The sequence below is a fragment of the Sinohyriopsis cumingii genome, chromosome 17 (assembly GCF_028554795.1).
Source record: "Sinohyriopsis cumingii isolate HCF-2022 chromosome 17, ASM2855479v2, whole genome shotgun sequence".
Classification (NCBI taxonomy): Eukaryota; Metazoa; Mollusca; class Bivalvia; order Unionida; family Unionidae; genus Sinohyriopsis; species Sinohyriopsis cumingii.
The window spans coordinates 112,056,790-112,200,968 of record NC_142977.1 but is presented as its reverse complement, the minus strand read 5'-3'; the positions used below and the strand labels follow the sequence as shown (position 1 = coordinate 112,200,968).

Below are 144,179 nucleotides of genomic sequence, written 5' to 3'. Positions count from 1 at the left end.
CAGGTGAAAAAATCTGCCACCGAGGTGAAAAAATCTATCACCGATATACAACTCACTACCGCTAGTTTTTTCGGGACCCCGGCGGTAACCGAACCAAATCTTTCAGCAATAATGGGTGCTATTTTGGATTTTGCAACGCTGTCGGGTCAATTTATCTCGTTACGGAAAAATGTTAACAGGATCGATGACAACTTTGATAAATTCTTTGGTAAAAAAAATACCAGACCGGATGAGATTACAACAACTATAAATGATATCACTGCGTATAGACAGGAAATAGAAACAATCAAAACTGATGTTGCAACGAACAAAAGGAGTGTAGACGCGCATGAACGGGAAATAGAAATAATTGGCGCTAATGTTGCAACGATCATAAATAATGTAGACTCGCATGGACGGAAAATAGAAACAATCAAAACTGATGTTACAACGATCATAAATAATATGGACACGCATACACAAGAAATAGGAATAATCAAAACTGATATTGAAGCGAACAAAAAGAGTGTAGACGCGCATACACAGGAAATAGGAACAATCAAAACTGATGTTGAAGCGAACAAAAAAGGTATAGACGTGCATACATATGAAATAGGAACAATCAAACTTGATGTTGCAGCGAACAAAAAAAGTATGACCGAGAATACACGGGAAATAGAAACAATCAAAACTAATGTTGCAACGAACAAGAATAATATAGACGCGAATTTGCGGAGAATAGAAATAATCAAAACTGATGTTGAAGCGATTAAAGACGGACTACCGAGAATAACAGAGCAACTCGAAACTAATATTGAAGCGAACAAAAAAAATGTAGACGCGTATGGAGGGGAAATAAAAACAATCAAAACTGATGTTGAAGCGATTAAGGACAGACTACCTAGAATGACAGAGCAACTCGAAAAAATGAAAACACCTCATGGGATCATCGGCAGTGGCGTATACACGGTTCAATACGGATCATTCGATTGGACTCCTACGCGTAATGCAATAGATGTCACCGCAATTGTTAAGGGTATTTATCGATTGACATTGATTTCGGCGATGCAGTTCAGTATATCATCGCCGAGTTCATCCGGGTTTAACAATACAATATCAACAATCATCGACAAGGATACAATCGAACGGTTTATAATTAAAGCCGTTGATAGCAGTCTATTTAGGGCAAACATCACATGGTATGCGGAATTTGTAGTGGATCTAAGTAATTAAAAACACTAGCTCTTTTAAAATAAAAATGACCACCAAGGTAATTGAATCAGAGGTATCACCGACGTCACATCAATATCGATTCGATACCGCAAAAGAATTCTCCGCGAACTTAAAAACGCTTTCCGAACAATACCGTGCAAAAATAAAAAAATACCGTCGTAAAATAACCACCATCGACGCGGTCGTGTACTCGGTGTCGGGTATAGTAGCTGGCACCGGTGTTATTTTATCCACGGTAACCACGATAGCCCCGATCGCTGTTCCAATCGCTATCTCCGCGATGACAACAATTGCTGGAGTCGCCAACGCAATCACTAAAAAGATATCATCGTGTTTTCAGAAAAAACTCAACGAGTATACAGTAAAACATCAAATAGTATCCGACGCGTACTCGAAATTATCCGGGTTGATCTCATTATCGATTGATAATTTGTTCGTATCCGATGTTGAATTCTCCGCGATGGTCCAGTTATATAGCTCCGCGATGTCAAAAATCGAGGATTTTTAACTGGAAGCCGGAACCACCTGGTTGCTGAAATTAGACACTAAAGACAACGAATAATAATAATGTCGCTGAACCCCGAAGGGTTTCAGTTGCTTCAGCGGATCGCGGAGAACACCACTCCGGTACAAACAAGTATGATATCAGTGACATCAACGAAACCCGAATTCAGTGTGAACTTTCCATCACCGGTTCCAGTGAAGGAAATAGCGCTGGCAAAATTGCGAATATATCACAGTTGGCCTAATATTCGAGCGAACGCATTTAACGGACAACAACCTAATAACTCGCTGGTTTTTGCACGGACAAATAAACCCGATGGGACCCCAGACTGGGAGGAGGTTACAATACCAACTGGGTCATACCAAATAGAACAAATCAATAAGGAATTTCAACGCAGGATAAAATCGATCACAGGAAAAGAATCAAAAATCGCTATTACGGTTCATGAACCGACGTTATCGTCGACGATTGAAATAAGCACACCGGGGTATATGGTTGATATTTATAACAGTTCAATAAGAACCATACTAGGATGGCCTAAGAATCCACCCGCGGACGCCCCCCCCCCATCAACTATCCTCAGATACGATAACGGAGATGGTGGTAGGCATATTGCTCCATACAACGTAAATATTGCATCGGTGATAGCGATTAATCTAGTGTGCGATGTTATCGAAGGGAGTTACCAGGTGGATACCAAGCAATCAAATCAAGCTCAACAGGGGTATATCCTTTATTCGTTTTCACCAACAGCCCCTCCGGGATTTTTGATCATTGAGAGTCCGATTAATCCGGTCTATATGCGATGCCATGATCGGTTTTTAACGAGAATTAATTTTAGAATTACCGATCAGTCAAATAACCTAATTGATCTGCAAGAGGAGGAGTTAGTGATCACTCTGTTTGTAAGATCATAGCAGCAGAGGGGGCGATGACATCGACGCGGTCGTCGATGTGCTTACCGGACGCTGACGACGCTGGGATCGGCGCGCAGAAGGTATTAATTAAACCAAATGACGTTCCGGACAATTGTCGATTTGGCCCCTCGACGATGACAACGACGACGACGTCGTTTTTTTTTTACCAGGCGCTGACGACACTAGATCGTTGAGTGCAGAAAGTACTAATTAAGCCAAATGACGATTGGACAAAATGTCGGATTCGCCCCCTCTGCTGCTTGATTATGATACAGATTTACGAGTGGGAAATCTCGTAATCTATATTTCTCCATTGAACAGTTATAGAGAGGATGGAAAATCTCGTAATAGTCATAGGAAGGATGGAAAATCTCGTAATAGTCATAGGAAGGATGAAAAAATCTAGCAGTTATGTTATAGGAAGGATGGAAAAATCTAGCAATTAGATGATCTGGATCGGATGTTCTATCATAGATGGCGTGGTATAATAAATAGGAAATTCATTAATTCAGCTTTGTTTGGTGAGAATATATTATATAAACGATTTCTTGAATTCAGAATTGTATTTTGAGCAAAAATATTCGAAATTAGTTCCTTTTCAATGATTATTAGCTATATATTAACTTCCAAAGCATATGTTTGTAATAAGATTTGATAGCTCAATCGGTATTGTATTGGACTGTGACGCTCGCGGTCCAGGATCGAATCCCCATGGCTGACAACATGTCGGTGATTTTTATAATAATTATGGGCTCCGCCAAATCCCTCCGCTCAGCAAAACTCAATCACCATATCAACCGGTGGTTGATACATATTTTCGTATCACCCACGGGCTTGATTATTGTGGGTGGGGTTTTGCTGAGCGTATATGTTTGTGCCGTCCTTTATTCAATTATTCATTGTATATATTTCATTTCATACTTAATGAACTTGCTAAAAAACTCGAATAGAAGTTCATTTCATAATATATGTTTGTGCCGTCCTTCATTCATAATCTGAGCTCGCTAAGACACTCGAATAGGGGCTCGTCATCCATAATCATTCATAATCTGAGCTCGCTAAAGACTCGATAGGGGCTCTTCATTAAAACATCCCGACTAACTCGCTAAAGACTCGATAGGGGTTCTAGGGATAATTTTTTTTATTTTAAAGATTTATATATTATATAATGAACCATGAAAATATCAAAGACGTTATTTCTGCTTTTCAAAAAACTAGAAGAAAACGGATTTAATATATCTGATGAACTAAATCCTGAAAAAATAATATCTGATTTTGAAACGTTAGAAGAACTTAAAAATGAAAATAAATATGTTCTATCATCTCAATATAAGTTCATAAAGCGGATTCAGGCAGCTATGTTTCAGCCACTGGCTATGGTGAACGATGATCAAGTAAATGAATTTATTCCTCTTTCTGTCGCAGTAGAAAAGATCAGGTCGGGATTATCCAGCGAATACGAAACAAAAAAAACAAAACAATCAGTACCCGCATAAGATACTTAAGAAAAATTATGTCAGCGGGTAACGACCAAAGCAACCCTGATTAGTAGTATAATTTCCCTCACTGTATATCACATCAGAATTAATTTACATAAAAAAATAAAATATTTCAGAATAATAATAAAATATTTTTTGGAAAACTGATTAATTTGTGTACTTTTGAGGAGCAACCACCCCATCAAAATTACAAAACTGATTGATTTGTATACTTTTAAGTAGCAATCACCCCATCAAAATTAATAAATTAATTAATTTACATAAATAATAAAATATTTCAGAATAATAATAAAATATTTTTTGTAGTATTTTTTGGAAAACTGATTGATTTCTATACTTTTAAGTACCAACCACCCCATCAGAAGTAATAAACTGATTGATTTGTATACTTTTGAGTAGCAACCACCCCATCAGAATTAGCAAACTGATTGATTTGTATAATTTTCAGTACCAACCACCCCATCAGATTGATTCATAAAAAACAAAATATTTCAGAATAATAATAAAAATATTTTAGATTGTACAAAATTGATTAATTTGTGTAATTTATCCCATCAGTGATTATATTTATTTATTCTGAAATATTATTTTTTTAAGTTGATCGAGTTTAATACAGGAGTGTGTATAATTTAGAATCTGATCTCTGTTACAGATGATCTCGATAATACGTTCTCGGCGGAGCTCATCTAACTGTTCTTGTGTTAATAAGAAATCCTCACTTCCGTATTCATCAATAACTAAATTAACGCTAAATTGCTCTGTGTTTTGTGAAAACGCTGTTCTGATGGCGTTTTCAAGTGCTTCTTTGTCATGTATAAAAACATTATATAATATTTACTGGATTAATTAAGATTTCACATACAGATTTATCACAAGCTCTTCTCCACGTATGTCAATTAAGCGATTAAGGTGGTCTGTGAGCTTAAAATTTATTCGTGTTAACATATTATTGTGACACCGCAGATACACAGGATTAGTTGGTTCTTGCAAGAATAAACTTCCAGGGGGAACTTGTGGTGTAAATGTATATAAAATATATCCTTGTTGAGTCTGATTTGATTTTCCGAGATCTATTTGATAGCTACCATCGACTACGTCACAAACTAGATTGACCACGATCGTGCTGGTTATATTAACGATTCCCGGAGATGCGTGTCTGCCGCCGCCATGTGGATCATTATTATGTCTTAGAACAGTTGGAGGTGGTGCTAGTTTTCTCCACGCATCGAGTATTTTAGGAAAATATTCATCAATGACATCACTGACAGATTTTCTTAACTCGGTTACGTTATACCAAGGAAGTTTAAAATTCGGTAAATTCGCCTCTGGTATTCTAAAGAATTCTAAAAACTGTTGCTTAGATTTATTTGTATCGCTGTCAACATGATCAATTATCGCCTGAATTAATCGATGGTTAAAATATTCCATGTCGTATGCGAACTGATTTAATATCTCAATTTGTTAAATAATTTCGCTGCGTAAAGTTATATCAAAAAGATGTTCTTGGAAAAATTGCCGTAGTCGCTGTAGTTGTTTTTTATGCTCTTGATCAATTAATTTGAAGTAATTATTGATATCATTCAGGTGTATATTAAAGTATTTAGCTGTTTCTCTTTGGGGATCTCGTTCATAAGTAAAAAACCTTATAATATTATCCTTACTGTGAAATTCAAATATACTACCAAACGTTGCGTTTTTTAACCCAATTAAATTTTCCTCGTATAATGGTAAAACTCCGTGGTATGATTTATTGTCCGTGACATAATCAGACTTTTTTGGTTCTGGTGGTATCGGTGTTATCGGTGGTGACATTTCAGGCCAACCTAGTACGGATCTTATCGTGGATTGATAGATATCAACGGCATAATAAGGAGAGTGTATCTCAACCGTCGAGGACAGAGTCAGTTCATGAACGTTAATTGATATTTTTGCTTCTTTTCCGGTTATTGATTTTATTCTACGTTGAAATTCCTCATTGATTTGTTCGATCTCATAACTGCCAGTGGGTATTCCAACATCTATCCAGTCAGGAGTACCATCTGGTTTGTTCTTGTTAGCAAATACAAGCAAATTATTTGCTGGTGTACCATTAAATGATTTTGATCTGATATTTGGCCAGCTGTAATATACTCGTAATTGAGCCAGTGCTATTTCCTTTACTGGAATTGCAGTAGGAAAGTTAATACTAAATTCAGGATTAGTTGAACTTACCGAGATCATCGTTATCTTTGACGGAGTTGTATTAGTCACGATCTGCTGGAGTAATTCTGTCATTATTAGTACTTGTATCTTTAATACCGATGCCTTCGTCGTATATTTTAGTCATCATTGAAAACTCGAAATCAGATATAATTGCGTCACTGAGACTCGCTGATAACAACGAAGATAACTTCGAGTATGCGACCGTCGCTGTATGTAATCTTATCAATGTAATCGGATAATTTTTCATTCATGCAAGTACATATTTTTTTGTGATGATATTGAGCACACCTGCAATCGTTGTTGCCGCTGAAATACAAATAGTTACGGCTACTGGTGCCATCATTGTCACCTCTAATAATATAACACCTGCTCCAGCAACAACAGCGGACACTGAATAAACAATCACATCAACGATAACTAATCGTCGTCGATATTTTTTTACTTTTACTGTATATTGCTCGACTTGATCTTTTAGCGCCGCCTGCCATTCACGCGCTTGATTGTATCTGTATTGTGCACCGTCCATATATTTTTATGCAGTAACCAATTGAGGTGTTTCAGCTACAAATTCCAAACACCACCAGTAAGATGTTGCGGTTAATTTCTTATCATCTGCTTCCAGGATAAATATTTCTTCGGTTCCGCTATTTAATATAACAGATACAACCCCGGAAAACCTATCCGTTGAATGACGCCATGGATACGTTGTAAATATCTCAAATTTTGCAGCACTGAACACAGACAACCTGTACACGCCAGTGACTGTTGCGGTATATTTGAGGGTTTTATTTTGCTGCGACCATGTTGAGAATCCCGATGATACAGTGTATACGATGTTTGTGATATGCCCAGGAGTTATTCCGGCTGAAATTTTAATCAAATTGGTTTTATTAACGATCTCAGCAATCCCCGCTACGATGTCTTGCTGTGTTCGTTTGATCGTGTCGATGTTCGTATTGATATCAGCGAGATTTATGTCAACGGAGTGCGGAGTGCCGAAGAATTCTTCTGCGGTTCTTTGATGGTTTCTGCGAAATCTTGCAAAAGCGCCCACGTGAACGTCATACTCGGCCCTCAGCGTGGATAATTTACCATCTACGGTGTCGACGTATTTTTTTGTTGCTGCATCTTCGTCGGATGTTGGATCTCTTAAAACTACTATTTTATTTCCGTTCATGCTAAGTTCACCTGTCATTGTGTCACCGGTATTTTTCACGCGATTAGCAACGCTTCTTGCAATTTCATCTCTGATGGTTGTAAATGATACACTTGAATCTCTGATTCTACCACCGTCAGTAAACACAGGAATATTATCCGTAACTGCACCGAGTACTCGTCGAACTATATCATTCCATCTGATATTGCTCGTTTTTAGTTTACCATATCGATCTTGAAAAATAACGACCTCATCTGGATCAACTCCAGCCAGGCTCATGATATCAGCGAGTTCATCTTTAGTCGCATACTTCGACAGATCAACATCGCCGTATTTTCTCTTGACGCGTAAAGATCTTCTTCCGTAAATATCAACCATTATATTTTAAGATCCAAGATCTGTTTAAAACGCTTTACGCGCAACGAATCGGTTGCTTGTATAATCATGCACAACTTTATGTGGCGGTTTGGATGATTTTGATATAGCGTTAAGTACATTAATTACCTCACGGCCGCATATTGGCGGATCTGTCATTGTTTGTGTAGGTAGCGTTGAATACCAAACTTTACAACCAGAGGTTCTTGCGTGAAGTGGTGCGACATACTTGATAAATTCAACAGGTGGAGCTAACCCGTACGAATCAAAATAAACGATTCCACGTGGATCAACCGCGTATGATACCCAATGAGTACCGGGTCCGGAACGTTCGTCGAGATTAATAATACCTGTTTCAAGTTTATTCGGTTGTTTTGATAATTGATCTCGCATGAAAACACCGCTAAAGACTTTTATTTTTGAATTTTTTAGCAACATCAAGTAAATCAAAATTTGATGCTGGAACGTCTAACGTGGGAGCCTTAGACCTCTCCCCCAGCGAGATCCCGGTAATCTTAGACCGTGTCCCTTTTTTTTGTATCCATTTCCTGTTGCTTTCTTTAGAGCCATTCCAGCAGCGCTTCCAACAGCACCTAACGCGGCTGCTTTTGCTACGGCTGGAGCATCAGCAGCTATTAACGCTGGAATAGCAGCGAGAAGTGGAAATATGCCACCAATTTTAACCATGTCTTTGATGGCGCTCGGAGAAAGACGTAATTGAACTCCAGTTTTTGATTCTAGGGCTTTACTGAAATGTTAAATCTGATTATTTGTCAACGATAATTTGTTTGGACCACCACCCATCTGATCTCGTTTTAGTGATATTTTAGTTCCGCATTTGCTGGTGGTTTTTGATTGAAGTTTTTTGACCTGACCGGGAGTCAGAGTAACATTAACATGAGCACACGACATTTTTATATAAAATATATTTTTCTGAATAATTAGAGATTTTCCACTGGTGCATCAACGACTCTCATTCGACCATTACCACCTTCAAGTAACATGGCTTTATCGCTGAGTATGACCGCGATTGCTCTATAATTAACACCACTTGTATTCAATGTTGCTTTAAGATGTATATCAACGACAGATTGTTTTGATAGATCAAGATGTTCCAGTGAAAAATAATAAATCGGATACAAAGTTCTGAAATCATATTGTGATATTTGCAATCCAGTATCAATATTTTGATCACGTCCCATGAATGACATTAAACGATGATATGCACGTCCTATACGATTCTGTTCATAATTTAGTTGTATATTTTATGTTGGCTCTTGTTGTCCGTTTATCCGTAAAGAAATATCTGTGATACCTAGTTTATGAAATATCATATGAGAGTGAACTTGTGAGCCTAATCGGTTAGTTTCCTGAAACGCAACAAAAATATGTCGCGGTACAGTAACACCCTGTTGTGATGCTATATGCCATGTGAACTGACCGTTAACGTTACTTTGCATACTATCTGTGCTTGTTGTTAACCATGACAATAAGGATTTACCACCAGTGTCCATGAAAGAAATTAATTTTTGTTCTACTGCGTTCGTTGGAGTCATTACCGGCATCCACAGTGAAAGTTTAGACAATATTACTTTACCAGCATCACCAACAGGTCATCACCTTTTCGCACAAGAACAACCGTGTGTCTAGCTCCAAAAACAACCTTTCTAAAATTTCTACAAAATCCAAAAAATATGCGATAGTGGAATTGCACATGAAAATCTTCTATTGTCTCCTAGTAACATATTTTTACGTGCTGCAAATCCCAAGTTGAAATTTTCGCTAGAACCATGAACCACTGGCCACACATCAGCATCAGCGTTATTGGCAAAATTTCTTGGTCGTCTTATATTATACGGATCGCTTTCAGGATGATGGAGTTATCTTTCACATACATCATTGTAGGACCTGCTGATCTTGTATAATCATCAGAATATCTTGCTAATACTATTATTGTTGTAGCAACGTCTACATCTTTCTGAATCGATTCAATATTTGTTCCATCGATCATATAAGTGGCGCTATCAAACAACGCCATAATCCCATTGTTGACAAAACCAACTTTTACTGCACCTCCGTAATTAGTATCATCCGTTTTTACAATTGTACCTTCTACCTCAAGAAAAGCCTCAGCGGGTAAAAAGTATCTACTTGTATCATGAACTTGTAGTTCAATTCTTCCACGTTGATCTGGTATTCGTGCCTCGTAAGAATGAAACTGATAATCACGTACCGATTCATCTTTAAGGACAGGTGCCTCCATATCAAATGCTTCATCGGATTCACGTTTAAACATTTTATTATAATTATTTTCGTCTAACACGAAAACCGGGTTTGGAAAATCCACTTCCTGATATCATGCTTGAAATATTATTTCCAGATTCACTGAGTCTTTGATCTGCTATCAAATTTGATGTTATATTTCTTTCTGCCTCTTCAGATAATTCCGCTAGTTTTTTATTTGCAGCCTGATTTATTATTTTACTTACGTCTGCGGGCATAATTTCAGTACTTGCCAGTTTCACTGGTGGTTGTTGTTTTCGTCGCAATAATCGTGCTAATCTTTCTTTGATTGCCGAAAACGCCTTACCAGCAACATTGACAATTGCTCCAGGAGCTTTTTCACGAACAATATCGATAGCTTTCATCGATAATTGTTTTGCAAAGGGTGCTGCTTTTGGAGCTATCCTTGTGAATAATCCCCGCACAACATCACCAAGTCCATCTCCGTAAGTAGCTCTGTAGATTGGTAATCGTGAGTTTACCGCTCTGACCTGTACGGGTTTACGATGATTATTATGTATGATCATCTTTTTTAATTTACCATTTATTTAACAACTAGTCATCAACAAGTTCATCGATAAGTTCTCGGTAAACTCCGATATCCATGATACGACCTTGAAATAATCGCCGACAAATATCAGATGCTTCATTAATTATTTCTGGTGAATTATTTCCGGCACGTTTACCTCCTACGAGAACTTCTAACCGTGACACATCATTAATGATATTATCAGGACATAAACCAGATCCTGTTTTAGGTTCATCTTGAGGTGTTTTAAATACTAGTGGTTGCATCACCGGATAAAGTACTTCAGTGGTGACCGGGGGTATGTCAGGTGAGTCACTTACTCGAAATCCATGTAGTGAATCTACCGGTGAATATGTCATTGTCGGCGCAGAAATTTTTTTACGTTGTAAAGGTGGAGGAAGTTGATACTGGGATAGTTGTTCTTGTTGTTTCAGTCTTTCTCTATGAAGTCTTTTTATTTCTTTATTAAGATTTTTATATTCTGGACCTCTAGCTTGTTTTTTGTTGTAATATACGCGATATATATATTTAATAAGATTATCATCATTACTTTTTCATAACGGGATTTTAAAATACTAGATTTATTAAATAGTATATTTAATATTACTTCGGGTAATTGTTCTTCTTTAGTATTTCTAATTTCTTCAACAACCCCTTTCCTAAATTTTGCAATCACTTCTATGTTTTTTTCTACTAGTTCGGGTTCAGGTGCATGTTCTTTTTGCACGTCGGCGACTTCAGTACGAAGTTTTCCAATACTTTCAAGTATTTCCTCACCAACAGGTGGAGGCTGAGCCGCAGCTATATCAGTTGGAAGATCTCGTAAAATCTTCTTTGTCTGTTTAGTTCTTCTTGCTATTTTTTTCAGTTTGTTCTGCTGTTTGTTTTGATACCGGAAGAAGATCTTCTTTGATGACAGTTGCAACTTGTTCAGTAGCTGCAGTGACGGGTTTGAACAGTTTTTTAGTTTCTTCTTCGTACTCAACTTGTGCTTCTTGCTGCGCTTGTAGATTTTTTCTAAATTAGTCTCTGACAGGAAGAAATCTTTTAATTGCTTCTAATCGTTCTCGTACTATTCTTGCAGTATGAGATTCTGGATGTACCATTATTTTTAATATAACAATTTTTTAATTAATAGCAGCAGAGAGGGCTCATCTGCAATTCTGTTTGGAACAAACAATAATCGTAGACGTGGTATTGACCTCTATGAAGGGTCACTATTTTTTTTTGTCTAAAAACAAGGGTGACCATTCCCTAAAGTGGTCTGATCGCCCTCTCTGCTGCTGAGAGAGAGAGAGAGAAATAGAGATGTGTGCGTGTGGGTGTGTGAAGATTAAATTATCTTGCTTCATTTGACTAGGTGCGCTAACAATAATATTTGGTGTTGATTAAACTCTCTTGCTCTGAGGATCCCAAGCAAGATCTTGTTTGAGAGACTCGACGAATTCGATTAATTGAAACTGTTCATACTTAATTTAATTTCTTGTGAATGACACCAATACTAAAGAGACAGTGACAGTAAGTCGGTATGACAGAATGAACAGAAACGTGTGTGTGTGTGTGTGTGTGTGTGTGTGTGATTTGGATTTTTAACGTAGCTTTTAAAAAATGTTCAGTCATATCGCTACGATGACTGCAGTGTGGCAGTTTATAGTGATGACTAGCACTGGGGCATCATGCCGCAGACGTGTAGCATGATGTCCCACCCAGTCACATTATCCTGACACCAGGCCGACCAGTCCTAACACTAACCTCTTAATGCTGAGCGCCAAGTGAGGCAGATGTTAGTACCATGTTTGTAAGTCTTTGATATGACTCGACCGGGGATTGAACCCACGACCTCCCGCAATATTTCTTTTACCTGAAGAAAATGTTTTATCTTTTTTGCCCATAATATGATGATCGAATCTTTAATATGTTTCCTAAACATTAAATTAAGAGGTTTTTGTCAAACCATTTGGGAGCTGGACATTATCTTCGAAACAATAATTCATGCATTTCGCACCACCAAATCGGGAAAATGAAATGGTCGGATATTAAAAATAATCCAGGTGATTCTACCCCTTTAATTATTCTCGGTTTGGGACTTTTTCTCGACTATACGTGAATATATATATATATATATATATATATATATATATATATATATATATATATATATATATATATATATATCTGTGTGTGTGTGTGTGTGTGTGTGTGTGTTTCCGTAGGTTTGTTTGCGTTTACTTCTCGAGCAGTTTTGGCCACTATGGGCACCCGAGCAGTTTCGCCTTGGACAATGAACGACTATGGTGTCCTTCATATAATATACCTGGACCACTATCAACCACTGTAAGGCTCTCTTCTCAAATCTTCACCCAAAACGTGCAAAAGTGAAAAATATGGACCATTTTTGGGTGTTTGGGATAAATGGAATTATCTCACAGTGACCTATTTTTCTCCTAATGTATTGTATCTAATCGTGTTGTATTTCTATCCACTGCAAACGAACTATCAACAATAAAGGCTGTTGAATTCCACTGATAAAATCTAACGATATTAATCAGAATTTCAAACATTTTTTTCTGTCCCTTCAAACTCACGTTCTCACATCAATGTGAACCATTCATGTAGAGAACGAATATTGCTTAAAATAAGTCCATTTTCACACTTTCCGCCAAAATAGACCTCTGAACATAACAGTAACCGTCCGTTATGATTGATATCAATGGAAATTATGTAATTTGCATATTCTTATTACAAAAGTTCCATTATTAATTTCTAACTGATGTATATACTCCTCTGTGCTGTAACTCAATTCGGTTTTGAAACGTTCCTGTTCTATTTTTGCTTCATTGACTATTTGCGCTAACAATAATATTTGGTGATGATTACACTCTCTTGCTTCATTTGACTAGGTGCTCTAACAATACTATTTGGTGATGATTCAACCCTCTTTCTCTGAGGATCCCAACCAAGATCTTGTTTGAGAGACTCGACGAATTCAATGGATTGAAACTGTACATACTTAATTTAATTTCTTGTGCATGACACCAATACTAAAGAGACAGTGGAAGTAAGTCGATATGACAGAATGAATAGAATCATTGTGATTGGACCAACCATCTCTGCTGTGTATGTGAGTAATATTTTTTTTCTTTTACCTGATGTAAATGTTTTTATCTTTTTTCCAAATAATATGATGACAGAATTTTAATATGCTTCCTAAACATTAAATTAAGAGGGTCTTTTCCAACTATTTGGGAGCTGGACATTATCTTGGAAACAATAACTCATGCCCTTCGCACCACCAAATCGGGAAAATTAAATGGTCGGACCCGAAAATAATCCAGGTGATTCGACGCCTTTAATTATTCTCGGTTTGGGACTTTAACAGTATATTGGAACTAAGAATTGGGACTTAGTTTGAGTCCTACACAGTATATTCATCAAAGGTCAAATTAAGAAGAAAAAATACAAGTAAAAGAAATTAAGGATCATATGTACCAATTGGTCCTGGTCACAAAAGGATAGTTTTTTAGCATGAAGATCCCACATTTTTACCGATTGTGACACTATACGTTGTATCTTTAAAGCTCCCTCAAAATACTTGGAAAATTTCATTGCTATCGTTAACGTTAGTAATGGCGTGTCCTATATTATTTTGTTTATCAACTACACCAACTCCCTAAATTCTGCAATTACTGCTATGAGGGTTCTGCAGCTCATTTTCTCTAGCATATTTTATTGCATTACAGTACTGTTGCATCTTTGACAAACAATCTAGCCATTAAACAATTATTTTCAGTTATTTCACTTCTAAAAGTTTGACATGGAAACTTAGAAGAAAGTAACACAGCACTGAGAAGGGTTTTGAACATATTTGTAAATAAGAATATATAATGTCAAGGTATCGTCAAGAAGCGTAAAATTTCAGTACATAATTTCACCTACGAGCAATACTTCCTGATTCATCATGAGTAGTAAATGGGGATAGATTAGCGTCAATGGGAATTAGCATTACAGAGACCCCTGGGACAGATTAGCGTCAAGGGAAATTTAACATGGAGAAAAATCGTGGGTCAGATTAGCGTCAAGGGAAATTAACATGGAGAAAAATCGTGGGACGGTTTAGCGTCAAAGGAATTTAAACAGGGTGGGACTTTATAGCGTCAAGGGAAATTGAACATGGGACTTTTTTTTTTAAATTGTTTTTAAAAAGGGGTAGGCAATGGAAAGGCTATCTCTTTTCGAGAAATATGGCTGGCCCTGAAAAGGGCCTTTGGGTTTATGTTAATATTAATATTAACATAGATGGCATCTGTCACATCTTCTTCTTCTTCTTCTTAAACTCCTTCTAACTGCCGGTCCATACACAAGTACCCTCTTGAGACATCCTTGTCTTTCTATGTAAACTCTCCTCATCCATTGACTAGTATCTGTCCTATCAACAACAGTCCACTTGGACCTGACATACATGAGCATGTCCGTCCTAAACATCATGGAAGACACAAGGGTGGATGACTCAACTGTGGTCCACATCTTGAAGCGACGAGAATAGGTGAATCAATGCAGTGAACTGCGCTTATTTATAGGTACAGGAAGGATTGAAACGGATTGAATTCATTCACCAATCCGAACACGCGTTACAAAATTCAGTCAGCTCGCATCCAATCCGAAGAGAGCAGTCTGTGACGTCACGTGGTCTATATAGATTCGTTAGCGCTTGTGTGCAGTCAATCTATGCGACAGTGATTCAACATGACGGAAACTCAGAAAACGATCCATTGGGGTGCACCAGCAGGGGAGACTGCCCAAGGGAACCCGGACTTACTTTCAGAAGAGGTACATTGGGATTTTGTGGATTTTCTTACCTCGCAAGAATTTGTTCCGGAACCTTCGTTACCTTCTTCATTACCGCAATTGGAGAATTTTAGACAGAGACAGAAAGAAGAATTGGAGAAATTTATGCAACGACAAAAGGAAGCGGAACAAGCTTTTCTCCTACAGCAACAGCAACAGCAACAAGAAGAGGTAAGAAAAAAAACAACAGCAACAACAGCAAGAAGAAGTAGCAGCAAAGAAACAAGAGGGTGAAAATCAAACGGCTACGGTACTGTTGGACATTTTAGCGGAGTTAAGAAGTCTGAAACAAATGTATCAGACTTCTTTATCACGACCGAAGAGAATACGACCTTCCCGAGCTAAACACGCCAACCCTGTCACTAAGCCTGTCGTACCACCCTTAGTGATTTCAACCCAATCATCAGAAGTAGGCCTTGGCCGTGGCAAAGGCTTAAGGCAGTTAAAGTTGATTGGTTAAACTCACTCCTACACCATAAAGAAAAAAGGCCCTTTTCAGGGCCACCCACATTTCTCGAAAAGAAATACAATTTCAATTTGCCAATAACTCAAAAATAAACCCCACCCATTTTACCCTTATAGTACGTGTCTGTGTATGAGTGCGTGAGTGTAGTTTCTTATTTTAAAATCAAAACTCAAAGACACTTACCTTATATCATTCATGTATTTTTTTATCCATTTTTTACAATCCAATTCACAATTCACCACAGAACACTTTAAAAAGTTCGTACACTTCTTCTTTCTCATTATTTAGTCTCTCTGTTTTTTGAATTTCTTCACCATTTTCTCCTCATTATCTTCCCTTCTTCTTTTCTTCTCCTGTTTCTTTGAATCTTTTAAATAGAATTGTCTTCTTTCTTCCTCTTCTTCCTCTGAAGAATCCCTCTCTTCTTTCGAAGAATCCCTCTCTTCTTCCGAAGAATCCCTCTCTTCTTCTGAAGAATCCTTCTTTTCTTCTGACTCCTCTTGTTTCTTTTTTGGGCAATCTGGAGACCAATGTCCTTTTTCTTTACAATAATAACAGGTATCTTGACTTTTGTCTTTTTTAGCCCCTGTTTTTTTTTTCTTTTTTGACGGTCTGGACACTCTGAAGACCAATGCCCTTTCTTCTGACAGATATAGCAAGTATCTTGACTTTTATCTCGAAAGGAAGGAGAGTAGTCCGTCGGCTGGTCTGAAGAGAATTTTCTAATGACCCCTCGCAAAGCTCTGACAAAACGTTCCATCTGGGTAGTCTCTTCCATCGTTGTGCTCGGCTTGAGAGTGAAATGAATAGTGAAAGGACAAGACACACACCCTTTTTATATACGGGGTTTGCCATGACTATAAATTAGACTATGGTGTTTAAACTTGAGTCATTTGACGTTTTGCACTCAAGATGAAACGATCCCATTCATTCGAGAAGAAAGAAGAAGAAGAAGAATGTAAGAGGCAGAAACGTGATCTATCGCCTCGTACCAGGGCTGAAATCCTGGCACAAATTCATGCCAGTGATTTTGAAGAGGACATGAGTGAACCAGAATTTGAAACCTCTAAACCAAGTTCACCACCCTTAGTCAACCCTGAAAAATACTATTCCATTCGAGAGACGGAAAAGCGCTCCTCTAGAAAATTTAGAACCACGGCTTACACCTACACGGTGAAGTTTAAAGATTTCAAGGCCGACGTACCCTTGGAGAAAGCAGAAGGGTTTATCACCGAGATGTCGGATTCTTTGCTCACCGCACTCAAGCGACAATGTCAACCCAAAGAAGACGATCGCTTGACACTATCCATAGATCACGACGGTTTGAAATCCCCTGTTTGGATCGAGTTTAGCAGACCCGCAGAACTGACCCCTTCCAAAGTCATGGACAAGATACAACAGGTGCAACAATCTAATGACCAGTTTGACATCACCGATGGTAAAGCCACACTGAAAATGGCCCACGTCTCTCCTCCTCAAGGAACTGGATGCAAAAAGATGTTATTGGTGGACGACCTTCGCAACACCAAAAAGAGTCTCGTCCGAATTAACAACCCTCAAGACCAGATGTGTTTAGCCCGTGCCATCGTGGTGGGACGAACCTATGCCAACAAGAACGACACGGTAGAATGGAAAAGAACCTGGAAAACTATTCAACGATGCGATCGAGCCAAACAACGAAATGAAGCAGAACTCCTGTTACAACAAGCCGGACTGTCCAAAGACACACCCTGTGGCATTCCTGAGATGCAAAAATTGCAAGATGCCCTAGTTCCACGCTACACCTTGAAAGTGCACCCTCAAGAAATGCGTGGAACTCTGTTGTTTCAAGGCCAAGATTTTAAGGACGGAAAATACATTCATGTCTATCATCACGATGACCATTTCGATACCATTACCAGTATCACTGGATTCCTGGGATACGGTTATTATTTTGAGAAATGTGACTATGGTTATAACAATCGAGAGCAACACAAGCATTGTGGAATGAAATGCCCAGGATGTTTGGCCTCTCCACCCTGTCTGAGCGAAGGACCAGTGCCTTGTTCGACTTGTTTGCGCACGTTTGTCAGTCCTACCTGTTACCAACAACATCTGAAGACGCAAGGTTCACAGCAGAAATGTGCTTGTCAACTCTTGAGATTGTGCCCTACGTGTAGACAAGGCATACGTACCAATAGTACCAAGGCACACGTATGTTCAGGAAAAAAAAATGTCACATTTGTCACCGCATCGTGGACTTGGAACACCAATGCTACGTGCAAAAATACCAACCCCCACCAGAGAAAGAGGACGGTCACAAGAAGAAAGGCAATTTCATCTTTTTCGATTTCGAATGCATGCAAGAGACCGGCATTCACATTCCTAATTTCTGCGTGGCTCATCGAGCGTGCGAGAAGTGCATTCAAGAACCTATCTTCAGTCATTGCCCTCACTGCAGCAAAATTCCCGGAGGGCGTGAAAAAATCTTTCGGGGACCAAACACGTTAGCCGATTTTGCCCAATGGGTCTTAGACCCCATCGACAAGACGTGGAGCCAACAGGACATCGAACGTTACGGAGATTGACATCGTCATGCCACAGTGATGGCTCACAATTTCTCCGGATACGATGGACAGTTTCTTCTCAGATACTATACGGAACAAGGCACCGAACGTCCTAAAGTCGCTTTGAACGGAGCCAAATTCATTTTCATGCAAGTGGGACAAGTGCAGTTTAAAGATTCGATGAATTACTTGGCCATGCCTTTGAGTCGAATGCCTAAAACGTTTGGAATGACAGAAATGGCTAAAGGGTACTTTCCACACTTTTTCAATACGGAAGCCAATCAACATGCCGTTCTACCCCATTTACCTGAGGCTCACTATTACGACCCCGACAACATGCGTACCGAACAACGAGAAGCTTTCTACGCTTGGTACCAGGCTCATGCCTCTGAGCCCTTCGACTTTCAGGAAGAAATGTTAAAGTATTGTCGTTCCGACGTGGACATTTTACGACGTTGCTGTGGAAAATTTCGAGAACTGTTCATGGAACACGGAGGGGTCGATCCTTTGAAAGAAGCTTGCACCATTGCCAAAGCGTGTTCCTTAGTGTACCGCCAACGATTCATGCCTGAAAACACCGTGGCTGTCATCAGTCTTCAAACGACCCACTATGTCAAGCGTCAATACTCGGTCAAAGCCCTACGTTGGTTACATTACTTGTGCGACAAGGAAGACAAATGGATTCAGCATGCCCGCAACGGAGGAGGCGAAAAGACCATCGGAACGTATTCGGTCGATGGCTGGGACTTAGAAAACCCCAAGATCGTGTACGAGTTTAACGGTTGCTTATTTCACGGATGTCCTGTCTGTTACCCTGACCGTGACACTAAAAATCAGTTTTTGCAACGAACCATGGAAGACTTGTACCAGGACACTTGTCAGCGACGCCTAAAGTTAGAACAGCAAGGATACCAAGTGGTGGAAATGTGGGAACACGAGTACGATCACCGTTTGAAAACCGATCCCTAGTTTAAACGCCTCGTGGAAAGTTACCAGTTCATGGACCCGCTGAACCCGAGGGATAGTTTGTACGGAGGAAGGACCAATGCCACCTGTTTGCTGTACCAAGCCGACGAAGAGAAAGGAGAAGAAATCAAATACTTGGACGTGTGTTCGCTGTATCCCTACGTGTGCAAATATTGTCGCTTTCCTGTAGGGCACCCGCAATTGTTGACGGAACACATCGACCTGAAAAACATTCGACAATACGAAGGCTTGATCAAGTGTAAAGTTTTGCCTCCCACGAACCTATACCATCCCGTCTTACCTCACCATTGTCAAGGCAAACTGATGTTTCCATTGTGCCGTACTTGTGCCGAAACGTGCAACCAGGACCAACCTTGCCATCACAGTCAGGAAGAACGTGCCTTGACGGGAACCTGGGTCAGCGTGGAATTGTTCAAAGCTTTGGACATGGGATACCAACTGTTAGAAGTGTACGAAATTTGCCACTTTTCCAAGACACAACAGTACCACAAGGGTGACCCTACTCAGAAAGGCATTTTCGCCGACTACGTGGATGCCTTTTTGAAACTGAAACAAGAAGCCAGCGGCTATCCTTCGTGGTGTCACACTCCCGAAGACCAAATACAATTCAAAGAGAAATACTACGCACAAGAAGGCATCTCTTTAGACCACATCGAAAAAAACGAAGGCAGGCGATCGTTTGCCAAAGTGATGTTAAATTGCTTGTGGGGTAAAATGGCACAACGACCGTGTTTACCCAAGACGGAATATTTGACAGAACCTTCCCGCTACTTCCAGATGATTCACGACAAAACCAAATACATGAAACACGTGGACGTCGTTCGAGAGGATTTGATCTTGGTCAATTACGAAGAAGATCTGGACTTTGTACAAGACGACCCCTTTGGAAATGTCATCATTGCGGCTTACGTGACAGCTCATGCTCGCTTAAAATTGTACGAAGCTTTAGAACTGTTAGGGGAACGCGTCCTGTACTTTGACACGGATAGTTGCATTTACATCCATCACCCGATTCAACAGCACCCTGACATCGAAGGAGACCGTTTAGGAGCCTGGACAGACGAGCATCCCGACGACAAGATTCTAAGTTTCGTCAGTGGTGGTCCCAAAAATTACGGCTACGAATACCGGGACAAACAAGGAGAAGTGCACACGACGTGCAAAGTGAAAGGACTGACTCTGAATCATCGTACCAGTCGAGTGGTCAACTTTGGGGTATTGAAAGAAGCCTTGCAATCGGGAGAGGATGGAAACTTTAAAGTGACCACTTATCAACCGAACAAGATTGTACGTTTACCCACTCACCACATCGTCAGTCGGCCCCTAGAAAAAGTCTATCAAGTCGTGTACCAGAAGCGAGTGAGACTTCCCAATCACTTTACGTTGCCGTACGGTCACGTCGGTATTGGTCTGTATATAAAAAGGAACCCTAGGCAAGATCGATAGTTCATTGTTCATTGAAGTAACTTACCATGTCGTTGACGAAGAAGAAACCAGATTGGTTAGGAGTCAAATGTTGGACATCACCGAGACCAGGGTTTTGAGGCTTGGACACAAGAGGTGACCCAGTATGCACGAGAGTTATTCAAGGAAAAAAGTTACTTTTCAACACGTGTTAGTGACGGTGCCAGAAGAACCCGTCACCCAGGACAGGACTGTCGTGGACAGGCCTGAAAGACCCTTTCGGGAGGACACTTGTGTGACCTTACCCCCTACTATAGAACTGGTTAGAACTTTACCCAAAACATGTGGTTGTTGTACAGACACTTGTTTTTTATTCCACGTTCATGGTTATCATGTGCCTTTTATTCTTGTACTTAAGCCTTTGGCTTTTATGTATTTTTGTCTTTCGTATTCATGTTTGAAAAAAAAAAACATTCAATAAACGTGTTCTGAAAAAAGTATATAAACTCTTGTCTTGTTTGTTTTTCGTGTCACAAGTGACATTTCTCACACCATGGCTACCTCTACTGTCTCTGCTCCCTCTTCCTATACTGTCAAAGTCATCGACGAACACTTAGATCGTGCCAGTTGGGAGGCTTTGTATCTTCGCCATCCCTTTAACATGCTCATTGCTGGACCTAGCGGTTCTGGCAAAACCGAATTCGTCAAACGTTTGATCGAACATAAACATCATTTGATCGATCGGCCCCCTCAACGGATCGTGTGGTGTTACAAAGAGTGGCAATCGGCGTACAGCCTCTTGCGAGAAAGTCAAGGCGATTCCATCGTGTTTGTGGAAGGCATTCCTAAAGAAGACGACGGCATCGTCTCTGACTCCCGTCAAACCCATTTGGTCATTTTTGACGACATGTTAGGAGAAGACGAAGAAGAAATTAAACTGTGGTTCACGCGCAAAGGGCATCACCGTAATGCCAGTGTCGTTTACATCACCCAAAATTTGTTTCAACAAAGTAAATCCCATCGCACCATCAGTCTCAATGCGCATTACGTGGTCTTGTTTAAAAGCCCTCGAGATAAATCGCAAGTGCAAGTCTTAGCCAAACAGTTAGGAACGCCTTGGCTGACTCAGGCGTACGACGATGCCACTCAAACTCCACACGCCTATTTACTCGTCGATTTGAAACCTACAACCCCCGAGGATTTGCGATTTCGTACCCACTTGTTTCACCACTGGTGCCAAGACGGAGGGCCTGTCCTGTACACGTCTCCGTCCTCGACTTCATTTCACTCCCCATCAAAAAATCTATAAAAACCTCAGACCCTTTTTCGTCTGTCTCACTCTCAGTGCGAACATGACGTCCCTTCAGTCGCATCTTCCCGTCAAATTGATTCGTGCCTTGTATGGCATCAGTCGAGAAAAAGATCCACAAACACGAGCTCGTGTCTTAGAAGCTAGTCTCAAAGAAGTCTTACGATGGTTCACGGTGACGGCACGTCAATTACTCCAAGGAATCATTCAGATTCCTCATCAAACCAAACGCTTTTTCGATCGAAACAAAGTCGCTTTGGTCCAACTGGCCGATCCCCGCATCGACACTCAAACCAAAAATCAAATCATTTTGAAACCTGGAGGGAGCGGTACTCTAGGAGGGGTCATCATTCGCTCACTCTTAAGATGGGATCCTAATGCCCCCAAAGTTATCCCCAAGACAAAAGTCCAACGAAGCCCCAAGAAGAAAAAGACCAGGTCCCCAAGGAGAACTTCTCCAGTGGCAGGACCCTCCTCTGACCAGACACCACCACCACCCCGGAAAAAGAAAAGAAGCCCCCAGAAAAAGAAACAAAGAAAAAGTCCCCAGAAAAAGAAAAGTCCACAGAAGAAAACTAGTCGCAAGAGAGGCACTTCGGCCAGGACGCAACCTTACACTCGCAAACCACGACCTGCCACGGCAGTGACTGCGTCTCCTGCATCCTCACGTTTGTCCACTTCTCCGTTAATGACACCAGGAACTGAAGAGTACTTGGAGACGTTGATCACACCAAGAATTTCTCCGTTGATGACCACCAAAAGAACTTCCCCAGTGGCAGGACCCTCCAATTTAGTGGCAGTGGCTGCTGCTCACAAAGTACCTTCTCCCAAAATCAAAGTTCAAGAAAGATCGGGCATGTTACAAAGTTTATGGATTTGTCCAAGCAAGAACTGGCTCGAGTTAGTCCGTTACGTACCCCTGCACGACGTGTCATGCCTGTCCTCAAACTGATACGACGTCAAGACAATCAGTGGCGACGCGTTCCAGTATAAAAAAGGCCTGTGACCAAGTCGGGTATCAGTGCTTTTTTTGGTGTTCCTGAAGACTCAACGATGTCACCCTCCAGAAAACCCCGAGGAAAGAAAAGGAAAGGACTGCCACCACGTTTAGCCAATCATGGGGACATGTTATCTGTCCTGTCCAAAGCTTCTCCACCCCTACGAAAAAAACTCATTCAAACAGCCTCCAAAGAGGTCATCGATACCGTGTGCGAATGTTGTTTGAACGTTTTGAAAGGCACGATCCCTTTGTCCAAACACCAGAAACAATGCTTAGGCAAACATCGTCACGTTCTTCGCCAAATGGTTCAAAAGAAAATTCCCATTCGTCAAAAAAAGAAGATGTTAGTGCAACGTGGAGGTATTTTACCTCTCTTGTTAGGCCCCATACTGAAAGGAGTCTTGGGAACCATGTTGGGAGGACTGGTGGGAGCAAGATAAAAAGGTCTCGGAAGTTCCAAGACCTCAGAATCGACCCCTGACAACCCCATGGAAGGACGAAAACTAGCTTTAGTGCCTTACAAACGATGGATGGAATACCATCGGTGGCAAGAACAACACACCCCGCATTTACCTCCCAATCCCAATTTGAGCGAGATGTCCCAGTTACAACACGAATTGCAGTCCTTGATGGATCGCCAAGATTTGTCCGAAACAGAAAATTCGCAAAAGTACGGTCAACTCTTGCAACGACTGCAACTCTTTCACCAGAAAGCTTTAGACGAAACAGCTCTACCCACTCTGAAAGATTTTAAGACCTTGATGAAAAGTCCAGCACCATCACCAGTACCAGTACCAGTACCACCAGTACCAGTGACCAAGACAGAAAAAGGAGAAGAAGAGGAAGGGTTTCAAACTCCACCAGAAAAAGTGCGCAAGTTAACAACACCACCTACCTCCAGAATTGGATGGATTAAAAAGATGATGGCCACCCCTTCTTCCTCACAAGAGAAAAAGAAAGTGAAGACAGAAGTGAAGACAGAAGTGAAACAAGAACCGATATCCCCCGCTCAGACATCCTTCTCCTCTTCGACACCTATTGCTGGCCGCACACGCAAAGCATTGCAATCCAAGAAAATACCCCAAGAGAAAAAGAGTAGCATCCTCCAAGAGTGGGTGTCTTATTAACACACCAACCAACACAAAAAAATGGAAAAAGTCTTAGCCAGCATTTACTACGATCCCTCCCATCCTGCAGGTTACGCAGGAGTTCAAAAATTCTATCGTGCTGCCAAAACGCGACTGAAAAGTCTCCGTTTACCTCAAGTGCAACGATGGTTACAAGAACAAGCTACCTACACTTTACACAAACCCATTCGACGCAAGTTTGCCAGAAGTCGCACCCGAGTGGAAGGCATCGATCATTAATGGCAAGCCGATTTAGCCGATGTCTCTCATTTGGCCAGCTACAATCGTGGCTACAAATATTTGTTTTGTGTCATCGACGTCTTTTCCAAATTTGCCTTGGTCGTGCCCTTAACTTCCAAATCGAGCAGCGAGTTAGTGCGAGCCCTGCAACGGGTGTTAAAACAAAGCGGTCGTCGCCCTCTTCGATGGCAAACGGACAAAGGCACCGAATTTCTGAACCAAGCTTTCCAAAAAGAATTAAAGAAACGTGACATTCATTTTTTTACCACCGAGAATCCCGAAACCAAAGCCAGCATCGTGGAACGTTTTCAACGCACTTTGAAAGAACGCATGTGGAAATATTTTACGCATCACCACACTCTGAAGTACATCGACATCTTACCGCACCTGGTGCAAGCGTACAACCAATCTTACCATCGAAGCATCGGACGTGCCCCGCAAGACGTGACTCCCGACAACGAAGTGTTGGTGTTTGAGCGTCTATTTGGTACGTCCCCGACGAGGGCTGTCCCCAAGAAAAGTGGAATGTTGGCAAAACCAAACGCACTTTCGACAAAGGTTACTTACCTAACTGGACGACCGAATTGTTTCGCGTCACTGGACGAGTGCATGGCCGTCATCCTGCCGTCTATAAATTGGAAGACATGAACGGAGAAGTGCTCAAAGGAACGTTTTATTCGCCCGAGTTACAACGTGTGACCAAAAAAGAAAACGACGTGCACGACATCGAAAGCATTCTCGAACGCAGAACCCGTAAAGTGGGCAAACGACGTGTCAAAGAAGTCAAAGTACGTTGGAAAGGATATCCACCCAGTTTTGATTCTTGGATCGACTCTTCGCAAGTCATCGACTATAAAAAGAAGTGACCATCATGCCCTTTCACACAGCAGACGCAGCTACGTCGACCACTCCTTCTTCACCTAGTTCTTCTGTGCAAGATTTACAAAAACAACCCTTGTGGGTGTTATGTGGAGAACGTGTGCCTAAAACGCAAATCGTCTTTTTCTGCCAAATCTTCGTGGTGTATTGTGTCATCGGGGCAGCCATTGCCAATTTGAGTTTGCAACAAGGAGACAAACAATTGTGGACCATTTTATTGAGCAGTTGCATCGGTTACCTGCTTCCTAATCCCTCTCTGAAATTCTCCTCGAACGGGAACCCCGGGAACCTTGTGTCCAGTGCCAGTGCCAGTCACCACTTCAACCACAATCAGAACCCCATTTTAGACGGAGACACGCCTCTGACGTCCAGTAATATTTCCTCGGACAGCCACAGAACTCTGGAATTATGAGTCACCAAAACCAATTTTACTTAACTTTACCCAGTGACAGTTCCATGGAGGTGTTTCCCAAGAACACGTTGTGCTGTTACACTGCCAAATTACCTCAAGCCATCCAGTTAGATCACGAAGCCCATTGGGAAGTGGCTTTAGTAGAAATGATTCACGCGACCCAAGTCCTCAATGTCCTTCCCAATCAAAATTTTATTTTTTTGATGTGGAAGTTCATGACGAGCAAATGCAACAGTGGATGGATAGCAATGTCAAATATGACAAGAAAACCCGTACACAAAAGTACACCACCTATCACTTGTTCATTCCCCCAGGCTATTATTTTAGTGGTCAACATTTGGTCAGCACCATAGCCTCCAGGTTTAATGTCGTGTTTCTGAAAGCTTTGGAGCATGTCAACAAAAGTGTCACCATGGAATACCACAAAGCAGCTCGTCGCTTCTTGATGAAATTTGAACGAAGTAAAATCGTGTCCATTTTATTTTGTCCTGAATTGTTTGACATATTGGGCGGAGACATGGACATGAGAAAGGCCATGCTCAAGAAAAACGAATTACCCATCGTTTACGACAACGAGTCTTTTAGCAAGTTATTTAGTGCCCCGGTAGAACTGAACCAAGGACTGAATTTGATGTTCGTGTATTCCGATGTGGTGGAGTACAACGTGGTGGGACACACCTCCGTACCGTTACTGCGTGTCATTCCTTTCAAAGTAGATTCTGTCACGAACGCTGACGAGGAAGGTGGAAACACTTACCACGTCCACCGCGAATTTGTCCATCCTCACTATTTGCCTGTCAGCAAGTCGTATTTGGACACGGTCAACATTGCTATAAAAGGAGATCTGGGACAAAATATTCCATTCACCAAAGGAAAAGTCACGGTGAAACTCCATTTTCGAAAACGGTTCTCTCACGACTCGTAAGTAAGTCATGTATCCAGTGTACCGAGGGGTTGCTCGACAGCGAGGACACGGCTTAGGAGACATGTTAAAATCGGCCTTTCGTTCGGTGGCCCCAGTGTTGAAACCGATGGTGACACGCGGATTGCACGCCTTGAAAGATGCGGCACTGACGCAAGGCAAAGAATTTCTCCAAAATGTCATCATCGACAAACAAAACCCTAAAGAAACCTTCATGAGGGCAGGCAAAAATGTCTTGCTGCAAACGGGCAAAGACATTTTGGGTCACCGAGAGACACCTATAAATGCCCTGCACGCTACCGAGTCAGGCATTCAGCAAGGACAAGGCAGAAAGAGACGACGAAGAAAACACCCTTTCACCAGACTTCAAGCGAGAAAGGCCAAGAAAAGAAGAACCGTTCGAGACTTAGACGTTTTCGATTATTGAGAAAAGAGACAAAAAAAATGATGCACCGAGAATCTTGCGCTTGTTCCAAGACGGAACTGGATCTGTTTGCCATGCCCCCCACGATGATGACGATGCAAGAATCCCAATGGGTGGAATTTCACCCCGTCTCCTCACTGACCGATTCCGCTCCCATCGAGTTTGAAATCAAAGGACAGCCCGAAGATTACATCGATCTGAATAGCAGTTACTTGTACCTGAAAGTCAAAATTCTAGATAAGACTGGAGGTCCTATAGACGATGAAGCAGTAGCTCCCGTCAACAATTTCATGTATTCCTTGTTCAGTGGAGTGGACTTGTACTTGAATAACAAACTGGTCAGTAGCAGCATGGATACTTACCCTTATCGTGCCTACCTGGAAAATCTCTTGACGTACGGAATAGATGCCAAGAACACTCATCTCAATGCCTGTGTGGTATGGGAAGCTGACGAACCTACCAAGTTTGAAATATTGGAAACTGATGAAAAGAAAGACAACAATGATGGATTTGTAGAACGAAGAAAGAGAATCACGGGAGCCGACACAAGTTTAGAACTGATGGATCGTTTGCATTTGGACATGTGGTTGCAAGAAAAGTATTTGCTGAACGGGGTGGATGTCCGCCTGAGACTGAATCGTAGCAGTGCCGCTTTCCATTTGATGGCTGATAGTGACGGTTACAAAACCAAAATCCAAGAAGCCAGACTCTACGTACGCCGTGTGGAAGTATTACCTAAAGTGGGAAACGACATCAGTCAGACGTTGAGCAGAACGACCGCCAAGTATCCCATACGACGCGTGGAAGTGAAAACCTTCACCATTCCCAAGGGACAGCGATCCATGATCGAAGATCATCTGTTCCAAGGACAGTTACCCAAACGTTTGATCGTTGGTATCGTCGAGAATACAGCCTTCAACGGAGCTGCCGAAAAAAATCCTTTCTACTTTCAACACTTTGGCGTGTCCAAAATCGAAGTCAATCGCGATGGCAAGACCTTGTGTACCCGACCTTTCGAACCTGACTTTACCAAGAAGAATTACTTGAGATCGTACTTGTCCCTGTACGAAGCCACCGGACAGTTAGGAACCAATACCAGTCACGGTATTACGTACGAGGATTATGCAGGAGGCTACGCTTTGTGGGCTTTCGATTTCACTCCAGACCAAGGCAGCGACGAGGGACATTTCCACCCTATAAAATCCGGTCAGATTCGTGTGGAAATTCAGTTTAAAGACCGAGACCCTGATGAAACGGTGAACGTCATCCTGTATGCAGAATTCGATAATACCATAGAAATCAACAGTTTGAGAGAAGTCATCCTAGATTACTAGAAACCATGGAAGACTGTTATCCATCTTTACCTAGTGGAGAAACTTTTAGTGTTGGATAATTGTTAAAAAATGTTAGAGTTGTTGTTGTTTAGTGTTAAGTGATTTTTGAATAAAAAATGTTGTGTTTTGAAAAAATTGTTTGATGTTATATTCTTGGATTATTGTTAAAAATGTTAGAGTTGTTGTTTAGTGTTAAGTGATTTTTGAATAAAAAATGTTGTGTTTTGAAAAAAATGCCTTTGTCTTTTGTTTAGCTATAAGAATGTTGGATTGATGCTCTTTCATTTCTTACTATCCCTCTCATGACACTCACTAAACGTTGCGACTCAAAAACCGTGTGGAGGATGTTTTCCTTCACGTCCGCGCTTTGACTTTAAGAACCGGGTTGTTTCCAGTCTAACCATCCATTGTCGACTCATCCTCCTACGAAGATGTGCTCCAAACTAGCTAAGCTCAATGAAGCCTACGTGAATTTGCATAGGGTCAGACACAGTCTGATACCGAAGCCAGAAGAAATAGAGAATGTGAGAATGTTAAAAATCACTGAAGACCTGATAGAAGAGCTCTTCAGAGAAGAAATGAACAGGGAAAAAGAAGAATGGACAGAGAAGTACAGACTTCAGAGACAGCAGCAACAGCAGCAACAACAACAACAACAGCAGCAGCAGCAACCTGAAGCTGACAGAGGCTTTGTCGATTGTCGTATCGACACCAAAGAGTTCTTCTTCTCTTTCCGAAGAAGCAGACCTATCGCCAGAAAGTCTATCCTCTGAGGACATCGCATTCTTAGAAACTAAAAAAATGCCATAGCAAACAAAAAAAACAGCCCTTTTCAGGGCTACCCCAATACTCTAGAAAAGAAATAACGATCGATTTGCCAATGTGTGTAGGTAGAGTAGTGTGAAAATAAACACTAACTCTTTTTTAAAAAAATGTGAGGGTATGTGTTTGTGTGTTTGTGTTTGTAAGTGGTTAAGTAAGTTGGTATGGATAGTAGATTAAAATGATGTCTTTTTTTTGGTGTTTGAGGTGTAGATTAGGAGTTAGATTGGATTGCTTTGCGCATGTAAATAGTCTATTGAAGTGATTTATAAAAAATTTTAAAATAGTGATGGGTAGCATAAAAAAGTGAGTGAGTGTTTCTTTTAGGTCCGCGCGTTGTTGTTTTTGGTCATGATGTAGGTAAGATCAATTTTATGTTTTTAGGGGGATGTTTTCCTTCACGTCCGCGCTTTCACTATAAATTGAAACTCGTTCGGCAGTCCAACTACCCTTGTTGATTGATCAACACCAAAAATGAACACGAGACTGGAGAAACTGTTGGAACTTCATGTGCATCTGGAATATGCCAGGCGCATATTAAATGAACTGGCCGCGGAAGCCATTGTGGAGGAGGGAAGGATAAGAGAGGAGGAGGAAAGAAGAAACAAAGAAGAGGAGGAGAGAAGATATAAAGAAGAAGAGGAAAGAAGATACAAAGAGGAGGAGAGAAGATACAAAGAAGAGGAGGAGGAGGAGGAGGAGGAAAAGGAGAGAAGAAGAAGAAATTTCAGAATCCCAGAGAGCGAAAATTGGGATTCTGAAGCGACATATCCTGCCTCTGCTCTCTCCCCCCAAAAGGTAAAAAGTAACTGGGGGATAAGATGTGTATGCGGCGCCAGGCCTGGAAGGTGCCACCATTAACCAGGTGTCCATGAAGTTCCAAACACAAAACAGCCCTTTTCATGGCTACCCAATACTCTAGAAAAGAAATAACCATCAATTTGCCAATGTGTAGGTAGAGTAGTGTGAATATAAACACTAACTCTTTTTTAAGATAGTGTGAGGGTATGTGTTTGTGTGTTGGTGCTTGTAAGAGCTAAGGTATGTTTGTGTGAATAGTAGATTATGGGTTTCTTTATTGTTTCTTAGCGTATGTGAAGAGTATAGTTAGGGTTTTGTAAGCGCTCACGTACGATTGTGTGGATAGTAGATTATGGATTTTGTTTATTGTTTCTTAGCGTATGTGGAGAGTATAGTTTGGGTTTTGTAAGCGCTCACGTACGATTGTGTGGATAGTAGATTATGGATTTTGTTTATTGTTTCTTAGCGTATGTGGAGAGTATAGTTTGGGTTTTGTAAGCGCTCACGTACGATTGTGTGGATAGTAGATTATGGATTTTGTTTATTGTTTCTTAGCGTATGTGGAGAGTATAGTTTGGGTTTTGTAAGCGCTCACGTACGATTGTGTGGATAGTAGATTATGGATTTTGTTTATTGTTTCTTAGCGTATGTGGAGAGTATAGTTTGGGTTTTGTAAGCGCTCACGTACGATTGTGTGGATAGTAGATTATGGATTTTGTTTATTGTTTCTTAGCGTATGTGGAGAGTATAGTTTGGGTTTTGTAAGCGCTCACGTACGATTGTGTGGATAGTAGATTATGGATTTTGTTTATTGTTTCTTAGCGTATGTGGAGAGTATAGTTTGGGTTTTGTAAGCGCTCACGTACGATTGTGTGGATAGTAGATTATGGATTTGGTTTATTGTTTCTTAGCGTATGTGGAGAGTATAGTTTAGGTTTAGTAAGCGCTCACGTACGATTGTGTGGATAGTAGATTATGGATTTTGTTTATTGTTTCTTAGCGTATGTGGAGAGTATAGTTTGGGTTTTATTATATGAAATGAGAAAAGTAGGGGGATGTTTTCCTTCACGTCCGCGCGTTGCTGTTTCTTTGGTCATGATCTAGGTAAGATCAATTTTATGTTTTAGGGGGATGTTTTCCTTCACGTCCGCGCTTTCACTATAAGAACCCACAGTATTCGTCGTTCAAACCATTCTACAAAGAAGATGGCTTCTAACCAAATGGACAAAATACAAACATTGCAAGACGTTTTAGACAACTTAGGAATGATGGAGCAGATGTTGATAAGACTGGTTGAAGACCATTATTCCTATAGTCCCCATCGTGTAAAGATGGAAATTAATAACTTAAAAAAGGTAAAGGACAAGATTAGTGGTGTCATGAAAGAGATAAAGGAGGAGAAGGAGGATGAAGAGGAAAGAATAAGAATAAGCAAATGGAACGAAAAAATTGAAAAAGAAGAAGAAAATGAGAAGAGGAAGAAAGAAGAGGAGGAAGAGAAGAAGAAAGAAGAGCAGGAGAAAAAAAAGAAAGAGAAGAAGAGAAAGAGTGTAGGAGATAAAATAAGAACTTGGTGGAGAAAAAGAAGAAATTAGAAGCAGAAGAAGAAGAAGAAGAAAACCCAAAGGCCCTTTTCAGGGCCAGCCATATTTCTCGAAAAGAGATAGCCTTTCCATTGCCTACCCCTTTTTTAAAAAAATTTAAAAAAAAAAAAATCCCATGTTCAATTTCCCTTGACGCTATAAAGTCCCACCCTGTTTAAATTCCTTTGACGCTAAACCGTCCCACGATTTTTCTCCATGTTAATTTCCCTTGACGCTAATCTGACCCACGATTTTTCTCCATGTTAAATTTCCCTTGACGCTAATCTGTCCCAGGGGTCTCTGTAATGCTAATTCCCATTGACGCTAATCTATCCCCATTTACTACTATCATGACGGTTACCTTTACTTCCTTTCTTTTATAGATATTGAAAAACTAGGCCTATTAATTAGTAAGTTCAGCAACTTTATAAAACCCACAAACCTGAAGAAAAAAAAAGTAGAAATATGACATGGTGGAGTTTTAAGAAAAGTGTTTCCAATATACGTTGATCACCACCTGAATAAATAGGTACATGGGCATGTAATACTTCCGTTTACAGGGTTGGCAGTCCTAAAAGAATTTCCTAAATCTTTCCTGTGTCCATTTGTATTTTCCCCACCTGATATCTGCTCTACACCAAGATCAAAATCACCAAATATGATTATTTCTTATAAGGTAACCAATAAAACTGAAAACTCACCTGTTTCAGCCAAGCAGCTGTGTATGACTACCTAGATATCCTTGAATGAAAATTGCTAAGTTGAAAATCATGTAAAGCGTTTATTATTGCTTACTGAATAATATTAGAACCATTGCCGCACTTCCCGGTTGGAAGTAATATATATATATATATATATATATATATATATATATATATATATATATATATGACATATTTAACAAGAATATTTTACTTTGAAAGGTGTAATTTTAATCGTGTATCAGCTGACATTGGTATGTGGTACAATTGTTCAAATGCTTGACGTCATAACGCTAGTCGTGTTACCGTATCAATAAAAGCTTAAGTAAAGGAATATGGGAATTTCATATATTCTATTTATACTTCATGTACCAGTCAATGTAATGTGGAAGAATAAAAATGAAGCATATTCATTTCTATTTGAAAACATTTTGCTGCAGAATTACCTTTTTTTTTTCTCTCAAATATACGTGAATTTTTCTCTCAAATATACGTGAATTTTTCTCTCAAATATACGTGAATTTTCGCATGATTCATGAACTGCATTATAGAACATGTGTTAGAAGTGCCAAAACTAGCAAATAACTCCAACCCTAACCCTAGATCAATCGAATTTAAGAATAAAAACATGAGCTAAAACGTAGTATAATATTTCAATTTTTTGCAAAGCATGTTTTATAAGCATGCACTAAAGCATTTTAATCTACTGTTAGATAAACACTCCACTGGATATCTTCTTCGGTTTTCAAATTCCACCAATGTACCCAAGTTTAAACGACTGTAACAAAAGCGTGACGCTGCAGATGTAGTAATTCTCAACAGCAGGTGATAGCTTGGTTGACGCCTTTGAGATGAAAATGACTGGACAAAGCCAAGGAGAATACGCACTAAGACACTACTGACACGCACACGCAAGTATATAATATTAACCTTATATGAAACCTTTGAGCAGGGGTCATACATTTCGTACGATCATGCCTTTTTTATTTATTTTCTTCGCAAAGATCTGTTATTACAGAAACTCTTCTGCGCATTAATTTCTCATTATTGTGTACATGAAAGATGTATTGCATGCCTAGGCCATGAGGCATACATTTAACCACTCTATGTATTGATTCTGCTTCAAGTAAACAGACGCTTCCTCAGCGTGGGAACGGGGCGGCATTTGAGATTTTACTGGTTTGAAATACTACCTGGAAACACTACCTTGAAACACCAGCTTATTTTCAGTAAGCTCTTAGGGTAAAACACACACATATCATATAAAGAAAGCTTGAACGTCAATAATTTTGTTTTTAAAAATAATGTAAAAGTTATATTGATCACCATTATCTGTACGACAAGTGCTTAAAAGCAAAGTAAAATCTAATATCCATATGTAAATGGACTTTTAAAAAAATGCAACATCCATTGTATATAGCTGGTATTAACTGAATTAATTTTTATAATGCAACTTTACTTCCTGCTTTACATATGTTATGATTGCATATTAGTCGAACTAATTTTGAAATAGGCACAGAAAACTAAATTCAACATAAACAATAAAATTACATTCCACGTTTCAATCTATTACTATTAAAGCAGCTAACATGCAACCAACTTTAATGATTGAAGCATTAATTAACTGTTTAAATAGACAACCGCACAAAACGGAGACAAAAACCAGAAACAAGCCATGTGTGTACATAGTACGTGATATTGGCATTCACTTCAAGTCACTTAGCTACAACTAAATTTAGTTTCAATGATGGGTACATTTGCTTGTATATAATGATGGGTACATTTGCTTGTATATGTAAGAGACCCACCTCTTAAGAAGGTTAGTACCTATATCAACACTGTCACATTAGAATTTCTTGCGTATGCTTTTACCTAATTGGAAGAAGAAACAATTTCCTCCTTTCTCCAAACTCTTTGTGCCTTTTGTGATGTGCTACAAGAGTACGTAATTACTATAATCAATTTTCCAATATGTCGGAAGATTATGATCAAATTCAAAAACAAAACAAACAGCACCTACCAAAATATACGTCAATGAAGCCACAGAACCATACGTTATGTGTAACACTCTCCGTGATTGCTAACACACAAAAGAGTCACATTTAACATAACCAAAAACAAGCGCAAATATATTTCTATATTAGTCACATGTCTCACCATGATTGATGCTATACCGTTAGTCATTGTCACAGAATTATAAACTACAAAAGAGATATATCAGTGTCTATATATGAAAAAGGCGTTTGGAAAAAAGATATTTTGCACATTGTATATAGTTATGAAAATACTCTTGCATGAGCTACATTTTCAAAACGAAGCTTTCTTCCTCATCTTATCGACTTCCTTCAATTTCCACGCTAGTTTGGTTCATAGGATGAGCATTGCCTCAGACCGGGTCATGTTCCATGGTAGTAGCCTGTACTGGAATATGCGGAAGACCAGTAGAACTGGGATACCCAAATGACAGCTCCGCACGTGCATAGTTTTCATCCCCTCCACATCCTCCCACAGCTTCCATTAATGCTGGCTGTGAAGAAGCTTTGGACCAATAGTCAGCTTTTCCAGATACACATTCGTGTAGATAACATGATCCAATCTCCTCCAGAATGCGAGGGATGTTCAGTTTTCTGATGATGGACTCAGTCATCGCCAAAAACCGTCCCGGTTCGTACTTATTCTGGCATTGGAGTAACAGCGTTTCCAATTGTTCATGACTTCCTCTTTCCCTAGGATGAGAAAACATTTCGTTTCATGAATTATTGGAGTATTTTTCCGAACATCAGAAAAATGTTTTCTATATAAGCATTGCTTCCTTGAAGTAACACAACCACAAAGTATCAGACCGGCAATAGCGGACAATATCTTTACAGTGGCTACTCAAGTTTTATCTTTCTTTGATTCTAAACTATGGCACAGTTAGCCATTTAAATGGTGCCCTGCATCTATGTTATATGAAATGGTAGATTTATATATCTCTGTATGCGTGTCTTTCTGTTGATTCTTATATGTATATGTTTCTTTGTGTGTGTGTGTGTGTGTGTGTGTGTATGTGTGTGTGTGTGTGATTATATCTCTACCTATTAGCCTTTGTCAATGATCGACAACGGGGTACTTAATTCAACTTATATGAAATACTAATACTCAAAAATAAAATCCGGCGATGACTTCTGTTTTAAACGGTTACGATTATACATTGTCTTCTTTTAATTTGCATTCAATTAATTTAATTTGCATATCTCTAGCTCTACATACTTGCATTTAATTAATTTAATTTGCATATCTCTAGGTCTACATACTTGCATTTAATTAATTTACTTTGCATATCTCTAGGTCTACATACTTGCATTTAATTAATTTAACTTGCATATCTCTAGGTCTACATACTATCATTTAATTAATTTAATTTGCATATCTCTAGGTCTACATACTTACATTTAATTAATTTAATTTGCATATCTCTAGGTCTACATACTTCCATTTCATTAATTTAATTTGCATATCTCTAGCTGTACATACCTGCATTTAATTAATTTAATTTGCATATCTCTAGCTCTACATACTTGCATTCAATTAATTTAATTTGCATATCTCTAGCTCTACATACTTGCATTTAATTAATTTAATTTGCATATCTCTAGCTCTACATACTTGCATTTAATTAATTTAATTTGCATATCCCCAGGTCTACATACTTGCATTTAATTAATTTAATTTGCATATCTCTAGGTCTACATACTTGCATTTAATTAGTTTAATTTGCATATCTCTAGGTCTACATACTTCCATTTCATTAATTTAATTTGCATATCTCTAGCTGTACATACCTGCATTTAATTAATTTAATTTGCAAATCTCTAGCTCTACATACTTGCATTAAATTAATTTAATTTGCATATCTCTAGGTCTACAAACTTGCATTCAATTAATTTAATTTGCATATCTCTAGGTCTACATCCTTGCATTTAATTAATTTAATTTGCATATCACTAGGTCTACATACTTGCATTTAATTAATTTAATTTGCATCTCTCTAGGTCTACATACGTCCATTCCATTAATTTAATTTGCATATCTCTAGGTCTACATACTTGCATTCAATTAATTTAATTTGCATATCTCTAGGTCTACATACTTGCATTTAATTAATTTAATTTGCATACCTCAAACTCTACATATGTGCAGTACATAATTTAATTTGCATATCTCTAGGTCTACAAACTTGCATTTAATTAATTTAATGTGCATATCTCTAGGTCTACATACCTGCATTTCATTAATTTAATTTGCATAACTCTAGGTCTACAAACTTGCATTTAATGAATTTAATTTGCATCTCTCTAGGTCTACATACTTGCATTTCATTAATTTAATTTGCATATCTCTAGCTCTACATACTTGCATTTAATTAATTTGATGTGCATATCTCAAGCTCTACATACGTGCAGTAATTAATTTAATTTGCATATCTCTAGGTCTACATACTTGCATTAATTAATTTAATTTGCATATCTCTAGCTGTACATACTTGCATTTAATTAGTTTAATTTGCATATCTCTAGGTCTACATACTTGCATTTAATTAATTTAATTTGCATATCTCTAGCTCTACATACTTGCATTCAATTAATTTAATTTGCATATCTCAAGCTCTACATACGTGTAGTAATTAATTTAATTTGCATATCTCTAGCTCTACATACTTGCATTTAATTAAATCAATTTGCATATCTCTAGCTGTACAAACTTGCATTTAATTAATTTAATTTGCATATCTCAGGCCTTAAACTTGCATTTAATTAATTTAATTTGCATATCTCTAGAATACATACCTGCATTTAATTAATTTAATTTGCATATTTCTAGCTCTACATACTTGCATTTAATTAATTTAATTCGCGTATCTCAAGTTCTACATACGTGCATTAATTAATTCAATTTGCATATCTGTAGCTGTACATACTTGCATTTAATTAATTTAATTTGCATATCTCTAGCTCTACATACTTGCATTTAATTAATTTAATTTGTGTATCTCTAGGTCTACATACGTACATTTAATTAATTTAATTTGCATATTTCTAGCTATATATACTTGTATTTAATTAATTTTATTTGCATATCTCTAGCTCTACATACTTGCATTTAATTAATTTAATTTGCAGATCTCAAGCTCTACATACGTGCACTAATTAATTCAATTTGCATATGTCTAGCTGTACATACTTGCATTTAATTAATTTAATGTGCATATCTCTAGCTCTACATACTTGCATTTAATTAATTTAATTTGCGTATCTCTAGGTCTACATACGTACATTTAATTAATTTAATTTGCATATCTCTAACTATATATACTTGTATTTAATTAATTTTATTTGCATATCTCTAGCCTTACATACTTGCATTTAATTAATTTAATTTGCTTATCACTAGGTCTACATAGTTGCATTTAATTAATTTAATTTGCATATCTCCAGCTCTATATACTTGCAATTAATCAATTTAATTTGCATATCTCTAGATCAACATACTTGCATTTAATTAATTTAATTTCCATATCTCTAGTCTACATACTTGCATTTAATTAATTTAATTTGCATATCTCTAGCTCTAAAACTTGCATTTAATTAATTTAATTTGCATATCTCTAGGTCTACATACTTGCATTTAATTAATTTAATTTGCATATCTCAAGTTCTACATACGTGCAGTAATTAATTTAATTTCCATATCTCTAGGTTTACATACTTGCATTTAATTAATTTAATTTGCATATCTCAAGCTCTACATACGTGCATTAATTAATTCAATTTGCATATGTCTAGCTGTACATACTTGCATTTAATTAACTTAATGTGCATATCTCTAGCTCTACATACTTGCATTTAATTAATTTAATTTCCGTATCTCTAGGTCTACATACGTACATTTAATTAATTTAATTTGCATATCTCTAACTATATATACTTGTATTTAATTAATTTTATTTGCATATCTCTAGATCAACATACTTGCATTTAATTAATTTAATTTGCTTATCACTAGGTCTACATAGTTGCATTTAATTAATTTAATTTGCATATCTCCAGCTCTATATACTTGCAATTAATCAATTTAATTTGCATATCTCCAGATCAACATACATGCATTTAATTAATTTAATTTCCATATCTCTAGTCTACATACTTGCATTTAATTAATTTAATTTGCATATCTCTAGCTCTAAAACTTGCATTTAATTAATTTAATTTGCATATCTCTAGGTCTACATACTTGCATTCAATTAATTTAATTCGCATATCGCTAGGTCTACATACTTGCATTTAATTAATTTAATTTGCATATCTCAAGGTCTACATACGTGCAGTAATTAATTTAATTTGCATATCTCTAGCTCTACATACTTGCATTTAATTAATTTAATTTGCATATCTCTAGCTCTACATACTTGCATTAATTAATTTAATTTGCATATCTCTAGCTCTGCATACGTGCAGTAATTAATTTAATTTGCATATCTCTAGCTCTACATACTTGCATTTCATTAATTTAATTTGCATATCTCTAGCTCTACATACTTGCATTAATTAATTTAATTTGCATATCTCTAGCTGTACATACTTGCATTTAATTAATTTAATTTGCATTTCTCTAGGTCTACATACTTGCATTCAATTAATTTAATTTGCATATCTCTAGGTCTACACATTTGCATTTAATTAATTTAACTTGCATATCTCTAGCTCTACATACTTGCATTTAATTAATTTAATTTGCATATCTCTAGCTCTACATACTTGTATTTATATTAAATTAATTTGCATATCTCTAGTTCTACATACTTGCATTTCATTAATTTAATTTGAATATCTCTAGCTCTACATACTTGTATTTATATTAAATTAATTTGCATATCTCTAGTTCTACATACTTACATTTCATTAATTTAATTTGCATATCTCTAGGTCTACATACCTGCATTTCATCAATTTAATTTGCATATCTCTAGCTCTAAAACTTGCATTTAATTAATTTAATTTGCATATCTCTAGAATACATACCTGCATTTAATTAATTTAATTTGCATATCTCTAGAATACATACCTGCATTTAATTAATTTAATTTGCATATTTCTAGCTCTACATACTTGCATTTAATTAATTTAATTCGCGTATCTCAAGTTCTACATACGTGCATTAATTAATTCAATTTGCATATCTGTAGCTGTACATACTTGCATTTAATTAATTTAATTTGCATATCTCTAGCTCTACATACTTGCATTTAATTAATTTAATTTGCGTATCTCTAGGTCTACATACGTACATTTAATTAATTTAATTTGCATATCTCTAGCTATATATACTTGTATTTAATTAATTTTATTTGCATATCTCTAGCTCTACGTACTTGCATTTAATTAATTTAATTTGCATATCTCAAGTTCTACATACGTGCAGTAATTAATTTAATTTCCATATCTCTAGGTTTACATACTTGCATTTAATTAATTTAATTTGCATATCTCAAGCTCTACATACGTGCATTAATTAATTCAATTTGCATATGTCTAGCTGTACATACTTGCATTTAATTAACTTAATGTGCATATCTCTAGCTCTACATACTTGCATTTAATTAATTTAATTTGCGTATCTCTAGGTCTACATACGTACATTTAATTAATTTAATTTGCATATCTCTAACTATATATACTTGTATTTAATTAATTTTATTTGCATATCTCTAGCCTTACATACTTGCATTTAATTAATTTAATTTGCTTATCACTAGGTCTACATAGTTGCATTTAATTAACTTAATTTGCATATTTCCAGCTCTATATACTTGCAATTAATCAATTTAATTTGCATATCTCTAGATCAACATACTTGCATTTAACTAATTTAGTTTCCATATCTCTAGTCTACATACTTGCATTTAATTAATTTAATTTGCATATCTCTAGCTCTAAAACTTGCATTTAATTAATTTAATTTGCATATCTCTACGTCTACATACTTGCATTCAATTAATTTAATTCGCATATCGCTAGGTCTACATACTTGCATTTAATTAATTTAATTTGCATATCTCAAGCTCTACATACGTGCAGTAATTAATTTAATTTGCATATCTCTAGCTCTACATACTTGCATTTAATTAATTTAATTTGCATATCTCTAGCTCTACATACTTGCATTAATTCATTTAATTTGCATATCTCTAGCTCTACATACGTGCAGTAATTAATTTAATTTGCATATCTCTAGCTCTACATACTTGCATTTAATTAATTTAATTTGCATATCTCTAGCTCTACATACTTGCATCAATTAATTTAATTTGCATATCTCTAGCTGTACATACTTGCATTTAATTAATTTAATTTGCATTTCTCTAGGTCTACATACTTGCATTCAATTAATTTAATTTGCATATCTCTAGGTCTACACATTTGCATTTAATTAATTTAACTTGCATATCTCTAGCTCTACATACTTGCATTTAATTAATTTAATTTGCATATCTCTAGCTCTACATACTTGCATTCAATTAATTTAATTTGCATATCTCAAGCTCTACATACGTGTAGTAATTAATTTAATTTGCATATCTCTAGCTCTACATACTTGCATTTAATTAATTCAATTTGCATATCTCTAGCTGTACAAACTTGCATTTAATTAATTTAATTTACATATCTCAGGCCTTAAACTTGCATTTAATTAATTTAATTTGCATATCTCTAGAATACATACCTGCATTTAATTAATTTAATTTGCATATTTCTACCTCTACATACTTGCATTTAATTAATTTAATTCGCGTATCTCAAGTTCTACATACGTGCATTAATTAATTCAATTTGCATATCTGTAGCTGTACATACTTGCATTTAATTAATTTAATTTGCATATCTCTAGCTCTACATACTTGCATTTAATTAATTTAATTTGTGTATCTCTAGGTCTACATACGTACATTTAATTAATTTAATTTGCATATTTCTAGCTATATATACTTGTATTTAATTAATTTTATTTGCATATCTCTAGCACTACATACTTGCATTTAATTAATTTAATTTGCATATCTCAAGCTCTACATACGTGCATTAATTAATTCAATTTGCATATGTCTAGCTGTACATACTTGCATTTAATTAATTTAATGTGCATATCTCTAGCTCTACATACTTGCATTTAATTAATTTAATTTGCGTATCTCTAGGTCTACATACGTATATTTAATTAATTTAATTTGCATATCTCTAACTATATATACTTGTATTTAATTAATTTTATTTGCATATCTCTAGCCTTACATACTTGCATTTAATTAATTTAATTTGCTTATCATTAGGTCTACATAGTTGCATTTAATTAATTTAATTTGCATATCTCCAGCTCTATATACTTGCAATTAATCAATTTAATTTGCATATCTCTAGATCAACATACTTGCATTTAATTAATTTAATTTCCATATCTCTAGTCTACATACTTGCATTTAATTAATTTAATTTGCATATCTCTAGCTCTAAAACTTGCATTTAATTAATTTAATTTGCATATCTCTAGGTCTACATACTTGCATTCAATTAATTTAATTCGCATATCGCTAGGTCTACATACTTGCATTTAATTAATTTAATTTGCATATCTCAAGCTCTACATACGTGCAGTAATTAATTTAATTTGCATATCTCTAGCTCTACATACTTGCATTTCATTAATTTAATTTGCATATCTCTAGCTCTACATACTTGCATTAATTAATTTAATTTGCATATCTCGAGCTGTACATACTTGCATTTAATTAATTTAATTTGCATTTCTCTAGGTCTGCATACTTGCATTCAATTAATTTAATTTGCATATCTCTAGGTCTACACATTTGCATTTAATTAATTTAACTTGCATATCTCTAGCTCTACATACTTGCATTTAATTAATTTAATTTGCATATCTCTAGCTCTACATACTTGTATTTATGTTAAATTAATTTGCACATCTCTAGTTCTACATACTTGCATTTCATTAATTTAATTTGAATATCTCTAGCTCTACATACTTGTATTTATATTAAATTAATTTGCATATCTCTAGTTCTACATACTTACATTTCATTAATTTAATTTGCATATCTCTAGGTCTACATACCTGCATTTCATCAATTTAATTTGCATATCTCTAGCTCTAAAACTTGCATTTAATTAATTTAATTTGCATATCTCTAGAATACATACCTGCATTTAATTAATTTAATTTGCATATCTCTAGAATACATACCTGCATTTAATTAATTTAATTTGCATATTTCTAGCTCTACATACTTGCATTTAATTAACTTAATTCGCGTATCTCAAGTTCTACATACGTGCATTAATTAATTCAATTTGCATATCTGTAGCTGTACATACTTGCATTTAATTAATTTAATTTGCATATCTCTAGCTCTACATACTTGCATTTAATTAATTTAATTTGCGTATCTCTAGGTCTACATACGTACATTTAATTAATTTAATTTGCATATCTCTAGCTATATATACTTGTATTTAATTAATTTTATTTGCATATCTCTAGCTCTACATACTTGCATTTAATTAATTTAATTTGCATATCTCAAGTTCTACATACGTGCAGTAATTAATTTAATTTCCATATCTCTAGGTTTACATACTTGCATTTAATTAATTTAATTTGCATATCTCAAGCTCTACATACGTGCATTAATTAATTCAATTTGCATATGTCTAGCTGTACATACTTGCATTTAATTAACTTAACGTGCATATCTCTAGCTCTACATACTTGCATTTAATTAATTTAATTTGCGTATCTCTAGGTCTACATAAGTACATTTAATTAATTTAATTTGCATATCTCCAGCTCTACATACTTGCATTCAATTAATTTAATTTGCATATCTCAAGCTCTACATACGTGTAGTAATTAATTTAATTTGCATATCTCTAGCTCTACATACTTGCATTTAATTAATTCAATTTGCATATCTCTAGCTGTACAAACTTGCATTTAATTAATTTAATTTACATATCTCAGGCCTTAAACTTGCATTTAATTAATTTAATTTGCATATCTCTAGAATACATACCTGCATTTAATTAATTTAATTTGCATATTTCTACCTCTACATACTTGCATTTAATTAATTTAATTCGCGTATCTCAAGTTCTACATACGTGCATTAATTAATTCAGTTTGCATATCTGTAGCTGTACATACTTGCATTTAATTAATTTAATTTGCATATCTCTAGCTCTACATACTTGCATTTAATTAATTTAATTTGTGTATCTCTAGGTCTACATACGTACATTTAATTAATTTAATTTGCATATTTCTAGCTATATATACTTGTATTTAATTAATTTCATTTGCATATCTCTAGCTCTACATACTTGCATTTAATTAATTTAATTTGCATATCTCAAGCTCTACATACGTGCATTAATTAATTCAATTTGCATATGTCTAGCTGTACATACTTGCATTTAATTAATTTAATGTGCATATCTCTAGCTCTACATACTTGCATTTAATTAATTTACTTTGCGTATCTCTAGGTCTACATACGTATATTTAATTAATTTAATTTGCATATCTCTAACTATATATGCTTGTATTTAATTAATTTTATTTGCATATCTCTAGCCTTACATACTTGCATTTAATTAATTTAATTTGCTTATCACTAGGTCTACATAGTTGCATTTAATTAATTTAATTTGCATATCTCCAGCTCTATATACTTGCAATTAATCAATTTAATTTGCATATCTCTAGATCAACATACTTGCATTTAATTAATTTAATTTCCATATCTCTAGTCTACATACTTGCATTTAATTAATTTAATTTGCATATCTCTAGCTCTAAAACTTGCATTTAATTAATTTAATTTGCATATCTCTAGGTCTACATACTTGCATTCAATTAATTTAATTCGCATATCGCTAGGTCTACATACTTGCATTTAATTAATTTAATTTGCATATCTCAAGCTCTACATACGTGCAGTAATTAATTTAATTTGCATATCTCTAGCTCTACATACTTGCATTTCATTAATTTAATTTGCATATCTCTAGCTCTACATACTTGCATTAATTAATTTAATTTGCATATCTCGAGCTGTACATACTTGCATTTAATTAATTTAATTTGCATTTCTCTAGGTCTGCATACTTGCATTCAATTAATTTAATTTGCATATCTCGAGGTCTACACATTTGCATTTAATTAATTTAACTTGCATATCTCTAGCTCTACATACTTGCATTTAATTAATTTAATTTGCATATCTCTAGCTCTACATACTTGTATTTATGTTAAATTAATTTGCACATCTCTAGTTCTACATACTTGCATTTCATTAATTTAATTTGAATATCTCTAGCTCTACATACTTGTATTTATATTAAATTAATTTGCATATCTCTAGTTCTACATACTTACATTTCATTAATTTAATTTGCATATCTCTAGGTCTACATACCTGCATTTCATCAATTTAATTTGCATATCTCTAGCTCTAAAACTTGCATTTAATTAATTTAATTTGCATATCTCTAGAATACATACCTGCATTTAATTAATTTAATTTGCATATCTCTAGAATACATACCTGCATTTAATTAATTTAATTTGCATATTTCTAGCTCTACATACTTGCATTTAATTAACTTAATTCGCGTATCTCAAGTTCTACATACGTGCATTATTTAATTCAATTTGCATATCTGTAGCTGTACATACTTGCATTTAATTAATTTAATTTGCATATCTCTAGCTCTACATACTTGCATTTAATTAATTTAATTTGCGTATCTCTAGGTCTACATACGTACATTTAATTAATTTAATTTGCATATCTCTAGCTATATATACTTGTATTTAATTAATTTTATTTGCATATCTCTAGCTCTACATACTTGCATTTAATTAATTTAATTTGCATATCTCAAGTTCTACATACGTGCAGTAATTAATTTAATTTCCATATCTCTAGGTTTACATACTTGCATTTAATTAATTTAATTTGCATATCTCAAGCTCTACATACGTGCATTAATTAATTCAATTTGCATATGTCTAGCTGTACATACTTGCATTTAATTAACTTAACGTGCATATCTCTAGCTCTACATACTTGCATTTAATTAATTTAATTTGCGTATCTCTAGGTCTACATAAGTCCATTTAATTAATTTAATTTGCATATCTCTAACTATATATACTTGTATTTAATTAATTTTATTTGCATATCTCTTGATCAACATACTTGCATTTAATTAATTTAATTTGCTTATCACTAGGTCTACATAGTTGCATTTAATTAATTTAATTTGCATATCTCCAGCTCTATATACTTGCAATTAATCAATTTAATTTGCATATCTCTAGATCAACATACTTGCATTTAATTAATTTAATTTCCATATCTCTAGTCTACATACTTGCATTTAATTAATTTAATTTGCATATCTCTAGCTCTAAAACTTGCATTTAATTAATTTAATTTGCATATCTCTAGGTCTACATACTTGCATTCAATTAATTTAATTCGCATATCGCTTGGTCTACATACTTGCATTTAATTAATTTAATTTGCATATCTCAAGCTCTACATACGTGCAGTAATTAATTTAATTTGCATATCTCTAGCTCTACATACTTGCATTTAATTAATTTAATTTGCATATCTCTAGCTCTACATACTTGCATTAATTAATTTAATTTGCATATCTCTAGCTCTACATACGTGCAGTAATTAATTTAATTTGCATATCTCTAGCTCTACATACTTGCATTTAATTAATTTAATTTGCATATCTCTAGCTCTACATACTTGCATTAATTAATTTAATTTGGATTTCTCTAGCTGTACATACTTGCATTTAATTAATTTAATTTGCATTTCTCTAGGTCTACATACTTGCATTCAATTAATTTAATTTGCATATCTCTAGGTCTACACATTTGCATTTAATTAATTTAACTTGCATATCTCTAGCTCTACATACTTGCATTTAATTAATTTAATTTGCATATCTCTAGCTCTACATACTTGTATTTATATTAAATTAATTTGCATATCTCTAGTTCTACATACTTGCATTTCATTAATTTAATTTGAATATCTCTAGCTCTACATACTTGTATTTATATTAAATTAATTTGCATATCTCTAGTTCTACATACTTACATTTCATTAATTTAATTTGCATATCTCTAGGTCTACATACCTGCATTTCATCAATTTAATTTGCATATCTCTAGCTCTAAAACTTGCATTTAATTAATTTAATTTGCATATCTCTAGAATACATACCTGCATTTAATTAATTTAATTTGCATATCTCTAGAATACATACCTGCATTTAATTAATTTAATTTGCATATTTCTAGCTCTACATACTTGCATTTAATTAATTTAATTCGCGTATCTCAAGTTCTACATACGTGCATTAATTAATTCAATTTCCATATCTGTAGCTGTACATACTTGCATTTAATTAATTTAATTTGCATATCTCTAGCTCTACATACTTGCATTTAAGTAATTTAATTTGCGTATCTCTAGGTCTACATACGTACATTTAATTAATTTAATTTGCATATCTCTAGCTATATATACTTGTATTTAATTAATTTTATTTGCATATCTCTAGCTCTACGTACTTGCATTTAATTAATTTAATTTGCATATCTCAAGTTCTACATACGTGCAGTAATTAATTTAATTTCCATATCTCTAGGTTTACATACTTGCATTTAATTAATTTAATTTGCATATCTCTAGCTGTACATACTTGCATTTAATTAGTTTAATTTGCATATCTCTAGGTCTACATACTTGCATTTAATTAATTTAATTTGCATATCTCTAGCTCTACATACTTGCATTCAATTAATTTAATTTGCATATCTCAAGCTCTACATACGTGTAGTAATTAATTTAATTTGCATATCTCTAGCTCTACATACTTGCATTTAATTAATTCAATTTGCATATCTCTAGCTGTACAAACTTGCATTTAATTAATTTAATTTGCATATCTCAGGCCTTAAACTTGCATTTAATTAATTTAATTTGCATATCTCTAGAATACATACCTGCATTTAATTAATTTAATTTGCATATTTCTAGCTCTACATACTTGCATTTAATTAATTTAATTCGCGTATCTCAAGTTCTACATACGTGCATTAATTAATTCAATTAGCATATCTGTAGCTGTACATACTTGCATTTAATTAATTTAATTTGCATATCTCTAGCTCTACATACTTGCATTTAATTAATTTAATTTGTGTATCTCTAGGTCTACATACGTACATTTAATTAATTTAATTTGCATATTTCTAGCTATATATACTTGTATTTAATTAATTTTATTTGCATATCTCTAGCTCTACATACTTGCATTTAATTAATTTAATTTGCATATCTCAAGCTCTACATACGTGCATTAATTAATTCAATTTGCATATGTCTAGCTGTACATACTTGCATTTAATTAATTTAATGTGCATATCTCTAGCTCTACATACTTGCATTTAATTAATTTAATGTGCATATCTCTAGCTCTACATACGTACATTTAATTAATTTAATTTGCATATCTCTAACTATATATACTTGTATTTAATTAATTTTATTTGCATATCTCTAGCCTTACATACTTGCATTTAATTAATTTAATTTGCTTATCACTAGGTCTACATAGTTGCATTTAATTAATTTAATTTGCATATCTCCAGCTCTATATACTTGCAATTAATCAATTTAATTTGCATATCTCTAGATCAACATACTTGCATTTAATTAATTTAATTTCCATATCTCTAGTCTACATACTTGCATTTAATTAATTTAATTTGCATATCTCTAGCTCTAAAACTTGCATTTAATTAATTTAAATTGCATATCTCTAGGTCTACATACTTGCATTCAATTAATTTAATTCGCATATCGCTAGGTCTACATACTTGCATTTAATTAATTTAATTTGCATATCTCAAGCTCTACATACGTGCAGTAATTAATTTAATTTGCATATCTCTAGCTCTACATACTTGCATTTCATTAATTTAATTTGCATATCTCTAGCTCTACATACTTGCATTAATTAATTTAATTTGCATATCTCTAGCTGTACATACTTGCATTTAATTAATTTAATTTGCATTTCTCTAGGTCTACATACTTGCATTCAATTAATTTTATTTGCATATCTCTAGGTCTACATATTTGCATTTAATTAATTTAACTTGCTTATCTCTAGCTCTACATACTTGCATTTAATTAATTTAATTTGCATATCTCTAGCTCTACATACTTGTATTTATATTAAATTAATTTGCATATCTCTAGTTCTACATACTTGCATTTCATTAATTTAATTTGAATATCTCTAGCTCTACATACTTGTATTTATATTAAATTAATTTGCATATCTCTAGTTCTACATACTTACATTTCATTAATTTAATTTGCATATCTCTAGGTCTACATACCTGCATTTCATCAATTTAACTTGCATATCTCTAGCTCTAAAACTTGCATTTAATTAATTTAATTTGCATATCTCTAGAATACATACCTGCATTTAATTAATTTAATTTTCATATTTCTAGCTCTACATATTTGCATTTAATTGATTTAATTTTCATATCTCTAGTAAGCATAGCAACATTTGATTAATTTGATTTGCATATCTCTAGCTCTAGATACTTGCATTTAATTAATTTAATTTGCATATCTCAAGTTCTACATACGTGCAGTAATTAATTTAATTTTCATATCACTATGTCTACATACTTGCATTTAATTAATTTAATTTGCATATCTCCAGCTCTATATACTTGCAATTAATCAATTTAATTTGCATATCTCTAGATCAACATACTTGCATTTAATTAATTTAATTTGCATATCTCTAGCTCTAAAACTTGCATTTAATTAATTTAATTTGCATATCTCTAGGTCTACATACTTGCATTCAATTAATTTAATTGGCATATCTCTAGGTCTACATACTTGCATTTAATTAATTTAATTAGCATATCTCAAGCTCTGCATACGTGCAGTAATTAATTTAATTTGCATATCTCTAGCTCTACATACTTGCATTTAACTGATTTAATTTTCATATCTCTAGTAAACATAGCAACATTTGATTAATTTAATTTGCATATCTCTAGCTCTACGTACTTGCATTTAATTAATTTTATTTGCATATCTCAAGTTCTACATACGTGCATTAATTTAATTTGCATATCTCTAGCTGTACATACTTGCATTTAATTAATTTAATTTGCATATCTCTAGCTCTACATACTTGCATTTAATTAATTTAATCTGCATATCTCTAGCTCTACATACTTGTATTTATATTAAATTAATTTGCATATCTCTAGTTCTACATACTTGCATTTCATTAATTTAATTTGAATATCTCTAGCTCTACATACTTGTATTTATATTAAATTAATTTGCATATCTCTAGTTCTACATACTTACATTTCATTAATTTAATTTGCATATCTCTAGGTCTACATACCTGCATTTCATCAATTTAATTTGCATATCTCTAGCTCTAAAACTTGCATTTAATTAATTTAATTTGCATATCTCTAGAATACATACCTGCATTTAATTAATTTAATTTGCATATCTCTAGAATACATACCTGCATTTAATTAATTTTATTTGCATATTTCTAGCTCTACATACTTCCATTTAATTAATTTAATTCGCGTATCTCAAGTTCTACATACGTGCATTAATTAATTCAATTTGCATATCTGTAGCTGTACATACTTGCATTTAATTAATTTAATTTGCATATCTCTAGCTCTACATACTTGCATTTAATTAATTTAATTTGCGTATCTCTAGGTCTACATACGTACATTTAATTAATTTAATTTGCATATCTCTATCTATATATACTTGTATTTAATTAATTTTATTTGCATATCTCTAGCTCTACGTACTTGCATTTAATTAATTTAATTTGCATATCTCAAGTTCTACATACGTGCAGTAATTAATTTAATTTCCATATCTCTAGGTTTACATACTTGCATTTAATTAATTTAATTTGCATATCTCTAGCTGTACATACTTGCATTTAATTAGTTTAATTTGCATATCTCTAGGTCTACATACTTGCATTTAATTAATTTAATTTGCATATCTCTAGCTCTACATAATTGCATTCAATTAATTTAATTTGCATATCTCAAGCTCTACATACGTGTAGTAATTAATTTAATTTGCATATCTCTAGCTGTACATACTTGCATTTAATTAATTTAATTTGCATATCTCTACGTCTACATACTTGCATTCAATTAATTTAATTCGCATATCGCTAGGTCTACATACTTGCATTTAATTAATTTAATTTGCATATCTCAAGCTCTACATACGTGCAGTAATTAATTTAATTTGCATATCTCTAGCTCTACATACTTGCATTTAATTAATTTAATTTGCATATCTCTAGCTCTACATACTTGCATTAATTCATTTAATTTGCATATCTCTAGCTCTACATACGTGCAGTAATTAATTTAATTTGCATATCTCTAGCTCTACATACTTGCATTTAATTAATTTAATTTGCATATCTCTAGCTCTACATACTTGCATTAATTAATTTAATTTGCATATCTCTAGCTGTACATACTTGCATTTAATTAATTTAATTTGCATTTCTCTAGGTCTACATACTTGCATTCAATTAATTTAATTTGCATATCTCTAGGTCTACACATTTGCATTTAATTAATTTAACTTGCATATCTCTAGCTCTACATACTTGCATTTAATTAATTTAATTTGCATATCTCTAGCTCTACATACTTGCATTCAATTAATTTAATTTGCATATCTCAAGCTCTACATACGTGTAGTAATTAATTTAATTTGCATATCTCTAGCTCTACATACTTGCATTTAATTAATTCAATTTGCATATCTCTAGCTGTACAAACTTGCATTTAATTAATTTAATTTACATATCTCAGGCCTTAAACTTGCATTTAATTAATTTAATTTGCATATCTCTAGAATACATACCTGCATTTAATTAATTTAATTTGCATATTTCTACCTCTAGATACTTGCATTTAATTAATTTAATTCGCGTATCTCAAGTTCTACATACGTGCATTAATTAATTCAATTTGCATATCTGTAGCTGTACATACTTGCATTTAATTAATTTAATTTGCATATCTCTAGCTCTACATACTTGCATTTAATTAATTTAATTTGTGTATCTCTAGGTCTACATACGTACATTTAATTAATTTAATTTGCATATTTCTAGCTATATATACTTGTATTTAATTAATTTTATTTGCATATCTCTAGCTCTACATACTTGCATTTAATTAATTTAATTTGCATATCTCAAGCTCTACATACGTGCAGTAATTAATTTAATTTGCATATCTCTAGCTCTACATACTTGCATTTCATTAATTTAATTTGCATATCTCTAGCTCTACATACTTGCATTAATTAATTTAATTTGCATATCTCGAGCTGTACATACTTGCATTTAATTAATTTAATTTGCATTTCTCTAGGTCTGCATACTTGCATTCAATTAATTTAATTTGCATATCTCTAGGTCTACACATTTGCATTTAATTAATTTAACTTGCATATCTCTAGCTCTACATACTTGCATTTAATTAATTTAATTTGCATATCTCTAGCTCTACATACTTGTATTTATGTTAAATTAATTTGCACATCTCTAGTTCTACATACTTGCATTTCATTAATTTAATTTGAATATCTCTAGCTCTACATACTTGTATTTATATTAAATTAATTTGCATATCTCTAGTTCTACATACTTACATTTCATTAATTTAATTTGCATATCTCTAGGTCTACATACCTGCATTTCATCAATTTAATTTGCATATCTCTAGCTCTAAAACTTGCATTTAATTAATTTAATTTGCATATCTCTAGAATACATACCTGCATTTAATTAATTTAATTTGCATATCTCTAGAATACATACCTGCATTTAATTAATTTAATTTGCATATTTCTAGCTCTACATACTTGCATTTAATTAACTTAATTCGCGTATCTCAAGTTCTACATACGTGCATTAATTAATTCAATTTGCATATCTGTAGCTGTACATACTTGCATTTAATTAATTTAATTTGCATATCTCTAGCTCTACATACTTGCATTTAATTAATTTAATTTGCGTATCTCTAGGTCTACATACGTACATTTAATTAATTTAATTTGCATATCTCTAGCTATATATACTTGTATTTAATTAATTTTATTTGCATATCTCTAGCTCTACATACTTGCATTTAATTAATTTAATTTGCATATCTCAAGTTCTACATACGTGCAGTAATTAATTTAATTTCCATATCTCTAGGTTTACATACTTGCATTTAATTAATTTAATTTGCATATCTCAAGCTCTACATACGTGCATTAATTAATTCAATTTGCATATGTCTAGCTGTACATACTTGCATTTAATTAACTTAACGTGCATATCTCTAGCTCTACATACTTGCATTTAATTAATTTAATTTGCGTATCTCTAGGTCTACATAAGTACATTTAATTAATTTAATTTGCATATCTCTAGCTCTACATACTTGCATTCAATTAATTTAATTTGCATATCTCAAGCTCTACATACGTGTAGTAATTAATTTAATTTGCATATCTCTAGCTCTACATACTTGCATTTAATTAATTCAATTTGCATATCTCTAGCTGTACAAACTTGCATTTAATTAATTTAATTTACAAATCTCAGGCCTTAAACTTGCATTTAATTAATTTAATTTGCATATCTCTAGAATACATACCTGCATTTAATTAATTTAATTTGCATATTTCTACCTCTACATACTTGCATTTAATTAATTTAATTCGCGTATCTCAAGTTCTACATACGTGCATTAATTAATTCAATTTGCATATCTGTAGCTGTACATACTTGCATTTAATTAATTTAATTTGCATATCTCTAGCTCTACATACTTGCATTTAATTAATTTAATTTGTGTATCTCTAGGTCTACATACGTACATTTAATTAATTTAATTTGCATATTTCTAGCTATATATACTTGTATTTAATTAATTTTATTTGCATATCTCTAGCTCTACATACTTGCATTTAATTAATTTAATTTGCATATCTCAAGCTCTACATACGTGCATTAATTAATTCAATTTGCATATGTCTAGCTGTACATACTTGCATTTAATTAATTTAATGTGCATATCTCTAGCTCTACATACTTGCATTTAATTAATTTAATTTGCGTATCTCTAGGTCTACATACGTATATTTAATTAATTTAATTTGCATATCTCTAACTATATATACTTGTATTTAATTAATTTTATTTGCATATCTCTAGCCTTACATACTTGCATTTAATTAATTTAATTTGCTTATCACTAGGTCTACATAGTTGCATTTAATTAATTTAATTTGCATATCTCCAGCTCTATATACTTGCAATTAATCAATTTAATTTGCATATCTCTAGATCAACATGCTTGCATTTAATTAATTTAATTTCCATATCTCTAGTCTACATACTTGCATTTAATTAATTTAATTTGCATATCTCTAGCTCTAAAACTTGCATTTAATTAATTTAATTTGCATATCTCTAGGTCTACATACTTGCATTCAATTAATTTAATTCGCATATCGCTAGGTCTACATACTTGCATTTAATTAATTTAATTTGCATATCTCAAGCTCTACATACGTGCAGTAATTAATTTAATTTGCATATCTCTAGCTCTACATACTTGCATTTCATTAATTTAATTTGCATATCTCTAGCTCTACATACTTGCATTAATTAATTTAATTTGCATATCTCGAGCTGTACATACTTGCATTTAATTAATTTAATTTGCATTTCTCTAGGTCTGCATACTTGCATTCAATTAATTTAATTTGCATATCTCTAGGTCTACACATTTGCATTTAATTAATTTAACTTGCATATCTCTAGCTCTACATACTTGCATTTAATTAATTTAATTTGCATATCTCTAGCTCTACATACTTGTATTTATGTTAAATTAATTTGCACATCTCTAGTTCTACATACTTGCATTTCATTAATTTAATTTGAATATCTCTAGCTCTACATACTTGTATTTATATTAAATTAATTTGCATATCTCTAGTTCTACATACTTACATTTCATTAATTTAATTTGCATATCTCTAGGTCTACATACCTGCATTTCATCAATTTAATTTGCATATCTCTAGCTCTAAAACTTGCATTTAATTAATTTAATTTGCATATCTCTAGAATACATACCTGCATTTAATTAATTTAATTTGCATATCTCTAGAATACATACCTGCATTTAATTAATTTAATTTGCATATTTCTAGCTCTACATACTTGCATTTAATTAACTTAATTCGCGTATCTCAAGTTCTACATACGTGCATTAATTAATTCAATTTGCATATCTGTAGCTGTACATACTTGCATTTAATTAGTTTAATTTGCATATCTCTAGCTCTACATACTTGCATTTAATTAATTTAATTTGCGTATCTCTAGGTCTACATACGTACATTTAATTAATTTAGTTTGCATATCTCTAGCTATATATACTTGTATTTAATTAATTTTATTTGCATATCTCTAGCTCTACATACTTGCATTTAATTAATTTAATTTGCATATCTCAAGTTCTACATACGTGCAGTAATTAATTTAATTTCCATATCTCTAGGTTTACATACTTGCATTTAATTAATTTAATTTGCATATCTCAAGCTCTACATACGTGCATTAATTAATTCAATTTGCATATGTCTAGCTGTACATACTTGCATTTAATTAACTTAACGTGCATATCTCTAGCTCTACATACTTGCATTTAATTAATTTAATTTGCGTATCTCTAGGTCTACATAAGTACATTTAATTAATTTAATTTGCATATCTCTAGCTCTACATACTTGCATTTAATTAATTCAATTTGCATATCTCTAGCTGTACAAACTTGCATTTAATTAATTTAATTTACATATCTCAGGCCTTAAACTTGCATTTAATTAATTTAATTTGCATATCTCTAGAATACATACCTGCATTTAATTAATTTAATTTGCATATTTCTACCTCTACATACTTGCATTTAATTAATTTAATTCGCGTATCTCAAGTTCTACATACGTGCATTAATTAATTCAATTTGCATATCTGTAGCTGTACATACTTGCATTTAATTAATTTAATTTGCATATCTCTAGCTCTACATACTTGCATTTAATTAATTTAATTTGTGTATCTCTAGGTCTACATACGTACATTTAATTAATTTAATTTGCATATTTCTAGCTATATATACTTGTATTTAATTAATTTTATTTGCATATCTCTAGCTCTACATACTTGCATTTAATTAATTTAATTTGCATATCTCAAGCTCTACATACGTGCATTAATTAATTCAATTTGCATATGTCTAGCTGTACATACTTGCATTTAATTAATTTAATGTGCATATCTCTAGCTCTACATACTTGCATTTAATTAATTTAATTTGCATATCTCTAGGTCTACATACGTATATTTAATTAATTTAATTTGCATATCTCTAACTATATATACTTGTATTTAATTAATTTTATTTGCATATCTCTAGCCTTACATACTTGCATTTAATTAATTTAATTTGCTTATCACTAGGTCTACATAGTTGCATTTAATTAATTTAATTTGCATATCTCCAGCTCTATATACTTGCAATTAATCAATTTAATTTGCATATCTCTAGATCAACATACTTGCATTTAATTAATTTAATTTCCATATCTCTAGTCTACATACTTGCATTTGATTAATTTAATTTGCATATCTCTAGCTCTAAAACTTGCATTTAATTAATTTAATTTGCATATCTCTAGGTCTACATACTTGCATTCAATTAATTTAATTCGCATATCGCTAGGTCTACATACTTGCATTTAATTAATTTAATTTGCATATCTCAAGCTCTACATACGTGCAGTAATTAATTTAATTTGCATATCTCTAGCTCTACATACTTGCATTTCATTAATTTAATTTGCATATCTCTAGGTCTACATACCTGCATTTCATCAATTTAATTTGCATATCTCTAGCTCTAAAACTTGCATTTAATTAATTTAATTTGCATATCTCTAGAATACATACCTGCATTTAATTAATTTAATTTGCATATCTCTAGAATACATACCTGCATTTAATTAATTTTATTTGCATATTTCTAGCTCTACATACTTGCATTTAATTAATTTAATTCGCGTATCTCAAGTTCTACATACGTGCATTAATTAATTCAATTTGCATATCTGTAGCTGTACATACTTGCATTTAATTAATTTAATTTGCATATCTCTAGCTCTACATACTTGCATTTAATTAATTTAATTTGCGTATCTCTAGGTCTACATACGTACATTTAATTAATTTAATTTGCATATCTCTATCTATATATACTTGTATTTAATTAATTTTATTTGCATATCTCTAGCTCTACGTACTTGCATTTAATTAATTTAATTTGCATATCTCAAGTTCTACATACGTGCAGTAATTAATTTAATTTCCATATCTCTAGGTTTACATACTTGCATTTAATTAATTTAATTTGCATATCTCTAGCTGTACATACTTGCATTTAATTAGTTTAATTTGCATATCTCTAGGTCTACATACTTGCATTTAATTAATTTAATTTGCATATCTCTAGCTCTACATAATTGCATTCAATTAATTTAATTTGCATATCTCAAGCTCTACATACGTGTAGTAATTAATTTAATTTGCATATCTCTAGCTGTACATACTTGCATTTAATTAATTTAATTTGCATATCTCTACGTCTACATACTTGCATTCAATTAATTTAATTCGCATATCGCTAGGTCTACATACTTGCATTTAATTAATTTAATTTGCATATCTCAAGCTCTACATACGTGCAGTAATTAATTTAATTTGCATATCTCTAGCTCTACATACTTGCATTTAATTAATTTAATTTGCATATCTCTAGCTCTACATACTTGCATTAATTCATTTAATTTGCATATCTCTAGCTCTACATACGTGCAGTAATTAATTTAATTTGCATATCTCTAGCTCTACATACTTGCATTTAATTAATTTAATTTGCATATCTCTAGCTCTACATACTTGCATTAATTAATTTAATTTGCATATCTCTAGCTGTACATACTTGCATTTAATTAATTTAATTTGCATTTCTCTAGGTCTACATACTTGCATTCAATTAATTTAATTTGCATATCTCTAGGTCTACACATTTGCATTTAATTAATTTAACTTGCATATCTCTAGCTCTACATACTTGCATTTAATTAATTTAATTTGCATATCTCTAGCTCTACATACTTGCATTCAATTAATTTAATTTGCATATCTCAAGCTCTACATACGTGTAGTAATTAATTTAATTTGCATATCTCTAGCTCTACATACTTGCATTTAATTAATTCAATTTGCATATCTCTAGCTGTACAAACTTGCATTTAATTAATTTAATTTACATATCTCAGGCCTTAAACTTGCATTTAATTAATTTAATTTGCATATCTCTAGAATACATACCTGCATTTAATTAATTTAATTTGCATATTTCTACCTCTAGATACTTGCATTTAATTAATTTAATTCGCGTATCTCAAGTTCTACATACGTGCATTAATTAATTCAATTTGCATATCTGTAGCTGTACATACTTGCATTTAATTAATTTAATTTGCATATCTCTAGCTCTACATACTTGCATTTAATTAATTTAATTTGTGTATCTCTAGGTCTACATACGTACATTTAATTAATTTAATTTGCATATTTCTAGCTATATATACTTGTATTTAATTAATTTTATTTGCATATCTCTAGCTCTACATACTTGCATTTAATTAATTTAATTTGCATATCTCAAGCTCTACATACGTGCATTAATTAATTCAATTTGCATATGTCTAGCTGTACATACTTGCATTTAATTAATTTAATGTGCATATCTCTAGCTCTACATACTTGCATTTAATTAATTTAATTTGCGTATCTCTAGGTCTACATACGTATATTTAATTAATTTAATTTGCATATCTCTAACTATATATACTTGTATTTAATTAATTTTATTTGCATATCTCTAGCCTTACATACTTGCATTTAATTAATTTAATTTGCTTATCACTAGGTCTACATAGTTGCATTTAATTAATTTAATTTGCATATCTCCAGCTCTATATACTTGCAATTAATCAATTTAATTTGCATATCTCTAGATCAACATACTTGCATTTAATTAATTTAATTTCCATATCTCTAGTCTACATACTTGCATTTAATTAATTTAATTTGCATATATCTAGCTCTAAAACTTGCATTTAATTAATTTAATTTGCATATCTCTAGGTCTACATACTTGCATTCAATTAATTTAATTCGCATATCGCTAGGTCTACATACTTGCATTTAATTAATTTAATTTGCATATCTCAAGCTCTACATACGTGCAGTAATTAATTTAATTTGCATATCTCTAGCTCTACATACTTGCATTTCATTAATTTAATTTGCATATCTCTAGCTCTACATACTTGCATTAATTAATTTAATTTGCATATCTCGAGCTGTACATACTTGCATTTAATTAATTTAATTTGCATTTCTCTAGATCTGCATACTTGCATTCAATTAATTTAATTTGCATATCTCTAGGTCTACACATTTGCATTTAATTAATTTAACTTGCATATCTCTAGCTCTACATACTTGCATTTAATTAATTTAATTTGCATATCTCTAGCTCTACATACTTGTATTTATGTTAAATTAATTTGCACATCTCTAGTTCTACATACTTGCATTTCATTAATTTAATTTGAATATCTCTAGCTCTACATACTTGTATTTATATTAAATTAATTTGCATATCTCTAGTTCTACATACTTACATTTCATTAATTTAATTTGCATATCTCTAGGTCTACATACCTGCATTTCATCAATTTAATTTGCATATCTCTAGCTCTAAAACTTGCATTTAATTAATTTAATTTGCATATCTCTAGAATACATACCTGCATTTAATTAATTTAATTTGCATATCTCTAGAATACATACCTGCATTTAATTAATTTAATTTGCATATTTCTAGCTCTACATACTTGCATTTAATTAACTTAATTCGCGTATCTCAAGTTCTACATACGTGCATTAATTAATTCAATTTGCATATCTGTAGCTGTACATACTTGCATTTAATTAATTTAATTTGCATATCTCTAGCTCTACATACTTGCATTTAATTAATTTAATTTGCGTATCTCTAGGTCTACATACGTACATTTAATTAATTTAATTTGCATATCTCTAGCTATATATACTTGTATTTAATTAATTTTATTTGCATATCTCTAGCTCTACATACTTGCATTTAATTAATTTAATTTGCATATCTCAAGTTCTACATACGTGCAGTAATTAATTTAATTTCCATATCTCTAGGTTTACATACTTGCATTTAATTAATTTAATTTGCATATCTCAAGCTCTACATACGTGCATTAATTAATTCAATTTGCATATGTCTAGCTGTACATACTTGCATTTAATTAACTTAACGTGCATATCTCTAGCTCTACATACTTGCATTTAATTAATTTAATTTGCGTATCTCTAGGTCTACATAAGTACATTTAATTAATTTAATTTGCATATCTCTAGCTCTACATACTTGCATTCAATTAATTTAATTTGCATATCTCAAGCTCTACATACGTGTAGTAATTAATTTAATTTGCATATCTCTAGCTCTACATACTTGCATTTAATTAATTCAATTTGCATATCTCTAGCTGTACAAACTTGCATTTAATTAATTTAATTTACATATCTCAGGCCTTAAACTTGCATTTAATTAATTTAATTTGCATATCTCTAGAATACATACCTGCATTTAATTAATTTAATTTGCATATTTCTACCTCTACATACTTGCATTTAATTAATTTAATTCGCGTATCTCAAGTTCTACATACGTGCATTAATTAATTCAATTTGCATATCTGTAGCTGTACATACTTGCATTTAATTAATTTAATTTGCATATCTCTAGCTCTACATACTTGCATTTAATTAATTTAATTTGTGTATCTCTAGGTCTACATACGTACATTTAATTAATTTAATTTGCATATTTCTAGCTATATATACTTGTATTTAATTAATTTTATTTGCATATCTCTAGCTCTACATACTTGCATTTAATTAATTTAATTTGCATATCTCAAGCTCTACATACGTGCATTAATTAATTCAATTTGCATATGTCTAGCTGTACATACTTGCATTTAATTAATTTAATGAGCATATCTCTAGCTCTACATACTTGCATTTAATTAATTTAATTTGCGTATCTCTAGGTCTACATACGTATATTTAATTAATTTAATTTGCATATCTCTAACTATATATACTTGTATTTAATTAATTTTATTTGCATATCTCTAGCCTTACATACTTGCATTTAATTAATTTAATTTGCTTATCACTAGGTCTACATAGTTGCATTTAATTAATTTAATTTGCATATCTCCAGCTCTATATACTTGCAATTAATCAATTTAATTTGCATATCTCTAGATCAACATGCTTGCATTTAATTAATTTAATTTCCATATCTCTAGTCTACATACTTGCATTTAATTAATTTAATTTGCATATCTCTAGCTCTAAAACTTGCATTTAATTAATTTAATTTGCATATCTCTAGGTCTACATACTTGCATTCAATTAATTTAATTCGCATATCGCTAGGTCTACATACTTGCATTTAATTAATTTAATTTGCATATCTCAAGCTCTACATACGTGCAGTAATTAATTTAATTTGCATATCTCTAGCTCTACATACTTGCATTTCATTAATTTAATTTGCATATCTCTAGCTCTACATACTTGCATTAATTAATTTAATTTGCATATCTCGAGCTGTACATACTTGCATTTAATTAATTTAATTTGCATTTCTCTAGGTCTGCATACTTGCATTCAATTAATTTAATTTGCATATCTCTAGGTCTACACATTTGCATTTAATTAATTTAACTTGCATATCTCTAGCTCTACATACTTGCATTTAATTAATTTAATTTGCATATCTCTAGCTCTACATACTTGTATTTATGTTAAATTAATTTGCACATCTCTAGTTCTACATACTTGCATTTCATTAATTTAATTTGAATATCTCTAGCTCTACATACTTGTATTTATATTAAATTAATTTGCATATCTCTAGTTCTACATACTTACATTTCATTAATTTAATTTGCATATCTCTAGGTCTACATACCTGCATTTCATCAATTTAATTTGCATATCTCTAGCTCTAAAACTTGCATTTAATTAATTTAATTTGCATATCTCTAGAATACATACCTGCATTTAATTAATTTAATTTGCATATCTCTAGAATACATACCTGCATTTAATTAATTTAATTTGCATATTTCTAGCTCTACATACTTGCATTTAATTAACTTAATTCGCGTATCTCAAGTTCTACATACGTGCATTAATTAATTCAATTTGCATATCTGTAGCTGTACATACTTGCATTTAATTAGTTTAATTTGCATATCTCTAGCTCTACATACTTGCATTTAATTAATTTAATTTGCGTATCTCTAGGTCTACATACGTACATTTAATTAATTTAGTTTGCATATCTCTAGCTATATATACTTGTATTTAATTAATTTTATTTGCATATCTCTAGCTCTACATACTTGCATTTAATTAATTTAATTTGCATATCTCAAGTTCTACATACGTGCAGTAATTAATTTAATTTCCATATCTCTAGGTTTACATACTTGCATTTAATTAATTTAATTTGCATATCTCAAGCTCTACATACGTGCATTAATTAATTCAATTTGCATATGTCTAGCTGTACATACTTGCATTTAATTAACTTAACGTGCATATCTCTAGCTCTACATACTTGCATTTAATTAATTTAATTTGCGTATCTCTAGGTCTACATAAGTACATTTAATTAATTTAATTTGCATATCTCTAGCTCTACATACTTGCATTTAATTAATTCAATTTGCATATCTCTAGCTGTACAAACTTGCATTTAATTAATTTAATTTACATATCTCAGGCCTTAAACTTGCATTTAATTAATTTAATTTGCATATCTCTAGCTCTACATACTTGCATTTAATTAATTTAATTTGCATATCTCTAGCTCTACATACTTGCATTAATTCATTTAATTTGCATATCTCTAGCTCTACATACGTGCAGTAATTAATTTAATTTGCATATCTCTAGCTCTACATACTTGCATTTAATTAATTTAATTTGCATATCTCTAGCTCTACATACTTGCATTAATTAATTTAATTTGCATATCTCTAGCTGTACATACTTGCATTTAATTAATTTAATTTGCATTTCTCTAGGTCTACATACTTGCATTCAATTAATTTAATTTGCATATCTCTAGGTCTACACATTTGCATTTAATTAATTTAACTTGCATATCTCTAGCTCTACATACTTGCATTTAATTAATTTAATTTGCATATCTCTAGCTCTACATACTTGCATTCAATTAATTTAATTTGCATATCTCAAGCTCTACATACGTGTAGTAATTAATTTAATTTGCATATCTCTAGCTCTACATACTTGCATTTAATTAATTCAATTTGCATATCTCTAGCTGTACAAACTTGCATTTAATTAATTTAATTTACATATCTCAGGCCTTAAACTTGCATTTAATTAATTTAATTTGCATATCTCTAGAATACATACCTGCATTTAATTAATTTAATTTGCATATTTCTACCTCTAGATACTTGCATTTAATTAATTTAATTCGCGTATCTCAAGTTCTACATACGTGCATTAATTAATTCAATTTGCATATCTGTAGCTGTACATACTTGCATTTAATTAATTTAATTTGCATATCTCTAGCTCTACATACTTGCATTTAATTAATTTAATTTGTGTATCTCTAGGTCTACATACGTACATTTAATTAATTTAATTTGCATATTTCTAGCTATATATACTTGTATTTAATTAATTTTATTTGCATATCTCTAGCTCTACATACTTGCATTTAATTAATTTAATTTGCATATCTCAAGCTCTACATACGTGCATTAATTAATTCAATTTGCATATGTCTAGCTGTACATACTTGCATTTAATTAATTTAATGTGCATATCTCTAGCTCTACATACTTGCATTTAATTAATTTAATTTGCGTATCTCTAGGTCTACATACGTATATTTAATTAATTTAATTTGCATATCTCTAACTATATATACTTGTATTTAATTAATTTTATTTGCATATCTCTAGCCTTACATACTTGCATTTAATTAATTTAATTTGCTTATCACTAGGTCTACATAGTTGCATTTAATTAATTTAATTTGCATATCTCCAGCTCTATATACTTGCAATTAATCAATTTAATTTGCATATCTCTAGATCAACATACTTGCATTTAATTAATTTAATTTCCATATCTCTAGTCTACATACTTGCATTTAATTAATTTAATTTGCATATATCTAGCTCTAAAACTTGCATTTAATTAATTTAATTTGCATATCTCTAGGTCTACATACTTGCATTCAATTAATTTAATTCGCATATCGCTAGGTCTACATACTTGCATTTAATTAATTTAATTTGCATATCTCAAGCTCTACATACGTGCAGTAATTAATTTAATTTGCATATCTCTAGCTCTACATACTTGCATTTCATTAATTTAATTTGCATATCTCTAGCTCTACATACTTGCATTAATTAATTTAATTTGCATATCTCGAGCTGTACATACTTGCATTTAATTAATTTAATTTGCATTTCTCTAGATCTGCATACTTGCATTCAATTAATTTAATTTGCATATCTCTAGGTCTACACATTTGCATTTAATTAATTTAACTTGCATATCTCTAGCTCTACATACTTGCATTTAATTAATTTAATTTGCATATCTCTAGCTCTACATACTTGTATTTATGTTAAATTAATTTGCACATCTCTAGTTCTACATACTTGCATTTCATTAATTTAATTTGAATATCTCTAGCTCTACATACTTGTATTTATATTAAATTAATTTGCATATCTCTAGTTCTACATACTTACATTTCATTAATTTAATTTGCATATCTCTAGGTCTACATACCTGCATTTCATCAATTTAATTTGCATATCTCTAGCTCTAAAACTTGCATTTAATTAATTTAATTTGCATATCTCTAGAATACATACCTGCATTTAATTAATTTAATTTGCATATCTCTAGAATACATACCTGCATTTAATTAATTTAATTTGCATATTTCTAGCTCTACATACTTGCATTTAATTAACTTAATTCGCGTATCTCAAGTTCTACATACGTGCATTAATTAATTCAATTTGCATATCTGTAGCTGTACATACTTGCATTTAATTAATTTAATTTGCATATCTCTAGCTCTACATACTTGCATTTAATTAATTTAATTTGCGTATCTCTAGGTCTACATACGTACATTTAATTAATTTAATTTGCATATCTCTAGCTATATATACTTGTATTTAATTAATTTTATTTGCATATCTCTAGCTCTACATACTTGCATTTAATTAATTTAATTTGCATATCTCAAGTTCTACATACGTGCAGTAATTAATTTAATTTCCATATCTCTAGGTTTACATACTTGCATTTAATTAATTTAATTTGCATATCTCAAGCTCTACATACGTGCATTAATTAATTCAATTTGCATATGTCTAGCTGTACATACTTGCATTTAATTAACTTAACGTGCATATCTCTAGCTCTACATACTTGCATTTAATTAATTTAATTTGCGTATCTCTAGGTCTACATAAGTACATTTAATTAATTTAATTTGCATATCTCTAGCTCTACATACTTGCATTCAATTAATTTAATTTGCATATCTCAAGCTCTACATACGTGTAGTAATTAATTTAATTTGCATATCTCTAGCTCTACATACTTGCATTTAATTAATTCAATTTGCATATCTCTAGCTGTACAAACTTGCATTTAATTAATTTAATTTACATATCTCAGGCCTTAAACTTGCATTTAATTAATTTAATTTGCATATCTCTAGAATACATACCTGCATTTAATTAATTTAATTTGCATATTTCTACCTCTACATACTTGCATTTAATTAATTTAATTCGCGTATCTCAAGTTCTACATACGTGCATTAATTAATTCAATTTGCATATCTGTAGCTGTACATACTTGCATTTAATTAATTTAATTTGCATATCTCTAGCTCTACATACTTGCATTTAATTAATTTAATTTGTGTATCTCTAGGTCTACATACGTACATTTAATTAATTTAATTTGCATATTTCTAGCTATATATACTTGTATTTAATTAATTTTATTTGCATATCTCTAGCTCTACATACTTGCATTTAATTAATTTAATTTGCATATCTCAAGCTCTACATACGTGCATTAATTAATTCAATTTGCATATGTCTAGCTGTACATACTTGCATTTAATTAATTTAATGTGCATATCTCTAGCTCTACATACTTGCATTTAATTAATTTAATTTGCGTATCTCTAGGTCTACATACGTATATTTAATTAATTTAATTTGCATATCTCTAACTATATATACTTGTATTTAATTAATTTTATTTGCATATCTCTAGCCTTACATACTTGCATTTAATTAATTTAATTTGCTTATCACTAGGTCTACATAGTTGCATTTAATTAATTTAATTTGCATATCTCCAGCTCTATATACTTGCAATTAATCAATTTAATTTGCATATCTCTAGATCAACATGCTTGCATTTAATTAATTTAATTTCCATATCTCTAGTCTACATACTTGCATTTAATTAATTTAATTTGCATATCTCTAGCTCTAAAACTTGCATTTAATTAATTTAATTTGCATATCTCTAGGTCTACATACTTGCATTCAATTAATTTAATTCGCATATCGCTAGGTCTACATACTTGCATTTAATTAATTTAATTTGCATATCTCAAGCTCTACATACGTGCAGTAATTAATTTAATTTGCATATCTCTAGCTCTACATACTTGCATTTCATTAATTTAATTTGCATATCTCTAGCTCTACATACTTGCATTAATTAATTTAATTTGCATATCTCGAGCTGTACATACTTGCATTTAATTAATTTAATTTGCATTTCTCTAGGTCTGCATACTTGCATTCAATTAATTTAATTTGCATATCTCTAGGTCTACACATTTGCATTTAATTAATTTAACTTGCATATCTCTAGCTCTACATACTTGCATTTAATTAATTTAATTTGCATATCTCTAGCTCTACATACTTGTATTTATGTTAAATTAATTTGCACATCTCTAGTTCTACATACTTGCATTTCATTAATTTAATTTGAATATCTCTAGCTCTACATACTTGTATTTATATTAAATTAATTTGCATATCTCTAGTTCTACATACTTACATTTCATTAATTTAATTTGCATATCTCTAGGTCTACATACCTGCATTTCATCAATTTAATTTGCATATCTCTAGCTCTAAAACTTGCATTTAATTAATTTAATTTGCATATCTCTAGAATACATACCTGCATTTAATTAATTTAATTTGCATATCTCTAGAATACATACCTGCATTTAATTAATTTAATTTGCATATTTCTAGCTCTACATACTTGCATTTAATTAACTTAATTCGCGTATCTCAAGTTCTACATACGTGCATTAATTAATTCAATTTGCATATCTGTAGCTGTACATACTTGCATTTAATTAGTTTAATTTGCATATCTCTAGCTCTACATACTTGCATTTAATTAATTTAATTTGCGTATCTCTAGGTCTACATACGTACATTTAATTAATTTAGTTTGCATATCTCTAGCTATATATACTTGTATTTAATTAATTTTATTTGCATATCTCTAGCTCTACATACTTGCATTTAATTAATTTAATTTGCATATCTCAAGTTCTACATACGTGCAGTAATTAATTTAATTTCCATATCTCTAGGTTTACATACTTGCATTTAATTAATTTAATTTGCATATCTCAAGCTCTACATACGTGCATTAATTAATTCAATTTGCATATGTCTAGCTGTACATACTTGCATTTAATTAACTTAACGTGCATATCTCTAGCTCTACATACTTGCATTTAATTAATTTAATTTGCGTATCTCTAGGTCTACATAAGTACATTTAATTAATTTAATTTGCATATCTCTAGCTCTACATACTTGCATTTAATTAATTCAATTTGCATATCTCTAGCTGTACAAACTTGCATTTAATTAATTTAATTTACATATCTCAGGCCTTAAACTTGCATTTAATTAATTTAATTTGCATATCTCTAGAATACATACCTGCATTTAATTAATTTAATTTGCATATTTCTACCTCTACATACTTGCATTTAATTAATTTAATTCGCGTATCTCAAGTTCTACATACGTGCATTAATTAATTCAATTTGCATATCTGTAGCTGTACATACTTGCATTTAATTAATTTAATTTGCATATCTCTAGCTCTACATACTTGCATTTAATTAATTTAATTTGTGTATCTCTAGGTCTACATACGTACATTTAATTAATTTAATTTGCATATTTCTAGCTATATATACTTGTATTTAATTAATTTTATTTGCATATCTCTAGCTCTACATACTTGCATTTAATTAATTTAATTTGCATATCTCAAGCTCTACATACGTGCATTAATTAATTCAATTTGCATATGTCTAGCTGTACATACTTGCATTTAATTAATTTAATGTGCATATCTCTAGCTCTACATACTTGCATTTAATTAATTTAATTTGCATATCTCTAGCTCTACATACGTATATTTAATTAATTTAATTTGCATATCTCTAACTATATATACTTGTATTTAATTAATTTTATTTGCATATCTCTAGCCTTACATACTTGCATTTAATTAATTTAATTTGCTTATCACTAGGTCTACATAGTTGCATTTAATTAATTTAATTTGCATATCTCCAGCTCTATATACTTGCAATTAATCAATTTAATTTGCATATCTCTAGATCAACATACTTGCATTTAATTAATTTAATTTCCATATCTCTAGTCTACATACTTGCATTTGATTAATTTAATTTGCATATCTCTAGCTCTAAAACTTGCATTTAATTAATTTAATTTGCATATCTCTAGGTCTACATACTTGCATTCAATTAATTTAATTCGCATATCGCTAGGTCTACATACTTGCATTTAATTAATTTAATTTGCATATCTCAAGCTCTACATACGTGCAGTAATTAATTTAATTTGCATATCTCTAGCTCTACATACTTGCATTTCATTAATTTAATTTGCATATCTCTAGCTCTACATACTTGCATTAATTAATTTAATTTGCATATCTCGAGCTGTACATACTTGCATTTAATTAATTTAATTTGCATTTCTCTAGGTCTGCATACTTGCATTCAATTAATTTAATTTGCATATCTCTAGGTCTACACATTTGCATTTAATTAATTTAACTTGCATATCTCTAGCTCTACATACTTGCATTTAATTAATTTAATTTGCATATCTCTAGCTCTACATACTTGTATTTATGTTAAATTAATTTGCACATCTCTAGTTCTACATACTTGCATTTCATTAATTTAATTTGAATATCTCTAGCTCTACATACTTGTATTTATATTAAATTAATTTGCATATCTCTAGTTCTACATACTTACATTTCATTAATTTAATTTGCATATCTCTAGGTCTACATACCTGCATTTCATCAATTTAATTTGCATATCTCTAGCTCTAAAACTTGCATTTAATTAATTTAATTTGCATATCTCTAGAATACATACCTGCATTTAATTAATTTAATTTGCATATCTCTAGAATACATACCTGCATTTAATTAATTTAATTTGCATATTTCTAGCTCTACATACTTGCATTTAATTAACTTAATTCGCGTATCTCAAGTTCTACATACGTGCATTAATTAATTCAATTTGCATATCTGTAGCTGTACATACTTGCATTTAATTAATTTAATTTGCATATCTCTAGCTCTACATACTTGCATTTAATTAATTTCATTTGCGTATCTCTAGGTCTACATACGTACATTTAATTAATTTAATTTGCATATCTCTAGCTATATATACTTGTATTTAATTAATTTTATTTGCATATCTCTAGCTCTACATACTTGCATTTAATTAATTTAATTTGCATATCTCAAGTTCTACATACGTGCAGTAATTAATTTAATTTCCATATCTCTAGGTTTACATACTTGCATTTAATTAATTTAATTTGCATATCTCAAGCTCTACATACGTGCATTAATTAATTCAATTTGCATATATCTAGCTGTACATACTTGCATTTAATTAACTTAACGTGCATATCTCTAGCTCTACATACTTGCATTTAATTAATTTAATTTGCGTATCTCTAGGTCTACATAAGTACATTTAATTAATTTAATTTGCATATCTCTAACTATATATACTTGTATTTAATTAATTTTATTTGCATATCTCTTGACCAACATACTTGCATTTAATTAATTTAATTTGCTTATCACTAGGTCTACATAGTTGCATTTAATTAATTTAATTTGCATATCTCCAGCTCTATATACTTGCAATTAATCAATTTAATTTGCATATCTCTAGATCAACATACTTGCATTTAATTAATTTAATTTCCATATCTCTAGTCTACATACTTGCATTTAATTAATTTAATTTGCATATCTCTAGCTCTAAAACTTGCATTTAATTAATTTAATTTGCATATCTCTAGGTCTACATACTTGCATTCAATTAATTTAATTCGCATATCGCTTGGTCTACATACTTGCATTTAATTAATTTAATTTGCATATCTCAAGCTCTACATACGTGCAGTAATTAATTTAATTTGCATATCTCTAGCTCTACATACTTGCATTTAATTAATTTAATTTGCATATCTCTAGCTCTACATACTTGCATTAATTAATTTAATTTGCATATCTCTAGCTCTACATACGTGCAGTAATTAATTTAATTTGCATATCTCTAGCTCTACATACTTGCATTTAATTAATTTAATTTGCATATCTCTAGCTCTACATACTTGCATTAATTAATTTAATTTGGATTTCTCTAGCTGTACATACTTGCATTTAATTAATTTAATTTGCATTTCTCTAGGTCTACATACTTCCATTCAATTAATTTAATTTGCATATCTCTAGGTCTACACATTTGCATTTAATTAATTTAACTTGCATATCTCTAGCTCTACATACTTGCATTTAATTAATTTAATTTGCATATCTCTAGCTCTACATACTTGTATTTATATTAAATTAATTTGCATATCTCTAGTTCTACATACTTCCATTTCATTAATTTAATTTGAATATCTCTAGCTCTACATACTTGTATTTATATTAAATTAATTTGCATATCTCTAGTTCTACATACTTACATTTCATTAATTTAATTTGCATATCTCTAGGTCTACATACCTGCATTTCATCAATTTAACTTGCATATCTCTAGCTCTAAAACTTGCATTTAATTAATTTAATTTGCATATCTCTAGAATACATACCTGCATTTAATTAATTTAATTTTCATATTTCTAGCTCTACATATTTGCATTTAATTGATTTAATTTTCATATCTCTAGTAAGCATAGCAACATTTGATTAATTTGATTTGCATATCTCTAGCTCTACATACTTGCATTTAATTAATTTAATTTGCATATCTCAAGTTCTACATACGTGCAGTAATTAATTTAATTTTCATATCACTATGTCTACATACTTGCATTTAATTAATTTAATTTGCATATCTCCAGCTCTATATACTTGCAATTAATCAATTTAATTTGCATATCTCTAGATCAACATACTTGCATTTAATTAATTTAATTTGCATATCTCTAGCTCTAAAACTTGCATTTAATTAATTTAATTTGCATATCTCTAGGTCTACATACTTGCATTCAATTAATTTAATTGGCATATCTCTAGGTCTACATACTTGCATTTAATTAATTTAATTTGCATATCTCAAGCTCTGCATACGTGCAGTAATTAATTTAATTTGCATATCTCTAGCTCTACATACTTGCATTTAACTGATTTAATTTTCATATCTCTAGTAAACATAGCAACATTTGATTAATTTAATTTGCATATCTCTAGCTCTACGTACTTGCATTTAATTAATTTTATTTGCATATCTCAAGTTCTACATACGTGCATTAATTTAATTTGCATATCTCTAGCTGTACATACTTGCATTTAATTAATTTAATTTGCATATCTCTAGCTCTACATACTTGCATTTAATTAATTTAATCTGCATATCTCTAGCTCTACATACTTGTATTTATATTAAATTAATTTGCATATCTCTAGTTCTACATACTTGCATTTCATTAATTTAATTTGAATATCTCTAGCTCTACATACTTGTATTTATATTAAATTAATTTGCATATCTCTAGTTCTACATACTTACATTTCATTAATTTAATTTGCATATCTCTAGGTCTACATACCTGCATTTCATCAATTTAATTTGCATATCTCTAGCTCTAAAACTTGCATTTAATTAATTTAATTTGCATATCTCTAGAATACATACCTGCATTTAATTAATTTAATTTGCATATCTCTAGAATACATACCTGCATTTAATTAATTTAATTTGCATATTTCTAGCTCTACATACTTGCATTTAATTAATTTAATTCGCGTATCTCAAGTTCTACATACGTGCATTAATTAATTCAATTTGCATATCTGTAGCTGTACATACTTGCATTTAATTAATTTAATTTGCATATCTCTAGCTCTACATACTTGCATTTAATTAATTTAATTTGCGTATCTCTAGGTCTACATACGTACATTTAATTAATTTAATTTGCATATCTCTAGCTATATATACTTGTATTTAATTAATTTTATTTGCATATCTCTAGCTCTACGTACTTGCATTTAATTAATTTAATTTGCATATCTCAAGTTCTACATACGTGCAGTAATTAATTTAATTTCCATATCTCTAGGTTTACATACTTGCATTTAATTAATTTAATTTGCATATCTCTAGCTGTACATACTTGCATTTAATTAGTTTAATTTGCATATCTCTAGGTCTACATACTTGCATTTAATTAATTTAATTTGCATATCTCTAGCTCTACATACTTGCATTCAATTAATTTAATTTGCATATCTCAAGCTCTACATACGTGTAGTAATTAATTAAATTTGCATATCACTAGCTCTACATACTTGCATTTAATTAATTCAATTTGCATATCTCTAGCTGTACAAACTTGCATTTAATTAATTTAATTTGCATATCTCAGGCCTTAAACTTGCATTTAATTAATTTAATTTGCATATCTCTAGAATACATACCTGCATTTAATTAATTTAATTTGCATATTTCTAGCTCTACATACTTGCATTTAATTAATTTAATTCGCGTATCTCAAGTTCTACATACGTGCATTAATTAATTCAATTTGCATATCTGTAGCTGTACATACTTGCATTTAATTAATTTAATTTGCATATCTCTAGCTCTACATACTTGCATTTAATTAATTTAATTTGTGTATCTCTAGGTCTACATACGTACATTTAATTAATTTAATTTGCATATTTCTAGCTATATATACTTGTATTTAATTAATTTTATTTGCATATCTCTAGCTCTACATACTTGCATTTAATTAATTTAATTTGCATATCTCAAGCTCTACATACGTGCATTAATTAATTCAATTTGCATATGTCTAGCTGTACATACTTGCATTTAATTAATTTAATGTGCATATCTCTAGCTCTACATACTTGCATTTAATTAATTTAATGTGCATATCTCTAGCTCTACATACGTACATTTAATTAATTTAATTTGCATATCTCTAACTATATATACTTGTATTTAATTAATTTTATTTGCATATCACTAGCCTTACATACTTGCATTTAATTAATTTAATTTGCTTATCACTAGGTCTACATAGTTGCATTTAATTAATTTAATTTGCATATCTCCAGCTCTATATACTTGCAATTAATCAATTTAATTTGCATATCTCTAGATCAACATACTTGCATTTAATTAATTTAATTTCCATATCTCTAGTCTACATACTTGCATTTAATTAATTTAATTTGCATATCTCTAGCTCTAAAACTTGCATTTAATTAATTTAATTTGCATATCTCTAGGTCTACATACTTGCATTCAATTAATTTAATTCGCATATCGCTAGGTCTACATACTTGCATTTAATTAATTTAATTTGCATATCTCAAGCTCTACATACGTGCAGTAATTAATTTAATTTGCATATCTCTAGCTCTACATACTTGCATTTCATTAATTTAATTTGCATATCTCTAGCTCTACATACTTGCATTAATTAATTTAATTTGCATATCTCTAGCTGTACATACTTGCATTTAATTAATTTAATTTGCATTTCTCTAGGTCTACATACTTGCATTCAATTAATTTAATTTGCATATCTCTAGGTCTACATATTTGCATTTAATTAATTTAACTTGCTTATCTCTAGCTCTACATACTTGCATTTAATTAATTTAATTTGCATATCTCTAGCTCTACATACTTGTATTTATATTAAATTAATTTGCATATCTCTAGTTCTACATACTTGCATTTCATTAATTTAATTTGAATATCTCTAGCTCTACATACTTGTATTTATATTAAATTAATTTGCATATCTCTAGTTCTACATACTTACATTTCATTAATTTAATTTGCATATCTCTAGGTCTACATAGTTGCATTTAATTAATTTAATTTGCATATCTCCAGCTCTATATACTTGCAATTAATCAATTTAATTTGCATATCTCTAGATCAACATACTTGCATTTAATTAATTTAATTTCCATATCTCTAGTCTACATACTTGCATTTAATTAATTTAATTTGCATATCTCTAGCTCTAAAACTTGCATTTAATTAATTTAATTTGCATATCTCTAGGTCTACATACTTGCATTCAATTAATTTAATTCGCATATCGCTAGGTCTACATACTTGCATTTAATTAATTTAATTTGCATATCTCAAGCTCTACATACGTGCAGTAATTAATTTAATTTGCATATCTCTAGCTCTACATACTTGCATTTCATTAATTTAATTTGCATATCTCTAGCTCTACATACTTGCATTAATTAATTTAATTTGCATATCTCTAGCTGTACATACTTGCATTTAATTAATTTAATTTGCATTTCTCTAGGTCTACATACTTGCATTCAATTAATTTAATTTGCATATCTCTAGGTCTACATATTTGCATTTAATTAATTTAACTTGCTTATCTCTAGCTCTACATACTTGCATTTAATTAATTTAATTTGCATATCTCTAGCTCTACATACTTGTATTTATATTAAATTAATTTGCATATCTCTAGTTCTACATACTTGCATTTCATTAATTTAATTTGAATATCTCTAGCTCTACATACTTGTATTTATATTAAATTAATTTGCATATCTCTAGTTCTACATACTTACATTTCATTAATTTAATTTGCATATCTCTAGGTCTACATACCTGCATTTCATCAATTTAACTTGCATATCTCTAGCTCTAAAACTTGCATTTAATTAATTTAATTTGCATATCTCTAGAATACATACCTGCATTTAATTAATTTAATTTTCATATTTCTAGCTCTACATATTTGCATTTAATTGATTTAATTTTCATATCTCTAGTAAGCATAGCAACATTTGATTAATTTGATTTGCATATCTCTAGCTCTACATACTTGCATTTAATTAATTTAATTTGCATATCTCAAGTTCTACATACGTGCAGTAATTAATTTAATTTTCATATCACTATGTCTACATACTTGCATTTAATTAATTTAATTCGCATATCTCCAGCTCTATATACTTGCAATTAATCAATTTAATTTGCATATCTCTAGATCAACATACTTGCATTTAATTAATTTAATTTGCATATCTCTAGGTCTACATACTTGCATTCAATTAATTTAATTGGCATATCTCTAGGTCTACATACTTGCATTTAATTAATTTAATTTGCATATCTCAAGCTCTGCATACGTGCAGTAATTAATTTAATTTGCATATCTCTAGCTCTACATACTTGCATTTAACTGATTTAATTTTCATATCTCTAGTAAACATAGCAACATTTGATTAATTTAATTTGCATATCTCTAGCTCTACGTACTTGCATTTAATTAATTTAATTTGCATATCTCAAGTTCTACATACGTGCATAAATTTAATTTGCATATCTCTAGCTGTACATACTTGCATTTAATTAATTTAATTTGCATATCTCTAGCTCTACATACTTGCATTTAATTAATTTAATCTGCATATCTCTAGCTCTAAAACTTGCATTTAATTAATTTAATCTGCATATCTCTAGAATACATACCTGCATTTAATTAATTTAATTTCCATATTTCTAGCTCTACATACTTGCATTTAATTAATTTAATTTCCATATCTCTAGCTCTACATACTTGCATTTAATTAATTTAATTTGCGTATCTCTAGGTCTACATACGTACATTTAATTAATTTAATTTGCATATCTCTAGCTATATATACTTGTATTTTATTAATTTGATTTGCATATCTCTAGCTCTACATACTTGCATTTAATTAATTTAATTTGCATATCACTAGGTCTATATACTTGCATTTAATTAATTTAATTTGCCTATCTCCAGCTATATATAATTGCAATTAATCAATTTAATTTGCATATCTCTAGATCAACATACTTGCATTTAATTAATTTAATTTCCATATCTCTATTCTACATACTTGCATCAATTAATTTAATTTGCATATCCCTAGTATACATACTTGCATTTAATTATTTTAATTTGCATATCTCTAGGTCTGCATTCGTGCATTTAATTAATTTAATTTGTATATCTCTAGCTCTACATACATTACTTTGATTTGCTTATCTCTAGTTCTACATACTTGCATTTAATTAATTTAATTTGCATTTCTCTAGGTCTACATACTAGCATTTAATTAATTTAACTTGCATATCTCTAGCTATATATACTTGTATTTAATTAATTTAATTTGCATTTCTCTAGGTCTACATACTAGCATTTAATTAATTTAACTTGCATATCTCTAGCTATATATACTTGCATATCTCTAGCTATATATACTTGCATATCTCTAGCTATATATACTTGCATTTAATTAATTTAATTTGCATTTCTCTAGCTATATATACTTGTATTTTATTTATTTAATTTGCATATCTCTAGCTATATATACTTGCATTTGTTTCGAAATTTAAAATATAGTTGAGCGATAGTATTGTCACAAAACCTGCTTCTTTCATATATTTATATGAAAATTTCCATGTGTTCAATCATATACAGACAATATTACCTGTCATATTTAATAGACACATCAACTCCAAGTTCTTGTAGAAACATGTCCGCTGTCTCAACATCCAACAGTCTTGCTAGGATTTCTCTAACCTTCTCACATTGTTTAATTTCCCCCTCTTCACTCTTCTAATTCAAAAAATTAAATAAGTACAATGTATTGAGTTCAAGTCATTTCGGCCATGTTTTCAAACTGCATTTCACAACCAACGACAAGACCGTATCTAAATTAATTTACTTCTTACACTAATTAGTTTAGCATTTTGACAAGTCTCTTTGTCTCCAGATGTATTTGTATGTCTTCTAGTACAGGCTAGACTAATTAGTTTAGCATTGACAAGTCTCTTTGCCGCCAGATGTATTTGTATGTCTTCTAGTACAGGCTAGACTAATTAGTTTAGCATTGACAAGTCTCTTTGCCACCAGATTTATTTGTATGTCTTCTAGTACAGGCTAGACTAATTAGTTTAGCATTGACAAGTCTCTTTGCCACCAGATGTATTTGTATGTCTTCTAGTACAGGCTAGACTAATTAGTTTAGCATTGACAAGTCTCTTTGCCACCATATTTATTTGTATGTATTCTAGTACAGACTAGACTAATTTCTTTAGCATTGACAAGTCTATATACCACCAGATTTATTTGTATGTCTTCTAGTACAGGCTAGACTAATTAGTTTAGCATTGACAAGTCTCTTTGCCACCATATTTATTTGTATGTCTTATAGTACAGGCTAGACTAATTAGTTTAGCATTGACAAGTCTCTTTGCCACCATATTTATTTGTATGTATTCTAGTACAGGCTAGATTAATTTCTTTAGCAGTGACAAGTCTATATACCACCAGATGTATTTGTATGTCTTCTAGTACAGGCTAGACTAATTTCTTTAGTATTGGCAAGTCTATATGCCACCAGATTTATTTGTATGTCTTCTAGTACAGGCTAGACTAATTTCTTTAGCATTGACAAGTCTATATGCCACCAGATTTATTTGTATGTATTCTAGTACAGACTAGACTAATTTCTTTAGCATTGACAAGTCTATATGCCACCAGATTTATTTGTATGTCTTCTAGTACAGGCTAGACGAATTAGTTTAGCATTGGCAAGTCTATTTGCAAACCAGATGTATTTGTATGTCTTCTAGTAGAGGCTAGACTAATTAGGTTAGCATTGACAAGTCTCTTTGCCACCAGATTTATTTGTATGTCTTCTAGTACAGACTAGACACTATCTCATTTCAAAAGACTATCACACTAAATATATTTAGTCTGTATGCGTATTAAAATATGGAACATGAATGGGGAGCGTGTATTTGCATTTCCCGACAGTATTATTCTAAAAGAAAAAGTCACATACATTATTTGAATGTTTTCACTATAGTATAAAAATATATCGGAACGATTTGACAACGTATATATTTCTTCATTTACTGTCAGATATATTACACAAAATCCATGCTAATAAAAATTAATACTAACATCCAGCCATTTTTCCATATAAGAATGGTGCCATATTAAAACCAAAGAAGGACATATATTTTTTCATAACTGCCATTGTTTGTACCTTTTGCATCCTCAAGCCTTCTATAATGATAGTACTGCAAGCGGAAGTACTGTCAGAGGCGGTGACATCTCTGTTATTTGCGACAGTTACGTCAATGTCGATGAAACATTGGAAATTTCTTTTTGCTCCTAAATTGTGATTTTCCAGAAGCCATTCGACAAAGGCTGGATAATCATCCTGTCGGCAGCATCTCACTATTTTGGATAGTTGTAGACGCTGCAAAGTAGACATTAAAATGAGAAATGAAGCAAGTTGTCAAGAAATTGAAAACCGAATTGCTAAATAAATGAAAGAAGCGTTCGTTCAGCTTCCCTAGAACAAGATGTAATAACAGTTGAAAGATGAATTTTTAAATTACGATAAATTCGCAGAAGAAAATGTTCTATTAATTGGGGTTTTTCTTTTGTTTTTTCTTACTTGTTGTGTTTAACAATGTCTGCTGTGAGCAAGTACATTTGGTGTTCAAAGGCCGACAACCCATAAATCATAGCACAGTGAAATGTTTCATTACCATACCTGTACGTCTGGTTTCAATGGCTGTCCAGATCTCTTCTTCTTATTTTTCCAATGACCATCTTCATCATCCATGACTTCGAGTCTCATGCTCAAAATATCCCCACTCTCTAGTTCGTCAGGCACAAGTCCTATCTCTGTGGTCTCTATGTGTTCTCTCCCTTTACTAGATTCCCGTCTCACGTATTCCTATAACATAAAGAATAACACCATGAAAAAAGGATTTAATTAATCTCTATTCATGTGGGGGCTTTATTCCCAGTTTTAAAGAGACCTAAATTTATATGTAATGTTTACATTAATTTGATCGTGTGATTAAATCATTTATATGGTATATTATTGAAATATCAAAAATGTATTTCAGTTCCTTACATGTTTAAATTTTCGAGATCACTTTTAGAACTACTGAAAATAACACTATGCCTGAAGATAAATACACAGATATAAGATATTCCTTAAAATAATATGTTAGCCAAAATCTAGATAAATAAAGTATGCTTGTAAAATCATATAAAATATTTTATGTTTTGATTACCTGCAGAAATGCATCAAGTTTTGCCTTTCCATCCGCAATATATAGCCTGACACGCACTTGTCTCCCTTCATCAATAGATTTGTAAGAACCAAATACTACTCCATAAAGAGTTAGTTCCCGTTTATTGACTTTAGGACATTTATCGCAGGTACATCGCGTGCAGAGAAAACCACTAAAGTGTTTTGTATAGATGTACACAAACCCATCTCCTCCAATATGACAATACATGTCTTGGTTTGCATTGTTATATTTCGATTTAGCTTCAAGCTTCTGAAGTGTTAATTTCTCATTACTGCCACTATCAGATGCAAACCAGTAGACACAGACATTGTCATAGCCGAAATAGGGAATTTTGACGATAGCATACTTATTGAATTTAGGTAGAGTTGGAAACCAAAATTCTACTCCTGGTCCAACTATTTCTTCGTTTTCTGATAGGTCGAACTTTCGCCGCAAAGCCCCTATCTTTGTAAATACTGAACCGTAGACCTCTGACGTAGAGAACACATTGAAAAGCCCTTGTGGAATAATCAGCTCTATTGATGTTTTCTCGTCCCGTAGCAATCCTCCAGTCGCATCAAAAGTTCCATGCAATGTCCAGTCCTCACCGAATATATTAAGCTTCTTTGTGTTATTGTCTTGCATCGTCTGTGATCCGATTTCCCTCCAAATAGAAGTTGTAAGATTCCTCAAGTCAATAGAAACATCTTTAGCTAACCCGCCAGAAACGTTGTTTTCATGACCTACAGTTTCACGATGATGTCGATCATTAAAAGAATCTCCTTGTTCAAAATCGTTATTGTCTGCAAAATGGTATTCTTCGTCTGTAAAATCACTCATATGGCCATCGGACTGACACTCAGAAAGAACAACACTTATACTGCTTTTCACACTAGAAAATGAATATCTGTCATTGCATCTCTTGACGAACATTGTTTCCTTTTCAAAATCACTTGTGACAAGCGGATCATTTAATTCACCTCCGGTTGTATCAGAGATGCGGTCCTCTCCAAATGTATCCAACATCTCAATTTGTTCGTGAGTGGTTTCTTGTGTTCGATCCTGGCTTGAAATCGAAACTAGCATATTTTGGGAAAGTCCGCTGGATTCGTCTTCCATACAATAATTTTCGCGATTCAAGCTTTCATCACCATTCAAACAACTAACATATTCTTCCTGGACCTTTCCATCTGGAAAGTCACTTAAATAGTGTTTCTCAAGACAAGCGACAAATTGGCGGCTTCCAATGCTCAGTAATGAATTTCCACCGTTATTTTCCTTGGTTTGCGTTGTTTCTTTATCTGCGACTCTCTCAAGAAAGGGGTCCTTCGAAGTCATGCTTCCTGATTCAATAATGTTCATAGTATGGTTTCCAGAAGCTTTGTGTCTTTTGGCTTTTCGTTTGTAAACGAAGAAAGCTAAGGAAACAACAGCAGCAACAACTGAAACGGAAATGAATAGTCCTTACTGTGTTCTATTTCTAAATAAACTGAACAATTCAAAACGTCATTTGGATTGGAAACTTACAGTTAATCTATAAAAAAGGTATATAAATTAGGAACCATCGTTTGCTAATCCGCTGCTTATGAAGGATAAATAAATGACAAATGTCATCAAATTCCTATATTTTAACTTTACAAAGTCATTTGCTGAAGGTTATATTTCAATTTAAAATATACTTCGTTTGTTTTGGGCGAAATAAACAAAATCATGATCCAATATACGGAGTGATGGTCTGAAACTGTACAAAGCTATCGTTTCATATTTATTATCAGACAACAGTGTTGCTACAGCTTGTTTCAATTCCTGTAACAGGATGATTTAAGTTTAGCGGAAAAATGATGGGTACTATATAAGTGTGTGTGTGTGTGTTTATGTGTGGGTGGGTGGGTGGGGGTATATTTGCGAGGACCTGAGTTTGAATGCACACCAACATCTTGAGGACTGGACTACATTGTGAGGACTTACACACCAGTCCTCGAAATGTTTCCTCGGCAAACGGTTGAGAATGATCATAAGAGATGAATTACGCGTTATTGTTAAAGTCCTCACAAAGTCGGTAATGTCTGACAGACAGTTACACTCAGTGTGTATTGTTCACACAATATGTGAACCTCCTTGGGTTGTAGACTGGTGTGCAAACACTTAGCCAATCAGAAGGGGCGTGACTTCTGATTGTTTGTCATCCAATGAGAACATCTCCATTGTGCAGTGTCACTGTAAATTTCGTATACCTATAAATACTTCTCATAAAATAATTACTAATATTATTAGTGATTTTTAAAAAGAAATAATTTTGTAAAATGGTAAACTGGTGATGCTAGCAGAAAGTGCGTTATTTTAAGCCCGGTGCAGCTGATATAGTGCGGTATTTGTGGCGCGTGATTTGGTGTGTACATGGATTTTACTGCTTCGAGAGTATGTTAGAGTAGGTATGCACGAGATGCAAATCACTGGCCACTAATTACTGCAATGAAATGAATGCCCCTCTATCCTGACATTACCTTGTCAGCAAATATTCAGCGTACTTAAAACAATACTTATTGAGGACCAACGAGAGTTACTCAAATAAAAACAAAACCTTTCAATGTAAAAAACAAAGATCATAATGATACATGTTAGATGTAATACAAAAGCGGCAACTGCTCTAATATCACATCAAATTTAGCTACTCTGGAAATTATTCGACCATTAATGAAAAGCTATATGCAACATTTTGGCAGCTGCCGTCAACAAATGTATACGAGACCAAAATGCCAGGATCGTTCATTGAAGGAGATGATTAGCCATGGGTCAACATTACGCCCTTGGACTACCATTCTAACAAAAATAATCCCAATTGCATTCTAAGAACAATAATCCCTAATACAATCTAATAAAACTAATCCCATTTACATTTTAACTTATTTCCATAAACTAAATTATTTGAAAGTATAAAATGTTAAATTTTAAATTATTAACAGATCAATATGGTAAAAGTATGATTTCAAGAAAAATGCCTAATTTAAATACAGAAACTACGCTAAAAGCCACTCTTAGGATTTAACATTTATATAGGTACATTGCTCTACCTTTTGAGTTCATAATCCTTGAATTTACTTTATTCTATTATCCTTTACCTCCCTTTTCAACAGATTTTAAACAAACCTGAATCCATATATTACCACTAGATGAAAAGTATGAACAAAAAGAAAAGACTGATTTAAAATTGTTGTTTTCAATTAAGTTAAATATAGAGAAATAAATGTAAAATATAAACCCCACGGAGTTTCGAGTTATTGCCACACTAACATGTGACGCATCTTCTCAAAAACAAAGAAACTGCAAGCCTTATAGTTAAGTTGCGTAATTTAAATGTCTTTCTTGCCTAAATTTTGGAAAGAATAACTATTTTTCCACATTATCCTAAAGCATGCCTGGTTTAAAGTATACAATGCGATGAGTTAAATCCATTATTGAAAGATTCTACAGAAGTATACATTCGTTCTTGTGTAAATCTGTCGTCTCGGTGAACTACTTGGTAAGAATAGTTGAGTAGTACGTTTTCTCTGACATGAAACAAAGAACGTCTCGTGCAGTTATGTTATATATCAGGACATGAAACAAGGAACGTCTCGTGCAGTTAGTTTATATATAAAGAAATGAAACAAGGAACGTCTCGTGCAGTTAGGTTATATATAAGGACATGAAACAAGGAACGTCTCGTGCAGTTAGTTTATGTATAAGGACATGAAACAATCAACGTCTCGTGCAGTTAGGTTATATATAAGGACATGAAACAAGGAACGTCTCGTGCAGTTAGGTTATATATAAGGACATGAAACAAGGAACGTCTCGTGCAGTTAGTTTATGTATAAGGACATGAAACAATCAACGTCTCGTGCAGTTAGGTTATATATAAGGACAGGAAACAAGGAACGTCTCGTGCAGTTAGGTTATATATAAGGACATGAAACAATGAACGTCTCGTGCAGTTAGTTTATGTATAAGGACATGAAACAATCAACGTCTCGTGCAGTTAGGTTATATATAAGGACATGAAACAATGAACGTCTCGTGCAGTTAGGTTATATATAAGGACATGAAACAAGGAACGTCTCGTGCAGTTAGTTTATATATAAGGACATGAAACAAGGAACGTCTCGTGCAGTTATGTTATATATAAGGACATGAAACAAGGAACGTCTCGTGCAGTTAGGGGTTATATATAAGTATAAGATAGAACAGAAATCAAACGTACTAACAATTACTGCAACCACCAACATCACGACTTGAGGTACATATGACTTCGACCCTGCATTCTTCAGAGAAGTGCCTTGAACATCTTCATTCTCTGATTTTTCCTTTAAATCAATTTCGCTGTCAACATTTTTCGCATTGTTCCCTGTATAAAACAATAATTTGCGATTTCAATATTTTGCAATCTATATCAACGCAATTATATAAATTTTAAAAAGTATGATTACCAATATCGACATTGATTCTCATCAGTCTGCGAAATTTCGTTCTGTCAGATGTAGTCAATGATAAATTAGCATAAACTGAAATCACATACGTTTATTTTATAAAGCACGTTATAAATGTTACAAAATTATATCTAAGCTGCATTTCCTCGTAAAAAGTCGTACATGTATTTAAGAGCATGGCATAATAATGGGAAACATTTTGGATAAGTGTACTTCAGAGTCCAGAAAAATGGAAAATCTGGTGTGGGTGGTGGTGGTAGTCCTGTACTATCGTTCAGACTAGATAATAAGAAAATAGAGAAGAGACGTTGCCAATACGTTGTTTGTCACACACTCCCGTCACGATGTCAGCAACTCAGTTAACAAGGTAAGCGTATGATATGGTATCCATAACAACAAACTCTGTGTGGAAAAGTACATTATAGGGCATGAGCAGTCACAGTCCCTATGTTGTTATCAGATAAAGTTGTGTTTAATCAGAAACATGATCTACATCAAACAAAGTATACGAGACTCAAAAATAGGGGATATTTGCTTGAAACGAGTGAATAACATATATATTTCATCGAGTGGGTGAAAATACTTAAGTTTTTCACCTACGAGATGAAAAATATCCGTTATTCAATCGTAGCAAACACATTTTCTTTTACTTTTATACTCAGCCCTATGGACTAGCAATATGAACTCAATAACGGATTGAAGTAACAGATTTCTTACTGGATCCTGAGCGATTTGAAGCGGTTTACCGTTTATGTACTGCTGTGCTTTGTGATTATTTACAAAGAAAATATAAACAGTTACATAATTCTCCTTGCCAATTCAATGAAAAATAGCACATTACGGAAAAAATTAATTAGTACCTTGCTGGATTTTGACTCGAGTTATCTTTACGAAGAGGCAGCCGTATTTACCACTCGGGAACGTCAGCATGTAACTCACGGCCTAGCATAAAATAAACTGAGACTATTTTGTAAAAGGAATGCAGCTTTAAATATATTTTGGCCATAAAACGCTCACCTATGATTATCATCATCTTTAAAACAGTTGTTGTCTTGGCAAAATGATTTCGTTTATAAAGAAATACAAGGGGTTTATATACTCTAATGTATTCAGAAATTACAACAAAAACATCATCCTGCATACCCACAGTGTACCATTTACTAGATGACGTTACGTGGGTCATCACGTGGTGGTAAGCACAATCTACGTCTCCTGTATGCACCTCATTTCCACAACACTTCACGTCTCTGCCAACATCGCTTACGTTGTAAATGACACCTTCACAACAGATGGAAGTGCCGACGTCGAAGTTACCTCTGATGATGCCATATCTGCACGAATAACAATCTGTATCAATCGTTAAACTCTTGCAACAGTTTGTATTATGTTTATCTTTAGCTGTGTCCAAACAGCATTTTTCTCGTAACGAATCATAAATGTACTTTCCACAGCAAGATGTTGATTTTCCATATCGCTTCTTGTGTAATTTGTCCTTGCAACATATCGATGACCTTGTATCAATGGTTCCACATTCCGCTGATAAAAAAGAAATTGTGAGACATGAAATGGTGCATGGGATATATTCAATCTCGCAGAAGCATGCATACAATTTGCACATACCTTTTATATTCAGTTATGACTTCTTGCTATTCTTATATATATATATATATATATATATATATATATATATATATATATATATATATATAACTGCATTGCGGATCCGCAGATCTTGCAGAAGATTAAACATGGGCGGATGGAGTAATATCGTTCGGGGAGGGGAGGGGCATAAACAAATAGGCAGGGGAACTTTAGGGTGGATTGAATAGAATCTCAAGTGTGGACCCTAGAAGTTCATTCATTTTAAGCGTTTTCTGGGCATGATTCTAACTTTAAGAAAACTTACACTAGTAAACTTAATGTTTCCTTCGCGCTCATTTTTAGGAGGGGGGGGGGCTCTAGGAGGCGCTCATGCTCCGCAACCCACACCACACCCCCATCCAACTCGGGTCTGTCCCTGATATTTGGGTCTAACGTTGTTGAATGTCGTCTACTGACAACTTTTTTAGTTTATGTTTTTGGTAGATTTTTAATCTTTTGCCCTTTTTTTATTTCGACAATGCCGTCACACTTTAATCACAGGTCAAAGTATGTGCTGGATAACATGGGCTTAAATTTATCCAGACGACAAGCCGATCTCTTTGCTTTAAAAAAATAATCGTGCAAGGTTCAAAAACTTTCTACATGTTCATTTAATTAGCTGACATTTCACGTAAGAGTGGCTACTTACTTTTTCGCTTGTACTTTTGCCGACTCTTTATCTTATCGAGCTTTCTCCATAATCTACTGCAATTCTGAAAGTAAACAAATTGAAAACATTCATTTCAAATTCATAACATATCAGCTTATATCCAATCTTTTTAAAAGTAAAATGACGGCCTACATAGTAAATATAATTGCGGATTTTTGTTGTCATAAATTAGTATAATCTCCGATCTTGCAGATTAAAATACATATGTCAATTATTTATATCAATTAGTTATGACAAATATGTATGCCAATTTTGTTTCAAGACGGCTGCAACAAACGTAATGTATAAATCAACTCTATTAAAACAAGAAACAAGCGCCGCTAGTTCATTATATATATATATATATATATATATATATATATATATATATATATATATATATATATATATATATATATATATATATATATATATGTATGTATGTATGTGTGTCTGTGTGTGTGTATTTTCTAATAGTGGCCTAATGGTTAGAGCGTCCGCCTCGAGTCGGGAGGTCGTGGGTTCGATCCCCGGTCGAGTCATACCAAAGACTTAGAAAATCGGTACTAACAGCTGCCTCGCTTGGCGCTCAGCATTAAGAGGTTAGTGTTAGGACTGGTCGACCTGGTGTCAGGATAATGTGACTGGGTGGGACATCATGCCACATATCTGCAGCATGATGCCCCAGTGCTAGACATAACTATAAACTGTCACACTGCAGACATCGTAGCGATATGACTGAACATTTTTAAAAAGCTACGTTAAAAATCCAAATCACACACACACACACACACACACACACACACACACACACAAATAGTGATATGTTTAAGGAAAATTCCGACATTTCACAGCAAAAGGTTTGTGACTCAAGTCCTCTTCCTGGGTCATTTACAATATGCTAATGTCATCCGTCGAAAATTACGCGAAAGTTGATATTGCATGATAAGTAACAAGGAACCAAGAACTCACAAGTTGATATTGCATGATAAGTAACAAGGAACCAAGAACTCACAAGTTGTTATTGCATGATAAGTAACAAGGAACCAAGAACTCACAAGTTGATGGTGCATGATAAGTAACAAGGAACCAAGAACTCTCAAGTTGATAGTGCATGATAAGGAACAAGGAACCAAGAACTCACAAGTTGATATTGCATGATACGTAACAAGGAACCAAGAACTCACAAGTTGATAGTGCATGATAAGTAACAAGGAACCAAGAACTCACAAGTTGATATTGCATGATAAGTAACAAGGAACCAAGAACTCGCAAGTTGATATTGCATGATAAGGAACAAGGAACCAAGAACTCACAAGCTGATATTGCATGATAAGTAAAAAGGAACCAAGAACTCGCAAGTTGATACTGCATGATAAGGAACAAGGAACCAAGAACTCACAAGCTGATATTGCATGATAAGTAACAAGGAACCAAGAACTCACAAGTTGATAGTGCATGATAAGGAACAAGGAACCAAGAACTCACAAGTTGATATTGCATGATACGTAACAAGGAACCAAGAACTCACAAGTTGATAGTGCATGATAAGGAACAAGGAACCAAGAACTCACAAGTTGTTATTGCATGATAAGTAACAAGGAACCAAGAACTCACAAGTTGATGGTGCATGATAAGTAACAAGGAACCAAGAACTCTCAAGTTGATAGTGCATGATAAGGAACAAGGAACCAAGAACTCACAAGTTGATATTGCATGATACGTAACAAGGAACCAAGAACTCACAAGTTGATAGTGCATGATAAGTAACAAGGAACCAAGAACTCACAAGTTGATATTGCATGATAAGTAACAAGGAACCAAGAACTCGCAAGTTGATATTGCATGATAAGGAACAAGGAACCAAGAACTCACAAGCTGATATTGCATGATAAGTAACAAGGAACCAAGAACTCGCAAGTTGATACTGCATGATAAGGAACAAGGAACCAAGAACTCACAAGCTGATATTGCATGATAAGTAACAAGGAACCAAGAACTCACAAGTTGATAGTGCATGATAAGGAACAAGGAACCAAGAACTCACAAGTTGATATTGCATGATACGTAACAAGGAACCAAGAACTCACAAGTTGATAGTGCATGATAAGTAACAAGGAACCAAGAACTCACAAGTTGATATTGCATGATAAGTAACAAGGAACCAAGAACTCGCAAGTTGATATTGCATGATAAGGAACAAGGAACCAAGAACTCACAAGCTGATATTGCATGATAAGTAACAAGGAACCAAGAACTCACAAGTTGATATTGCATGATAAGTAACAAGGAACCAAGAACTCACAAGTTGATATTACATGATAAGTAACAAGGAACCAAGAACTCACAAGTTGATATTACATGATAAGTAACAAGGAACCAAGAACGCACACCGTGCTGGTTCATCTGCCTGAATATCCCATACTGATGTGTTCCTTTTCCTATTACAGATTTATCGAGGTTCCTCGTTTATCTTCAGAAAGAAGATTCCTTACCGTAAAAGAAATTGATATCGTAATTTAATTATATGTGATACACAACAATCTGATAAAGATTCGTGCAATTATATACAGATCTGCTAATCATTCAAACTATTTGTTTGTAAATGAAAACAGAAACACGGAACGAGAATGCTTGATAGCCATCAAGGTTATAACATAATCAATGTAAATCAATACAAATTTAGCCATACACGAGAGGCAATGGTTGTTCTATTAATTGGTTCAATAAAATTACTCCAAGTATTGTTCTTAAGTTTCTCCGACCTGTGTGTTTGTCAAGGAATAAGACAAAACAATTAACTTGGTTGTACCTTAGAACGAGTATGTGTAATTGATTTCGTTGACGCGTACATCAATATCTAGAGTTGTTTTCTTTTTTCCTCGACTATTAGCAACTGAGTAATCTCGCTGTAGGTCGCTGTAAGCGATATAATCATATTTTGTGATGTGCACGGGTACTTTACCCTTGCTTCTGGCACGTGCTTTTCTAGTACTAATATAATGCATACCCTATGTGCAGGCAAAGTGATCACCGAGATCTTGTCTGGGGGTGTTTACTTAAGACGATTGGTCTCAAACACCCGGACCGCCAAGCCGTAGCATGTGGCCCGCAAAATGATTGGAGTCGCAAGGTGTCATGAGAGATAACAAAGGTGGTGCGGCCCTTGGACCATCGAAAATGCCCTAATGTGGCCTTCAGGTGGTTTGAGTTTGAGACCAGTGCTTTAGACAATGCACTACAGCCATAGGGGTAAGTAGTAGCTTACTTTAAGAAGTTCTATTTGTAACTGTATCCATACTTTCAATATCTCGTATGGATATACCATTTTAACTTTTTTCTTTATATGAATTGTACCGTGTATTGGTATGGAATATAATCGGTTTGATGTAGTTTACTGTTAAAGTATTTATATTGAAGTAGAACATTGATGGTAGTGTTCATTTTAAATCGATTTTTGCAATAATTGTAAATGTGTATTTTTATATGCTGGTTATGATTCACGGGATGTAAATATTATCACTGACATTTATTCGACACAATACGCTAGCCAACGCTCCGGTGGACTAAGTGGTTAAAGAGCTCACGATTTCGAACCCCGGCCGAGTCATAACAAAGACTTATAAGAATGGTACTAGCAGCTGCCTCGCTCAGCGCTCAGCGTTAAGAAGTTAGTGTTAGGACTGGTCGACCTAGTGCCAGGATAATGTAACTGGGTGGGGCTTGATGCTACATGTCTGCGGCATGACGCCCCAGTACTAGTCAGTACTGTAAACTGCCACATTGCAGACACCGTAGCGACATGACTCCAATTGTTAAAATCCAAACACACAAACACACACACACACACACACACACACACAGAGGCTGGTATCGTGGCAGTACAGGGCTGGCAGTCTGATAGGGCTGGCAGCGTGGCAGCTTGTAGCTGGCAATGTGTCAACATAGGGCTGGCAGCGTGGCAGCATAACTGCTAGTGCAGAAGCAATGCTGTTAGTGTGGCAATGCAGCTGGTAGTGTAGCAGAGTATCTGGCAGTATGATAGCATAGCTGGCTGTATGGTAGCCTATCTAAAAGTATGGTAACATAGCTGGCTATATGATAGCATAGCTGGCTGTGTGATAGCATAGCTGGCTGTATGATGATAGAATAGCTGGCTGTATGATAGCATAGCTGGCTGTATGGTAGCCTATCTAGAGGTATGGTAACATAGCTGGTTATATGATAGCATAGCTGGCTGTATGATAGCATAGCTGATTGTATGATAGCAAAGCTGGCTCTATGATACCATAGATGGTTGTATGATAGCATAGTTAGCTGTATGATGGCATAGCTGTCTGTATGATGATAGTATAGTTGTCTGCATGATGATAGCATAGCTGGCTGTATGATCGCATAGCTGGCTGTATGATAGCAAAGTTGGCTGTATGATGGCTGGCTTTATGATCGTAGCATAGCTGGCTGTAAGATGTCTGGCTGTATGATAGCATAGCTGGCTATATGATGGCTGGCTGTATGATGATAGCATAGCTGGCTATATGATGGCTGGCTGTATGATGATAGCATAGCTGGCTGTATGATGATAACATAGCTAGCTGTATGGTAGCGTAATTGGTGGCAGTATAGCCTTATAACTGACAACAAAACAACACGGTACAGTCGTCGAAAATGGGACGGAGCATAAAGAATTCATCCCAGTGATGTGAATTTTGAAATATGCAATAAAACATTGAATTATGAATTTGGATTATCAGTAAATATAGTTATATGAACCGTACTCATTTTTATAATAACAGCATATTTGTGTTTAAAACCATATTCGTATCATGGATATATCATATTATTTGATGAATGATTCTTTTTGTACATATTTATGAGAAAGGCTAGTGTTGTCTTTTAAATCTTGTCATAGTTAAGGCAGTTCATTATTCGAATAAATGTGATTTGTAAAGAAGATAAAGTTACCTTCCACTGCATGCACTTGTCAGCCTTGCAGAATATCACTAAATGAGGATACTGTTACCATGCATTAGGTGCACGAGTCAGTCCTACAGATCACTTATGGAGAATACATTTACCTTATATTGAGTTACCAGTCAGTCCTATAGATCACTTACGGAGGATACATTTACCTTGTATTGAGTTACCAGTCAGACATACAGATCACTTACGGAGGATACATTTACCTTATATTGAGTTACCAGTCAGTCTTGCAGATCACTTACGGAGGATACATTTACCTTATATTGAGTTACCAGTCAGTCCTATAGATCACTTACGGAGGATACATTTACCTTGTATTGAGTTACCAGTCAGACATACAGATCACTTACGGAGGATACATTTACCTTATATTGAGTTACCAGTCAGTCTTGCAGATCACTTACGGAGGATACATTTACCTTGTATTGAGTTACCAGTCAGTCATACAGATCACTTACGGAGGATACATTTACCTTGTACTGAGTTACCAGTCAGTCATACAGATCACTTACGGAGGATACATTTACCTTGTATTGAGTTACCAGTCAGTCCTACAGATCACTTACGGAGGATACATTTACCTTGTATTGAGTTACCAGTCAGCCTTACAGATCACTTACGGAGGATACATTTACCTTGTATTGAGTTACCAGTCAGTCATACAGATCACTTACGGAGGATACATTTACCTTGTACTGAGTTACCAGTCAGTCATACAGATCACTTACGGAGGATACATTTACCTTGTATTGAGTTACCAGTCAGTCCTACAGATCACTTACGGAGGATACATTTACCTTGTATTGAGTTACCAGTCAGACATACAGATCACTTACGGAGGATACATTTACCTTATATTGAGTTACCAGTCAGTCTTGCAGATCACTTACGGAGGATACATTTACCTTGTATTGAGTTACCAGTCAGTCATACAGATCACTTACGGAGGATACATTTACCTTGTATTGAGTTACCAGTCAGTCCTATAGATCACTTACGGAGGATACATTTACCTTGTATTGAGTTACCAGTCAGCCTTACAGATCACTTACGGAGGATACATTTACCTTGTATTGAGTTACCAGTCAGTCCTACAGATCACTCACGGAGGATAAATTTATCTTGTATTGAGTTATCAGTCAGTCATATAGATCACTTACGGAGGATACATTTACCTTGTACTGAGTTACCAGTCAGTCTTACAGGTCACTTACGGAGGATACATTTACTTTGTACTGAGTTAAAAGTCAGTCTTGCGGAAGATCACTTAAGGAAGATAGTTCCCATTAACTGGATAAACCAGTCAGTCTTGTTGCAGATCAACTATGGAGAACACAGTTACCTTGTATTGGGTGAACCAGTCACAATCTTGCAGACGTTCATTAACATGATGTTTGTCCCACCTTAATCTAGTTTTCTTGTCTGGATTATATGAAAAAAGCAATAAATAAAAAAAAGAGTGTATACGTGTAAATCTTTATCTCTTTTTCCAACTATATGTAAAAGAGATTGCTTAATTTTAACTATTCTTCTTCTCCATTATCTTCAAAGACAAGGTGTTACAGTCTAATGGACTACAAAAACAAGGTGTTAGAGTCTAATGGACTACAAAGATAAGGTGTTAGAGTCTAATGGACTACAAAGGTAAGGTGTTAGAATCGAATGGACTACAAAGACAAGGTGTTACAGTCTAACGAATTACAAAGACAAGGTGTTAGAGTCTAATGGACCACAAAGATAAGGTGTTAGAGTCTAATGGACTACAAAGATAAGGTGTTAGAGTCTAATGGACTACAAAGATAAGGTGTTAGAGTCTAATGGACTACAAAGACAAGGTGTTAGAGTCTAATGGACTACAAAGATAAGGTGTTAGAGTCTAATGGACTACAAAGATAAGGTGTTAGAGTCTAATGGACTACAAAGACAAGGTGTTAGAGTCTAATGGACTACAAAGATAATGTGTTAGAGTCTAATGGACAAGAAAAAATAAGGCGTTAGAGTCTAATAGATTACAAAGATAAGGTGTTAGAGTCTAATGGACTACAAAGATAAGGTGCTACAGTCTAATGGACTATAAAAATAAGGTGTTACAGTCTAATGGACTACAAAGATAAGGTGTTAGAGTCTAAAGGACTACAAAAATAAGGTGTTAGAGTCTAATAGACTACAAAGATAAGGCGTTAGAGTCTAATGGGCTACAAGCATAAGGTGTTACAGTCTGATGGACTACAGAAATAATGTGTTACAGTCTAATGGACTACAAAGATAAAGTGTTAGAGTCCAATGGACTACAAGGATAAGATGTTAGAGTCTAACGGACTACAAAGAGCATTGTAACCAATGAAACTTGTACATTACACTGATATATAACTCAAAATACGGTGACATGTACCAAATACGTTCGCCATTTCAAATACATTTAGATTGAGGATTTAGGACATGTACAAAATGTGTTCACCATTTCAAATACATTTAGATTGGGGTTTATGACATGTACCAAATACGTTCGCCATTTCAAATACATTTAGATTGAGGATTTAGGACATGTACCAAATACGTTCGCCATTTCAAATACATTTAGATTGGGGTTTATGACATGAACCAAATACGTTCGCCATTTCAAATATATTTAGACTGAGGATTTAGGACGTGTACCAAATACGTTCGCCATTTCAAATACATTTAGATTGGGGATTTATGACATGTACCAAATAATTTCACCATTTTTAATACATTTAGATTGGGCATTTAGAACGTGTATCAAATATGTTCACCATTTCTAATACATTTAGATTGGGCATTTAGAACGTGTATCAAATATGTTCACCATTTCAAATACGTTTAGATTTTGGTTTATGACATGTACCAAATACGTTCGTCATTTCAAATGCATTTAGATTGGGGATTTAGAACGTGTATCAAATATGTTCACCGTTTCAAATACATCTAAGGGATTTGGGAAATTATATTGAAAATAATTCGTACCTTTGATCTGTCCTTCAGCTGGTGAATTTTCTGCAGATCCTTCTTGAGATTTTGTCCTGCAGTCTATACACAATGTTTGGTTTCCTTGAACACTCCATTCCTCTTTCCTTTCTTCTTCCGGCTTCTGTTTAATATAAAGACATACTAGTCCGTAGTTTGTAATGCAATGCTTTATATTACATTACTTTCATATTTCTCATTTTTTGTTTGTGGTTTAATTTGTTTTGCATTGATAGTTTTTTGCATTGATGAGAAGACGTATTACTGAATGCAAAGCAAAACTGTATTCTTTGCTAGATTCTGATCCATGTTTCAAGAAATATAGTTCCTACCATACCAAATAAAATAAACAATAAAATAATAAAGATATGATATTAATTAGTCCTGGTAGATAATAAGGGCATATAATTAATCAGTCCTGGTAGATAATGTTTTAGATCTCCCAGAATTCATTAAAGTATTGTAACAAAACTTTAAAGCAGTATTCCTAAGATCAGTTTTAAACAAGTATCGTGTATTTTGTTTTTCGTTCATAACTATTTAAAAACATTGCTTCGAGAACAAAGTAATTAAGTTGGATCATTTTGACTAATTTAGCTATTGGAAAACCGCAGTGTTACTGACTAAGAATAGTACTGATATACGCATAGTAACGTAGATGTTTTAAACCAGAGGTCTCGCTGTCTCCATACTGTAAACATTACAAATATCCACTGTGTTCAGAGATAGTTTGGGGTTTTTCATTACGACTATTATAAAATTAGGTACGGACTGATTTAATAGCCTAGTGGTTAGAGTATCCGCTTCTGATGCGGGTGATCGCGGGTTCGAACCTCTGCCGAGTCATACCAAAGACTTATTAAATAAAATGGTACTAGCAGCTGCTTCGCTAGGCACTCAGCATAAAGAGGTTAGTGTTGGGACTGGTGGGCCGGGTGTCAGAATAATGTAACTGGGTAGAACATGATTATGCATGTCTGCAGCATGATGCCCCAGTGCTAGACATCAGTATAAACTGTTATTTGACTGAAAACTTGATGAAGCTACGTTAAAATTCCATATTTAAAAAAAAAAAAAACACAAACACACACAATTTAGGTGCAAAAAGTCTTCAGCCAGACATATAACGTCTGGCAAGGCCACTGGGACAACTAGAGCACGTTCTACAATTTGCCTTTCTTGACATAGAGTTAAATCATGGGTGGTCTATATACATTGCATGTGTCACGCTGAACTTTTTGCCGATGGTTTACTTCATGATAAGTCTGCTTGACGAACAAAGTAATGGAAATCATCCAGCTTATTTACAAGTCATTTTGACTTTATGACTTGACAAACCTCAATTCCCTACACTAGAGATTTATCCCCATTTTTACTGAAATTCAATCAGATTAGCTCGTGGCTTTGAGAGATCGAGCGAGAGTATTACGCAGATCTTTACAAATGGTCGAATTAACGTGTACCGAAAATTTAGTCACTTCGCTGATTGGCTGATAGACTAGTCGGTATTCTTAATTGGAGCCAAGCTGGCATGAATTCAAAATTTTCATATATATATATATATATATATATATATATATATATATATATATATATATATATTGGACGTACCAGACATTGTATGTACATGAAATATAGGTCTTCGCTTCTGCTTCCGCATGAGAATCTTGAAAATCGCCAGACTTTGACACTCGCACAAAGGGTACGCAAGGGGGTGCACTTTGACCTCTTCTTCGTCAGTATATTCTATCAACTTCCAAGTATATATTATACATGTTTACATGTATTGACTATGCACAAATGGTGTTGATTACGTATTGAAAAAAGACGGTGCATTTTATTGACAGAAAAGGTACGGAAACAACACGCAAATAAGCCACACCCGCTGCTAGCACCAAATTTCATAGACCTTTACCAGACTCACACAAAAGAGTCTAGTTCAACAAGACTACCCCTTCTGGCTCAGCTTCATGTTTCCAAAAATACGTTTTCATAATATTTCATTTGAAAATCATCAGATGTCGTGTGCCATTATTTTTGATGTATGCCTTTTGCGAAGGAATGCAGATGTAAGGAAGCATGACCTATCAGCATCAGTTTAGAAGAGGTGGATCAATGCATGTCACGATCAAGAATTTTCAGCAACCACGTCATTCATCACCTTCCCAGCGCCCCTCCCCTTTCATTCCTAACCCTTTGCGGTGTTTTAACTGCCGGAAATGTGGCCACAACAAATATAGTTGCAAGATGAACAGGTCTTTTCATGTGTGGGCAAGAGGATTACAATGGAGCGTCGAGCATCAGAAAAGATCTTGTGCAAATTACCAGACATAACATTTCTCGTCCTCTAGACACTGGCCAAAGTGGAAAGAAGAGAATGTTACCCAATGAGTTAAAAAAGACAAAGGTATGAGCTTTCCTGGGGCTAGGATATAAGCGGAAGCCACAGCTCCACTTAATACAGTTGGAAAATCCTGTACCAGCACAGCTAAAGTGGAAAATAAAATCTTCCACAAATATTGTCTGTAATCAGGCAGACATTATCTGGCCAGATGATCAAGGCAAATTCAGTCTGGATGCCAACACAATCCGTGCTAGCAGCGATCCACAACATCAACGAAGTAGACAAACTCAAATTATCCGCTTGACAGTGTAGCAACTAACCGCTCCGGTGGCCTAGTGGTTAGAGCGTCCGCCTCGGATGCGGGAGGTCGTGGGTTCGATCCCCGGCCGAATCATACCAAAGACTTACAAAAATGGTACTAACAGCTGCCTCGCTTGGCGCTCAGCATTACGAGGTTAGTGTTAGGACTGGTCGGCCCGGTGTCAGGATAATGTGACTGGGTGGGACATCATGCTACATGTCTGCGCATGATGCCCCAGTGCTAGACGTCACTATAAACTGCCACATTGCAGACATCGTAGCGATATGACTGAAAAATTGTTAAAGCTACGTTAAAAATCCAAATCACATCACACACGTGTAGCAACTAAAAGACCTGACGACACAAACGACAAACCACATAAATACAGATTAGGAAATGGGCAGCCAACCAGTGGCCATAATGGACATAAAATCATTGTGACACAGAACATTCCGAAAAACCTCAGAGAAACTAGGTTATGCAGGGACCACCAAAAGAGCATCCGACCGTAGGCAGCAGTAGAAATGTATGCTCCAAACCGAATAAAGAGTGGAAATGTATGGTCTAAGCCAAATAAAGAGTGGAAATGTATGCTCTAAACCAAATAAAAAGTAGAAATGTATGCTCTAAACCAAATAAAGAGTGAAAATGTAAGCTCTCAACCAAATAAAGAGAGAATTAAAGAATCTAATCTACTTCAGAAGGTTCTGATGATCCTAACAAACGGTTTAATAAGTTTCGTAGTCAAGGGTATGAACATTGGAGAGCCCCTTGATATCGCAGCATGGAAACCTCCCAGAAGCCCCGTACTCCTACCACATTCATAAATGTCTGGCACGATAGTACCATAGACTTGCTGAGGATTAAAGGCAAGTATAATCAAATTAGTCTTTTACTTGAAGAACATGATCCAACAGCTGTATCACTTCAGGAGACTTTTTCAAGGAAAAGAACAGTTTGTCTTAGAACCGTCAGCAAATGTAGATGCAATCATTATGAATAATTAAAGTATTCGCGGCCAATTTGTCGCAATAGTACTTTAGAAGCAGTAGCCCTTGTGTCGTTACTTAAAACTCATTCATTCTGTTGAGTCCCCCAATGGCCTAGTGGTCTAAAGCGTTAACCGTTATGGATCACTGCCGTCTCAGCTCGGTCTGTGTGGGTCTCGGGCTCGGCCAATGTGGGTACGTGAGAAAGCTTGCCAGTAGCTTCTCGTGGGTCGGTGGTTCTTTCCGAGGTTTTCCCCGAGTTTTTCCTTCACCATTTATACTGACCGCCATGTATAGCCTATTTTTGTGCTGAAAAATGGCGTTAAACCATACAACAACAACATGCATTGTATTCACTGTATATCCCGTCAACCACTCAAATCAATCAATCTGATCTTGACCATGTTATCGAACAGTTGCCCCCGCCTTTATTTTCGTTCAACGATTTAAACGGCCACAAATACACTTTCGGACAGTAGAAATATCAACAAGAGATAGAAGATAAAAGACTTTCTTTGAAAACACGCTTTGCATATTTAATTATAGGTTGCATAACTACCTGTATCCTGCAACATGACCATACCTATCCTTAGATTTGACTATACCTGACTTCTCCTGGGACGGTGACATAGTGAGTATTTTCTAATATATTTAAGAGTCGCATTCACCAAAACAGCCCCTCTTGTCAGACTTGAAGCAGTTATTACAGAAGATTTTATAAGTAAAGAACATATAGTTGCCGACTTGAAGAAAGTTTACAAAACAGTGTAGAGGAACGTTTAGGACTGCTGACCTAACTTTGTCTCTGACTGTTCGAAAGATAGCAACTTCCCGAGTTTGGTTTATGGCAGCAAATGAGAGTTCAGTCGTTGAATTGGGTTACATCCGTGAAACCAAAGACTTAAGGCTGGTGTGGATCAATGTTACCAAGGTGATTGTGCTTCACAATAATTGGAAACTTGGGAAGGCTATCCTAATGTGTGGCCGGCTGAGAAGTTCATACATCATACAAGCATTTATAATGTTGTGACAGTAATACTTGCCTTAAAGTTTTATCACCGAAAACCTATTCTCTATATGTTGGTGATCCGCAATTAAATTGCTGTCTATTTGTATGTCTTTTTAAAAAGCTTTTGAATGCGAAATTAAACCATGGTCTATTGATATGATGCAGACATGCCTTTCGAGCATTATTATAAACTACACAGTCTGGAAAAATAAACGTCCTAAAGGTATACGATTTATTTTTCATTTGTTACAAATGGTCAAAATTAAAAATTCTTCAACGATCACGAATATGCTGCATATATCAAATGCATTTCGCTAATTGTTTATTTTAAATAAAGAATCGAAAATATGTATATTTTACCAAAATATATAACCTTTTTCTTCAAGATACGATGCCGACTGGTACCCGGACATGTATCTAAAATAAAACTTTACCTTCGATAGGCATCTAGCTGTCGGAAGAAAAAGCAAGACTGCCATATGAAGTGTAGACCACATGTTTTTCATATGCTTCTAATCCTGAAACGAATAATTTGTTGAATAAAGAAACAAAATATGTGTGCAAGAGAAAATGAAATGAACAATTCAATATATTAGCATAAGTATCTAGATCTCCTTACAAATTAGATAGAAATAATGAAAACGAATGTGTATGGTGGTACTGGAATAGCAAGTACACGACAGATGGAGTGCCTAATTCCAGATGGAAAGCTATATGTGTGAACTGACTGATGTTACAGCCCAAATTTCGTATTGTTGTTTTATAAGTAATTAGTCTATACGCATTTCAAATAGCAAAACTTAGACATAATGAAGATACGGGTATTACCTTAATAAAAAGAAGGGGAAATATCCATTTTCTTTGCGTTTTCTACGCACATGTAATCAACTGGGCTGTCATTCTTCATACAAATATTACTTATCATCACACTTGTCGTATAATATTGTTTATCATCAGACTCGTCGTAAATATTGCTAATCATCAGACTCGTCGTATAATATTGCTAATCATCAGACTCGTCGTATAATATTGTTTATCATCAGACTCTTCGTATAATATTGCTTATCATCACACTCATCGTATAATATTGTTTATCATCAGACTTGTCGTATAATATTGCTTATCATCAGACCCGTCGTATAATATTGTTTATCATCAGACTCTTCGTATAATATTGCTTATCATCACACTCATCGTATAACATTGTTTATCATCAGACCCGTCGTATAATATTGCTAATCATCAGACTCGTCGTATAATATTGTTAATCATCAGACTCTTCGTATAATATTGCTTATCATCACACTCGTCGTATAATATTGTTTATCATCAGACTTGTCGTATAATATTGCTAATCATCAGACTCGTCGTATAATATTGGTAATCATCAGACTCTTCGTATAATATTGCTTATCATCACACTCGTCGTATAATATTGTTTATCATCAGACTCTTCGTATAATATTGCTTATCATCACACTCGTCGTATAATATTGTTTATCATCAGACTTGTCGTATAATATTGCTTATCATCAGACCCGTCGTATAATATTGCTTATCATCAGACTCGTCGTATTTATAAATGACAACATACACGCACAATTAAGACTAGTTGTATTTATAAGTGAAACACACATGCACACACAAGATTCGTTGCATTTATAAGTGAAACCACACATTCAAGCATTTTATTAATCACATATATAAAGCGAGAAAGAAAGGTTGCACCGTATGATAATACACCTTTATCGCCACGTACGGTCTGCCATGGTAAGACATACCAAAAAAAAGTTCACTGTACAGTTTGACTACACAGTAAATGGCCCTAATTGTAGTATTTCAATCTCTTTAATAATTTATTAATGGCAGTAGAAGTCTCGATTGTATAGCTTTAATGGAGAAAGAGTTGCTCAACATTAGGCGTGCGCAATGTGTTACATAATTATCGCTTCTTCTTCTTCGAATAGCAGTTACTGCTAATGCATATTATCCATATCTGAAGTTTCACTAGTATGTAGATACAAAGAATTACTATATTACGCATAGATTGCGCAATCCATGTAATATCAGTGTATGTATATATGTATGTATATGTACAAAATATGGACGGACGGAATGACAGAGAAAACTCTTGCTACTTAGATCATAACCTCTTTCAGTCGATAGTGTTTCTGATCCGAACTTAAGTCAATCAAGTATTTAGTGCATTGAAATTGAGATGATATAGGAATTATTACTGACGTAAAATTTCAAAGGTTAAATTCGTAATGGGTATTCTGGAATCTTTTGTTCAACAGGAAAGACTTACAACTTAAATAAGTATGTTTCTGTGAAATACAAATCCCTTTCACTTCAGATACCTATAGACCTCTTAGAACCCACGGGTAAATTATAGGCATGAAAATTGTTAAACACAAAAATATAGCTAAGTTTAAAAAACGGTAATGAAAACTTACCGAATGTTTAGGCAAACTGTACAGAACGCTGATGAACTCTCACGCTGTAAAAACAGTAATGATACTGCTAATTATATTTTACGAATCAACATACATTAAACGTAAATTTGCAATCAAAAGATAACACTGAAGTTCATACGTGCACAATATCTACGACAAGAGAATCAAATAAAAGCTTCGTCCTGTTACGCACATGTACGACCGTAATAACATCATCCCCACTCTTTACCCAACCCCTTAGTTTTAAATATATATCGTTAAAGAAGGAGACAAACTATTAACCAAATAAAATAGGTGCACACATACACAAAAGAACGAGAGGTCTTAAAATCTCTTCACTTTCATCAGAACTTCTGGCAACTGTTTCAAACATGGCTATGTCCTAGTGTCCTAGAAGAGTTAGATACACGAAGCAACAATTCACACACACACGCCCATTCCTCAAAAGTACTATTGTGGGAAATTATGGGTAATCCCATAGTGCCACGAACATCCCATAGTGAATTAAATATTTCTATTTTGCTTTTTTGGGATAAACATCCCATAATAGGGTCTAATGTGGAATGCAACGACTAGAGGATGTCATACTGGCCCAGCGTGTCCTACGTAGGCTTGACGAGGATCTTGATAATGGACCAAAATGGCAGGTGGAAAGTTGGCAGGCAACCCCATATTAGCCCAAATGTATCCAGGATAAAGTTGATCGGAAACCTTGAGTGTGCCAAAGTGGTAAAAGTCGAAAACACACAGAAAGTTAGACAAATATTTATCCCAACAAACACGCATTCTCATAAACCAGCACACATCCTTAACACCAAATAGTGTTAATTACAGACCAGCGTTAATACTTACAGTAAGACATCAGTGCTAATGAACAAGCACTCATACTTACCAAGACACGTAATAGAGTAATGGGATATAGAGTACGGGGCTATAGAGTACAGGGCTATAGAGTAATTGGTGGGCTATAGAGTACGGGGCTGTAGAGTAATGGGCTATAGAGTACGGGGCTATAGAGTAATGGACATTAGAGTACGGGGCTATAGAGTAATGAGCTATAGAGTACGGGGCAATGAAATGATGGTAATGTTTGTTTTTGTATAATTTTCGGCCAAAAAATGCATACATAAAAATGAAACGAAAATAATGAAGACAAAAAATTTGTTCGTTTAGAGATGCAATGCAAAAAGATACGTTGGAATGTCAGTGTGTCTGAATAAATCTTGTTAAAAGGAACGACACCTCTTTATTCTGCACGGAGGCAGACTTCTTTTCTTCACCAGTGGTCCGTAGTTGAAAATTATTTGAAGAAAGAAAAAAAACGTGTCGTTCGATGTATATCGTTTTATAAATATTCCCGTCTGTTTTCTCTTGGATAGCTCACTTGGTCCTAAGGTAGACAGGATATAATTCTTTAAGGAGCAAGTTGGATATTGCTGTGAAACACGATTCGTATTGCTTCTTCGATAATCGATGGTAAAGGCTGGTGAAAGACCGTAGTTTATATGGGGAGGATTCAAACTAGTTTATGCATACAGCGCGTCTCGCTCAGCCAATCAGAGTACGTCTTACATGAACGAATCAAAATGAAGCACCGCGTTTCGCGTGACTCAAAGTAGAAACTGGAGTTTTCTGGTTGTATGCAATGAAAGCCAATATTAACACTACTGCTGCCATCATCACTACCACAGTCATGACGCATCGCTTCGAGCTGGAAGTTATTAAACAAAGCTCTCTTAGATTTTTCTAAACGCAGAAGTTTCACTTGCCACAGAACCGAAAAATATAAAGACTTTTAAAAAAAGCAAGAGTAGTCCACGCATAGATTTAAAGAAATAATGGGGGGTGGGGGGGGTGAGAAGAGACATTTTACATCACAGAAAGAGTAGACGAAACGAGAAAGAACGTTTACAGGCCAATAGAGTGGGACTGAAGGAATGACCCCCACCACCAAATCGCGAATGTATTAAGACTGATCCTATCCTAACCCAAAAATATGAGAGCTTTGTATGAATCGTGTTTGCCAAAGTCAACGAAGAGGAAACCTGTACCACAAAGATCCAATCCGTGGAAAAACAACAATCTAACAATACAGACCTAAATGCATGTGTGCCCTGGAAACTAGGCACACTGGCAACGTCAACGACACACTGACAATTCATAACGATGATACGGACCAATATCAGGGATTTGCCAATCGACACAAAAATGATAAAGAAATCAAACAATGTCTCAGTTTAGAAATAATGGATCTCTGGACCTGGACATGTGGCTACAAGACAAGTACTTGTTCCATTAAGTGGATGGTTATCTGAGACTAAATTAGAGTAGCGCAGTCTTCCTTGTGATGGCAAACGCTAACGATCTCAAAACCGTCATTGAAGAAACTGCACTGAATATGCGACGCGTGGAACTCTTGCCTAATATAGGAAACGAGTTGAGTCAGGAGCACAGCCAAGTTTCCAATGCGACGACTGGTAGTGGAAGACTTCAACCGTGTCATTGGGCTCAGACACAAGACCATACGTTATTTTCGAGGGTCAGTAACCCAAACTTTTATTCGTTAACATAGTCACCGTTAATCACTACAACGTACACATGATATAATTCACCACGATCGTACTGACTCGCATATCTGACCATTGAACCTGTCTTTGCCTGCAAGAATTACTTTAGAACCTACCAAACCCTGTTTGAAGCCATGGAACAGCTGGGTACCACCACACAAACTGAATTTCCTACGACGATTATGGTGGAAATTACTATTAATGGGAACTAGATTTCACGTCATACAACTTTTAAGACAGAAGAAATTTCCACATAATAAATCGTGACAACTGCGTTTAGAAATTCAGTTTACTCAGGCACTTGGCAAGATGTTCAACACAATCTTGTTTCTGAATTCGACAATACTTTAGAAAAACAAGAATCTCGGTCTAAGAGACGTGATCCTAAGCAAACAAACCTCAATACAGAGAAATACGATTTTCAGCAACAACAGAAAACATCGTCGTCAACGTGTTGGAGGTTATGGAGAAGCAGAAGTGTTGCCACTATGGTCTGATCAAGAAATAGTCTTGTAGAAACGTTTTATTAAACATTTACCATGAGAATCACGCTACTAACGATTAAATAATGCATAAATAGTTGTAAAAATTTAAAGTTTCATATCATCGCCTAAACCTATCTGTGAACTCTGTCTACGAATAAAGACAAAAGTAACAAACTAATCATTATTGCTATCTTTATTTTCATCTTTCTCTGAACAATACAAGAACATAAACCGCTACCATCCCATACCACCATCTCTATTGAAAAAAAAAACTGCATAAGAATGGGCATTTGTTTGCAAATAAGGTTGATTTCATGGAACTAGTACTGCTTGACTGCAATTACCGGTGTTTGTCATAACAGCTATGCCTTGTTTGGTAACGAGTGTTGGTCGATACGAGAAAGCGAGAGACACACAGAGACAAAGTGTGTGTTTATAATGATGAATATTTCACTCTATACTGATTTCTCTCGTGTAATTAGATTAGACTGCCAGGAATGGTGTGTGTTTTCTGTAATTAGATTAGACTGCCAGGAATGGTGTGTGTTTTTCTGTAATTAGGGATCTTTATCGTTCGATGTGTGTCTTTGCCTGTACAATGTGGACCACAATTAGAACTCTCTTCGTTCTGTACACTATGGACCACAATTAGAACTCTCTTCACTCTGTACACTATGGACCACAATTATAACTCTCTTCACTCTGTGCACTATGGACCACAATTAGAACTCTCTTCACTCTGTACTCTATCGTAGGACAATATATAACAAAATTCCCCCAAAATTTAAAACTACACAATATGGAAAACTGTGGTGTTTGTGTATGTAGAATTAGCCCAAAGTGCCACCCCATGCTACTTTCGTAATATTTTCTCCAATCACTTCATGTGAATATCCGTTGAAATGTTTCATATTCTGTCTTGCTTTTGTGTGTCTGTTTTAAACGCAACCTGATCCGAGGCCTGCATGTAACGCATCTCCGCGATCTTTAAATCAGTTTCTTCTTAAAATGAAAAGACAGTAATGATTTTTCTCTTAAACTATATAATATCCACGTTTCATCACATTATGAGCCATGTAACTTCTCCCTCGAACTGTGATACCCTGCCATATTCCACAGGTGTACAAATTAATCCGATATTGATCGGCGATATCCGTGCGTCAACCGGTTTCAGTCGAAAGCTGGTACATAAGATCTGATGAGGTTACCGTTATAAACTTAAGAAGCTAATATCACGCTATTGCCTTCAGCCTAAGGTCGCCCTTCAGTATACAGTTCAGCGCCCAAGATGATCACCAATATTCACCCGAGTCTTATATTTATCTAATGCACGGTTTTTCTTCTCATATCCACTTTTAAAAAATAAAAAATAAAAAATCGGTCCTGACACCCTTCATTTCCTCTCAATTTGTTCGCCACATGCCAATGTTTTTTGGGTTTTTTTTGTTTTTGTTTTTTTGGATTAGTCACTAACGGAATTTTTCTAGTGGACCTCATCACTACTTCATGAGCACTCCAGTAAAAGATCGGTATTACGAGCGACTTTGTTGACTGAACATCTTAATTCTAAATTGAACATATGAAAGTCCTTTAAACCTAATTACTACAACGAGCAGTTTATATCACATAGCTTTGTCAACAAATCATTTCCTTTCTTCAAAACTGGAGTTAGATCGGACGAATAGTCAAATAAATTGATGATAAACGGCGGCATCTGGGCTTTAAATAAGTGTCCATTTAAAAAACAAAATAATTTTTGTCACTAAAACCTGTTCTTCTTTGCGTTAATTATTGTAAAAAATCTAATCGAAAGACAATATGTATCTTCAAAGGCACTGATAGAACCTAAAATATTTGTCAGAGTTACAAAACATGTGCCCTGCAATTCCCTTCACACCGATGTCATCAATCATGCGTAGAATGAAACAGACTACCAAACTTAAAAAAGTGCCGTCCTTTAAATTTGTATTCTTGGAAACTGTATATGTAACCATCATATTTTCTTGTTACAAATATTACACTAATCAACCCTCTCTGTTCAACATACTCATGGTTATTAAAGGTCATTTCCATTTGTAGGTCATGCCATCTCCACTACTACAACCCCCAACCCCCTTTATACCGAAACTTCCTGTTTTGATTTCTACAGCAGCCGACTAATGATGAGTCATCCATGCTCTTGGGATCCCAGGCATGATCTTGTATGAATACTCCATACATTTGACCTCTTGGGATCCCAGCCATGATCTTGTATAAATATTCCATAAATTCGATGGATTCAAAACGTACAAATTCAGTTAAGTGTATTGTGCAAGACACCAACAATAAGCAGTGTAGTGTAATATAGTATGACAAGATCGATAGATTTTTCTTTCTCTAACCATGACATATATTTTTCAGCTAATATAACAGAATATGTTCTTTCTTTACGACTGGTAGTGAAAGATTTCAACCTTGTCATCGGAGCAAGAGTGTTTTCTCAAATTACTTGGACACCAAAAAACAACAGAATCCCAGTACACCTACTTCTCTCACCACCCACCACCCGCCACAATTAAAATGGACGGTCCCTGAATCACGCAGTTTATTTGACGCATTTTATTAGTCTCAGACTGGGACTAATACTGTTTATTCGTCCAAGGTTTAGTAAAGAAAGTAAAAGACAAAATAATCAGCACACCCGGCTCCCCGTTATAAAAGCATAGTTTTGTGAGGATAAAACACTCGTAATTTTATTCCATTAAAACATTACTCATTATAACCGTACATTCTCTCAATACAGATAAAGAAACGCCAATGTGATCGTCTATATACATTTTAAGACGCCTCATGTATACGATATTTTTATCATCGCCCACCACACTCTCCTAAATTATATTACAGTAATCGGGATTCTAAATGTCGTTTCTTCTTGTAGTATTTTGTATCATCACACCTACACCCAACTACCGGAATTCGGTAAATACTGTAACGGGGAGGGGGTACTTCATGTCACTTCTTTTGATATATATTTATCTTATCACACCCTCAACACCCCCTCCCTAAATCCATTATTTACCCTGATGGGAGATCTAAAGGTCATTTCTTCTTTCTTTAGATTTATCTTATTGCACAGGCAGCACTGCTATAACTTCTGACTAACACTCTAGTCATAACAAAACTATTGTTAAGTTTTTACATTTATAAAAGTTTTGAAGCGAATACTTATAAATGTACAACATTACACAGACGGGGATTTTATGCAGATTTCTACATAAGGAAATTAAAGGTGACGGTATCTTCAAGGTACATGCAATTTCAGTAAATAAAATTCCACTTACGATACGCTTCTGCCCGGTCTATTCATACGGTTACCTTTACTTTCTTTCCTTTTAAAACATAAAGCTCTAGGAGCATAAGTTTCTTACTGCTTTCACAAACATTTTACAAAAAAAAAAAAAAAAAAAAAAAAAAAAAAACTAGATAAAGATATAAATATGACATGGTGGAGTTTTAAAATGTATCTACCGTACCTGAACACCGTGTGTACAGGTCCATGTATCCCGTCGTGCTACATGGTTGGCGGTTCTCCAGATATTTGATAGAACTTTCTCAGCCCATTGGTATTTGTCCGACTGACATCTGCTCTTGAACAATATCGGAGTCACCAGATATATCTACTTCTAAAGTTGTGACCCAAATAAATGAAAATATAATCTTTTACCTGTTACCGAGAAGGAGCTGTGTGTGATTTACCTACGATAAACTTCAATGAAGCTTTGCATCGTATGAGCATGGTAATTTTATGGGGATTTCCAATGATCCAATTATAGATCCTAAGGCTTTTTACGTTTGGGGGCTGCCATTTAATTTTCAGCAGGTATTGGGGGAATCTTGGACTGATTTTGTTTTCAACCAGGATATTCTTACTTTTACCTCAGTATAATTTAGCTCTTTGACCTAAAATAATTGATATACTTTGTTTAAATTATCAGTGTACCAAATTTGTATCAAGCTATTTGACCGCAGGAATTCTTTTTCTCCAAAAGTCCTAGACCCCATCCCCACCCCCACCGCAAAATAGGTCGGTCCCTTTAGGCAACGTGATGTGGAAGTAGAAACAAAATAATGTTAATTTCCATTTAAATTTCAAAATTTTGCCATTGTTTTAATATTAGATGTTACTTTCCTCATATGAGCCTGTGTGCATGTTTATGTGTGTGGGCTCGTGAGCAGACACGTGTTGAGCTGTGTTCAACAACAAGATACATCAATTAAAACCCTTTACGGGAGCAGGGGATACAAATTGTTTTGAGAAATGATAATTTGAGAATGATATAGTTAACAACGTTCAACATATTAATATTTGATTTATTTTATGTTAAAAGAAATCACCAGTTAGACTGAATAGTTGGCAAACATCTATCAATCAGTCCACAGTAAATCCCGGATGACGAAGCCCAAGGGACTCCCAAAACCATACCGTTATGTCCGAATCCCGTAATAACCGAGACATTTATAATATACACCATTAGGAGACACTGCAATGTGCTTCATAATATCATAAATTTCATTGTAAACGGAGTTTACTAAATGATTACTGCATAATGCACACACACACAAGACGTGCATATCTGAGACGATGATAGGCTGACTGTTAAAAACTCGGATGCATATCTTTTGAAGTTATCTAGAAACTCCCTGCATCAGCACGTGGAAAAAGTCTTTGGTCAGTGTCTGGCAATTATCTTGTGCTACCAAGGTCTATTGTCAACTACAAACATACCTTGGAATACACTGGTACAGAAACTTGGAATACTGTGAATTCACTCCTCTCTTTCAACAGGAGTAATGTATACTGGACATAATACGCACGTCACGATATAGACTATGGGAGGAGGGATTCCAGTTTAGGATATCACACTTTTGATAACTCCCTCAGATTTGTTACGTAAAGATATACTGATCCCATGGCTAAATTTTATAGCTGGAGAGCAAAATGACCGATCCTAGACATGAGCAGCAGAGGGGGCGATCAGACCACTTTAGGGAATGGTCACCCTTGTTTTTAAACAAAAAAAATAGTGACCCTTCATAGAGGTCAATACCACGTCTACGATTATTGTTTGTCCCCAAAATAATTGTAGACGAACCCCCGCTGGTGCTATAATTAAATCATCATGTTATAATAAAATGGTACATCCGGAATCTCATACTGCAAGGATAGCTCGAGAACGATTAGAAGCAATTAAAAAATTTCTTCCTGTTAGAGATTCATTTAGAAAAAATCTACAAGCGCAGCAAGAAGCTCAAGTTGAGTACGAAGAAGAAACTAAAAAACTCTTTAAGCCCGTCACTGCAGCTACTGAGAAAGTTACAACTGTCATCAAAGAAGATCTTCTTCCGGTATCAAAACAAACTGCGGCGCAGACTGAAAAAATAGCAAGAAGAACTAAACAAACAAAAAGGATTTTACGAGACCTTCCAACTGATACAGCTGCAGCTCAACATCCACCTGTCGGTGAAGAAATACTTGAAGGTATTGGAAAACTTCGTACTGAAGTCGCCGACGTGAGAAAAAAACATGCATCTGAATCCAAACCAGTAGGAGAAAACTTAGAATTGATTGCAAGATTTAACGAAGGAATTGTTGAAGATATTAGAAATACTGAAAAAGAAAAATTACCTGAAATGATATTATTTGGTATATTTAATAAATCTGGTATTTTAAAAACTAGTCATGAAAAAGTAAATGATGATAATTTTATTAAATGGATATATCGCGTATATTACAACAAAAAACAAGCTAGAGGTCCAGAATACGAAAGTCTTCATGAAGAAGTAAAAAGACTTTATAAAGAGAGAATGAAACAACTAAAACAAGAACAACTCTCTCAGTATCAACTTCCTCCACCTCTGCAACAGATAGAACAACAACAGTCTTCTTTGCCGAAACTTAAAGAGAAGTATCTTAAAAGAGCAAGAAGATCCTTATCTAAAGACACAGAGACAACAGAAAAAAGAGATCCTGACGATGATCCTCCTGGCGCTGTAGGAAGTGGTTTTTTGACTGCATCAGGAGAAAATAATTTTGTTTGTCCTGATAATATCCTCAATGACGTGTCACGGTTAGAAGTTCTGATAGGGGGGAAACGTGCAGGAAATAACTCACCAGAAATAACCAATGAAGCAACTGATATTTGCCGGCGACTATTTCAAGGTGGTATCATGGATATCGGCGTTTACCGAGAACTTATTGATGAGCTCGTTGATGATTAGTCACCGCGATTAGATAAATGGTAAATGAAATAAGATGATCGTACACAATAATCATCGTAAATCCGTATCGGTCAGAGCGGTAAACTCACGATTACCAATCTATAGGGTTATTTACGGACATGGACTTGGTGATGTCATTCAGGGATTATTTACAAGGTTAGCCCCAAAAGCAGCGCCTATTGCAAAACAATTATCGATGAAAGCTATTGATATTGTTCGTGAAAAAGCTCCTGGTGCAATTGTCAATGTTGCTGGTAAGGCGTTCTCGGCGATCAAAGATAGACTAGCACGATTATTGCGACGAAAACGACAACCACCAGTGAAACTGGCAAGTACTGATATTATGCCCGCAGACGTAAGTAAAATAATAAATCAAGCTGCAAATCAAAAACTAGCAGCGTTAGCAGATCAGGGACTCGGTGAATCGGGAAATAATATCTCAAGTTTGGTATCCGGAAGTGGAATTTTCCGAATGCGGTAATCAACGTGTTAGACGAAATAATTATAATAAAATGTTCAAGCGCGTATCCGACACAGCATTTGACATGGAAGCACCTGTCCTTAAAGATGAATCAGTACGTGATTATCAGTTTTATTCTTATGAAGCACGAGTACCAGATCAACGTGGAAGAATTGAACTACAAGTTCATGACACAAGTAGATATTTTCTACCCGCTGAGGCTTTTATTGAGGTAGAAGGTACAATTATAAAAACGGATGATACTAATTATGCAGGTGCAGTAAAAATTGGTTTTGTCAACAACGGGATCATGGCATTATTTGATAGTGCCACGTATATGATTGATGGAAAAAATATTGAATCGATTGAGAAAGATGTAGACGTTGCTACAACAATAATTGGTCTAGCAAGATATTCTGATGATTATACAAGATCAGCAGGTCCCACAATGATGTTTGTAAAAGATAACTCCAATCACCCCGAAAGCGATCCATATAATATAAGACAACCAAGAAACAATGCCAATAACGCTGATGCTGATGTGTGGCCAGTGGTTCATGGTTCTAATGAAAATTTTAACTTGGGATTTGCAGCGCGTAGAAATATGTTGTCAGGAGGCAATAGAGGTTTTTCATGTACAATTCCACTATCGCACATTTTTGGATTTTGTAGGAATGTTAAAAGGGTTATTTTTGGAGCTAGACACACGGTTGTTCTTGTAAGAAAGGTTAATGATAACGACGCTCTGTGGAGACCTGTTGGTGATGCTGGTAAAGTAATATTATCGAAACTTTCACTGTGGATGCCGGTAATGACTCCAACGATCGCAGAAGAACAAAAATTGATTTATTTCATGGACACAGGTGGTAAATCCTTGTTGTCATGGTTAATAACAAGCACAGATAGTATGCAAACTAACGTTAACGGTCAGTTTACATGGCATATAGCATCACAACAAGGTGTTTCTGCACCACGGCATATTTTTATTGCGTTTCAGGAAACTAATCGTTTAAACTCACAAACTCACTCTCATAAGATATTTAACCAACTAGGTCTCACAAATATTTCCTTACGGATAAACGGACAACAAGAACCAACAGAGAATATACAACTAAATTATGCACAAAATCATATAGGACGTGCATATCATCGTTTGATGTCATTTATAGGACATGATCAAAATGTAGATACTGGGTTGCAAATATCACAATATGAATTCAAAACCTTGTACCCGATTTATTATTTCTCACTGGAGCATCTTGATCTATCAAAACAATCTGTCGTTGATATACATCTTAAAGCAACATTAGATACAGGTAATGTTGATTACAGAGCAATCGCGGTTATTCTCAGCGATAAAGCCATGTTACTTGAAGGTGGTAGTGGTCGAATGAGAGTCGTTGATGCACCAGTGGAAAATCTTTAATCACCATTTGGAAAAATGGCGAGTATTATCATAAAATGCCATATCAACACGTTAGTGTCAGTCTGACTCACGGTCAGATTAAAAACCTTCAATCAAATTCAGCAAAAAACTGCGGAATGAAAATATCACTAAAGCGAGATCAGATCACGGGTGGTCAAAATAAACTATCATTATCAGAACGCCAGCTTAAACATTTCAACGACGCTAAACAATCAAAAACAGGCGTCAAACTCAATCTCTCTGCGGGTGCGGTTAAAGACTCAATTAAAACAGGCGGTATTTTTCCACTCCTCGCGGCTATTCCAGCGTTAATAGCTGCTGCCGCGCCAACCGTAGCAAAAGCAGCCGCGTTAGGTGTTGATGGAACAGCTGCTGGAATGGCTCTAAAGAAAGCAACAGGGCAAGGATACAAAAAAAAGGGACGCGGCTTAAGATTGCCAGGATCTCGTTGGGGAAGAGGTCTAAGGCTTCCACGTTAGACGTTCCAGCATCAAATTTTGATTTACTTGATGCTGCTAAACGATTAAAAATAAAAGCCTTTAGAGGTGTTTTCATGCGAGATCAATTACCAAAACAACCAAATAAACTCGAAACAGGTATTATTAATCTCGACGAACGTTCCGGACCTGGTACTCACTGGGTATCATACGCGGTTGATCCACGTGGAATCGTTTATTTTGATTCATACGGGTTAGCTCCACCTGTTGAATTTATCAAGTATGTTGCACCACTTCACGCAAGAACCTCTGGTTCCAAAGTTTGGTATTCAACGCTACCCACACAAACAATGACAGATCCGCCAATATGCGGCCGTGAAGTAATTAATGTACTTGACGCTATATCAAAATCATCCAGGCCGCCACATAAAGTCGTGCATGATTATACAAGCAACCGATTCGTTTTAAACAACAGGTCTTATTATAATGGTTGATATTTACGGAAGATCTTCCTCACGCGCTAAGAAAAAGCCCGGCGACATTGATCTGTCGAAGTACGCGACTAAGGATGACCTCGCTGATATTATGAACCTGCTGGAGTTGACCCAGATGAGGTTGTTATTTTTCAGGATCGACATGGTAAACTAAAAAGCAGCAATATCAAATGGAATGATATAATTCGACGAGTACTTGGTGCAGTTACGGATAATATACCCGTGTTTACTGACAGCGGCAGAATCAGGGATTCAAGTATATCGTTTACAACCATCAGAAATCAAATTACGGCAGCTGTTGCTAATCGCGTAAAAAATACCGGTGACACAATGACAGGTGAACTTAGCATGAACGGAAATAAAATAGTAGTTTTAGGAGATCCAACATCCGGTGAAGATGCTGCAACGAAAAAGTATGTTGACATTAGCTATGGTATCGTAGATAATAAATTATCCACGCTGCGAGCCGAGTATGATGTTCACGTAGGCGCTTTTGGAAGATTTGGAAGAAATTTTCAAAAAACCGACGAATCCATAGATAAATTCTTCGGCACTCCGCGCGCCATTGACATGAAACTCGTTGATATCAAAACTAACCTAGACACAATCAAACAAACACAGCAAAACATCGTAGCGGGAATTCCTGAAATCGTTAATAAAACCAATTTGATTAAAATCTCAGCCGGAATAACTTCCGGGCATATTACCAACATCGTATGCACGGTATCATCGGGATTTGCAACATGGTCGCAGCAAAATAATACTATCAAATATACTGCAACAGTCACTGGCGTGTACAGGCTGTCTGTGTTCAGTGCTGCAAAATTTGAAATATTTACAACGTATCGATGGCGTCATTCAACTGATAAGTTTTCCGGGGTTGTATCTGTCATATTAAATAACGGAACCGAGGAAATATTTATTCTGGAAGCGGCTGATAAGAAATTAACCGCAACATCCTTCTGGTGGTGTTTGGAATTTGTAGCTGAAACACCTCAATTGGTTACGGCATAAAATATAATGAGTGCTATCGACGTTCAAGGATTTAGGTACAATCAAGCGCGTGAATGGCAGGCAGCGTTGAAAGATCGAGTCGAACAATATACAGTAAAAATAAAAAAGTATCAACGACGATTAGTTATCATCGACGTTGTTGTTTATTCGGTATCCGCTGTTGTTGCCGGAAGCGGAATAATATTATCCGCGGTAACAATGATGGCACCAGTAGCTGTGACTATTTGTGTTTGTGCAACTACGACAATTGCAGGTGTGCTTAATATCGTTGCAAAAAAAATATGTACTTGCACGAATGAAAAATTATCCGATTACAAGATAAAATTACACATAGCAACTGTCGCATACACGAGGTTATCCTCGTTGTTATCAGCGAGTCTCAATGATGGAATTATATCCGATTTTGAGTTTTCGATGATGATCAGGGTATACAATTGCGCTGGTATTAAAGGTACGAGTATCATTAATGACGGTATTACTGCAGCAGATCGTGACGAACACAACCCCGCACAAGACCACGATGATCTCGCTAAGCTCGATTAATCCTGAATTTGACATCAATTTTCCAACAGCAATTCGCGCGAATGAAATTGCACTAGCACAATTTCGAGTATATTACAGCTGGCCAAATATCAGATCGAGATCATTTAATGGTACACCAGCAAATAATTCGCTTGTATTTGCTGATAAAAACAAACCCGATGGAACACCTGACTGGGTTGTTGTTGGAATACCAACTGGTAGTTATGAGGTCGAACAAATAAATGATGAATTTGCGCGTAGAATAAAATCAATAACCGGAAAAGAAGCAAAAATATCAATTAATGTTCATGAGCCGACGCTGTCCTCGACGATTGAAATAAACTCGCCTGATTACGTCGTTGATATTTATCAATCTTCAATCAGATCCGTGCTAGGCTGGCCTGAAATAACACCACAAATACCTGCACAGATACCAGAACCAACTCGGGCTGATTTTACATCGACGAAGAGTTTTCATCATAATATTAAAATGAATTACACAAGTTTTTGGTGGAACATAGAAAAACGGGTATGGGATAAACGTGATCAATTTCGTGTTGAGCGAACTGGTGAACATTATTGGCTTTTACACAACGCTGATGACGGTAATAACCTGTATAATTCATTTTACGATATAAATATCAATAATGTCATTAATATCATAAATTCAGACCATAAAGAACAACTAGATAATTTACTTGTTCTTTTTCATGAATATTTGTCTGATTTGACATCTACGCGTGAAGAAATTATTAAACGAATAGAAATTTTAAATCATATAGCTGATACCATTGAATATTTTCATAACAGAATCATAAACCTGGTTTTTGAATCATCAGGCGATTATAGAAGGTTTTTCGCAACCAAATACAAAATAACCGAAGCTGACATTGTAACGTTTAAGTTCCCTGATTATGATCCAAATGGATTAAGAAAATCTGTCAATGATGTCATTGATGATTCTTTCCTAAAATACTTGATGCATGGACAAAAATAACTCCACCAGCAACTGTTCTTAGATATAATAATGATCCCCTCGGCGGCGGCAGACACGTATCTCCGGGAATCGTTAATCTAGTTTGTGACGTAATCGAAGGCAGTTATCAAATAGATCTTGGAAAATCAAATCAGGCTCAACAAGGATACATCCTATACACGTTCACACCACAAGTCCCCCCTGGCGATTTGATCGTACAAGTACCAACCAATCCTGTTTATCTACGCACACATAATCAGTATTTGTCACGAATAAATTTCAAACTCACAGACCACCTTAATCGCTTAATTGACCTACGTGGAGAAGAGCTTGTAATAAATCTGTATGTGAAATCGTAGATCTTTGATTTTAAAGATCCAGCATGTGAGGGTTTTTATACACTTGAAAACGCGCGTTTTCAAAACACAGAGCAATTTAGTTATTGATGAACACGGAAACGAGGATTTCTTATTAACACAAGAACAGTTAAATGAACTCCGTCGAGATCAAGCACACTCCTGCATCAAAGTCGATCAACTTAAATAAATAAATATATCTGATGAGGTAATTCATCTTTTTTAAAATGTTTTATTTTGTTCTGATTTCACATAAATCTGAGTACCAACAGTTATAAATTGCATAAATCTGAGTACCAACAATTATAAATTGCATAAATCTGAGTACCAACTCACCCATCAGAGTTATAAATAAAGTAATAATTCAGAAATAAATAATTTGCAAAATTAAGAAATTTGTACAATTTTGTAAATTTGATGGGGTAAATGGTAGCCAAATTAAGAAATGTGTACAATTTTATGTTTTTGATGGGGTAAATGGTAGTCAAAATTAAGAAATTTGTACAATTTTGTAAATTTGATGGGGTAAATGGTAGTCAAAATTAACAAATTTGTACAATTTTGTAAATTTGATGGGGTAAATGGTAGTCAAAATTAAGAAATTTGTACAATTTTGTTAAATTTCAGTAAATAAATCAATTAGTTCAGTAAATAAATAAATTAATTCAGTAAATAAATAATTTGTAAAATTAAGAAATTTGTACAATTTTGTAAATTTGATGGGGTAAATGGTGGTCAAAATTAAGAAATTTGTACAATTTTGTTGTATTTTGTGAAATAATTAAGAAATTCTTCATTTTGATGGGGTAAATGGTAGTTAAAATTAAGAAATTTGTACAATTTTATGTTTTTGATGGGGTAAATGGTAGTCAAAATTAAGAAATTTGTACAATTTTGTTAAATTTCAGTAAAAAAAAACAAATTAATTCAGTAAATAAATAATAAATAATAAATCTGAGTACCAAGTAGCCCATCAAAATTATGAATACATAATAATAAATCTGAGTACCAACAGTTATAAATTGCATAAATCTGAGTACCAACTAGCCCATCAAATTCAGAAAAAATGAATAATAAAGCAGAAATAAATTGCATAAATCTGAGTACCAACTAGCCCATCAAATTCAGAAATAAATAATAATTCAGAAATAAATAATAATTCAGAAATAAATTGCATAAATATGAGTACCAACTCACCCATCAAAATTACAAATTGCAACCAACTCACCCATCAAATTCAGAATAATATTTCTGATCAAAGATCTCAGTCATCTTCATCGGAATTACTACTTTGGATCGTTTCACCAACTAGGTTACTCGCTAACATAATTTTTCTTAATAGTCTTATGCGAGTACTAATTGTTTTCTTTTCCTCGTACTCGTGGGATAACAGCGATCTAATTTTTTCCACTGCGGCAGAGAGAGGAAAGAATTCCTTCACCTGATTATCTTCTACGGTAGCTAGCGACTGATACATTGCCGCCTGAATCCGTTTTATGAGCTTATATTCAGATGATAGTGTGTGTATTCCTTGGTTTTTACGTTCTTGTAAAATCTCAAAATCAGAAACTATTTTTTCAGGATTTAGTTCATTAGATATATTAATTCCATCTTTTTCCAATTTTTTAATAGCAGAAATAATGTCTTTGATATTTTCATGGTTCATTATATAATATATAAATCTTTAAAATAAAAAAAATTTATCCCTACAGAACCCCTATCGAGTGTTTAGCGAGTTCGTCGGGATGTTTCAAGGACAGTACAGCCAAGAACTCGCAGATTGCCATCGCATTCTACCAAGTTCACCAGGCACACGAAATATTCCTTCTACGAGAGCTTCTAACCCGTCAAACAACAGTCTAGAGGCCCAAGAAGGGGGACGGCACAAACATATATTATGAATGAACCTTTAGCAGGTTCAGTAAATATGTAATGAGATGTAATGAATGAATGAATGTAATGAGATGTAATGAATGAATGAAATGAATGAAATGAGGCCATTTTCTCCGCTGTCAGAACACCCACCCACCAAATAATCAACCCGTGGGAAATACAAAAACATGTATCTACCACGTTTGACATGGTAGGATGGTGTTCTGACAGCGGAGAGGGGCTGGCGGTGCCCCAATTAATTATAAAAATCGCAATTATGCGTACACCACCGACAAGTTGTCAGCCATGGGGATTCGATCCTGGACCTCGAGCGTCACAGTCCAATACGATACGGATTGAGCTATCAAATCTTATTACAAACATATGTTTCGAAAGTTAATATATAACTAAGGAACTAATTTCAAATATATTTACACTAAAATAGCGGAATAATTTCTACACTTAAATAACTGCCCCTGCATTAAAATAACGGTTTCTGAATTATAACAACGGTTTCTGAATATATCTGTATTATGCAGACTGCAAAACCTGCGAAATCAATAACGGATTGTGAAATACGCCTGTACGCCATAACAACGGTTTCTAAGCTGATTGTAAATGCAGCATAGACAGCTACTTGCGGATCAATAACAACGGTCAAGTTGCCTCAGTTTCTCGCTATGTTGTATGATGGGAAATTTCTATTTTGTAAGTTAGAAACCATAAATATACTTCTGCGAGTAATTAATTACGACGTAAGTGGTTAATCTGACCATAAAAATCGGAAATTTACGAAGAAAACTATATATTACAAAGTAATCTCCCTTTTACATAATTAAAAATTCAGTAGTATAAGGGGGACATACACCGTCTAATAGAATTCAATGTGGTGATGATAGTTATTGATACTGAAAGGTGATTTTCTGCTTATATTTCTTTGAGAAAGTAGATTTGGTTATATTTTCTGCGACGTATTTTACCGCACGCGAGTTAATATCAAAATATTTCGCAGCCGCGTTCATAGATTGAAATATAATTTCTTTGCCAGTTTCTGTGTTTGTAGCCTTGATTACCCTTCTAGAAACTGTCTTACATCTTCCAGTATTACCACGTGCAGAGTTCACGCTTTGCGTGACAACACGAAGGTTGGATAAGGAGTTGTTCTGAGGATTCCCGTCAATATGATCAATAACAAAACCATCTTGGATCAATCCGTTGTGACACTCGAAAATAAATCTATGACAGAGATAATTTTTCCTTCCAGCAGTAAACATTAGATAACCAGTATTAATGACAAAACCAACCGGTCTTTTAAGCATACAATTTCTGATCATACCATAAATATTTGATTCGTAGTTTGTTACGACAGGATGTGGGATAAATATATTTTGCTCCATATATGATAATATTATTTGTTTAAATCATTATTTGTCTGAAAACTTAGTTAGATAATCCTCCACGGATTTTATAGCATTTTCACTATTATTATTTTTCTTGTCATAATATCTTTTAAGCTCTCTGTATCGTTTTCCCCCGCACTTTCCACATAATTTTTCCTCGCACTCCAGTACCACATCGCAGACATGGTATTGGTTCTAAGCTTCCACGGTTAACGCACTGCATGTGTTGTCCGCAGAACTCCTTTTTACAGGATTTATTACAACGAGTTAATGAACCCACCATGAGCCATCTGCATTGAGACATTGTATACATAATATTTTAATTTAAATACTTGTCTGAAATATAGTATGAACGAATTCGATAGATTATCCCAAATAAAGCCCTGGAGCGTGGATAAATTCAACCTCGACAGAATATCTCCAGACTTACCAGTACGAGATCTGGTTGATCCGAAAAATAAAAGTTTGATTAATAAAATTCACAACGCCAAGAAAGAATTTCACACAGATGGTGCATCTCATGTCTGGTCAACGTTCAAGATTATATGCAACGGCGCCATTAACGCTATGATGAACGACAAACGAGCAGCAATTATCATTAACTATCTTGATAATCGCAAGTATCTTTTCAGAATAAAATTCGTCGTGTTGACAGAAACAAATGATTGGATTATCCGTGACAAATATGATCATGTCCACGGTAATAAAAAAACTGTCGTACTAAGTAAAGATTCCAAACCAGGTCTATTGACAGGTATTGACAAACCGTATTATGAACGAGCATATCCTGAAACCGCGGTTATTTATGGAATCTATGTGATAAATGAAAAACCTAGCGTTGATAAACTAGCGCCGATGAAATTTTCAAAGATAAATTGTGTAGCTGAACGAGTAACAGAACATTTTACCGTTTCGACTCGTGGAAACGGTCTAACGGATAAGAGACGTAAAATAATAAACACGTGGGGAGAAATGGTTAAAGATACTGGTGCGTCTATTAAAGATGTCGCTGAGTTAGGAAAAAAATTAAAATTTCCAATAACCGTAGCGACGATAACAGGATAAATTTTGTATGAATCAAAATATAGATCAAAAGGAGCTTCGATCGAAATTATTGATCATAACGCACACGCGTGGACTAACGCAGTAACAATATTTCCACGAGATCAAACTGTTAAATGTTATCCCCCAGAATTATCTGATGGAGGCATGCTTGATTTTATTAACGAAATAAGTAAAAACGATCCTGTGTCAGTATGGTTATTTCAGTCTTGCGTGGAAGAAAATAATCAATTTGATCAGTTTATGAGACCAAATGGTGTTATTTATCGAACAAATCCTCTTCACGAGAAAATGAAAAATCTTGCACTGCAATACACTGATGACACTGACGAATTATTGAGCAACTGTTTTACTGTTTCGTCAGTTGCGGCTCATTTTGCTAGAAAGAAAAATTCGTGGAAACCAACTCGGTTTGATTTTCTCAATGACATAGTATCCAGTTGTGTCGAATATGGACACGGCGGACTATGGAATACTAAATACGATCACAGAGATGTTATTTCAGTTGATATGGTTGCGTGTTATCCGGGACGTTTTCTTGGATACGGAGATTGTTCTGTGTATTTTGAGCGATTCGGACATCCGACGCACGAAATGACGCGAGTATCGATAAATGGACCATTACCGGATTTTGACCTGACTGGATTTGCTCGTATCGAGTCATTCGAAATGTCTAAAGGACTCCATGCAATTTGTTATGTTTGGTTTGGAAAACATTTTTCAGAAAAAATGTGGACACCAATAGTATTATTACGGTATATGCTTGATTGCATGATGTTAATATCGCTTACGATCAGCGAAGCAATTATATCATATCGAAAACAAACCGAAGTTTGGTTACCACATTCGAATGAAACCGATTCGAAGGATCTTGGTAGAAAAATAATTGGCAAATTTACCCAAGGAGCAGAATATGATCACAGACGACATTGTACAAGATTGATCATGGACGACGCTGAGTTAGATTTTATAATCGCTGATACAACGAACATGAACACGTTTGTAAGTCGAGAAACAGCTTTCTTGTCAAATGGAAATAAACTAGGTACCATTGTGAGCTACATGGACGGTGAGTCACCTCAGTATACTCATTTAAGATCATCGATGCTCGCGTATGTTTCAATAAATCTATTATCGATGATAAATAAGGTTTCTACGCATGCCGTCAGAGTTGCTACTGATTCGTTTTATATAAGTGAAAAACATTCAATACTGTTAGAAAAATTAAACATAGACACTTATGCATCGTGGGGTTCGTGGAGAATAAAAAAGGAATATATGCTCGATTATTCCGAATCCGCTGATGTTGCGGTTAAAGATATTTACTGTAAAAAATATCAAACGTTGACAACTTCGTTGTTACCATCGACAAACGATCCAATAACTAGACACAAAACGGTTTATCTAAACGGACCTGGCGGCAGTGGCAAAACCACTCGAACTATCGAACTATTTCAGGACTCGGATATGATCGTGCTAACACCCACACATAGACTCACGCGAGAGATGAAACAACGCGGTGTTATTTCCTGTACTTATCACAGCTTTTTTCGATGGAAGGGTGATACATGGACATCTTTAAGGATGGGCGAGAAATACATTCCAAGGATTATAATATGGGATGAAATATGCACTGTACCGCTAGAAACATTAAAAACATTTCTTGATTGGTTGTTAACAAGAAATACTGCTGTGATAATGTGCGGCGATCACGGTCAACCACCACCTGTAGCTGGACCATCTCCACATGGATGGCTGAAAAATTTCGTTGATCACGCTGAAGAAATAACTGATGATCATAGAGCACTTGAGGCAGCGTTGAAGGAATTTAAAAAATTAATCAGACTACAACCGGATAAAATACAGTGTGAAGTAATGCGCGGGATAATTTCAGAAACACCCATGAAAGACTTTTTGCAAACGTGGCGACCAAACGATTTGATAGTTGCAAGTAGAAAGATAGTTCGTGATATACTTCAGCGGGAGTTGTTTCAGTTACAACGTGAAAAGTTTCCAACGTTGTCAGTTCCACTATGTTATCGACCAGCAGATACGCGACGGCAAAATATCGACGTTGATATACCAGGAGAGTCAAAGAGGAAACAGAATCTTGTATTGAATGATATTGTTGCCGTCGACGTTGATGTTGTTGAAGATGCTCTACGTGCTGATAAATCCCCGTGGACGCTCGGATACGCGATGACGATTCATTCATCTCAGGGATTAACTATTACTGATACAGTTGTTTGGATCGTTGATGATCACATCGAATGGTCGAACTTGGTTTATCTTGCAGTGTCTCGAGTTAGAGAAATATCTCAATTGAGACGGATCGTCATGGACTCGTCAGTGATTAGTGATGATGATGTTGACGGTGATATAATAAGAAAAAAATTATCTGGTTATAAACAGTGTGATAAAAAAAATAAACGCAATTTTGATCTTGATGTTGATTTTATTAATGCGCTGAAACAACAACAGAATAATCATTGTGCAAGTTGTAATTGTATAATGTTATGGCGGTATCTGAAAAATGATCCAAGACAATTTACCATAGATAGAAAAAATAACAATCTTGGTCATACACGAGAAAATATCATGTTGACCTGTCTTGAATGTAATCGACGTAGAGGCGCCAGCGCCTTGGGTGCTAGTTAAGTGATTTTGGTGGTAATTGTGTATCCGTGGGGATTACTTGTAATTGTTCACGTACAAATCCGCGTTGAGGAGCGGCCGAATCTAGTCTGTAGATTGCGGGTCTACCTGAGGATCTAGTTACGGTGGATATCTTATGTGTGGTAACACTCCAAATAGGATCAGTCGCTCTTTTTTTACCACCTTCAAGTTCGCCGGGCTCATATAAATACCTTACAGTGATATTACCTAATAATGGTTGTGCTGAAAGATCACGTCGTTGTGTAGGTATGTGCGCGCTTGCAATTGCATTAATAGGTTTCATGTTGGTTGTTCGAGTTACTTCATTATTTAACGCTGCTATCACATTTGATAATCTTGCCACCCATTCACGAGATCTTTTATCCTGAATAAATTCCTTCGCGTATTGATATCCAAATAACCGCTCGGCAAGTGTTCGATTAAATCGCTCAACAATTGCCTGATCACGATGAATTGCAGTATGTCCGCGTCGTATTTTGGTATTATGTTGTTTCATCAACGATGATACTGGACCAAGAAATTCCTTGCCAGGATCAACCTGTAGCAGCTGTGGCCATCGTAATGGTCCTAGTTGATAAATTCGTTTAAATGTGTCGGCTACGTCAGTTGATGTTTTATTCGTTAACGGTTCTGCTTCTTTATATCTACTTGCAACATCAACAACAGTTGGCGCGTATTTGTACATTTTTCTACGTACAGTATCATATGGTAAAAATAAAATATCAGCTTGATGAACTTCATTAGGAACACTGACACTGAAATGTGCAAATTGAATTTGCTTAGGACGTGGTAGATAAATTTTGCCATATTGCCTGCCTGGACAACCACGTTTTAGCAGTAGAATGTTTAACCGCTGCTGCATCAGCGAGTTTACCAATTGCTGCTTTACCCTTCCAGTATCCAATTGGTGAATAATAAATCGATTCCATTATATATTACCAGCCCCTAGCGCTAATTTACTTTTCATCGCAGATCTTACTAACCAATTAGCTAATGATTCTCTGATATTTTTATTTTTTACGGAATTTAATGCATGAATTAATTTCACATCTGCAATATGCCTATCTTGTAGATTTTTACTCTTATAAGCTACATCATGAAGATGACAAGCTCGATCAATAGCGTTTACTGGTTCCTCGCCTGGTTTTGGTTGATCCTGATTATCAAGCCTGATATCGAGTCGAGTACCAGGACCGCAATAATTATATCCTGGTAGATGTTCTTCTCCGCTGTATTTAGCCCATGGAGCACCTGGAAACTTTGACATCAAATTAGCAATATCACCACCGCGCCTATTAGGTAAAAACGAAAATGTCTTTCTACCGCATACAGAACATTTTCCACCATACGCTATTTTTTTATTTTTTGTTATAACCGTAGCTAAATCAGTGGTTGGAGTTTTAACTTTACAGCGTAAACAATGTAAATTCATGTTATAATATATATGGATATAATTGATTTCTCAGCAACTCGGCAGCCAGTTAAACACCATCCCGCACTACCGAATTCCATCAGAATGATTATCATGGGACCATCTGGATCGGGTAAGACGCAATTATTACTTAATCTGATAATGAGATGGTTGAAATGGGATAAGTTGTATTTGGTAGCACCATCTGTTGATGATCAACGATGTTATGAAGTACTTAAAGATTTTAACGAAAACGCGCGATTACTGGTCGAAAATAATGATGTTATAGAGTTTATAACAGATATTGATGAAGCACCGTCCGTTGATGTTTTAAACGGATTTATTAATAATTTAGTTGTGTATAATGATGTGATGCTAGATAAACAGTCAAATCCAGCTAGGATTTTTTCCCGTGGTAGACATAAAAATACCGATGTTATTTATGTTACTCAACGATACACACAAATACCAAAAGTGATCAGAGATAACTGTAATATTTTAGTTGTGTTTAATGGCGTAGACACACACGTTGCGAAATATTCATCAAACCTGGTGCAGCGGTGACATGGATATAATTAAATTCAGAAACTTCATTTCACGAGCGCAAACTACTCCACTCGGGTTTATAACAATAAATTTGCACGATCCTAGAACAAGATATCGTATTGGACTTGATAAAATATTTGGATAACAGGGGTGATGATAAAATTAAACTGAATTAAAAAGATATCATTGATATAATGAACAATTGTGCGTGGCTGCGTCAAGGAACCACTAATAAATGTGATAAAAAATGTCTTGGAGAATATTGCAAAAAACATAATTATCTTATAAAGAAAAACCCTCATGCTGGTCCACGAAGATGTGTTGGATGTAACAACGGCGTTAGAGGATTATATCAGATTTGCAAAAATTGCGGTGGAGATCGATACAGAAGTTTAATGATATATTACAGAAAAAGAAAAAACATAAATCCAAAAATAGAAAAACCACCATCAGAACTTGAATATTACTTGAAACATAGAACAAATTCCCAGGATTCAGATGAAGATTCCCAGGATTATTCAGAATAACATAGCAGCAGAGGGGGTTCGTCTACAATTATTTTGGGGACAAACAATAATCGTAGACGTGGTATTGACCTCTATGAAGGGTCACTATTTTTTTTGTTTAAAAACAAGGGTGACTATTCCCTAAAGTGGTCTGATCGCCCCCTCTGCTGCTACATGTGATCCAAGGCTGTCAAGCCCGTGCGCCCTTATTTGCATGGGAGACTGGTGGTATCTGTAGTCTCTCTGGAGACAGCAGTCCCTATATACATTCATGCCAAGACTTTGCACCTAGCTCTCTAGTCCTACAATGTAAGCCCTAGACCCTGATATTTATATTTTGGGCGTCGATGTCTTACTGCCTAAATAATGGCGCTGTGTAGCGTGTTTTGACGTCGACTGACATCGTAACTAAGTCAAATTTTCTGGAATATCACACACACTTGGCAACCCATAACGACGCTTTCTACAAATTAAAGTCATAATGTTTTAGTAAGACTATACTTACTCCGGTGTCTTTTTTCAAATAAATTCAAATTCTCTCACAAGAAAATGGACCTGTTTACAAGTTTCGTTGGCCTACATTTCAGTTGGAGGGAAAGTAATGGAAGCCTGGAATGCCGAAATCGGGTTAAACTGAACTAAATTTCTTTAACCATGCGAATAAAAATATATTATTATTGAAGAAATTGTTTAGATAGCTTCGCTACTTTCAAACTTCTTATTTTCATTTTAACCGATTTTGATATTCCCGGCTTCCATCGCAATCCAGCCAACTGAATTGTAGGCCAACGGAGCTTGAAAACATGTTCATTTGCTTATTTGGGAATTTGAATTTATTATGAAAAAGACATCAGAATGAGTAAAGTTTTACTAAAACATTAAAACTTTAATTTGTGGAAAATCGCCGATATGGGCTGCCAAGTGAGTGAGATATTCCTTGTTATTGACACATCGAAACACGTTAGACAGCGACGTTATTTTGGGCAGTAAGACCTCAACGCCCAAAACATAAATATCAGGGTCGAGGACTTCTAGCTCCCTGACTCAATTTACGTTTGTAGTGGACTAGCAGACAAATCTTTCACGAAAAACAGCAAAATGTTCCAGAAAGTTTTAAGTTTAGATGCTGATTCAACAAAACAATATTCTGCATATAGTTTTATTCTTTTATATAGCAGACTTTCGGCAATATCGAAACCATTGTGTTAATACTACATGTTGATGTATTCATGTGTGTGTGTGTGTGTGTGTGTGTGTGTGTTACGTATATGGTTGTACTTTACTGATTACCAGTTCCAAAAATGTCAACCTAGAAAACATTAAATAATGAATTCCCAGATGGTCTGACATCGAACACCGGACATGCATTGGCAAAGGCAAATGTAGCAACAAGGCAATTCAGGACGGATATATCAGGATAATTTCCAATTACCTGGTAGACTTCTGTGGTATCAGACGTGTTTAACTCATTTTACTTTCCAGAAACCTCGGCTGACGGTGCATTATCATGTTTCGCAAGAATATGAAAAGTACTTTTGTCGGGACTCAACCCATCAAATATGATCTGATATTGTCAGTTTTTCAATGTCGTTTTATAAAAGCATTCTTAGTGTCAATAAATATGTACAGATTGCCATACCTGATTGGACAGAAGCATCTTTTCATGTTTTACCTTGGTAGCAATGAAAGTCACAACGTTGCTAGGCGAGTCACCCCGCTTGTTATACGAGTCATTTACACCAAGTTTCATCAAAATTGGCTAGGTTGTTCCGAGGAAGAAGTTGAAATCAATTTTTGAAATGTTCGCTATGGACATCATACTGCTGCAAAGTGAGCCATGTCAGACACATTTCTAATAGAAAATATCCTAGAAAATATTCTTGCGATGTTTGATCAAAAATGATCCAGCTGTTCTCGAGAAGTTTAATAGACGTTTACCACGTGATTGCTGCTATGGAAATTACTCCTTTGCTTACAGTGCCACGCAGGACAAATTTTTAGGGCATGTTCTAAAAAATACTCCGGTCAACATTAACTGAAACTTGTCCCGTCGTTCTGGAAATGCAAGTTTCTAAGGGTTTTGGTGCTTGGTGGAGACACCGGACACAACTTGATATAAATAGTACAGCCCAGCCTGATCAAAATTGGTTCAGCCTTACCAGAGAAAACGTCGAAAATGGATTTTCCTACCGACTACTGAAAAAAATACACCACTCCCACATATGCCATTCGAGACCTAATTTTGATAGAGCATTTCCTAAGAAACATTCCTACCACGTGTGAATGAAGCTGGCTCAGAAGTCACGGAGAAGAAGTAAAACCATTTGATAAGGAAACCACATCGTTGTTAAAGGGTCACCTCTGAGAAAGAAAAAAAAAACTTTGAAAGAGAATGTCATAACAAAGATTAAAAACTGATCAAAACTGGCTGAACCGTTCTGGAAAACAAGTTGAAGAAGGTTTCCATTTTGCATGGTATGATTACTTCGCCGTTGCTAGGGTAACTACCCCAAGCAGATGGTATATATAAAAGGCATACAAGTTAGTGAACACAATACTTGATATATAGTGCAGTATAAAAGATGTTCAAAAAAAATTAAAATTACAGAATTGAAAAATACCTTTCGAAGGGAACGACGCTATGTTGCGCTCTACTGGACAACTCGAATTTTCTAGGAATTCAGAATAAGACTATATTTTTTTAACAGCTGTGTGTTGAACCCATAATTTTTAAGGAATCATAATAATTTCAAAGTGTTAGAGGTTATGGAAGAGCAGAAGTGTTGCCGCTATGGTCAGGTTAAGGAAAAATCTTGTAGAAACGTTTTATTAAACACTTACCATGATAATTACGCTACTAACGATTAAACAATGCACCATCGCCTAAATGTATTGGTAAATTCTGTCAAAGGATTAAATACAAAACGAACCAACTAATCATTATTGGATCCTTATTTTCATCTTTTTTTCTGAAATAAACAATACAAGAACAGAAACCGCTAACATCACATACCCCATCTCCATTGAACAAAACTGCATAAGAATGGGCATTTGTTTGCAAATAAGGTTGATTTTATGTAACTAGTAGTGTTTGTCTGCAATTACCAGTCTTTGTCCTTACAGTTATGCCTTGTTTGGTAACGAGTGTTGGTCGATACGAGAGAGCGAGAGACAGACAGACAAGGACAAAGTGTGTGTGTGTTTATAATGATGAATATTTCACTCTATACTGATTTCTCTTTGTAATTAGATTAGACTGCCAGGAATGGTGTGTGTTTTTCTGTAATTAGGGATCTTTATCGTTCGATATGTCTTTGCCCGTACACTATGGACCACAATTAGAACTCTCTTCACTCTGTACACTATGGACCACAATTAGAAATCTCTTCACTCTGTACACTATGGACCACAATTAAAACTCTCTTCACTCTGTACACTATGGACCACAATTAAAACTCTCTTCACTCTGTACTCTGTCATGGGACACGATAAAAGTTTTACCCCCAAAATTCAACACTGCACAATATGGGAGACAGTGGTGTTTGTGTATTCAGAATTAGCCCATAGTGCCACCCTATACTACTTTCAAAATATTTTCTCCAATCACTTAATATGACTATCTATTCCACTGAAACGTTACGATTTTTCTCTTAAAGTACCAATGCCGCCGTTACGTCAAACAATCGCGTCTGCACAATACTGAATCTTAACAGATATTGGTTCTAAACGACATTGGGTTCCGTTAAAAACTATTTAATATCCACGTTTCATCACATTACGAGCCACGTAATTTCTCCCTCGAACTGAGATACCCTGTCATTTTCCACATGTGTATAAATTAATCCGACATTGATCGGCGATATCCGTGCGTCAACCGGTTTCAGTCGAAAGCTGGTACATAAGATTTGATGAGGTTACCGTTGTAAACTTAAGAAGCTAATATCACGCTATTTCCTTCAGCCTAAGGTCGCCCTTCAGTATACAGTACAGCGCCCCAGATGATCACCAATATTCATCCGATTCTTTTTTATCTAATGCACGCTTTTTCTTCTCAAATCCGCTTTAAAACAAGCGGACCTATTTCCCTTCGTTCCCTCTCAAATCCATTTGTGCACCACTTGCCAATGGTGTTGTTGTTGTTGTTAGATTAGTTATTATCGGACTTTGTCCAATTAATCACTACTTTTGGAGAACCTACGAAAAATATCGGAGTTACGAGCGACTTTGTTTACTGAACCGCTTAATTCTAAATATAACATATGAACGTTCTTTAAACCTAATTATTACAACGAACAGTTTATGTCAGAGAGCTTTGTCAACAAATCGTTTCCTTCCTTCCAAACTGGAGTTAGATCGGACGAATAGTCAAATTTATCATAAACGACAGCATCTGGGCTTTAAATATATGTGCATTTAAAAACCCAAATTAGCTCTACTATTTGTGTCACTAAAACACGTTATTCTTGGCGTTAATTATTGTAAAAACCTGATAGAAATACAATACGTAGCGTCAAAGGGATTTCACATTAATATCGGTCATTCAATTCTATTCATAGAACCAAAGATAGCTGTCAGAGTTACAAAACATATGTACACTAAGTCCCTTCTCGCTGATATCATACATGGATTACCGAACATAACAATTATCGTACTTCGAATGGACATTCATGGAAACTGTATTTGTAACTATCATATTTTTCTTGTTACAAATATTACACTAATCAACCCTATCTGTTGAATATACTCAAAAGACATTTCTATTTTGATATTGCCTTCTCAATCACTGCCCCCACCTAACCCTTTCCAAAACACTTCTGATGCGATTTCTAATTTACGATGAGTTATCCATGCTCTAGGCATCCCAGCCTTGATCTTGTTTGAAAGACTCCAAAATTTGATGGATTCGAATTTTACAAAGTAAATTTAGTTTCTTGCGAAAGACACAAACAATAAGCAGCGTACAATAAGACATGATGACAAAATCGATATGATATAAACATAGTTTAAGGAACGAACCATTTAATCTCGGGGGTGGGATGAGTAGGCAGCGCATTTACTTTTCAAACCATGACATCTTAAGATATTGTTTTCAATTTATTTAATAGAATCATTTATTTCTTTACAATAAGAGAAGGGCATTTTATCAAACTACTTGGTCAACAAAAAACAACAGAATCCCAACACACCGTCAACACTCACCCCCACCCCGCCCCACCCCAATTAAAATGATCGGTCCCTGAATTGTGCAGATTAAACGCCTTTCATTAGTCTTAGCCTGGGACTAATACAGTTCCAGGTTCAGTAAAGAAAGTAAAAGAAAAAATAATCAGCACACCCGTCTCCCTAGTTTGTGAGGATGAAACAGATTGTTTTTCCATTGAAACATTACTCGTTATATCAGTAACCTCTCTCAATTCACATGAAGAAATGCCACTGTGATCGTTTATTTACGTTTTAAGGCGTCTGATATATACAATATTTTTATCATCGCCCACCATACCCTCCTAAATTATGTTACAGTAATCGGGGTTCTGAATGTCATTTCTTCTAGTCGTATTTTATATTATCACACCTACATCCAACTACCAGAATTCTGTTATTACTGAAAGTGGAAGGGGTACTTCAGGTCACGTCTTTCTTTAATGCTTATTTTATCACACCCGCAACACCCCATCCCTAAATCCTGTACTTACCCTAATGAGATATCAAAAGGTCATTTCTTCTTTCTTTTGATTTATCTTATCACACAGGCAGCACTGTTACAACTTTTGACTAAACACTCAAGTTATAAAAAACTGGTGTTAAGTTATTACATTTATATAAGTTTTGCAACGGATACTTATAAGAATACAACATAACAAGGATTGGGATTTTATGCAGATTTCTGCATAAGGAAATTAAATGTGACGGTACCTTCAAGGCGCATACAATTACAGTATATAAAATTTCACTTACGACACGCAGCTGTCTGGTCTCTTTGTACGGTTACCTTTATTTCCTTCCTTTTTAAGACATTAAAACTCTTATGAGTATCAATTTCCTGCCACTTTGAAAACCTTTTTACATACCCGAGAAAAAGATATAACTATGACATGGTGGAGTACTAAAATGTGACTTATGTACCTGAATACTCTGGGTAAAGATCCATGTATTCCCTCCTGTTTCAAGGTTGGCTGTTTTCCAAATATGTGTTAGATCTCTCTCTCTCTCTGCCAATTAGTATTTTTCCACCTGACATCTGCTCTTCAACAATGACACAAAATATTGAAAATTTAACCTTTTACCTGTTTCTGGGAAGGAGCTGTGTGTGATTTACCTAGATAAACTTCATCGAAGCTTATCATCGTATGAGCATGGTAATTGTATGGGGATTTCCAATGATCCAATTATAGACCATACGCCTAGTTACGGTTGGGCGCTGCCATTTAATTTTCAGCAGGTAATGGAGGGGATCTTGGATTGATTTTGTTTTCAACCAGAATATTCTTACTTTTACCTCAAGATAATTTAGCGCTTTGAACTAAAATAATTAATCTATTTTGTTTTCTTTCTTTAAATCAAAGCACGACAATTTTTTTCTCAAACTATTTAACCGCAGGAATTTTTTTCTCCAAAAGTCCCAGGCCCTACCGCCACCCCCACCAAAAAAATAGTTCGGTCCCTTTAGGAAACGTGATGTAGAAGTAGAAACCAAACCATGTTGATCTCCATTGAAATTTGACAATTTTGCCAATGTTTTAATATTAAATGTTGCTTTGTTCATATGTACGTGTGCGTGCATGTGCTTGTGTATGTGTGTGGGCGCGAGAGCCGGCACGTACTGATCTGTGCTGAACAACAAAATACATCAATTTAAACCATTTACAGGAGCAGGGGATACAAATTGTTTTGACCAACGGTAATTTAAGAATGAGATAGTTAAAAACGTTCAACATGTTAGTATTTTATGTATTTTATTTTTCTTATAAGGAACACACCAATTAGACTGAAAACGAGGAAACATCAAACAGTCTACAGTAAACCCCGGATAACGAAGCCCAAGGCACTATCAAACTGATAGTATTGTGTCCGAATCTCGTAATAACCGAGAAAATTATAATATACTCCATTAGGAGACACTGCAATGTGCTTTGTAATATTAGAAATTTTGTTATGACGAGTTTGCTAACTGTTTACTAAATAAATGTACACACCAGAAGTACATACCTGAGGCGATGATATAGGATTCTTCTGCAACAGTATTCTTAAATTGGATATATTTCTGAAGAAAGCAGCAACACAGTACTCACATATGTAAAAATTGTGTACTGGAAGAAACTGCAAGCAAATATAGACAAACTGGGAAGTTACAATCATTCAAACACACTGGTCAACAGTGAAATCATTACTGACTTGAAAAGGCCCTAATCTGTAGTATTTTGGTGTGCCGAACACGAATATAACCGTGAAAAATTTGTATTGGCTCTCGTTTTGAAGATATTCATATACCTCATTTTCTATGTTTCACTGTGTAAATTTCTCCAGTAGGACTGCAGCTACATCCGGAATAATGATGTAACATTGCATAATACCATCATGCTCACATCATCCACAGTTGATTGCATCATTTTCTGATGCAATGCAATACTAATGCCATGCGGCTGCTGAAGTAAGTTGACGTCAGCAGTGTACTATACATGTGTAGGCCTATTATACTAATGCCAGGCGGCTGCTGAAGCTGACGTAAGCAGTGTACTATATAAAGCCCAATCAGATAGGTTCAGCATTTAAAATATTTTAGACGTTGTGCGAGACAGTTCAAGCTACTGTTACATAAAACTTATTATTTTATCCATTTACGTACAATAAAGAACAGTAATGCCTCGAAAGTGTGTTAATACCGCGGACAATTTTTGCTATATTTGTGGGGAAGTGACATTTGCCAACCAGAAGAAAAGTATCAATTCTCAAGTGAAGAAGGCATATCATCTTTACTTCGGATGCAAGGTTGGTGACCAAGACAAGCCTTGGGCTCCGCATATATGCTGTGCTACATGTACAACACAGCTTTCACAGTGGTTGAATTGCAAAAGGTCATCAATGCCGTTTGCAGTCCCAATGGTGTGGAGAGAGCCAAGCAACCACCTAAATGACTGTTACTTCTGCTTGGTTCCTCCTCTTTCCGGCGGAATAACGAAGCGAAAGAAGTCGAGAATAGTCTACCCAAACATTCCGTCTGCATTGAGACCAGTTCCACATGGTGAGGGACTTCCTATTCCAGAACCTCCAGCAGAATATTCTCTTGATTCATCTGACGAAGACAAAGGTGAGTCGACCTGTTCTTCTCCTGGTCCATCAGCATGCAGTGATCCAGATTTTCACTGTGGTGCATCATCAACCCCACACAGAATAACACAGGAAGAACTAAATGACCTGATTCGTGATTTGGACTTATCAAAGAACAAGGCAGAATTGCTAGGATCAAGACTCCAACAATGGAATCTTCTAGAAGAAGATGTCACAATTACTGCATATCGAAAGCGCCACCAGCAATTGGAGCCTTTCTTCAGAAAGGAAAGTAATCTGATATTCTGTTCCGATATTGAGGGCCTCATGAATGCTTTAAAAATCACTCATGACCCACAAGAATGGAGACTATTTGTGGACTCTTCGAAACTGAGTCTCAAGGCTGTGCTTTTGCACAATGGAAACATTCTTCCATCTATTCCAGTAGCGTATGCTGTCCACATGAAAGAAACATACGATAACTTAAGGCAGCTACTGAATTCCATTGAGTATAACAAGTACAGCTGGCACCTCTGTGGTGATTTGAAGGTAGTTGCCCTTTTAATGGGACTGCAACAAGGATATACAAAATACATGTGTTTCTTATGCGAGTGGGATAGCCGAGCAAGGGAAATGCACTACATGAGGAAGGAATGGACTCACAGGCAGAATGTAGCCATTGGAGAGAAGAATATCCAACACCCAGCTCTGGTTGAGGCTCAGAAAATCTTGCTACCACCCCTTCACATCAAACTAGGTTTGATGAAGAACTTCGTGAAAGCCATTGACCGGACTTTGCCAGCATTCCGATACCTGCATGAAAAATTCCCTCGACTCAGCGAAGCAAAGATTAAAGAGGGAGTTTTTGTGGGTCCTCAGATTCGAGAGCTTTTCAAAGATGACCGGTTCAACAACTTGCTGGAAGGTGACGCGAAACAAGCATGGAATGCTTTTCGCCTAGTTTCTACAAACTTCCTCGGACATGTTAGGGCAGAAAACTATAAGGAACTAGTAGAAGACATGTTGATGAAGTATAAGAAACTTGGCTGCAATATGTCTCTAAAGATTCACTTCCTTCATTCCCATTTGGATTTCTTTCCTAGCAACTGTGGTATTGTTAGTGATGAACACGGCGAACGTTTTCATCAAGATATCGCAACAATGGAACAAAGATACCAGGGAAAATGGTCCACTACAATGCTGGCTGACTACTGCTGGACACTCCTCAGAGATGCTCCCGAACAGCTGTACAAGAGACAGGCGAAGAAATCTAAGATGTAGTCAATGACTTGATTTTTTATAGGTAGGCTATTACAGTTGACCTTTTACTATTGGAATGCATTTCGTTATGTAAACATTAATTTCTTGCAGATTACAAAAAAACTAGAGCCAATTTTGCAATTTGACTGTCATATTCGTGTTCAGCACATAAAAATTGATAAGAATTGACTAATTTTATTTCAGTAACATGACTTTTGTAAAAATTTGTTGTCCAGTGACATCATTGACCCTCGCATTTTTTATTTTATTTTGCGGGGGGGGGGGGCTGGTTGGGGGATAGATTTTTTGTTGTTGTTTTTTTTTTTGTACCTGTTGCGGGGGGGGGGGGTTGTTCCCTACATATAAAATAAATGAATACAGACTTTTTCGATTACTTTCAGAAAGTAGTAAGAGTGTTCTTATCCTAGGCAACAAGGCCGACTGTTTAAAACTAGGATTCCAATCTTTTTAAGTTATCAAATAACTCCATGCCTCAGCATGTTGAAAAAGTCTAGGATCAGTTTCTTGCAATAATCTTGTGCTACCAATGCCTTTTTTCAACTACAGACATTCCTTGGAATGAACTGGTACAGAAACTTTGAATGTTAATACAGTTATTCAGTCCTCTCTTTCAACAAGAGCATCGCATGCCGTAAATACTACGCCCGTTTCGATATAGATTTGGGGAGGAGGGATTCCAGTTTATGATATCATGAAATGTAAATTTCATATATTCGTCTTTACGTTCGATATAACTTATCAATATTTTTCATTACTCGATTTCAAATACAAAGTATACATTTACCTTATGAGGTTAAGTTCGAATAAACGAGACCATAATTGCGAATTTATGAACTCATAAATTCATCAGCATTTGTATTTTTTATTTTTAAATCAAATATTTCTGCTAATATTGGCAGCCACCCATTTGATAACTCCCTCTGATCTGTAAAGAAAAGATATACTGATCCCAAAGCTAAATTGTATTGCTGGAGGGCAGATTGACTGATCATTGTCATGTGATCCAAGGCTGTCAAGCACATGCCCACTCAAATTTGCTTAGAAGAGAAAGGTTTCAGGTTTAGATGCTGTTGCAACAATTTTTTTGAACATAGTTCTCTTTTTTAATATAACAAGTTTTCGTCTATATCAAAACCTTTGACTGAATTCAATCTTTCTCCCCTTTGCTTCAGCACTAGGGCAGGGGAGAATTCACACTTTGAATTTGGGAAATAATATAATTTCGACTATATGTAATTTCAATTCATGATATGATAATAAAAAAAGCACTTGAAATCATAACAAACTTAATAATAAGTGAAACGACGCACTATGTACCCTATAGTAGGTTTTAAAACTTTTTACGACTGGTTCCTAAGGTCAAGACATGCCTTCAAATAAATATAATAAAACCTTTTCTTAAGAAACCTTGGTTGACGGTATAAATTAAAACTTCAAGGCCATGCGAGAAACCCACAAATGGCAATGCTAGATGACCCCAGGCGATATTCAAATTAGAAATTACAAATTGAAAAATAAAGTTACTAACTTTAGGGCTCATTTTATATCCTTGTTTGATTATTGTTTTGTTTTTTGTGTGTGTGTTTTTTTAAATTAGAGGGCGGGGGGTTATAGATGTTCTTACGCATTTTGAGTTTTATTGTACGTATTTTGTCGAGTATATGCCACACACACACACACACACACACACACATATATATATATATTGTTTCCTTTATCACGGTTTATCAGCAAATCATGTCTTTGTAGGATTTGGAATATTAACATGTCAAATTTCAGTCTTGCAATGCTTTCAGTGTGAAAAGGTAATCACAGATGAAATTTGATTTTGGAGATGTTTTAAAATAGTTCAAAACGACCATAGTATGGTTATAACTTCTGCACTAAAAAGTAAGGTCTTTATCATCGAAATGGCTCGAGATGGTGCCAAGAGGTGTTTGAACAATTCACCCCATTCTTTGAAGCATCTCCATGCAATAATGGCAGTATATTTACCTTACTCTGGAGGACTGAAAGCAGACTTTTTAAATCGGCAATAATCAACTATTACTTTCAGAGAATTTAATAACCACGATGTTGATTTATTTGGTCGAGAATTCTGTCGTATTGGCAGGACTGAATTTCGTTCCTTCTAGATGTGGACCAATTTGTAAAACAAAAGACGGAATGGAATATATTTCGAATTGTATGTGATTGGTATTGTGATCAAAGGCAACGTTACATGCTAATTACATGCAAGTTACAAGCATGTTAGATGGATTAGATATTTTGGCAGTCTCCTGAACAGCAACCATGATTCGTCTGCGATAAAGTGGCGTTCATTTACATCGGCATACAGACTTTCTGTATTGGCAATTTTCAACTCTCAAATTTCGAGTCCTGCATCATATATAGGATAAAGAATCAGATAGTACAATTTGATCGGTACACATTTAACCCATGGTCAGATTCATTTCTTTCTTAAGTCCTTTATACGTGGAACAAGACCATACGGTCTGCTCCTCAACTCTGACAGAGAATACCCTAAATAATAACAACAACAGGCCCAAATGTGCCGATATCATTCATTTGGGTAACTAACATGGCTTGCGAATTCAAATTCATATGCTGAGATCGTGGAATGGAAAGAAAAGTTCTAGTACCTTTAATGCTTATGTCATTTAACGTTTTTCGTAGAGCAAACATGTGAGACATTAAAACATTCCGGAATTTTCGCTTCATATTTGGTGGTGGTGGGTTGGGGTGTCTTTTGTAGTATGATTGCAGTTTAATGCATATTGAAATAAAAGTTACGAAACAAGGCAAGCTGTATCGGTTTTAGTTCATTGAAGGTCGTATTTTACTTTGCTGTAGGCATTGCAGAATAACGTAACGTCTTATGTGTGTGTTTCTTTATCAGGGTTCGATTTTTCTTTCAATTGTTTCGGAGATAGAGTGAAATATATTTGTATGCTTTGAGGCACAAAAAAATACTTATTTTTCAAAACACCACCAGAAGACAGTATATACATTTTCGTAGCATCAAAAGACCATTAACATCGGCCCTGGATCTACCTGGCCCCTGAGAACCAGCCCCAGATCACAACTTGGAAATTGTTTTTATCCCCAGCCTTCAGTGCCGCATTACCAAATAGGTAGAGTAGGTACTAGCCTATGGGCCCCTCGCCTTTTAGGGGCCCCGCGACAACGGATTAAAATAATATTGATTTGATCTGGAAAGAAAATTACTATCAAGCTTTCTTAAATTGTTTCCAAACGATAAAAGAAAAAAATGAATCAAAGAAACGAAAACTTTACTCTAAAGACTTTTTAGAGAAAATACTGTATTAATGTAAGTGCGAGGGTGGCTCCAAGATTGAGAATGGCTAAGGGCCTCCACAGGGTTTAACCCGGTACTGCCAGCCTTAAAGTATGCATGTACTTACTTGGCACCGTAATGAAGTAAACCTGTGCAATTAGGACTCTCCTAACCCAACTCTGGTCATTATTTGGAAATGACTAATATCCCTATAGGATAGGACCCGGGAAAAGGAGGGTGTTGGTTCAATTCCCACTAGCAGAAGAGTCCGGATCTACTGCCAAATTGTTCTGGACTTTTTTCTTCATAAGGGCTATGGGTTTCTTTGCTCTTAGTATTTAAATGAGGAAGCATTTCAGAATAAATACATACCCCTTCCCCGATTTTATTTTTTAATTTTAATTAAATTTTATATGTAAAATAAATTGTGATTAGTGACATTGCATGTATAAAATGACACAACATAATAAACATGCATTTTATAATGTTATAAACACGAAATATTTCGTGACTTTAAATATAGCGATACCGTTTTAAAGTATAATTGCTAGCGTCTGGTCTGAAAGGATAGTCCGTTTTAAACTATTTTGCCTCAAAGGCACGATACAGTGCACAAACTCCCTGAATGGACAGTGTCAAAAGTCAAAGTATACCAACATTAATTCACAAAACGTTACACACTCCAATTATGTACGCACTAATATTAACCATAATTTAATCTTTTGATTTCTACTTCATATTTATTTCTAACGCCTAAGACTAATCAGTTTAATTCCAAAGGTATAATATTTTCGTAATGTGATTCTCGGTAGCCATATTTGATCCGGGTCTTTTTGAACAAATTTGATAAGATTCCATGACAGAGTGCCGTCCGTCAAACTCTGTTCTTCCTATTGTATAAGCTCAAAATAACAACCGTGAGCAGGCGACCCACGAAAGACGAATGATCATGTCATAAGCTTATTTGGCCTTTATGGCAAGGTGAACTAAAAACTGTACAGACCTTTCCCAAGAAGAAAATGAAAATAAGTTTCTCATTTGTTTGCTACGAAAGCCATTCCATAGCTAAAAGGGTCAAGTTAGGCTTTTTCTACACAGGATGTCCCAAGTCCTAAGAAACATTTCTACCAAGCTTCATACAAAATGGCAAGCAGTTTCGGAAGAATTGAAAATAGCTTATCCATACAGTTGCTACAGAGGCATCGCCCTTGCTTGGAGTTCCTTTCCTTACAAACTGTTGACAGAGTGTGCCCAAGCAGGTTTGCCTATCAAATGTAATCGAGAATACATGATACGTTGCAAAGAAGTCAAAATTAGGTTTGACAGATATACAAGGAGAAAGAGGACCAAAGCTCGCCTGAACATATAGACATATAACGATTTTGTGTTGCTTTAGTAAACATTTTACATCTATTCTTCTACCCAAAAAAAAGATTTTAAAAAAAACAAATCATTTAGATCATTTTAGGTTTCTACAATCTTCTTAAAGAGAACCCGGATTCAGGGCAGGATTTTCAACCACACATCATGCATCATATTTTGTCCTCACCCTCTACTGATATTTAAAATCTTTCAAGATGAAAGTATTTTGTGCTTTTATTAATTTTGGTTTGGATTCTTTTCTTGATGAAGGTTGGATTATTTATTTACTTTTTTAAAAGAGAAAGATACACCTGAAAGAATGGTTTAAAGATCTCAAATAACATTCTAAACCCGAAATGACCCACGCAGAGACGGAATTGACTGAAGCATTCCTGCTTAGATCTTGAATCCACCAAACTCACTCAATTGTTGAAAGAAAGAAGTCAAATTTCAGATCATCGCCTACAATTATCTGTGAATTCTATATCGGAATAAAAACACAATGAACAAACTATTTATCATTGTCATCCTTATTTTGTTTTATCTTAGTTAAATTTTGACCTGAAATGAAAGTACAAAACAAAAACCTGTTATCATCCCATACTCCCATCACTTTTCTAAAATTTTAGTCATAATTCTTTGTTTCAAAACACGGTTGTTTGTATATAACTAGGAGTGTTGCTCTTCAAATAGTTGTGTTCTCTCTAAAGTTATGTGTTGGTTAGTGACGAGTGTTGGTCGATAAGAGTGTGTGTTTGTTCGTTTTTTTTAAATAAGTGTTAAGAGTCTATGCTCTTAAAATAAGTAATAGAAAACAGTAAAAAGCAATAAACGTTATATAATTCAACAAACAGTGTATTTCTCTATAATATAAAGTGAACATAAAACAAGAACTTACGGTATTGCGAATTAAATCCCAAAATAATCCTATAATTACAGACACAGTCCGAATAACTTAATGTTCTGAATAAACTTCAGTGGAAATGCAAATTAAATCTAACGCTGAATGTGTTGATGTGCCTGTGACCGCCTGTATTGTGTAGTTGTACCAACACAGCAGCATAATTTCAGATTTGAATTCACTATAAATTCAAGTGAATGTATCTGTCCAAGAATATGACTTTTTATTAGCACTCGGTATTTCCAGGGGAAAAAAATCAATGACTTAAATAATTTAAAGAAATACATTAGTAGTAAAGTGGGATACTATAGCGACAATGGGAATTAGCATTACAGACCCCCCCCCCCCGGGAACATATAGCGACAATGGAAAATTAACATGGAGAAAAATCGTGGGAACATATAGCGACAAGGGAAATTAACATGGAGAAAAAATCGTGGGACTGTTGAGCGACAAAGGAAATTGAACATGGGATTTTTATTTTTTTTTAAAAAAAAAAAATAAAAAAAAATTTTTAAAAAGGGGTAGGCAATGGAAAGTCATTCTCTTTTCGAGAAATGTGGGTGGCCCTGAAAAGGGCCTTTGGGTTTATGTTAATGTATCCATTAACATAAAGGGCACGGCATTGGTCTTCTTCTTGTCCTTAGGCTGCGTTTCACTGTTGGCCCGTAAATCAGCACTCTTTTGAGGCATCCTTGTCTTTCTACGTAGATCCTACGTATCCACAGACTGGTGTCTGTCCTGTGGACAACAGTCCACTTAGACCGGACATACATGAGCATGTCCGTCCTAAACATCATTGAAGACACAAGGGTGGATGATTCGACTGTGGTCCACATCTTGAAGCGACGAGAACAGGTGAATCAATGCAGTGAACTGCGCTTATTTATAGGTACAGGAAGGATTGAAACGGATTGAGTTCATTCACCAATCCGAACACGCGTTACAAAATTCAGTTAGCCCGCATCCAATCCGAAGAGAGCAGTCTGTGACGTCACGTGGTCTATATAGATTCGCTAGCGCTTGTGTGCAGTCAATCTATGCGGCAGTCATTCAACATGACGGAAACTCAGAAAACGATCCATTGGGGTGCACCAGCAGTGGAGACCGCCCAAGGGAACCCGGACTTACTTTCAGAAGAGGTGAATTGGGATTTTGTGGATTTTCTTACCTCGCAAGAATTTGTTCCGGAACCTTCGTTACCTTCTTCATTACCGCAAGTGGAGAATTTTAGACAGGGACAGAAAGAAGAATTGGAGAAATTTATACAACGACAAAAGGAAGCGGAACAAGCTTTTCTCCTACATCAGCAGCAAGAAGAAGAGGTAAGAAAAAAACAACAGCAACAACAGCAAGAAGAAGTAGCAGCAAAGAAACAAGAGGGTGAAAATCAAACGGTCACGGTGCTGTTGGACATTTTAGCGGAGTTAAGAAGTCTGAAACAAATGTATCAGACTTCTTTATTACGACCGAAGAGAATACGACCTTCCCGAGCTAAACACGTTAACCCTGTGACTAAGCCTACCGTACCACCCTTAGTGATTTCAACCCAATCATCATCAACATTACGCAGTCCAGAAGTAGGCCTTGGCCGTGGCAAAGGCTTAAGGCAGTTAAAGTTGATTGCTTAAACTCACCCCTACACCAAAAAAGGCCCTTTTCAGGGCCATCCACATTTCTCGAAAAGAGATAGCCTTTCAATTTGCCAATAACTCAAAAAAAAAACCAACCCATTTTACCCCAATAGTACGTGTCTTTGTATGAGTGCGTGAGTGTACGTTCTTATTTTAAAATCATAACTCAAAGACACTTACCTTATATAATTAATTTATTCTTTTATCCATTGTTACAATCCAATTCACAATTCACAACAGAACACTTTAATTAAAAGTTCATTTACTTCTTCTTTCTCCTTGTTTAGTCTCTCTGTTTTTTGAATTTCTTCACCGTCTTTTCCTCTTCTTTCTCCTCATTTTCTTCCCTTCGTCTTTTCTTCTCCTGTTTCTTTGCCTCTTGTAAATAGAATTGTCTTCTTTCTTCCTCTTCTTCCTCTGAAGAATCCCTCTCTTCCTCTGAAGAATCCCTCTCTTCTTCTGAAGAATTCCTCTTTTCTTCTGACTCCTCTTGTTTCTTTTTTGGGCAATCTGAAGACCAATGTCCTTTTTCTTGACAATAATAACAGGTATCTTGACTTTTGTCTTTTTTAGCCTTTTTTTTCTTTTTTGACGGTCTGGACACTCTGAAGACCAATGCCCTTTCTTCTGACAGACAGAGCAAGTATCTTGACTTTTATCTCGAAAGGAAGGAGAGTAGTCCGTGGGCTGGTCTGAAGAGAATTTTCTAATGACCCCTCGCAAAGCTCTGACGAAACGTTCGATTTGGCTAGTCTCTTCCATCGTTGTGTTCGGCTTGAGAGTGAAATGAATAGTGAACGGACAAGACACACACCCTTTTATATACGCTGGTCTGCCATGACTATAAATTAGTCTATGGTGTTTAAACTTGAGTCATTTGACGTTTCTCACTCAAGATGAAACGATCCTATTCATTCGAGAAGAAAGAAGAAGAAAGTAAGAGGCAGAAACGTGATCTATCGCCTCGTACCAGGGCTGAAATCTTGGCACAAATTCATGCCAGTGATTTTGAAGAGGACATGAGTGAACCAGAATCCGAACCCTCTAAACCAAGTTCACCACCCTTAGTCAACCCTGAAAAATACTATTCCATTCGAGAGACGGAAAAGCGCTCCTCTAGAAAATTTAGAACCACGGCTTACAAATATACAGTGAAGTTTAAAGATTTCAAGGCTGAAGTGCCGTTAGAGAAAGCAGAAGTGTTCATCACTGGGGTGTGGGATTCTTTTCTCACCGCACTCAAGCGACAATGTCAACCCAAAGAACACGATCGCTTGAGACTTTCCATACAACACGACGGTCTGAAATCCCCTGTTTGGAT

General features: G+C 34.4%; 1 protein-coding gene across 5 annotated transcripts; it reads right to left on the bottom strand.

The window, feature by feature from the left end:
• Positions 1 to 32,688: 32,688 nt before the first annotated feature.
• On the bottom strand, positions 32,689 to 132,458 carry LOC149779680 (uncharacterized). Of its 5 annotated transcripts, XM_089940517.1 has the most exons (14): positions 132,241 to 132,458; positions 128,392 to 128,478; positions 101,650 to 101,693; positions 99,628 to 99,711; positions 94,551 to 94,674; positions 92,908 to 92,987; positions 86,583 to 86,646; positions 85,436 to 85,828; positions 84,067 to 84,210; positions 79,827 to 81,268; positions 79,295 to 79,480; positions 78,779 to 78,994; positions 77,213 to 77,340; positions 32,689 to 35,206 (listed from the first exon to the last, which is right to left on the bottom strand). In XM_089940517.1, exons 4-14 carry the CDS (start codon positions 99,697 to 99,699, stop codon positions 34,867 to 34,869), a joined length of 3,189 nt encoding a protein of 1,062 aa, XP_089796643.1. In that variant the 5' UTR covers positions 99,700 to 99,711; positions 101,650 to 101,693; positions 128,392 to 128,478; positions 132,241 to 132,458; the 3' UTR covers positions 32,689 to 34,866. The 5 variants fall into 5 exon arrangements, with proteins under 5 accessions (XP_089796643.1, XP_089796642.1, XP_089796645.1 ...); XM_089940516.1 differs by lacking the exon at positions 128,392 to 128,478; XM_089940519.1 differs by lacking the exons at positions 128,392 to 128,478; positions 132,241 to 132,458 and adding an exon at positions 132,073 to 132,156.
• Positions 132,459 to 144,179: the final 11,721 nt, after the last annotated feature.

What these genes read in the sequence shown, in the direction of transcription:
- LOC149779680 (XM_089940517.1), bottom strand. Translation starts at nt 99,699, where the DNA reads ATGAAAAACATGTGGTCTACACTTCATATGGCAGTCTTGCTTTTTCTT. An exon ending in GCAAAAGTACAAGCGAAAAA is followed by an intron (nt 85,829 to 86,582) that starts GTAAGTAGCCAC and finishes CTTTTTTATCAG; the next exon opens with CGGAATGTGGAACCATTGAT. An exon ending in GGTGGTTGCAGTAATTGTTA is followed by an intron (nt 81,269 to 84,066) that starts GTACGTTTGATT and finishes TTTCCGTTTCAG; the next exon opens with TTGTTGCTGCTGTTGTTTCC.